The 134,801-nt window shown below is 38.3% G+C and overlaps 1 protein-coding gene across 2 annotated transcripts; it reads left to right on the top strand.

Annotated features, from left to right (window-relative positions):
• Window positions 1-15,596: 15,596 nt before the first annotated feature.
• PTN (pleiotrophin) lies at window positions 15,597-117,249 on the top strand. Of its 2 annotated transcripts, none has more exons than XM_023639766.2 (5): window positions 15,597-16,085; window positions 91,902-92,017; window positions 92,877-93,050; window positions 95,176-95,337; window positions 116,500-117,249. In XM_023639766.2, exons 2-5 carry the CDS (start codon window positions 91,903-91,905, stop codon window positions 116,553-116,555), a joined length of 507 nt encoding a protein of 168 aa, XP_023495534.1. In that variant the 5' UTR covers window positions 15,597-16,085; window position 91,902; the 3' UTR covers window positions 116,556-117,249. The 2 variants fall into 2 exon arrangements, with proteins under 2 accessions (XP_023495534.1, XP_023495535.1); XM_023639767.2 differs by having other exon boundaries at window positions 15,638-16,085; window positions 116,503-117,249.
• The last annotated feature ends 17,552 nt before the right edge of the window (window positions 117,250-134,801 follow it).

The following is a 134,801-nucleotide window of genomic DNA, read 5'->3' as shown; positions in this document are numbered from 1 at the left end:
CTTCAAGTCTTGATAGACATTTAAGAAACTGCAGTCTCATGCTTTCAGGGCACTTGGACTCTAGATTCTTCCTTTTCTTTCCTTCTCTCTCTCTCTCTCTCTCTTTCTTTTTCTTTCTCTCTTCCTCTCTTCCTCTCTTTCTTTCTCATCTTCCTTCCTTCCTCTCTCTCTCTTTCTTCCGTTCCTTTCTTTCTCTTCTTTCTTTCCTTCTTGTTTTGCTTCTCTCTCTCTCCCTCCCTCACTCCCGTCCTTCTCTCCTTTCTCTCCCCACGTCCTTCCTTTCTTTTTTTAAATACAAAACCAATCATTCGATGACTTAAAGGCCTTTTAGGCTTCTGATGAAGAGCTGCTTTAGCTCTTAGGAAAGATGGAGCACATCAATCATTTGCGAGTTTCTAAATCCCAGTTATGCCAGTCTGATAAGCCTCTAACTATGCGGTTGGGGAATCATAAAATTTGACTTTAGATAAGCTATTAAAAGTTATTTCATACTTCAGGGTCACTTTTATGATACATCTTTGAGGTTAAAAAAATAGTTTATGATGTATTTTATCAAGTTTAAAATAAACTGAAGGTCGCTGACCAGTAATATCCTAGTTACTCAAGTTACTATTATTCAAGTCCCTGTGGGTGTGAAGATGCAAACTATAAGTTGTAAATTAAAGATGTAAATTAAAAGTTGCCATGGCATAGAACCATTAACTTTTGTACACACCACTAACAAAATTAGTTTCTACTCAAAAAGCCTTCCATTCCTGATGCTAGCATCTATCCTCAACTGTTAATCAAGATCTTATTAGTCAGTCTCTTACTGATTTTTTTGGATGCTGTGATATCCTAATAACACAACGTAATACAACAAAAATAAATTGTAGAGATAAATCACAGACCTTTTAAAAGATAGAGGACAATGACAGGGTAGTCTCCGGAATTTAGAAGAATAGCAAAGAATAAGACGGAATTTTGGAAAATTGATGAAAGCTTTCTGTATTATTGTAAATATAATCATGCTGCAGAATTAACATGTCAAATGCATATTATATTGTTTTATATAATTTCGTTGGAAAAACAGAAACAAAATGTAAAAAATTAACATTTGATTTATTCTTTGGGTTAATAATCAGTGTTTATTTTTAATTATAATCTAATTTGTTAAATAATATAAAATATTTGTTTTAGTTTTCCATAGAAAAATCCCCATTAACTATGAAATATTCATCTCCTATATAAATAGATATTTTCCAGGTTCTAATTATCCTCAGATAATGAGATCCCTGTGTATTTATCAATTGGATTATATGCAAGATTCAGCTTCTGATACAAAAGACACGTTATTGAATGCCTTTTGTATTCTGTAATCTGCACTGAGTACACATTACACTTGTTTTCTCAATATTAATCCTCATAGCAACCCTCTGCAGTAAGTGCCTATCAGCAATCCCATTTGATTGATTATAAAAACTAAGGCTTAGAATTTAAGTAGCTTGTATAAAGTCAAGTAGTTATTGTGTGAAAGAGAAGGAATTATGTTCGTAAGTTGTTTATTGATGGTGTTCAAGAAAGACCCAGTAAGCAACACATCACCTTATTGTTTAAATTCTAAGACAATTGAGAAATTAAAAATAAGTAAATAAAAATAAAAGAGGATAAAGCAAGTAGGAGCCCTTTATTACTGGTAAATCTGATATTGGAAGTATCGCTCATATGAAAGGACAAGTGGGCTTCCTATTACTGGCTTCTGGAATGACACAGCCCATGGAATGGCAATACATGTGGTTTCCACAAATCTCCTTACCCTTAAAGTGGAAAAGAAATATGAATTGGAACAATTGGGGCTTAGAAAATTCATCAAGAGATATACGATTGGTTGGTCAGGAAAAATTAATCTTTTTTTATCATACATCCCTCCTTTAATAACATTTGGCCCTACGCACACCTTTTGTGCCACTGTTGGAGATAAAATATTTGGCTGAATGAGGCACTAGTATCACTTATTGGGAATATATTTTATGCTCTTAGTATTTTCTTATTCTAAACATTATGAGAGAAAAAGAGCTTGAAATTGTATTTCTTACCTGCTAATTTTACCTCCTCCTCCTTGAACCAGCGAAATTAAAATGTTAGTATCTAAAATACATAGTTAATTTCAGTGTACACGAATTAGTTATTAATAGAGTTTATAAGGTGAGATCAACCAAAAACTCTCAAGGGAGAGACTGAAAATAAAATATATAAGGGAAAGAATAGAACTGTTTAAAAACTGTTGGCATAGGCAGAGGTAAGTGATCTGATGGAAATGAAGAGTAAAATAATTATTTTCCCATTGTAGCAGCTTTTTATTAAGCCCATTGTTGTTAAAATAGAAAATTTAAAATGTTGGTAAAATTGAGTACAGATGAAGGACCTGAAATTCAACATTAAAAAAATACCACCAACAAAAACCCAGGTAGGTGCAAGTAACTATATTTGGTCTTTGGGGACTAGATCATGTAATTATAATTTGTTCATCACATTGGAGGGGGAAAAAAACTACCTGTGTCATGTCATGGTTGAGGCAGATGTGTCTGTTGTCTACCCCATAGCCTTCTGCAACCTCCATCTCCTTTCCCTGCCTCCCACTACAGACACTGAAAAAAATCACAACTTCCACTTAATCTTCCTTCCAGGTAAGGTCACATATGACCCTGTCACAGCTAATAATGTGTAGGAGGGCTTTTCTTGGGACCTTTGGCAAGATTTATCTTTTCCCTATCAGAAAGAGACACTCAAGAAGAAACCTTCTGCCCAGCACCACCCTCTGAGACGTAGCCATTTTGTAGACATAACATATAGGACAACAGGATGACAGAGACATCAAACAGGCTTGAAATCTTTGAGACACTGAATCAAGGCCAGCAACCACTTCTTTCCAGAAGTCTTGTTATGTGAGACATTGTTAGTTGAGTTTTCTATTACTTGAAGCTGAAAGCATTCCTAAAAATGGAGACCACAGTTTACGATAGAAATCTATCTTCTTATCTGCATTCCATCATGATTTTTCTCCAGAAATTTATAGCTTGAAAAGGTAAGTAATCACATTGATTCATTTCCCACAGATCAAAATGTTATATGATGTGACAAAAGTGTAATGAAAAGTTTGGGCAGATGATGACCAAAGACCAGAGTACATTGTGGGTCAGAACTGGCTTAAACTCCAATTTGACCACCTCTAGCTGTGTGATATCATGGAAAAAACAAGATAATGAGTAATTTACCTCGCAGGTTTGTTGTGAGAATTACAGCTGATATTTGTAAATTGCTTACCCCAGTGCCTGGAAGACGAAAATGATTATAGCCTGCATTATACTCCTGGTTAACTTGCAAAATAAATGTTCAATTTTATACTCATCTTCTTTATATCAACCTGCACTTTTCCAGTTTTTCGGGAAAACTTTATTCTGTATTTACTTCTCAAACATACTTATTTTTTCTATTTGACAAAATTCCCATTGGTGACAAAGTTTTTAGATATTATATACAAACCAACTACTGCATTCTTCTTACCAAACTTTCCCTCACTCATCTAACTAGGATGAGGCCAGAATTAGTGTAATGTAAGGTAATTTGGGGGAGAAGGGTACAGGATAGGGATGTAAAATTAACTGGACACAGGTACCTGGCCCTACGCAGGTAAAAACTATCCCAGAGAAATTTCAACTAGCTGGAGCAGAGGAATGGAGCAGAAGTCAAGGTAACACTGATGCTCTCACTCATGTACACAGAGAGCCAAAACAAAAGAAAAGAACAACAAAACAAGAAGGAGTACTCACAAACGCGTACAAAACAAAAAGCAAGCAGAATTTAAGACAGTGAAATTGCAGGCATCGGCCAACAGCAAAAATCTGCTTGTAAGTTTACTAAATGTTCATTAGAGAAATTGTTTACATGGATAAGGGAAGGGCATTTGGGGAGAGGATTGAGGTGGGGAAACGAGGCTTAGTTAAGCTACAACTTTATCATGTAAGTAGCAGTTAACTAGATTTTGATTTAAACAAAGGCATGACTTCTCTTTTCTCCAGTCACTTTGATATGAGGAACCACCAAATGATGGTTACCTCCAAGTGGGGAAGAAATCAAAGAATTAGTCATTAGCAAAGTTTCTCCTTTTCACTTTGGACATAGAAGCATCCAAAAAATAAATCTGGGGCCAGCCCCATGGCCAAGTGGTTAAGTTCGAGCGCTCTACTTCAGTGGTCCAGGGTTTCACTGAACCGGTTCGGATCCTGGACGTGAACCTAGCACCGCTCATCAAGCCATCCTGAGGCGGTGTCACACATAGCAGAACTAGAAGGACCTGTAACTAGAATATACAACTATGCACTGGGGGGCTTTGGGGAGGAGAAGAAGAAAAAAAACCCACCCCTTTTGAAAGCACAAACTCCAGTTTGGAAATATTTTTATTACAGGGTTAAGAGTTTCTTGCACAAATTGATTTAGGGAGGCATTATAAACTGACTAATTAAGGCAAGTGGCCATTAGTTTTGGACCATTCTATGAAGAAACATAAAAGGTGAATTTAAAATTGTCAATTTGTGCCATGGTCTATACTTCTTTTAAATTTTTCTTAAATAATTCGTTCTCCACTTGAATCTCGCATAAACCTCCGAACTCAACATTTCTAAAGGTGGACTTATTCCTAGTGGTCCAATCCTGTTCCCTGTCTCACAGGTTGGCATTGTCATCCACAAAGCTGGAATCCTAGAGGTTATATTTTGATCATTTTTCCTTCCACCACTCATAGCCAGTCATCTGCTGCTTTTTGTCAATTATTTTCTTTCTAATCTGTTGTCCCTCCATCACCATGGCTGCTTTACTTACTCAACCACATGATTTCCCACCTGAAATATCTTAACTGGTATCCATGCTTCATCTTCACTCTTTCTACTCTGTTTACTCAATGTGGCCAGAGTGAGATCTTTAAAATGGAAATCTCATATATGGTACTCCATGGCTTAAAATATATCAAGGAATGCCTATAATAATAAAATAAATTCTAACTTCCTTGAGAATGTTAGCAGTTATCTACAGATCTTACCATGCTCATCTCTTCAGATTTGTCCCCTACAATCTCTTTCTAAGTATACTATGTAATGAAGAAAATAGCAAATCTATAATAAGTGGTCAGTTGTATTGTTTTAGTTTTGATTACTCTTTCACACATCTACAGAGACAGAAAGGGATATATATGCTTCTTCCTTCAACCCAAACTTTTATTTTCTTGCCTAGATTTCCACTGCAATTCCTACCAGTGTTAATCAAAAATGTCAATCCATTAAATATAAACTGATTAGTCAGTAAGGTAACAAGTGCTAGGAACTTAACTTCCCACAGCAATTACCATTCACTTACAGTTTGAAAGAATGCAAAATCTGAAAATTATATGCCAGAATACATTATGACAAGATTTCTAAATGAGAACAGATTGTGATTAAATGAGGTACTCACAATTCTTTTAATTTTCAGGTTACTAGGCCCCACTTTGCATACAGATATGTATTATATTCAACCTAATTCTTGGAAAGCAAGTTTTTCCCCAAACCATTAGAAACGAAAGTGAACAAATTGCAAATTGTGCATCTCTAGTTTCAAGAGAAGAAGGCCTCAATACACACTGAATGTGAATGGGCGCCAAGAGGCAACCACTCAGAAAGCAGCTGATTGGGGCACTCAGTTCCCACTAAATAATTCAGAATCTCTAATGGAAATCAGATCCAATGTTTTCCCAGTGGAGGAGCAGCCTTTCTTGGTTACCCAATATTCATCTAGCTGCTCAAGAGCTTTAGAGAACAACAATAAAGTAAAAGGTAAAAAATATTTTAATGGCATTCAAATTCTCTTGGGTGCTTTCTTGGCATGAAGTTCCCAACTTCCTGACAGCTGCTGCCATTGTGAACAGACAAGGAGAGTGAGAGAAAGAAATCAATATTTAAATCTGAAACAGCCAGAAAGTCCAATAAGGGGTGCCGGTATTAACTGGTTTGTGTATGTGTTTGGCCTTCCAAGAGCCCCCAGTCTTCGGAGGAGAGAAGACTTTCTAAGTAAACAACTCATTAGGAATCACGCAGCAAGGTTTAGTTAGCTCATGACGAACACATTTAATTTAAGGAGGAATATTCTTGTGAGACTTTTGTCTAGAAATTTCAATAATAGAATGAACTGTTGCATGAAGTAATGTGCCCCTCTCTTTCTCCCTCTCTCTCTCCCTCTTTCTCTCTCTCTATCTTTCCCGCTCTCTCAAAACAGGAAGAGAATATTGATTTCCCAGTCTTGGCCACCAGCCCCACCCCTTCTCACTATAAGCATTGAGATGAATGAGTTTGTGTCTCTTAAAAGCACTAAGCAATCTTCAAGAGAGTACCGCTTTATAAATAAAAAAGCTTTATTATTATGGGGTAGAAATGTTAGAGAGAAAGTTGGACCTCTTATCAAAGGCTGTTGGTGCCCCGACATTTGCTGTCAGCTCTGAAAAGGTGGCTGTGAAACTCATTGTATCCAATCCTGGTTGGCTTTGGGCCCAGCATACAGTGGGATTTCTGGCCAATGGCCCCGTACAGTGGGACGGCTGGCACCTGGCCCAGGGATTAGGGAGCTTTCACTTCTTTGTCTCATTGATATTAGTCACAGAATCTCCCTTTTCATGCACAACCCAAACCCGTGCAGGGGGTGGGGGAGACAGCAGAAGCAGAGATTGCTGCAAACTCTGAGCTCTTGTACCCCAGGAGTAAGAAGAAAATTTCCATTTCCAACTCAGTTATCCAACATCTGTATTTATTTCGTTATGCACATTTAGCAGGAAATGGATAGTCTGGTATGTCCTTGAAAGGAAAATTGCTTTATAGATATAAGATACTGCAAGTTAACCTTGGACAAACAAGGTATTCAGTATCTTATGGCTTCTTTTGCTTTCTCCCTCTCCCATCCCCTCCTTCTCTTTCTTTTTAATGAACTAATGACTACTCTGAAATTTCATCTCAAGGAGCAATTTTGGTAAACATAATTTATGGGCATATTTCCTTCAATTTCTCTACATGTGTGTTTGTGTGTGTGTGTGTGTGCGTGTACGTATAAACCCTTTGCCAAGAGGCCATATGTAATATATCATTTGTTGACAGATTTCCTTTGATTCCTTCCTTTGCATGTGTGTGCATAATTGTGCATTTGTGTGCAGGTATGTGGTATATGCTTTCAGAATCCATCTGTAATAATATGTCCTATAGCCACATGCTACTTGAGTCTCAGAGAATGTTCTGCTAAGTTCCATAGGATAAACTTTGGTCTCAAATAATAATAATCTTGTCTTAAATATTCACGCCCAGTGGAAACTGAAAGTCATTTCCAAAATAAAACTAGGACCATGAATTGCTAAATAGCAAGTTATCTTAAAATAAACCACTCAAAGCCCCAACATATCATAACAGAATGAGTCAGGCTCACATCTCTTTGCCTGATTCCCTTAAAAAATCTTCTGATATGAGAAAAGAAATATTAATATCTTAAAGTGGGTCTACATTGAGTACATGTGCATAACCTTGCTCCTTTTTATTATATTGTGGATCTGCCATTAGTGAGAAATTAGTTAATCTCAAGTATAAAATATGTACATTTTCTGGAACCAGCTGAATAGCACAGGGAGTCAGTGAGAGAGAGAGAGAGAATGCTAAGATAACAAATGAATGCCTTTGAAAAATTATTACCCTTCTCATTAGAGGATTAAACTTCCGCAGCTCTGAATTCGTTACAATGATATCTATGCTTATAGGATTCCTGATGTATATCAAATGAGAGAATATATGTGAAAGACTTTATAAAACCTATATTACTCAAAGAAAGTAGTGTTGCTGCAGCACTTGAAGATGGCAATATTTAAGGGGTAAAATTAAAAGAAAGATGCGTTTTGTTTCTGGGAATACATGTTAACTAAAGGCTTCCAAATGACTAAAAGTATAATAAAATGTCTAATCTCCTACTCAGAATAGCAAGAATCGTAGACTGCTAGTTCTACTGTATTTCAGAGATAAGAAAATGAAGATCAAGAGCCATTAGTGATTTACCCAAAGTTAGAACACTAATCAGCAGTAGATCAGGGGAATTCAACTCTACTCATTTTTGACTCCATATTCTTGTGTCTGCATTCCTGACAAACGACAACTGGACAGCTCATTGGTTTTCCTAATAAACAAATACTGAGCTCTGAGAGAGGTGATAGAGGTTGTGGGGTAGCTCAGTGTCACCGTGTAATCCTCGAAAGGCTTCATGGTGTAGAAAGAACTTGAGTGAAGGATAAGATGTAGGTAAATGTTGTAGAGCTGGGAAGACCCTATGGGTACAGAAAACAAGAACCTATGAGGCATAAAGAAGCATGTTGTGTACCGAGGCCATTGGGAGAGCCACCTCGCTACAATAGAAATAGTTCACTGGAGATTGTAAGAAATTAAATGCATTAGTAAAGGACGAATTTTAGATGATATCTTTTAAGAAATTTTACCTGATGCTATAAAACTTTTGATTTTTGAATGAAAGACTGACAAGATGATAAGTTCTTAAAAGATTTTCTTCCTTTTAGGCTGTCTCCACCACATCAGTCTGTTTCAGAAGCCCGCATGTCTCTGTAGTGTCTACAATACAGGCAAATCCAAGATCTGCCACAACGTGAACCTCACTCCAACTTAGGTTTGCTTCCAGCTCTGGCCCTGAGCTTTAGTGGAAATTGTCTACAAACCATACCCAGAATTTGTCCTAGACTTTGCGGGCTTCCTTGGCTGGAATAATTGCCATCTCAGACTCCACTCATCATCTTTTATAAAACCCATTCTTCAAAACCCAGTACATATAAAACTTTCTATTTCTATTAAATGTTTTTAAATTTTTCCTAACCTTTGGTGTGAGTGCTTTTTCCTCTGAACTGAGGAAATGACCTTTCGTCATAAACTCATAGGCATTTGTCAGTAATGCCATAGGAATAATCTCTTTGAGGTCAGGGCACACGTCTTTACAAGTCCTTTTGCCCTTGTGTATCTCTAGCCATAAGTGCTGCCCTAGATGAGCTGGTCCTGAAGCAGAATCTTAGAGGGTTGACTAGTCAGGGACCTACATACTGCAGACATCCTTCTGGGTTGACAATCGACTGACTATCTATTAACAATAGGAGTTAGCAACCTACTTTGGGAAAAGAGCAAAGAAAAACTGATTTCTTAAAATAAAGGAGTTTACTTATGAAAGTCTTAGAATACAGCTTTTTCTTAAGGAAATGGTTATCTGTAAAAGACTTGTTACTTCACAACATACATGTCTTTTTCACATGGATCCAATCTCCATATTTTTTTAAAGGTATGCTTTTTTTGGTGAGGAAGATTGGCCCTAAGCTAACACCTATTGCCAATCGTCCTCTTTTTCATTTCTTTCCTCCCCAAAGCCCCAGTACATAGTAGCATATCTTAGTTGTAAGTCCTTCTAGTTCTTCTGTGTGGGATGCCACCACAGCATGGCTTGATGAGGGGTGTGTAAGTCCACTCCTAGGATCCGAACAGGTGAACCCTGGGCCACGGAAGCACACAGTTTAGTGACTTTTGACAAATGTGTATTTCTACATAACCACCACATCAATAGAATATTTGGTGGTTCCATCAAGCTCTCCCCAACCTCAATTTGCAGTCACAGGCAATCACTGATGATATTTTTAATATAGATTAGATTTGCTTTTTCTAAAATTGCATACAGTATGCGCTCTTTAAGTTTCTGGTTTATTTTGCTCAGTGTAATGTTTTTGAAGTTAATCCATATTGTTGCAAGTATCAGTAGTGTATTTTTTTATTGCTGAATAATATCTCATTGAATGGATCTACTAAATTTTATTAACACATTCATCAATTGATGGATTTCCAATTCAAGGCTATTATGAATAAAGATGCTATGGACTTCTATGCACAAACTTTTGTGTGGGATACATATTTTTTATTTAACTTAAGTCAATAATAAAAACTCCAGGTCATATGATAGATGTATGTTTAATTTATGAGAAGTCACCAAGCTGTTTTCCAAAGTGGCTGTAGTATTTTATATGCCCACCAACATTTGGGATTGTCATCTTTTAATTTTAGCTCTTTAGTAGCTATATAATGGTATCTCACCGGGGTTTTAATTTGCATTTCCTTGACAGGGCAAATGATGCTAAGCATTTTTTCATATGCTTATTGGTATTTACATATTTTCTTCTGTGAAGTGTATGTTGAGATCTTTTGACCACTTTTTATTGGGTTGTCACTTCTGATTACTGAGTTACATGAAATCTTTAATATCCTGGATCACTCTCTTAGTCAGACATGAGAATATTTATTTGCATTCGCCAGATTGCCTTATTATTATTTTTAATAAAGGCTTTCAAAGAGCAAAATTTTAATTTTGAAAAACTCCAGTATATCAATGTTTTAACGACAGTTTGTGCTTTTCATAGCTTAAGAAATCTTTGCCCGACTCCAAGGTAACAAAAATTTTCTCCTATTATTTTTCTAGAAATTTCATAGCATTTGTGTTTACATTTAAGTCAATAATCCATTTTGAGTTAATTTTTCTCTACAGTGTCAAAGTTTATTTCTTTCCATATGGATATCCAGTTCTTCCAAGACCATTTGTTGGAAAGACTATCTTTTCTCCATTGAAGTATATGTAAGTCTATTTATGAATTGGTAGTTTTGTTCTCCATTAATCTCTAAGTCTATCTTTACACCAGTACAGCACAATAGTCTTGATTATTTTTGCTTTATAGTAAAACTTGATACCAAGCACTATGAGTCCTCCACCTTTGTTCTTTATTTCAAAAATGTTCTGCCTATTCAAGATCCTTTGCATTGCCATAGAAATTTTGGTATCAGTTTGTAAATTTCTATAAAAAAGCATATTGGGATTTGGTTTGGATTGCATTGAATCTGTAAATAAATACGGAGAGAACTTACATCCTAACAATCTTAAATTTTCAAATCAATCAACATAATGAATCTCTCTTATTTTTTAGGTGTTCTATAGCTTCTATCAGAAACGTTTGGTGTTTCTTCAAGCCTTCAACACATTTCGTTAAATTTATCCCACAAGTATTTCATGCTTCAATATACATTTTTTAATATTTCATTTTCCAATTTTTTGATAGAATTTAGACATAAAATCGATTTTAAACTTGTACCCACCTAAAAACACTTATTAGTTCTAGAAGATTTTCTGTGCATTCCTGACAATTTTCTATGTACACACTCACGCCATATGAGAATAAAGACAACTGTACTTCTTCCCTTGCCTTATTTTTATTTCTTTTTCTGACTTTATTTTACTGGCTAATATCTCTAGTACAATATCAAATAAAAATGGTAAGAATGGTAATTGTTTCCTTATTTCTATTTTTAGATGGAAAGCATGCACTTACACTCTGAAGAATCACATTGGCTGGAGACTTTCTGTAGGTGTGTCTTATAGGATGAGGAGGAGATTCACTTATATTCTTAAATTGCTGAGAAGTTTTATCATGAAGGGGTATTGAATTTTTTCAAATGCTTTCCCCATATATATTAATATGTGCCTTTTGTTCCTCTCCTTCATCTGTTAACATGGTGCATTAGATTATTTGATTTTCATATGTAAAACCAAGCTTGCATTCCAGGGATAAAAGTCCAATATGATGTTCAGTATTATATTTTTTATACATTACTGGCATTGATTGAGTGATGTTTGTTAAAGAACTTCTGCATCCATGTTCATGAGGGCTATTGGCCTGTTAGATTTTGTTTTCTTATAATGTGAGATGAAACTTCTTTGAGTATTTCAGGTCTGATTTTCTGAGTGAGTCTGAGTGAGGCCACTGTGCAAGTCATGCTCCCCAGCTTTGCCAATTTAGAACCTTGGTTTTAGTAGTTCTTGACAAGATAGGATTGAGGGGCTTACATCAAACTACTTACATTCATAAGAGATTGATAAAGTGCAAGTTTATAAAATTTCACGAAGAAATTTTAGCAGGCATTGTTGGTTTCTTCCCCAATCCTTTCTACCTCTTTCTTTTGCTGGCATAGTTTGTGTGGCTATGTAACTAGGGAAGCTGTCGCATTCTGCACCGGGGCTTGGGTCTTTTCTTTAAGCCAAATATGCCTGAAGTTCCTTGAAACCATATTAAAGAGCCTTGATTCACAAATTGAAGATGCAGAGTCAAAAGATGGAAAGACCTAGGTCCTTGAAGACTTTGAAACACTGACCTTACCAACCTGTGTTGTTTGTGAGATAAATTCTTAAATTATTTAATCTATTTTTAATTGAGTTGTCTGTTTTTTAAATTAAAAAATAGCATAATCATTACAAAAATTACCTAAAATAAACATAAGTTTTGTAATCTAATCACAGTGATCAAAAAAATAAAATTTTTATTCCCTTAAATCTTTCAGAGGGAAGAAGAGAGATGTATTAATGGGCCTTCCCTCACACTGTGAGAGCTTGATGAATTGTCCTTTCGCATTCCAGGGATATTGAAGAACTTGGAGTGGTAATCAAGGATCTAAACATCCTGCCAAGAAGGCATTCCAAGAGACATGCTGACAAATTTTTCATCAGGTTCCTTCATATTTTTAAACTTCATGCTGATCACACTTCTCTTTGTATTTGTCGCTGCAAAATCAGCCGCCTCATTTTCGAAACACCCTTAGGACATGTTATAATTTCTATGATTTCAAATCACCTTGCATTAGCTATGTTTTAGCCTGGTAGCCCTCACGCAGGGGGCTCGTTAATTACACCTGGAGAGGCTGGAAACTGGCAGAGAAGGTGAGCATTAGCAAGCTGAAGTAACTGCTGGTGGAAGCTTGTGGGGCAGAGAGAGTGTGAAAGGGCAAGTTTGGAGTGAGTTATTCTTCACAAGAAACAGGGACAAGGGGAAGAAGTTTGGACAGTGCATGATCGCAGTAGCCTTCTAACTGGGCTCTTGACTTCCATCCTTTCCCTCTTGTGGTCCATTCAACACAGCAGAGAGACCCTATTAAACCAGAGTCAGGTTTTGTCACTCTTAATGGTTCCCCACCTCATTCAGAGTAAGAGTAGAATTCCTTATGTTAGACAAAGGCATGATCTGGCCAGTTGTGACCTGCCTGGGCTGGATGTCCACCTCCCTGTCACTGAGTTCCCACCACAGTGGCCTCCTTACTGGTCCTGTAACACCTCTGGCAAGGTCAGAGCTCAGATCTTCCCATTTCCTGATCTCTTTGCCTGGAGATTCTTCTCCCAAATGTTTACTTGGCCAGCTCCCTCAACTCTTCTAAATCTTCACTGAAATTTCACCCCAGGGAGCCTTTCCTCCCTCAAATTGGCACTTCTATCGTCCTGCATTGTCTTATTTTTTCCTGTGGCACTTATCACATCTTTAAAAAATTTAATTAATTAATTAATTAATTTTGTTTGCTTGTTTTTTTTACACAAAAAGGTATGCTATATGAGAGTAGGGATTTTCATCTGGTTTTGTTCACAGCTCTACTCACTCAAAAGCTTAAGTGCTCAAAGCATATTGGCTAAATGAATGAAGTGCCTTGAAATCTTGAATCAACAGACCCATGACTATGCCGTAGGACAAAGTTTGGATTTGAAGTTGAACATTTTGGAGTGCATTAGGAAATATTTTCTACTTAAACTTTGGTGTAAATGGGTGTTGAATTAAATTATGACTAACCCCAACCTCATAGAGTTCTATTTCTTTAAAAAACCTCTTTAATCTTCCTTTATATTTTTAAAATACAATGGTTAATAATGTTAGTCAGGGTTTCTCAATCTCAGCCCTATTAACATTTTGGGCCAAAAAATTCTTTGTTGTGGGGCGGTCCTGTGCATTGTAGGATGTTTAGCAGCATCCTTGTCTTCTACCCACTAGATGCCAGTAGCAACTTCTTCCCCCAAGCTGTGGCAACCAAAAATGTCTCCAGTCATTGTCAGAAGTCCCCTGGAAGGCACAATTGCTCCTGGTTGAGAACCACTGATGTAAATAATTTTCATATATTCCTATTTGAATGAAGGGTTATATTTTTGATATGATACACGTAATGGAGTGGAAATCAGAGGGATCTCATGCTTACTTTATCAACTTTATAGATAAGCACCACAATAATGGGTAGCAGCATGCTATATTTGTAGATGTTAAAATAAAGTTTAGGAAGAAATAGAATATGGATAAGCCCTTGTTTAACGACCTGGAAACTCTATCCCCATGGAGTGATCGTGAATGTTGAGAAGTCTCTTTCGGTAAAGGGCCTTGGAAAAATAATAATAATAAAATGGTAGTGTGGCTTCTTCCATAAATTATGCAGGTGAAACCAGATTAAATAATACAAACATTGCTTGCATCATTGGGACAATGGAATCACAGACAGAAAACAGGCAACTTGAAGTCTGTGTAGAAGGAAGACAGGTGGTTCCTTCCTCATTTATTCCATTCAAGGCTGATGTGTGGCATGTGGATGGAGAGTTTGGTTATGGATTCCCACTGGAGGTGTGTATTTGAATTTCTGATGCCTTCTTTTTGAAAAAATTGATTGATTGTTTAAAAGCTCTACTTGTGGAGACACCTCTTTGTCCCCAGCTGGCAATTCCCTGGGACATTTGTCCAGGTAGCAGTCAATATAAGAGCCCCAAGTCCCCGAGAACTACTTGTCACAAAGCAATGCTTTTAATTTTGAGGTTTAGGTATGGTTCGAAGCATATATAAATTTATATAAGGCACGTGATAGACATTTATCAAATTGAACTGAAGGGATGTAACCTCAGAACTATGGGAAACGGAAGTAAATTTTGCAACCATATTTGAGGTGGCCATCATCAAATGATACGCTGGAAGGAAGAAAAAGGGGCAAGATGAGGAGCAGGAAAGAATGATGAGTGGGGAAATCTCAAAATTTACTTTTTGAGAATACTTGGGGAAACTTGTTTCATACTTAACCATTTTACACAATACTTTTATCTCATATATATCATAAATATTCATCTATGTGTTACTGAAACAGTCCTGGATATATTACCTTAGTATCTTTCCTCAGTTGAACAAAATAGAAATTCCAGAAAGCCATGAAGCCCACCCTCCGAGTTTTACAAACCCCAGAGGTTGAGCTACATTGATTAATCCCTTAAATTCTTGGATGTCAAAAGCATGTCACTAACTAAGTCACTAAAGGCACCAAGAAAGCCAAAAAAGGAAAGAGCCTCCTAAAAGAAAGTGGCATTTAATTGGGAACTTGCAGACATCTGTCACTCTTTGTGACAAGCGCAAAAAAGTACTTTGCACATTTTGTGACTGCAAGTGGGATGGCACTGACAGCTGAAGGAACTGGAGCTGCGTGGAGGGAAGGAATTTGGGGGTGGGGAGGAATAAGAGGCTGGTTTTGAAGACTGTTCCTTTTCATACCTAATGTCATTTAAAAAAAATTGTCTGGGGTCAAAACTGTAACCTAAAATGCCCTCAATTGTCCATTTAAGATGTCCTACTTGATAAACTGAGGTATGCACCCATCTCAAAAACAGGTCTTGCGTAAAGTTTGGAAAAGAAATATCGTGTCGCCGTCTCTGCTAAAACCAAAACAATGTTCCATCTCCTGGCCTCTTGGTTCAAATCCGTGTGCTTGCTCCTAGGGGGAGAGACTGCCCCTGGAGAACTGTGCTTTTAATAAGCTTCCCAATCAGCTCGCGACGGAAAGGCGCGCTCCCTCCCTCGCTCTGCCTGCGTCCTCTCCCTGCCCGCTCTTCTCATCCCTCCCAGTCTCCATTTCCCTTCCGTTCCCTCCCTGTCAGGGCGTGATTGAGTCCAAGGCAGGATCAGGTTCCCCGCCTTCCAGTCCGAAAATCCCGCCAAGGAAGCCGCAGAGCAGAGGAAAATCCAAGGGGGAGAGAGGGAAAGAAAGAGACCAGTGAATCACCGTCTAGGAGGGAGGGAGCAGCCGCCGCGCCACGAGCAGCAGCGACTCGGGTACCTGGACTCGGAACAGACCACCTCGCCCCTTTCAACAAAGGCAGCCGAAGCGCCCAGAGCACATTTGCAACTCAAAGTAAGTGAAAAGGACTGCTCGATTCTCCGAGGTGTCTCCAATCGAGTTTCCCTTCACCTTCTGCCACTTTTCTGGGTGCCAGCAGATGATGGTGGCGGGAGTGAGAGAGAGGCTGCCTTGGTGTCTTTGCTGGTGGGGCTGTTTTCAAGGCAGATTTGCTCCAGAGGTAAACTGAGGCATATTTGGGGGGAGACAGGTGAGGATAGTCTGCGTGCCCTGAGATGAGCAGAACGAAAGTTGCTTTTGTGATGTTACGCATGCATTTGGATAGTGTTTCTGCTGCCAGCTGGAGAACATGCAGGGGCTTTGCTCACTGTGAAACCTCTTTAGTAGGTGTGTCTGTGGCTGGGTAGAGAAGAGAAAGTAAGGCAGCCTGAGCAAGCAGGGCTCATTTCCTACCCTTTCTCGGCTTCTCCCGTTGCCCCAGGGCTTGCCAGATGACGACTCTTAGCTGGCATTTCTAGGTATGATGTGGGGGCTTGTTTCTCCCAGTACCAGCTGACATTGAGCATCTCTCATGGAGCATCTAGCACTGCTTGTGCTGCCTATTCTAGAAATGATCAAATCCAAAGTTTAAAAGGCACACTAACACGCCATCTCTCATGTGAATGCTGACTTTAATAACTGCCCTGTACACAGACACTTGAACTTTTTATTTTGCCCCCGTAAAGCTAGTGTATATTTATTACTAATTTGCCAGATACTTAGTTTCTCAGTTGATGTTTCTAAGTTAACCAAATATTTTTAAATGGAGGAATGTATTCAACTCCCTTCCCTATTTGATACACAGAACATACAACTTCCTCTCTCTTTACCACACACACCCCCCTTTCTCCTTAACACAACACACACACACACTCACACACAAACGCAAGAACACACACCGAGTTTATGTGCACTCTGTTGTTAGCCCACTCTTCTCTCTGTTAACAGCTGCTTTGTAAGTTTGGGGATACGTTGAAAAAATAGGATTGGCGTGTGGGGGGAGGGGTGGTGATGAGAGGGGAGAATGGAAAAAGTGGGGGACAAAGTTCCAGTCTTTTAGCATCTTTCATCTTAGAAGGCGTTTTGCTTTAGCAGGTTGAGAAAGGTGGTGTGTGTGTGTGTATGTGTGTTGGTGTGTGTTGGAGGGAAGGGCCTGGGAGGAGATTCAGGAACTAGCAAGAAGAGCTTTTGAACTAATAACAGAATGAAGCAATTTCATGATCTTAGGCAAATGTGGAACTGATGAAACAGTGGAGCCCATTTTAGCCCCTTGATCATCTGGGGATGAATTAACATGTAGAAATATTACAAGGTAATGGGAGTGAAACAAAAGCGTAGGAAATAAATCTTGTATTTTCCATCTTTATTATGCTCCTTTTTAAGTAAATTATATACTTTAAAGACCAAATGTTAAAAAAAGCATTTATAGTCCAGTTACATTCAAAGAAAATCAGAGTGGATAGTATCGTTTTTCTCCCCTTTGGGACATGAATTATTTCAGAGTGGCGATATTTGTACTTTCTCATTTAAACCAGAGGATGAGATTTTTTATTATTTTATTTTTTGAAAAAAGCCCCAATGCCATTATTCTGTGCTTTAAGAAACTTTTATGCTTGGAGTTGTCTAATTGTCCTTTAAATCTTGAGAAGGTGATCTTTCTTCTCCTACTGTCCCCCATTAGGACATTTTTCTCCTCATCTAGTGAAAGGCCTCTGCAAGGAATGTCTACCTGACGCCTTGCAAAACCACAGGAGGTGCTGTATTCCAGCTGTTTCCTTGCGGATACAATTGCATTATCTTTTCAAAGCTAGAGCTGCAAGAGAAATGAAACTACTGTTAATATATAACCTTTTATTACCTGACTTTTAAGTGAGGTATTATACCGAATGAGAATAATATATATTTAAAGCAGGTATAGTATCATACAGGTTATATATGTTATGTAATCTTATATAATAATATGTAATTCTGAGGTTTCCATGATATTTGGAATAATTTGTTCAAAGTTTCCAACTACCTTTTTTTGGCCTTTACTTTTAGCAATATGTGGCAGAGCCCACATTTTTTTTTTTTTAGTGGGCATTTTTTTTTACTCCAATAAAGCCAATGGCCTGGTTTAAATTTTCACAAAACCTAATCATTAAAAATAACCTGAGAGGGGCCAGCCCGGTGGCACAGCAGTTAAATTGGCACGTTCTGCTTCTCGGCGGCCCAGGGTTCGCCAGTTCGGATCCCAGGTGTGGACAAGGCACCGGTTGGCAAGCCATGCTGGGGTAGGCATCCCATGTAGAAAGTAAAGGAAGATGGGCACGGATGTTAGCTCAGGGCCAGTCTTCCTCAGCAAACAGAGGAGGATTGGCAGTAGTTAGCTCAAGGCTAATCTTCCTCAAAAAAATTAAAAAAAAAATAACCTGAGAGAAATAAGGTCCCCAAATAGTTTAATCACTTTTATCAATAAAATCAATCTTAGAAATTAAATATTTTAAGTTTAAGTGTTTTGTTTTCCCTTTGAAGTTACTCTTGCTTTCTCATTTAAATACAGTCTCACGTGAATTCTGATCGTATTCCTATTTGCCATGTGGTGTTTTTATTGCTATTCAAAATTTTCTCAAGAGAGTGAGTTTAGTTGGCTTGTTCAAAATGGTGTAGTAAGTTAACGATAGATGGAGGGCCAGAAGTCAGAATTCAGAATACAAATTCCAGTTCTCCTAAGACTTAGGCTTTTTAATATGGTGGCACAGTGATGAGGCGAGTTGTCCTTGACTTCCTTCCTAAAGGTAATGTCCAAATTGAGACCACCCAGGATGATCAGGGAACAAACGTGTTCTACCTACACCTGGGTGCACCTCAGCCTCAGCCCAGATGCAGGTGTGGTTTCCTCTAGAGCATCTGGCTGAGGCTGAGGGAGTGCTCTCCCACTGCCCTTGTTCCGTTGCTTGGATGCTCAGTGGGGCTTCTCTACAAGGGAATGTTGTCTCCTCTGGCTGCTGTTCTAATGGATAATCAGAAGAATTTTTGTCTCCACGTGGCACAAGGCCGTGTCATTGCCCTGGGGTAAAATAACATTCAGATATGGACCTTGTTTTTATGAGCTGAGTCTGCTTTTTTTCATCCAGAGTCAATTGGCTTGAGTGAAATTTGGGTCATGGCCTCACTTTGGAAAGTTGTTCTCCGTTCTTGCTGTTTGTGGCCAATTCAAGTTTCCATTCACTGGGCCATTTTTCCATGCACTTCATGCCAGTCATTTATATGGCATAGTTTTCATGGTGTCATACATATAATTTTTCTAGATTGTCCAATATAAGAAGCCTTTTGTTCCTCCCTATTTTAGTGTTTGGTAAACAAGAAGTTAAAATTTCTGTGGTTTAAAAGGGTAGCTATAATGTAACATTATCAGAGGGTATTATCATTATGGTAATATTTGTATTCAATTATGTAGATCACATTCACCACAAATCCTTATTTCTTTAGGGTAGGCAAGGAACACAGTGGATATTTCATACCTGAGGTATTTTGAGAAATAAAATTTAATTTCTTCTACTGGGCTTTATTTTGGAGACATTTCTTCACAGTAGGTTTAGATAAAATTTTATTTTAAATTAAAAAAGATAATCATAGTGAGTCTCCTAAAAGCAGAATTCTACATTCTTAAACATAATACTCATAAAAAAAGAAATCTCTTGCTGTATATTAATCTTGAAAGAAGTGAGTCATAGTAACTGATACTTAGGCTCTTGATTCTAGGAATTGTGCTTAGTAAAACCCAAAGCATCATTTAAAAACACAAATAGCATGCTGTATTTCTAACCTTTTGTTTCTACTTCCAAATTTTACACTCACTTGTTCCCCCTTCTCTGGCTCTCATTTCTTCCTTTTATTGATCTGGTTGCCATCATTTCTCATCCAAGAAGTCCCAGGATGTCTTGCCCAATTTCATCCCCACATCTATGACATCATATATCCATTTATGTACATGTGTGTCAGGAATGGTTGCCCATTTCTTGGAATCCATGGAAGGTTTGACCTTGCTACCCAGAATTTTGACATTTTTCTGACCTGGTTAACCCAAATTTGTTTTCAGGGCCAATGTACTCTCTATCGACTCCACTAGATTTTTTTCCTTTTTGACTCAGTCTGTGGTGAGGATCAGCTTACCCTTTCATCACTACAATAAACGTTGGCTTCATTCTCCTCTCAGATTCTCAACTTCGATGAAAGGATGGAGCCAGGATTATTTATCTCCATCATGCCTTCCTAGGTACCACCTCAACAATACAATGTTTCTTGCTACTATGGCAAGTCAATTTAACAGTAATAAACAGTATTTGTTATATATGTGCAGGATGCATAATTCTTTGCTGGACAATGTAGTATATTTAAATACAACACAGAAGGTTCTTTTCTCTAGGGCTCACGATTTTAAAATTCCAAACACTTTGTGAATGGCAAATGGTGCTAACCTGTGAAATCTTTTATTAGAAATTCAATTAAAAGAGATCTCAAACAATGAAAAATCCATTATACCCTCACCCATCTCTGGAAGAAACACTTAAAAAGTCACAGTTCATTTCATCAAATCAATGGCTTTTTGCGTTTCTTCCTTTTTTTTTTTTAACCATGCAGCAGCTTTGCCTGCTAACATCACCTTCTTATCTTTTACTGTAACCTCCTTGACATATTATTATCTTAGTTTTTTTCCAACTTCTTTGGCCACTCCTCTCATCTGTTGTTTTTTTATTTTTCCTTTTTCACCGTCACCTTCAAAATGTGGACATTCCTTTCCAAATATTTCAATTCTCTCTCTTCTCCTCTCTCTTCATCATCCTCTCTCCAAATGCTTTCATATTGATCATGACTCCTCTTTGTGTTTCTACTCCAATTTTCATTGAGAAAACTCTCAAATTTCTCCATTCTCTACTGAGCTTTAGTCTCACATTTTAAAGTGGTTTTTGAATGAATAGGGATGGGAATGATTTGAGTGTAATCCTGTTGGGGAAGTGGATTGAAGTAAAGGATTTCTTATTATTTTATTCTTGTCCCTAACACACGTCTACAGATATTGACTGCCCTATTACATGTCAGGGAGTGTGATGGGGACATGAAAAAATAACTATGCCTTCAAGCAGCTTATGGTCTACTCAATGTATATGCTAATAATAAGATTAAAACACAAGTTACTACAACACAAGTTAGAGTAAGATATGTGCATACAAGGTTTTTTGTCCTAAGCAGTTCCAGCGACAAAGGGATAAAAAACATTTTTATGAGAAAAAGGAAAGTGTAACTCACAAAAGGCTAAATGGAGAAGGTAATAATATTTATTTCAAAAGCATCTTTGTCCTTTTGTTGGTTTAATGCTTTCTTTCTGGAAGAGAAATTGGACTCTCAATTCCTTTGTGTTTTCATTTCGCATTTGCCACATAATAGACCAGAAAAAAAAATATTGAAAGTGACGTCTTAAGAAATCAGTCTTAATTATTTAGAATAAATATAATTTTGAAGGCATGAGAGTTCACCCTAGGTGTTCTTTTCAGAAAAAATTTATACCAGATATGAGATGACTGTCCTTCAGTGGAAATACAGACATAAGGAAATAAAGCAAATCCTCCAACTTCAGCTGTGGCATTTGGATGAAACTGTCAATGAATAGGGGATTGAAGGCCCCCAGGGAGCGTTTCCCCAGGTGAATCCTCCCTCCAAATGGAGCTCTGATTGTCCCCTCCTCTTTTCTTCTCGGCCTCTCCATCACCCCTTCCAGTGACTTCAACTCCTGCTTTCCCAGCAGTGTTGACACTGGAAGAGCACATCTTTTACCTGTCATAATTATTCACCTTTACCACCAGCTCCACCCCACCCACATCATGCACCCTTGAAGGCAGAGACTTTTTCTCATTCACCTCAAGAACGCTAGAATATCTAGCATAGGCCCATTGAAAATGCCCAGTAAGTGTTTGGCAAATGAGTGAAAACTAAATAAATGACTCTGAATACCATTTTCTCTGCCCTTAATGTTCCAATGACCTTGACTGTCCTCTATACCTAATCTCCCTAAACATCACTTGGTACCAATTTCCTGTTTAAATCTGAGCACCCCCATTCTCAGCCTTGAACCTCTAGAAGAAGCCTCTCTGTCTCTCTTTTCTTCACTCCTTCATTCCAAAGGTCATATATGCCTGCCAGGTCTCTGGAGTGTCTTCCTACGCATACTCCACCTCATTCAGTTTAAGGCCCCAAACCTTCTATGATTCCTGACTCATGGCTACCTCCATAATGGAGAGAAAAATCCTACCTCTTCTTTAACAAGCCCTATAATTCAAAGCTACAAGACTGATCACTTGAAGCATTATTTTCATCATAACTCCAATGTAGCTGTAAAACATTTGCTTTTCAGAACTTTTCACACTTATTTTCTCATCATATTTTGTAGCAATTCTACTTAGGTAGGTTGAGCAGGGTTTTTTTTTTTCTTGATTGATGTGGACACTTAAGCTTAGAGAGGTTAAGGTGACCCCATTAAATGCCATACTAGTTTTAAAACAAAGGTCTTAAAATTGCCAGTTTGGGGATTTTTTTCTCTATAATATAATGCCATCTTTTTCTTTGGCTAATTAATTTTGTCTCCCAATTGCCTCTCATATCTAACCTAAACTCCAATGTATGTACAAAAGAGGCCAGATAACCTCTGGTAGTGGTTCCCTGTCTTCAATGATTATCAGAGTAACTAGAGTCATGTCTTAGCATCCAGATGCCTGGGGCCCATCCCCAGAGATTCTCATTTGACGGGTGGAATCAAGGAACCTGGACACGTGACAGGTCATCTGGATGCAGGTGATGCCTTAGAAACATTAGCCCCAACTCTCCAGTATTTGAGCTCCAAGGCCAAAGAAATCAAGGTGTAAGCTACAGCTACACTTCTTACTAGCTGTTTGACCATCAACAAATATTGTGGTCTCTCTTACTTCAAATTCCTTGTCCCTAAAATGAAGGCACTAATACTTACCTCCTAGGACTGACATGAGTATTAATGTAGAAAATGAATGTGAAGGACTGAACCAAGAGTCTGACTGCTAGGGAGTGTGTGATGAGGATGATGAAAATGCTGATTGCACCCCATGAAAGTCCCCCTTTGATCTGCCTGCTCTACGGCTTTTATTTCTCATGCCCAGTTGAGTTTTCTAACAAACATACAAACATAAACCTAAGGGAGACTCTCTGCTTCTTGAAATGCTTCTCCTCTCCACACTGTCAGATCATTCTCTCTAAATAAAGATCCAAAACTCCTTTCTTCTGAAAAGAAATATGTAGAACATGTGATCATGCTCAAGACCTGGGGTGTTTGACATGTAGGGTCCCCAAATCAGATTGTTGACCTTGGCCTTTCCCATAGTGTCTAGGAGAGCATTGTGCATACAGAACACTCCCAATCTAAGGTGCACCGACCTTATTGCTGACATTAGTGATGCCCATAACCATGTCCTCCCTGACTCCTGCTGCCATCATGGAGGCATCAGCTCAGAGGAAGGAGTCAAGGTTTGGATTCAAGAACCCACATTTATCTCATCACAGTTCTGTCTGTTGTTTGGTACGGGATGCTGAGGATGTCATTGAATCTCCTGGAATCTCAGACTTTTCAGTATAAGATGATGACAATGATGATGATACTATCTGCTTTACTTACACAGGTTGGTGGTAAAGGTAAACTGTGACAACGCAATGTTTATAAACTGCAGACTGTCTTACCGCACGTGAACTATTATTAATAAAATCAGTGGGGCCAGTTCTGTCTTTCTCTTTCCCCAATTCTGCTGCTTGTCATTGTCATTTTCTCAGGACACCTAGAGATTGCCTCAGATCCCAGAAGGTAAGTTTGACCTGATGAAGTGAGTAGGAGGAAAGATGTGTGACGGGTGTGAAGAAAAAGAAATCTGAGTCATAGTGAAAAAACAGTGAGTAGACAATTCTAAGAAAGGCTAAATTAAAATGGTTATGAATTCTTTTACTAAATTTTATGTTATAGTTCTTCCCAAGAGTTGTCAAGGATACATACCAAAGTTTTCAATGAGTTATTCTCACTAAATTTAGGTTTTTACGATTGACTAGCAACACTTTGTTTACGCTATAGCTGTGCATCTCATACTCTAATGTGCTTATGGGTCACCTGGAGGTCTTGCTGAAATGCAGATTCTGATTCAGTAGGTCTCCGAGGACTCTCAGAGTCTGCATTTCCAACAAGCTCCCGGTGATAGCTATGCTGCTGGCCTGGGGATCTCACTTTGAGTAGCCAGCCACTAGTGTTTAGTTCAACAAACTTGAGAGAATGGAAGAAGGATCAGAGCTCTCCAGTCATGACATCCATAGCTTAACAAAAACAATGAGAGTCATTGGCACTAACACTTCTTGCTACATGCAAAAGCTTCATGTCCAAATAATATTTACAATGTTTGATTATTTATAAAGGAAATTTACAGTCACCATACGAATTGCTATTGACTCGACCAAAGCCTCTTAAGAGTAAAAGGCCCCTTGCCAGGTGTGTATGCGGATCTCTTTACCAGTGCTTCTAGACCTTTCCCTGGAGAGAATGTAAGTGATCCAAATGCAGCCTTCTTAATTTGCCTTAAAATCTATTGAGAAGTGTTCAGGAAACTTCATTCTTAATATGGAAAGGATATAATGTAATATGTTTTCTTGGTGCTGGAGTATTCTCTTCTTTAGGCGTCGAACATCTATTACTCCCTTCAGTTGTCCCCTTCCAAACTAGAATGGAAGTAGAGCAGGTCTCACCCATCTGTGTGACTTCCTGGGAGACATTGGGTTGCCTAGAGAAAGAGCAGGGGTTTTTTGCCTCTGAGTCTAGAATTAATTGATACGGAACACATCTTGGTAACACTCTTAGGAAATGGAGAAAATTTTCATTCAGGCCAAAACAAATGGAGACCATACAAAACTTTAAAACAATGTTTTCATAATGGCCTTCCATATTTGCTGATAATATGACCTTTTCTAAAACCTAGCCATGGAATTATTGCTCCCGGTAGCAGAGAATCATTTCTGAGGTTTTAACGTATAGTGGCCTTCATTTCTGAGCATAAGAACATCAGAGGGGTTCCACTGGGCATCCGCCAGCTGGCCAGATGGAGTGTCCATATTAAGTCAGAAGTTGGATCTTTGGCTTTAAAAAAAACAAAACAAAAACCCTGCAGCTTTGGAGAATCTTTTGCAAGGGTCAGTTTATTTCTCCGAAAAATAATTTCTATAAAAAAAATGTTGCCTTGTGTGTGCAATATTTTTCTTTAAATATGGTATAAGGGGTGTGAATGAGGAAGCCTGAAGCTGCTATTGGAAAGAAAGCCGGTAGTTTATTGATTATTTTAACATGTGTAGGTACTTAAATCTTGAAACAATAAAATAGCCCCTTTCTTTCTATCCTGTTTTCTGGTATACAATATACATTTCACTATTAAATTTCCTGTCTCTGACGGTATGCTCTCAAATACAGCTCAATGCATGTCAAATTTGTGAGAAGGTTGATTAATTTTAACCATGTGAAAAATGATGAAAAGGATTTTTTTCCCTTATGTTTGTTATTAGGAAAACACAAATATATGCCTGAAGAAACACATCATTTTTTTCTCATTCTAGGAAAAATGTGTGTTCATGGTACAAGAAATTCAAACTTTAAAAAATTGCAAAGAGGGAAAAACCTCACTTATAAGCATCCTCAAAATAGATACCACTATTAGCACTCTGCTATACTTTTACAGTTTTTCTGATGTAACTTTTTAAAGTAGTTGTATGAATCACTTTCTGTCCTGCTTTTTAAATCAACATTACAACCGACACACACTACATTTTTAATAGCTGTACATACGTTAACATGTGCATTTGTTTCTACTAAATGGGCCAATTAAGATGGAAATTCAACTTATTTGGTTTGATATGGGTAAATTTAAATCATAAAAAAGCTTAATAAATTAGGGTTATGGACTCTCATAAAAAAGTTGGAAATAGAAAAATACAAACAAACGGACATAATCCCATGAAACAAACAAAAAGTTCTTTGTCCCAGCAAAAGATGTGCTGTTTAGATGGGAACAAATAATCCTGTGGAACTTAGTGTGTGCCAACTAAAGGTCAAGCTGAGTAAACATCATCTTCCATTCTTACCCTTGAGGACCCTTCCAGATACATATCCAGGGGTAAAGTCTCCCCAGGGAAGCCACAGCTGCCTGATCCTGCCCAGATCCAACCTGGCCCCTTTAGCAGGTCCCAGGGGCCCGGGGGACCTCTGTGTGTTCTGGGATGACAGGAGTGGGCCTAATGCACTGCAGGTGGGGAAAGTGCAAGAGGAGCAAACCTCTTTGATGCATGTCGCTCCAGGGCTTGGCACCCTTTGGGGAGTTATTTATTTGCTTTGTTATTATTTGGAATGACGAGTGTACAAATTGGCTCTAGTTTAAAGTGAGTCAGATCAAATTTGGGGTTGAGAACCACATTTCTGTTTGTAGAGGATGGGGGAAAGTTAATGCTTTTGTGGTCTACGCCAGGGTTGAGATTCCCACAACTTGAGCCTGAAATGAGGTTTAGCCTTTTTAAATAGCTGTTTTAGTCTGATGGTTAGGGATCACAGGGTTTGCTCTCTGATACGTGATACCTGGGCATTTGAAGCTGTGCTTCAAGGCTGTCATAGATGAATTTGGGTTGGAGAAATAGATCAAAAGCAATTCAGCAAGAATAAGTGGGTAGAGGTGGATTTTTACCAATTCCTAACCAGATCCACATTTCCTAAAAGCAAGAAAACTTTGTGGGTTTCTAATGTCTCATCCAGTGATGTTCTCTCACAAGAGATTAAAAGGAGAGCAGTTAACTTCAAAGGCAGCAGAACTGAGAAGACAAAAGCAATAGAAGTGGACGTGAACTGAAACCTTAGGGAAACCTTCCAAAAATCTGATGGAAGCCCTACGTTTGCGGAGAGAAACTTCAGACCTCACAGAAAGTTCTATTAGACAGCATTGACTGCAGATGAACTGCTGGGTGACTGTCTTTGCTACCTTGGGCCCATCTGGCTCTGGTGGGGCTGGTTAGGAGATTTCGCTGGGGTAGATTTGTCTTGTTTGCTTTCCAGATCTCCCAGGCTCTAGATGCCTCTTGGTGTAATTATGCCATGAAGTCGGTTTGGCTCTGTGGGGCAACCCTGTCCTCTTCTTGATCTTCTCAGAGGAAGCTTTTGAAGACAAAGCAATATCAGTTGTTCCAATGAATAGTTCCTGCCTCAGATAGGACCTGAGTAATCTTGGATGCAGGGCTACCAGTTATGTCACTGGTGCCAACTCTTCCGTAAAGCTGTCCACACTCTATTGTTTCCAATCATGTCTTCTCTACCATGGGGGTGGATTATGACAGGGAATTAAAGAGGAGACTGAGAGTCTCCCTTCCATGGGCTGGGACACAACAGGATCCCTCCAGGCCCGTGGCTTAGCTGCACACAGGCCAGTTAGCTTCCTGGGTTAGTTTTCTACCATAACTTCCATTTACCAGTTGTGTAACGTTAAGTATATTGTTTAAATGAGAAAAAGTTCAGGCTTGGGCATTTCTATTAAAAATTCTAGTTTTACTTTGAAGAACAAATATTCCCATGTCTTCTTCCCATCTCAGATTGACTCCTTCCTTATCTGATTTCCAAGTCCATACTAAGGTGTAAGCAGGTTTTTCATTACCCTTTAGAACTTCAGCAACAGTTGAAAACAGGCGTAGAACAGGGGCAGGTGTATACTCTTCTTAGGGTTACTTTAATGTTTCTTTGGTGAGGAAGATTAGCCTAAGTATTAGAGGCTGTTTTCCTCAAAAGGGAATGAACCTCATTGCTCATCCTATGTGTTATGGGATTCCTTATCTCTATTCTTGGTGGAATTTAAGAATGTCTTGGTCCCTTAAGAATGTTCAAATATTTGTACTTATTATGACTCATAGTGCTGCAGTGAGAGTGGAGTGTTCTTTAGATCTGCAGAGTGGCCGGAAACCTCTGAATTGGAAGAGGTGAGATTTGTGGAAGTGAAGTACAGACCAATTAGTAAGGCTTTAAGGAGCAAGTAACAAAATTCTTCCAGAGGGTGGAAATGGAGAAACTGTGGGACTGTGGCTTATCAGTTAAATTTGACTGAGTGAGGATGAGGAAACACCCAATGAGGAGCACCATGTGCAAGTGAGGGACATTTAAAGTACATACTAGAAAGGATAAGACATGGAAATATTGACTGGTGTTTCTTGAAGCAAATTTGCAGATCTTAGAATATATTCCTCAAGACAGCATCTAACTGATATTATTTCCATTTGTAGGTTCATTTCAATATGAAGATGCTTCAATTGTTAAATCATCTTAAATTATTTGTTCTTTGAAATAAAAGAAGTTGCTATATTAATTCTGAGTTTCAGTGGTCCTGTCACTGTTCCTACCATATTGCTAGATGATCATTTCTAGTTCTTCTTTGACTTTACCACTGCCCAAATAGCAACCAGCACATAATAGGTGCTCAGTTTGTATTAACTGGCTGCCCTAGCCAAAAATTGTGACATGAGCAATTGTTTACTTTGGTATCCCAGCTTTTCTTTTCTGCTCCATCCTTCGTACTCAGGGATATTTCCTTTATCAGTGTTCAGGCAGCTACAGTCCCGCCTCCTGCTATTGTATGAAGACATCTTGTATCTCGGCTTCCTGCTGGCCATTGGCATCCTTAACTTCCCTTGATGTGCTCTGGGGTCACACAGCAATAAGTCAAAGTTCAGGACCTGCCAGCACCACTGAGATGCTGTTTATAGGAACTTTCAGAGCCAGCCTTTGTTCTTTATGGTTGGCTACTTCTAGAAGCTGAAGACTTTGCTTTCTTTTCTTATTATTTTTCTCCTTTTTCCTTTCTGGCACAATTCACACACTTTAATAATAATATTTAATATTTGTTGAGAGCTCCTATATTTAGGGCTCAGTACTAGAACTTTACATTCAGTACTGGCTTATCCCAACAACCCCATGGGATAAACACTATTTTCCTTCTTAGTTGAAAAATGAGGAAACTGAGTCTCAGAATGGTTAAGTAACTTGTCCAGGATCACAAACTAGTGAGAGGTAGAATTGAGTTTGTAGTCCAAATATTTCTAACCACAGAGCTCTTAAGCATCATGCTTTTCTACCTCCATCTATGACAAGGGCCCAGGGAGTATATGAAGATATTTGGGTTCAATATTTCCTTCTTCCCCCTAGCCAGTGTCCAGGAATATAAACTCTCATACTATGCAATTTATTTCTACCTCACTATGATCAGGAGAATACCCTCTCTTGGACAAAGAATCCTGTCATAGACTAGACCTCTTTGATTACATGTTATTGTATATTGTTTCATTCTCCATTGTTTTCTCAAGCACCAATTTGCCTGGCCTGGTGATTCAACTGGCTTTTGCTGAAGAAGGGAATAGGGAGAGTTAGGCAGAAGGGTGTCTAGGAGATGCTCTATCTATTCCTCCAGGCTGCTATCACCTGACTAAATTGTTTGTTAGATTGCTGTGTTCCAGCCCTGGGGGAGGCCACAATGGCGTGTTTGTTTGTGTATGAGAGTCTCCAGCTTTGATTAGCAGCTAGCTCCAGTGCAGCTGAGCTTACAATAGGGACCGAAGGATGGGAAACAAATCCTGCTACAGTTTCCCATTGGAAAGCATTCACTGTCGAGCTTGGACACCCAACAGTGGGGCACAGATGGACGGAGGCTGGGAAAGGTTAGGTGATGGATTCTCCATGCCCCACAGCTTGGTGTGTGTGATGAAGTCAAGTGCTAAGCCTCTATCCCTCTACACGTCTTTTAGCGATTAAGATTTGAGACTGGTATTGATGTGGTTTGATGAGGACAAAGCCTGGAAGGCTGAAAAGCATGAAGGAGCCCCACAATTATGAGGGCAAAAACAGTGAAAAAGATGTAACTATCTTAAAGGGCTAGTCACACAGTAAAAAAAAAAAAAAAAAGTCATTACTTTGGCTACATGGAAGAGGTGAAAATAACCATGACTATAATTCTACCAATGAAAGAGGGAAGTAGAAAATTTTTATTTTGTAAGATAGGAAAAGTTAATGATTTCATAACATAGACAAACTGTAGTGGAATTTTATTTTTTCTCATTAAATTAAATCCTATATCTATTGTAAGCACCCTCATCCCTGGTAGCTGAATAATAAGGTATCTGCCTGAAGTAATGAGCCCTCATATATCCTTAGAGGAGTGTTTAATTTATTGAGAATTGTTAATCAATAGTATATTTGTCTGAAACACTGTGCACGTTACAAAAAGACATAATCTATTATCTTAGCCTGTAGGTACCTTAGTTGGGTCTTCACAGGGAGGACAAAGCTGACTTATGGTTAGAACACCATACAGTATAGCATATGAATAAATGGTAGGCAAGTGGTTCAATCAAGTTACCTAGAGGAAGAAGGCAGTCTAGTTTAAGTGGAAAAGGGAGGCTATATGAGGGGGGTAGGATTTTCAAAGACAGAGCAGTAATGTATATGGCAGAAAGGCAGGGGGAAAGCATTGCAGGTGCGGGATGGAGAAAGAGGAACACCAAAGAGATGAAAACGAGCAAGATATTGGGGGACACAGAACAGATGGACCTGATTTGTGCAGAGAGTGGGTGGCCGGAGAGTGAAAGTTAAGAAAAGTGTTGGGTAATAGTAGCAAGATCCTTGAAGTGCAAGCCAACCTACTTGAATTCTGTCATGTCAGTGAGCAAAGAATCATGGAGAGTTCCTCACAAGCAGGGAAAGAAAGAAAATTTTGTAGAGTATTATTATTTGTAGAAAGATTATTCTTAGAGAAGTAACAGATTGGAGATGGAGAGAATCAGTTAGATTTTAGAAAGTAATCCTCAGTGTACCACCCTTCCCCCACAAACACTTGATCTTTTCAAATTCTGGAAATCCTGTTCACGCTTCAGCGCTTTGCTTAAACACCATCTCCTCCATGAAAATCGTCTTTATTCCCCTAGTTAAAATGAATACTTACTCCCTTTTCTATTCCACAACTTCCTATGATTTTTCTTTTACAATTTTTTATTCATTCATTCATTCAAAAATATGCCACGCACGCAATGTGCTGGGCTCTGTGTTAAGTACTAGGGATACAGAGATGAATACAAGACTGTCTTCAAATCTCACAGTCTAGTTGGGGGGCGGGCACATAAACATCTAATCAGTGCAATGTCAGTGCAATGATTTAGATAAGCACTTTAGAAAGCCTGTAGGAGAGACACCTAATTCAACTGGGAATGGATTCGGGGCAGCTTCCAGGAGAAAGTGTCTCCTGACTATGTTTAGAGACTGACGAGACAAGGGAGAAAGTGGGAGTTCTAGGCAGAGGCGATAGTATGAATCCTTACTTCATTCTTGTCATATAACAGTTACTTTAAATGACTATCTTTTCCCTACTTAACCATGGAACTCTTAGCCCAATCCTTTGCACGATAATGAATGAAATAAAGAAAGAAAGAAAAAGAGAGCATGAATTTCTGGTGCCTTGGTGTAAGTTGGTAGTTAGGAAGAATCCTTTCTAGAGACACTACGAAAGCAAATAAAAAGCTATCTGAAATCTAGACCTTAGGATGGAAAGTGGGTACACGAAGGGTGAGTGAACAATGAGATGTTAAAGCTGATGAATTTGGGAGAATGCTGGTGCCATAGATAAAAAGAAGAAATTTAGAGAAAGAGCTGATTTGGGGGAAGTGTTCTGGGCCTGAAGGAATTGTGGAAAGACAGGATTCTCCTCACAACGGAGTGTGAGCGGAACGCAAGCTTCTCAGATCTCCTGAACTTTGTGGGCACCCTCAATGTCTGGGGAGGCTGTTTGATGAGAATTTGCCTCAGGCATGTGTCACTTGGTCAGTGGTAAGCAGGCTGCCATCTAAACTCAAATTCCCTGGCTCATTACTGTACCTTCCTCCCCAGGAGGTCTCGCAACATACTTTTTCTAGAATGAGGTAAGACCACATTAACACTTATTTTCTGGAGAATACATTTTATTACTTTGCTCCTTATTTTAAGGTTTCCTTGGATGCATCGGCTTTGAAGAAAACTCTATAACCAGGCCTAGATATTTCATATGTACACAGAACCATTTGAAGCCACTTCTTACAAAAGAGATCAGTCTGCCTACAAGAGCCTTCTGTAATTTGAGTAACTGCGTTTTCGATGCCCACTGATTCACTACGCTGAGGTGCCCACTCTTTCCTTGAAACTGCTCATTTTCCTTTGCTCAGATGAATGAGCTTCTGCCAGGCATGTATAGAGTCATTACTTCTGCAGCCAGTGGAAAAAGTCGTTACTCATGAAACTCAACACCAGAGTGACGGTGAAAGCCAGATTGTTATGGTTCCACTAATATTGATTAAAATATGTGGAGAAAAACAATGTGCTGGACCCACAAAGGGAGAAAGTTTCTTATGTTCTTTGTTCCTGTCCCCGAGGATGTTTTGTAATGCACTTAACTCCCCAGAGTCCTCCTTCACCACACACCCTGCTGGGGAAGGAAGACTCTCCCTTTCTTTTAGGTATTTTCTTTATCCAACTCCGCGGAATCCTTCATAGTGAGGGCAGAGTCGAGGCACATGGATCTTTTAAATTTTTCTTCCTTAAAAATCTTTTTTTCGATTTTGTTAAAAGAAAAGAGAGCTCAGAAAGTCAAAATTGTGGCATTTCCAATCCCCAGTTCAGTTGTGAGTAGAAGAGGCAGGAAATGTCCTGGTCACAGAGATTAGACAAGATATTTTCTAAGCAAGCCATTTAGCCCAGGATGTGTTATATTAATATTGTTCCAGATTAGAGTTTAGTCTCCAAGTCCTCATCCGGGTAATTTGGGGCCTTTGAGTATGAAATCTTGTGATTTCATGGAGTTTTTGCCTCTTCTGTTTCCTTTGATCAATCAGTAAGCTTCTGCTAGGATGAGCCTATTATCATACGATTGTCTCTCTTATCTGCAGATAACCCACCTGATATTTAAAAAACCATACTCTGTTTAGGCTTTTCGATAATGAAGCTAACAACTAACATCCATGTAATATTTTACTATTCACATGTGGCTTTCATATATCTTCTCTCATTTTATCCTCAGAACAATTGTATGAGATCAGTTTCAATATTTTTACCTCTTATACAGATGAGGAAAAGGAGGCTCCAAGATTGGAGGAGCCTTGTCCAGGCTTTCTCCAAGAAGGAAGGATGATAGTTGCCTCATCTACCTCCTAGAATATTTTTGGGAGTTTTCATAGTCTGTGGTTATGTTTTATGAAAAAATTCAAAGAAAAGTCAGTATTCTATTCTTTCAGATGTATAACAGCTTCTGTGGCTTAAGACGTTTAGCCTTCGCGAATCTAGAGCACTGTCGCTTTAAAGAACGGTCCACCTGTGTTAGAATCTCATGGGCTTGCGATCTAAAAGTGCCCCGTGCTCCACCTGAGAAATCAGAACCTTTAGAGGGGCGTTTAGGAATGTTAGTTTTTAACTAGGCCACATGACTACTTTCACAGAGAGTAAAGTTTGAGAACCTCTTTTCTAGTGTGTGTGTGTGTGTGTGTGTGTGTGTGTGTAAAATATATTCCACGTGTACCTATTGAGAATAGGGCCTATTATGATGCCAGCTGTCTTCCAGAAGTTACTGGCAATAGATTCTAGGTTCTAAACCAGCCTCTAAGACTGGCTAACTTTGTATTTGAATTAAACCACTCGAATTTTGCAGGTTTCCACTTCCTTAATTGTAAAGCAAGGAACCTAAACTAGAAGATCTCTAATATCCCCTTAAGCGCTTTGATTCAGTGTCGATGCTCTTGTCAGATTTTGGTCTCCTGATTCTTTCCTCTCTCCCCATGGAATACCCTTCTGATTGTGTTAAGTCAGCGGTTCTCAAAATGTGGTTCTTGTTCAGCAGTGTCACCTTCACCTGGAGACTCGTTAGACATGCAGATTCTCAGGTACGACCCCAAACCTACTAAATCAGAAACTCTGAGGGTGAGCCAGCAATCTTGTTTTAATAAGCCCTCCAGGCAATTCTAATACATGATAAAGTTTGAGAGCCGCCCGGTTTAAGCATTTCCAATCCTGGCTAGTGAATGTAAATATGCAACTTTCCAGTGACAACATTTTGTTTTCCTAGACCTCTGCGATGACTAAAAATCTACTCCTGTCTATTTCTCAGGGGAAGACATTAAGAAAAGTATAATCTCTCTGTTCTTAATATATGACTTCCAAGGGTAAAAATCCAATTTTCCATGTTACTAAAGTAGCTTCTCCCACACATAGAGGTGTTTAGAGGTCATAGGAAAGTTTGGCAGAGAAGTGAAATTTTCAATTAAAGGCAGTTTTTGCTTTGCATGGTTCCAATATCCATGAATTTCGGTTGCCACAGTTCAGTTAATTAACACCAGTCCTGCACCAACATGGTTCAAACTTTAGGATATCAACTGTAAGTAATTGCATAAAGTATAAATTTTACTGCTAGCTACTCAGCCCACAAATCCCTACATAAATAACAGATTTGGTTTATAATCAGTGACCAGTCACCTCACCTCTTTCATCATTGTCCGTAATTGGTCACTCTGCATCCGTTATTCACTTTACGCACAGACAGTGAAGGAGGTAGTATTGTTGCCTCCTTGTGTCCCAGTATAAACCCACATGACATTTTTCAAAAATGGATAATTAAAAGAGGAAATTGGCTGATAAAGATGAAAGTGCAGGCTAGAAATGAGAAGTGATTTAACACTAGAAGTGAAATTCAAATGAAATAAATGGAGTTAGAGAAGAAACAACTGAAGTTGGGAGCCTTGACACTGCTGCCACTGTAGGTCTGCAGACAAAGACACTGAGTGAAGACAGACTTGTCACGTAAATGAGGGAAGCAGATAAGACAAAGAGGATGAAGATGTCCCAAAGAAATTGATGCTGGCAAAAAAAACTCACTTTAATGGGATTCTTGAGTATATTTTGCAACATTGAAAGTGTGAAGAATAAAATGTCAGAGACTACTCCAAACCTGGAAAGATACATGACAATTTACCAAGGCATGGAAGAGATGCTCCCCCTGTATTGTAATTTACAAAATGAGAAAAAGAAAGTTGTTCAAAGTACTGTTGATAGATATTTTACCAAGAATTGAAATACTTTAAATCTCAATATTTCTAATGTTGTAAATTATGGTATCTAAATAAATATTAGTTTTGTTATATTTTTTATTTCCCTATATTAGTTACAACTGGTAGTAAGAGCATTTTTAATGATTTGACAAAAATTTTAAAAGGTCAAAAACAATAATTTTTCCCATTGATCATTAAAGTTGCTTACCATGGTTTCAGTTTACATGGTCATTTTATGGCACCACACTACTGTGCAAAGTGAGGATTGCCTGTATATATCTGTCATATATCACTCCTGAAAAATAGCTACATGAGATTATCCGTTTTGTATTTTTAAAATAGAGCATAGATGTCACCACTTGAAAACATCTCTCCATTTGTTCACTCATCAAATATTTCTAAGATGCCCACATACTATCCTTCTAAGTCCTGGAACACAGGGGTGAGAACATGAAAGACACCTGCTTTCACTGATCTTTCATTCTCCATAAATGAGGAACCAAGTAAGTAGACACAATTTCCGTCGGTGGTAAGGGTTCTGAGGAAAAGAAGAGAGGGTCATGAGACAGAGGAGGACTATGCTTGTACGAGCGAAGGAAGGATGGTTTAGGAAGGAGGGTGTCAGGAAAGGCCTGTGGAGTTCCCACCAGACACATTTCTGTCCCTGAGCAGGGATAAAACAATGGTGAAACATCTCATACAATTTCAGTGACTAAGTCCAAACTTATTGGGTAACTTGGAGGGCAATATATTTCTGAAAATCAAAACATACTCTTTTACTTATCCTAGTCATGTATGGCCTGTTCTAAGTAAAACAAATTTTAAAAACCTAATATTAAATTTATAAATAGAACCTTAACCTCAAGACTATGATAACTTTTTCTTCTATAACTTCAGCACTAACTGATATTTTATTTTTACTGCTTACATATATTTAAATCTGGGATCATAAGTTTACATTCCAAAGGCTGTGGCCTTCACTCAACTGAGAAATGAGTATGAAACAGTATTTTGACAAGAAGAGCAAACCATATTCTGATGTTGATTAAAAAAAAAGTTAGTCAAGCATTAGTCAATATCTAGCAAAAATAACATTGTTATAGAGAAATTATAAATCCATATATAAAATATCTTTTAGCACCTATCATCTCAGAACTTGGCATCAACGATAAACACTATTAATGACAAGAGAAATAGTGCCACTGTTGCCATATGAATTTTATAGTTAGCACGTGGGCACGAGCAAAGACAGTGGGTTACCTTTTTAGATGGTGAAATATGAAAGTGTAGATGTATATAGATGAATAGGAATGAAATATATGTATCTATATATATGCAGAGAGAGAAGTCTGTATAAGTGTTTGATTAAAACTGTTGTAAAGGTGAACAGAAATCCAAAGCGTATTTGTTTAAAGGATTTCCTTCTTACAAAACAAACCTCTCTTTGGTTTTTATCCAAGCTGTGAGCAGTTATAAAGCCTGCCCTGAATCCAGTGCAGTAAGTGGTATTAACCTTAGAGTTTGGAGGTGAGAGAGAGTGGTGAATATGGAGTTGCTTCGCTTGTTTAGCTGTGCATGTGTTATGTAATTCAGCACCGCCTGGAGCATGGAAACAAGATTGGCGATAGCAAGGGAGGCCTACCAGCTGCTGTGCTGTTTCCTTGACTGTCCCTTAGCTTGGATGCTCTGAATGGGACACCTGTGGACACAGTATGTTGTTGAATCCTCCTTTTGGAGCCACATCACATACAGTTCACCTCAAAGCTTACTCTGAGTCTGTGAAAAATAAAGCCAGAAATGATAACACAGAGGGTTCTCCCCGTCCCAGCTTGCTCTGCAGCATGGATAACCACCACCTCAAGCTGTCTGAAGAGGAATAACAAGGTCTCCTGTGGGGCAGGTTGACAATGAGCTACGGGACCAGAGCAGCCAGAGTGGTGGTTTGTGAAGGCTACTGCTGTTTGAATGAAACTCAATTGACAGGCGAGAGTCGGAAAATCGAGAGAAAGTGGACAATGCAAACTTGCAAAAAACCTCATGGTGTTATAAAAGTTTTCTCTAGTCAATGTCCGGCTTCATATTTCTTTCTCTAGGACTCCTGATCCCTGCCTTAGCTCTCTTTCTCCTATCTAAACACCTTCCAGAGATTTTTTTTCTTTCTTCACCTTTCCCAACCGTAGCTTCGAATTTGAGACAAAGTAAAAGTGCTCATAATGTTTATAATAAATAAATAGTTATTAGTGAAAGGACTGGTATTAAACTCTAAGAGCAAGACAGCACTGCAAAATATCCTAGAAGTATGAAATGATGCAGTTTATAATTGCAATACGTGGATAGGAAAGTTAGAATATCTAGTCTCCATTTTTAATTTGACATTACAGTGTTCTTCTTTAAAGATTTTATATCTCACGGGTGGCTGTTACTCTATCAGGTAAGCGAGGAGTGAGTGTGAGTATGGAGGAGGGGGGTGTGTGTGTGAGTGTGAGGGTAAATTGTGGTAAAAGATGAGTAAGAAAAGAAAAAATAAGAAGACTATTTTATTCCCCCATAGTGTGAAATAATAATTGATAATGATAATAAAATTGAGGATGCTCGATGGTTGTCATTTAAATATAAATGCATATATTTAGGTTTTCTAAACAAGCAAGCACATATTGAGGGTACATGTAGTGTGCAAGGGAATTTCAGAGCTAGAAAGAGGGAGGGATTTGTCTTCTGCGTTTTAGAATGTCGTGGGAACACAGACGTGAATTCTTAATTAGTGGAATATGTTTTCAGGGCGCGTATCAAAGAGGGCAGCTGTATCGAGTATGGACTGAAAAAATGGCCCAGACCATCTTAACATTCTCTTTGACCCTTTGATGTCACTTCAACCTCACTTTAAAGGTAGAAAAATATTACGTTACTGAGTCCTAGCAAAGATATGAGAGGCTGGAGACCAGGCAGCATGTCCTGCCTACTTCAGCAAGATCACACAGGCCTTGCGCCCAGCCTCTGGGTCCTGACGTCTTGGCAGCTTGTCCTTCTCCTCATCGGTGCTGAGAGACAGTCTGAGATCTCAGTCAGATTCCGATAAAATGAGAAACAAAACCGTACAGGGGAGAAATCCTGAGTTTTCCATTTCAATGACTACAGAGGAAGCTGAAAGACCAAAAAAGAACAGTGAGCAATGTGAGGAGGATGCTGTCTTGGTGAAATGACAAAGAGATGCTTGCTTTCAGTCCCTCGGAGTGCCTTGATTCAATGCCAAGTTTTAAGAAATACTCCAAAAAGAACTCTCAGGTTGTGAGGATTAAAGTCATGCCCTCTTTGGAGACTTAAGCTTCCTGAGAAGAAATGAAAGGGAGAAAAAGCTAAGCTTTGTAATATCTAACATTTTTTTGAGCCAGGAACTCTGATAAATGCTTTGTGTATATGACTTCAGTTCATCCTCACAATAATTCTCTAAGGTATAGAAAACTTATCAATGCCATTTTACAGATGAGAACATTGAGGCTGAGAGTGGTTGAGTAAACTGCACAAGGTCTTTGGATTAGGAGGTGAGATTTGAAAGCAATTGTGTGTGTAACTCCAGAATTGAAGCCATCGGCAGTTATGCAACATCAGAAGAAATACAGAGCTTCATATTAGTGGGGTGGACTGATGGATGGAGAAATAGGTAGGTCAGTAGGTAGATGGATGGATCAGAAAGATTCTCCTTTAGTAATGTAAAAAGGGAGAGACAAATGACACAAGTTGCTAAAATGCCAGAGAACAAACAAGGAAACGGGTGCTGGTGAGGGAAAAGTTAATTCTATGTATCGAGTCCAATGCTTATTGCTTTCACATGCCTTATTTCATTTGAAGTGTTATTATCCCATTTTACAAAAAAGGAAAATGAGGTCGCAGAAAGGTTAGGGAGATTTCTTAAAGTCATCAGCAAGTAATTAGCAAAGGCCAGATTTAAACTCTGGTTGTCTGACTCCAAAATCCATGCCTTGTTTATAGCATCATAATGTCATGGTGAATGAAAGCAAACCCCCGAAAGGTGAAAGACGAAGAGCACACGATTCAGAAAAAGCCTGTGGCTCTTCCTTCACGTATTCATTCATAGTACACACATTTATGCATCAGGTCTCTGAAATGGCACACAAAGTTACATGAAACTTAGAGCCTACCATTTGTTGTCCAAAAATTATAATGAGCCTGAAGTATAAATAGTTAATATTTGGGGCTGGCCCTGTGGCCAAGTGGTTAAGTTCACATGCTCTGCTTTGGCCGCCCAGGGTTTCGCCTGTTCGGATCCTGGGTGCGGACGTGGCACTGCTCATCAGGCCATGTTGAGGTGGTGTCCCACATGCCACAACTAAAAAAGATATATACAACTATGTATTGGGGGGATTTGGGGAGAAAAAGCAAAAAAAAAAAAAAAAGATTGGCAACAGTTGTTAGCTCAGGTACCAATCTTTGAAAAAAAAGTTAATATATAATGTGAAGCCATATATGATAAAATGCTGTATAAAAGAATCTGTAGAATTCTACCTGACTTTTGTCCTCTTTGAAGTCTCTGGAATTGCTGGAATTATCATCCGGGCCAGCATGGGAGTGATGAGGTGCTGAAATTCTTGGTCCCTTTCAAAGCTTCCTCTCCACTGGGCTCCCTGCCACTAGATAACTTCTTGTGAAGAAAGGTTCAAGTCCATCTTATCCAGGAAGTCTTCTTTAAACCCTCCATCTGACCTGTGCATCCACTCCTGAGCTCTCGGGGTACTTACGTCGATCCTGATTCACATGTCCTCCGTCACTCAGCTTCTCAGTTGATGCATCTTCTTTCTGCAAAGACTGTAAACTAGGAAGAGTCTATGTCTATTTTTTAAAAAATATGGCACAACACCCTGCAAGGCATCATCATTTACATCTTGAGTGCTCTACATATAATTATTTCACCATATTTAATTAAGATATTCTCTCAAGAAGACCCTATACAATTCAAAGACTGAAAGAAAAGGAGCATATGGTTATCTGTCACTGCATTTGTTGACTGGAACATTTTGAAGTTTCTAGAATGCACGAGAAGGAAGTTGGTAAAGTTCCAAAGTCGACTGGATTTCCCAAAGTTGGGACTTCCCTGTATGTGGTCAGTAGTTTTGGGGTGTAACGTTTGCCATGTTAGGGACCTCTGGGATTCCTCTCATATTCTTTACCCACATTCTCAAGCCCACTGTCCAGTTAGAAAGCTTGAAGAAGAAATTATGATTCTGGAGGTGCTTGGGCATTTATAAAATTCTTGATATTCAAATTTAACTCTCAATAACCACACAGGAAGAAACCTAAAAGTCACATTCTGGCTTTTGAACTGAGGATATTCAAGGATAGAATAACAAAATCACTTCAGATCCGGGGGCCAGGACGAAGAGGAGAGGACCAGGAGCCTGAATCTGCATTCCCAGCCTCTGCTCTCTCTACGCTCATCCAGGGCCTCTTTCATCAATCCTGACATCCTAAGTGATGGATTCGCTAACACAGTCTCAAGAAAGCTCTAGGTGACTGATGTGATTTCTGATTAAGATTGCTATGCGTGTGTGGAAATGAGAAAGAGAGGGAGGGAGAGAGAGACCACCAACCTGAGAGGAACCCCATGTCCGACAGAGAGGCAGGCTTGGTGACAGACAAAGCAGTTAATTGTGAGCAGTTCCACTAAGGGGCCTGGGAAACTCGAGCGCAGAGGGGCGGCTGTGACCCATTTGGCTCAGGCAGTGCTGGTCTTGCATATTTCAACCTCCTCTAGGGTCAAACACCTGGGTTACCTCGTGAGTGCAGCCGTGTTCTTAGAGATTTATGATGTTTACCAAATCTGGCAGCTGGCTAATTTGTTGGAAAGGTAATGCTTTGGGAGCCTACTCTGCAACCCAGTGCTCCCCAGGAGGGCTTTAGTCCCCTTGCTTATTGTTCTTGCTGAATTGCCCAGCCAGTTTCTACAGCAAAGAAAGCGCTTTCTGCTCTCCTTTGGGCTCTCTTGATCCTCTGGTATCTGACATCGGTCATTTTGAAATTAGCCCCCTCCTGTTGAAAGACATGAGCCCCCTCTTATTAATGTGAGATGACCTTGGCCTGTCTTTATGAAGTTTTCTTCCATTGCGTCACTTGACATATTTAGTCATGGAAAATGCCTCACTCTGATTTTCTCAGGAACACTACTTGCTTGTTCTCCCAAAGGATTTTCTTTACATGATTTGTGTTCCCTTACTATGGAGGAAGCCCTCAAGATGGAAATTCCAGGGCTAGGAATGAAAGCAGAGGGTAAGCACCTTGCTCCAAGTGTGCACAGCAAGTGAGCGGGGAGACTAGAGTTGAGTCGACACAGTTTGAGTTCAGAGCCCTGAGAATTTTCATTTCTACCAAGTCTCCAGGTGATGTGATGCTGTTGGTCTGAGGACTATGCTTTAAGATCAGGTGGTTTAGACACGAAGAGAGGATGTCAGAGTCAGTTACCTTTAGAGTAAGAAGGATCTTAAGAGATTATTCTATTGAGATGTTTACTGACTATATTCAAAAGAGCCTTAGGATTCTGAAGAGGTGCCTTGGGGTGGATGTATTATGCAAGGAGAGGTCCCCCATTTTGGTTCAAGATATAATCAGAGCAGCTTGTTTTTATCTGTTTTATGTATTGGAGTTTTATATGTGGTTTTATTTGATAAGAGGTTTTTGCTACTTAAAACAGAAGTGAAACTACCCATCTAGTCCAATATTTTATTTTAAATATGAAAATGCAGAAACAGAGGCAGAGACTTACTTAAGATCACAGAACTGTATAAGTAGGTCTTTCTGGTGAATAATGCTACCTCCCATACTCTGTACAATTTAGCTGTATGTACGTGGCGGAGATGACACTCTTTCCTCTCAGCTCTAAACTCATCCTTGTGCACTCTACCCTGTGATGCGGGAGTGGGGACAGTGCAGACCACATTTCTGTTTTGCCAGGTGGCTTGAGGTTAGGCTATCAATAATAGGTACTAGAGGGAAACTCAGAGGTTTAGGAGCCTGGGTTTTGTCTGAGTCCAACTAGATTTCCCCTTTCCAAATTTCAGGAACTCTACTTTCCAAACAATGTCCTTACTTGCACATGAGAGAGCTGCTGAAGTTGTAACTTCAACATAGTTTGTAATTCTGTAACACACACAATTAAATGTTGTGCTTGATTTTCAGCGATATCAGCCCAGAGTTTACAAGAGATAAGAGATCCTTTTAGGGCTGCTGCATGAGTTCTCTTCTGTGATTTGTGATAAGAATTTAGACTCGAGCTTTTCACTTCTTTCTAATAATTACTCCAGAGTACTCAGAAGAATGTAGCCCACACCACAGCCCTCATAGTCATCATCACTGTCATAATGGTCAAGGACAGCAGCCATCTGGGCTCTCAAGGCACTTTCTTCAGTAGGCACTTTATCACAATCAACCACAGGTGTTCATTTGATTAAGTGTGATGCCATTGCACTGCAGAATTATTGGCATCCTATTTTCCATTGGCTTGGAGCCCATCAGGGTGTTCAAACCCAAGGACACAACCAAGCCAATCCTAAAGGCCATCTATGAGGGTCTGGTTCCTAATCATACCTGCGATCACTTTCTGTGTCAATCAGAACCACCTAAGAGATAAACCACACTGGTTATTTTAGCAGAGAGAATGAATAAATATTAGTTTACTATGTGTGAAGTTATAAACTAGGTAACTGAATGTAAGACACTAATGAATATGGAGCATCACAAAGCAGCATAAAGAAGGATAGGTTTGGACCTAAGAAATTACTTAAAGTTAGGCGTAATGTATACTGTACATTTGTATATATAATTGTCCTTGATTTCTAAGCCTATCTAATTGCCTGAGACAGAATCTATATTCTGACAGAACTTTTTACGTACTTCTACAATGCCCACTTTGCATTGTGCTACAAATATCTTTATACGTGTCTATGTTGTGTCAACATAGATACCTCAGTGGTAACTCTCATCTCTGCCATATGCCCTAATACACAGAACAAAGTAGGCCAATAACTATAGAAAAGAATAATAAGCCTTGATACTGTTGAACTTGCTTTAGTTAATGGAGTAGTCAATACAGACCGTATTCTAGAGAGCAGGTCTTGGGATTCTGTCTTTTAGGGTATTATACAGCCTTCTGAAAATTTTCACTATGTTATGTACCTTAAAGTGATCCTGCAGTGACTGCAAAATAGATCCTTCCTTCTGCCTTCGTAATATGATTTCCCAACTCCTGCTCATCACCTAGCAGCTGATTAAAGAGACTGAATAATAAAGCTATACGTAGCCCAGTCCAGTAAGCCTGTGCATGATGAACATCCAGTGCTGAGAAAAGGTTATATTCCAAAGAGGGTATAGGTTCTTGTTGCATTCCTAATTGGATTAAAAGAAGCTTCTCAATTCAACAGATAGGACATCTGTACTACACTAGATTTCAAACCTTACTAGATATAGAGAGGACCTTGCCTTACAAATTTTTAGAATAGTTATTTGTGTGAATTGAAATAAAAAATCTTAGATGAATTTATTTCATCCTTTGACAGTTATGGAAGGGTTGGCTGAGCACAGAATTTGAAGAAGGACAGAGTGAAGTCAAGTTTTTTTTAGTCGAAAACAACAAAATCCTCTCTGGCTAGTTTAAGCAATGAGAGATTGATTAAGGGATGGGGATAGTTCCCACAATTATTGGGACAGCTGACAAAATAGATTCTAAATGAACTTCTGGGAATGACTCTTAAAAACACGCTGCAGAGCTGGGTCACTGTGGGAGCTGCTGCCTCTGCCACCATCAAAACACCTAGATTCAGGAAGCTGCCACCACAGCGGCTGGCTCTAGCGCCACACGATTTCTGTCAGGAACAGGAAGGAAGGGAATCGGGATGCTAGGCTGAATCACAAGGCAACTAACAGAGCTGCTGTCTCCAGAACCAGGTTGTCCTGCCACAATCCTCCTCCACAAACCAGTTACCGTATGCTTTGCCTTTGTCCCCTCATGACTTAGCTCATGAAGTCTCTTGTGAGTGCATCTGACTGGCACTTCCCTAAATCACTTGCAAAACAACAGTAAGATGTACTAAGAAATGTAATTTTCTTTTTAAAATCTGTTTTGTTTTGTTTCTCTTTCTGCTTTTACTTTTCATTTTCTGCTTGCTGGAATAGGGTTGGGGTGGGTGTCGAGCAAGCCGATACACGGTATAGACTTGATGATAGAGAAGTCAGATGAGTCTCAAAGAAGTATCTCTCTGGAGATGAATGTGGGGTGTGAGGGCAGTCAGGATGGCACTGGGCTTCAGCAAGATGGGTGGTGGATGGGGAACCAAAAGGGAAAGGAGCGATTGTTACTAAAATCCTGCAGTAAAAGCCCTGGAAGCACTTTGTAAGAATATCATAGTATAAATAACATGTATCACAGGATAAAATTAGTTTATGGTGTTCATTATGTTCAGTCTTTTTTTTATTTGATTTTCACAATAATCTTGTGAAGTAGGTAAAGAGTAGTTGAATTAGTGTTGTTATCAACTATTTCTTCACTCCATAATTGATGTGTTTTATACGTTTGTTTTATAGTAGGTTATTTGAAAGTAGAGTATGACTCAATTTAAAATTCAATATTTTAAAATTTTTGTGAAAAAATAAATAGAATTTTCTGGCCCTCTCTTCACCTTTCTTATTTTGTCTTCCCTTGGACCAGATGCTGAAAATCTCTCCAGCGTTAATAGCTTCTATTTTTCATTAAATATGGGGGAGGGATGGGGGTGTAGTTAAAAAAAATTAAGTAGCAGCTGTCTTTCAAAAGGTAGGTATTTAAACTGAATTTGAAAGCTGTGATAAAGAGGGTGGCTCAGAAACTGTGGAGATTGCAACTAAGCATCAGGTAAAGGAAGCAAATAAGCAGAACAAACCGCCCAGACAAAGTGTCAACCAGGCGAAGTTTATCTTCGAGCATATTCCATTTCTCATTTTAGTAGGCATCCCACTGCGTGGTTCCCTGGCTCGTTTACCCTGCTGTCCGTCATTGGTAGCAAACAAGTCAAGTACCTTCCAGTGAAACTGTCCTGAGAAATGTACACTGCAGAGACTCCTCAAAGAGAAATGGATGGATTCATTTGGCTGCCTCGTTGCTGCACATCCCAATTTATATTCGTTTTCACTGGAGAATGACTACAACTGTAAAATTTAAAAATTGGCTTTGGAACTGCTGGCACCAAAAATAGATGATAATTAATATCCTGTCTTTCAAATCAGAAAACATCACACTTCTCCCATGTTGGCAATGTCTGGTAGGTTTTACAGATTTCTTAGAGCTTCAGAATTACCACCTGTATCTTAAAACCAGGTCCATCTACCTTTGTATGACATGGCCAATTGATGATATAAACCAGTTTCTTTAGGCACTCCAACTATCCAGTTCACAGAGAAATTGTATCCAACTCTCACTCTTTACTCTGCCTTAAGATCCATTTCAGTGGCTATTTTGGATCCCATCCTTTTACCTTCTCTTTCAGTTCCAACTTCACATGGCCATTTGAATTGACATTATAATAAGTGAATCTTTTAGGTCTAGAGGTAACAATTTCCATTTGAACTTGTTAGATGGCAAAATATTAATCTCAGACAATTCAGAGAATCCAGTAAATTTAGGGTTAGCCAGTTGATTCAAACCTTCTTGCTCTTCCCTAATCTTTACAATCCCTAGAATAGTGTCTAAGTTCCAGGAAACTTACTGAAAGCCAATGTGCTGGAGAGAGATGGAGTTTAGGTCAGGACCATCTTATCCTTGGTCATTCTGTTTGCTGCAAAGATTTTAATCCTCACCTATCTTGGGATATAGATTGATCATGACCAGATTACCCCAATGGAATCCCTATTGTGATATCTTCAACAAAAATTTGCCTTACCAAGTTCTGAATCCTAAAACTCCCCAGCAGCTTGGCATAACCTACCATGAAAAAACCTACCATAAGGCATATGGCTAATTCCTCTAGTGGTTTCAATAGGTTTTGATCAGCTGATTTGAGAATCTAATCACCACTGGTATGAATGTACATAAGTATGTATGTATTTCTATGAAGTAATGATGTGAAATGGAAGAATAAATTCTGTATTGATGTTTTTTCCCTACTGGAAAGTCCAATTTCCTTAAATCCCTTCTTCCTTTGAGCCGCTAGACAAGACCACATGCAACCCTCAAGAGAGAGTGGCTATAGCAGATCACAGCAAAAGAGAGTGGAATTTACGACTTTTGAGTAGCAATCAATGTGGGGCCCTCCAAAGCCATGGGGGACTCAGGGCATAAACGTTATAACAATAACAATGAACTGGTTCAGTAAGTTCTTCTTCCTCCTGGACTGCATAAAGACTTTACAGGCTGTAAGAAAGCAAGTTAGAGGGAGCAGGATTGCTAAGACATAGGTGTATCCCTCAGTAGGGATCTTATAGCTCCTCCTTTTTGGGGAAGGAGGACAGAAAATATAATCCTAGATAGTTTAGAGATTCCATGAATAGATGAAGCTGTTTCTCACTTCCAAAGAACACAGCAAATCTTGTAATGTCCTCTCTTCCACTTGGCATGGAACAGGGGCAGGAGTAGAAGCAGCTGTGCAGGGGGTTATACAGCAGCATTCAAAGATAGGTCTGGCCCTGGCTCTGCCCTTCATCAGTGACTTTGGGCAAATTACTCAGCATCGCTTCTATTGGTCAGTGTTGTTGCTATCATCAGACAGGATGATATAAGTTGAAGCACACATGAACTCTAATCTCAGAATTTTAAGCCATATTACACACAGAAAACACTAAACTGGATGATCCACATCAAATATATATTAAAGATATATATATATATATATATATACACATTAAGTATATATACATTTATATACATATATAGATATACACACACACACACACACACACACACACACACACACACATCATTGGCTTAGGTTCCCTAAAAATGGGTCCTGATTTCAGCCCCACCACAGGCCATATGCATAATCATATGTATGATTTCGAGCAAGGCATTTCATCTCATCTCTCTTAGCCTCTTACCTCTGAAAATTAAAGTGGGGTAGACCAGATGGGCTCAGTAATCTGTTCCATCTCTGTACTACTATGGTTTTGACAACTTATGCTTATACGTTCAGTCTGAGTTCTTAATCAGACAAGAATGAATTTTAATTAGTTAGTCTGGTCAGAAATAAAAATTAGAAGAAATGAATTGTTGAGAAGAAAAGTCTATGAATATAGTCAGCCCTCCATCCAGCTAAAGGCATTCTTAAAAATATTTACGTGGCCTTTCCATTCATAAATGTATGTGATGATTTGTCCTAACAAGCATGTGTTGAGTGACTTCCAGGTACCAGATTTGGGAATCCAGGCACCTTTCTTCCCCTGCTCTAAAAAGGACCTTCTACTGTCAGGAATGAAATAGCTCTTAGATGCTGTACGTCAGTGGATCCAGCAGGATGCAGTACCTTGTTTTGGGACAGGAATAGGAGTGAACTTTCATGGAGACTGAGACTATCCATGGGGAAAATAAAATGGAAACATCCACCAAAACCCAAACTTTAAACCTGTTGTTCAAAGTAGGTGCAAGTGCACCATTGATATCTGGATTGAAGTTCAGTTTTTCCTCTGAGCATTGACTACTTGTGGCATGTACGGGAAGTCAGTTGCTAGTTGCCAGAGTAGGTCAAACCCATTGTTTTCATAGAGGAATCTGAGGCCTTGGAAAGTGAAGTGAGTGCCCAGGGTTGTGTGCTGGTGAGTGCAAAGCCAGAACTGAAGGTCTGTGCCCCTGTTTCTTAGTGCTATGATTTTCCTACCACATTTAGCCGTGGTTACCTCAACAATGGCTTATCATCATCACATCCTAACCCAAATGTGGTCTTCCTAAAACACATCAGATTTCATTTTGAGGATGTTTTTTAGATATCTAAATGTCTTAGGAATTGTCATATTTAGGGATGCAAAGTAAAGACTAGTAAATACTAGCAAGGAGGTAAATAAATTTAGAGTACGTTTCAAAATCTGCTGGGAGATGAAAACTCAGTTATTTTTGTTATCCTTGATCCAGATTTTTCTGTTTCTATAAAAAAGAATTTTGTGAGTTAAGCTGTATAACCATTGGCTTTGGCATTTTTTCAAAGGGTTTCTTTCATTTTGCAGAAGACCTCATTTATTCCTAGCTCTCGCTATTCCCGGGGGATTGGAAACTCAGCCAGGGCATCTGATTTATATAATTAGCCTTTCGTGAGTATGGATGGCCTCTCACTCCAGCATGAAGTGAGGTGAATTTGAGAAAAAACACTCTTCCTTTATCCTCCTCCTCACCCTCCCTCCCAACTCCAATTCTCATTTGTAACCCGATTTACCAGGGAAAGCAATGATTCTGCAATCCAATGTGATCTCACCCTGTCAGAGCTTTCAGCCAGCAAGACTTAGAGCCCATCAATTTCATAATAATGGGTGTATAATGACGGTCCCTTTGGTATTGCTCTCACCCAAATCCCCATTTAGAGACGGCGACTGGAAGGACAAAGGCTAGTGTTTCAGGAAGGGCAGATTTAGGGTAGATCGGCCATGGAAATCAGCATTGGCTCACATGTCCAGGACCTAATGAGAATCTGGCAGAGGCCCAAAAGGAATTGAATCCACTTTGCTTCTGCATTCTAGTCCCTATTTCAGTGCTTTTCATGGGAATCTGTAGAATTCTAAGGGGAGGAGGTGAGGGAATGGTGCAGGGAAGAGGTAAATAATCACAAGAGTATTTGCTCAGATTGATCTCTGTCCTTCTTAGTACAGGGACAAAAGATAGAGCCTCTGATTGTTTCCTCTATGGGGGATTCTCCCACAGTCATCTCTACGTCCTATTTTGTGACTGTTGGAGATGCTCAAGGCCCCTGCCCTTGACGGTGGTAAGTATGTATCCTTGAAGTCCACAAGGTTTCCACTTGATGATTTGAGCTCGTGTGAACTTGCCAATTTGACTCTCAGCCTCATCCTTATTTTTCCCAATCACAACAGATCACCTCCTTCGTGCATATTCTTACGGTTGAAATCTGACAGTGCTAGAAAACATAGATAGTCAGAGAAGTGTCACTAGAGATGGAAAAAAAAGGGAAAGTGCAAACAGATATGTAGGACCAATGCCAAATTTTCTGGCCAAATAGTTTTAGAATTCTATTTGAAAGTAGCTGGAATATGTCAGTGAAGAAGTAGGAGGACTTTTTTGTCCTGCAAATACAATTCCTCCGCAGCTGTAGAGGTGGAGGTGATGTCCTATTGGGGAAGAGGAATGGACTGAAAGGTCATCAGAACATCTTCTTGCTCCAGCCTTTTTTATCTGAAGCATGTGGTGCTTACTTTGATTCAGAGAGAATGAAAACTTTTTGTAGTACTAATCTCAGAGATAGCACTTATGTGAAAAAGCAAAACAGATTTTCAAATACATGATTAATATGTTAGGAAATGTTTACCTCTTGTCGGGGGAGGAGGAAATACGGAGAAGGCAGCTGAGTGACTGAACTCTACCTAGTTTTGAGGTTGATCTGAATTTAATTTAGATTTTTTCTCACATCTAACATTCTTAGATTGACAGGAAATACTCTGTTTGCCGGCCTCTGTTCTGTTATGAAGTTGGTTGACTATGAGACCCTCACCAGTCTGATTTGGGCCACTTTCTTATGTCGCAGTCTGGTCTTGGAGGCATCAAATTGCACAGCTAAGCCTGTTGAAATAAAGATTGACTGTATGTGTAACCCAAAGAATATATCTGCGATAGCTTGCTTTCTGCCATGTCAAAATGTTTCCTCTGGATCTGTGCGGGGTTTTCTGGGAGTTCTCAGTTCCTGAATCTCTCAGCAGGTGTCCTAGTTCCATATCACCCAGCTCCCAAACAGAGCCACCACGATGCTTCAGGAAGGTCAGTCCCAGAGGCTCTGGGCTTCTCAGTTTGGTTCTCCTGTTGGTGCACTCTTTAGTTTTAAGCTATAACACAAGTAATAGGCATTCATTTTTGAAACAGCTGGCCTGTTAGAGAGACCTCAGTTTGGGGAAGTGTGTAAGGCTGCATTTCATCTTCTGAATTTTTATTTTTGAGGACTCAGAACTTGCCCTCCATCCTAGCTCCCTTGCTCCTCTTCATTTCTTTCCCTGGCATTCCTCCTCTCCTGCCCTCTCTGCTTCTTGGCTTGCTTTTCAGCCAATGGGGCTTTCTTCTTCATCTCCTGCTTATTGATGAATGAGTTTCATTCATCTTTCGCTCTCTCTTTTTTTTTAAGGGGGGAGGGGAGAGCAGGGTCGTCTGTGAATAGCTATAGAGTTTGCCTGCTCCCATTTTTCCACTTGGCTATTCAGTTCCATGGAGACAGAAAATGGAGGGGAGCAGCAGGATGGGAGGCACCAGGGTCAGAGGTCAAGAGTGGCCACTTTTTAAATTAAAGCTTCTCATTTCCACTGGGGATAACATATTGTAACCCAAAGTAACTGTACGAGTACTTGGCTGTCAGAAGGCTCAGAGCAAAGGGAGGGAGGAGAAAAAAGTAGGGAAGGATCAGAGAGAAGGGGAGGAATGCAAACCCTGGGGTCAGTTAACATTATGTGCAGTGCTTTCTAAGAGAGTGTCTGGTGACGTGAGCTGTTGTGCCTTGAACCACTCTGCATATTGTCCCAAGAGTTGGACCTGGTATATACTGTGCAATCTATGTACAGAAGATTACAGCCTTCCTACCTTATAGACAACTTATTTTAAAACTATTTAATTAGGTGGCAAACTATTGTGCAACATCAAAGCTTTTTTTTGGGAGGGTGGGTTATGCTACATGTTACATTTATTGTCACGTCTTAGAGACTTTGCAAGACCACTCAAGAGGCCATTTGTGTCCTATTGGGTATAAGATGCACACTTAAGTCTATCCGTTTTAGTGTCTTAGTGATTGTCTCATGGCTAAACTGCAAGAAATTCTACTTTCAGTGAATGAGATCTTCTTGCTTTTTTATTTATATATGCTGTTCTAACACCTCAAATATAATTTTGATTAGGAATGGATTAACATCAAAATCAAACTGTAATTTTCCCACTACATTTTTAAGGGCTTGGTCTCCATTTTATTTGTCTTTATGCCCATAGCACAAACCTCAGCAGTGTTCAATAATTGTGTGTGGAAAGGATGAATGATGAACCAAGGAGATTTAAGAATTTTTCAAATATCTCAAGCACTTTTTTTATATTCTGGGATATTAATTTGTTTCTGTCAAATGAGCCTAATTCAAATTGAGAGCCATACTAAGAGAGGTTTTCATCTGATTAGGCTTCTAGTTTTGTCTGGGAACAGGTTTCCATTCTAATAATACAACAATAATCAGATGGAATCCTCAAAATAGAATGAGTCGACATAAGTCTACAATAAAATAAAAGGACTTTCCATACTACAGTTGTTTTAAAATCTTGAATCTCATCAGAATCACTCAGGAAACTTAAAAATTCTTCTTCCTGGGCTCCTAACTGGTAATTCTGATGTGCAACTTGTTTGGTAAACTACTGTCATAGCGCAGGGAAAGCGAAAAAGGAATAAGTTTTGCAAATAAACTCTGAAACATTTAGTAGAACTCAGAGCCATATACAACAAAATTCCATTATAACTAAAAAAAATACAGAGAGAGTGTTATAAAACAAAGCTATTTCCATGTCTCATGCAGCTGGCCCATAGAAACAGTGCCTTATTGATATGATTACAATAAATACTATACAATGAATAAACATGAACATCAAGTCCTTTCTCTTTGAGGCGATATAAGTAATAGCTATTGTTTTATGAAGGAACTAGATTGCAGACAGTTTGCATTGAGAGTGGGGAGAGCAGAGCTGAACTGATAAACTTTACAAGACATTTTGAGATATTTATGGAACGGGATCCTATGATTAAATGGCACGTGCTACATATTCCAGCTACCTACTTGGGCAATAAAATGAGATAATTCAAATGCAAATGTCTTAAAATTATAAAAGCACCAAATAAGTGTAAGCTGGCACCCACCATTGCATTCTTCATAACAAAATTTCATTATAATAACAGCAACAACGATATTGGTTACCTCTTGAAATTTCATGTCAAAAATGTTAATCTGGAGAACATATCCAGAAGTGATTTGAGATAGAGTGCTGATGATCCAGTAAACTCCTTGCATTATTTGGTATTGGTTGATGGTAAATTCAACTCCATTGCGTCCATTTCTGATTTCCATTCCTCTTTGCTTTATCAAATCTATCCATCTGAAGTTTTTTCACTGAATTTTACCTGATTGCTAGAATTGTTTGTTTTCGTTTTAAAAGCAACCAAATTCTTCCTTTGCCTATTGTTAAATATTGTGTTACAATACTGTTACAATACAATACAATAAGGATATATGCACAACATTCTTTGGAAACCATAAATTACTGCATAAATGTAGGGACTTATTAGGCTTCTTTCTGTCTTTATTATATAGACTTCTCTTAAATCCCTAGAGAATTTTTATTTTACACAGAAATAATTTTTACCATATTTATTTCTAAAAAGAATGCCTTTGAGATTTATTATTTGAAGAATTAAGCAATAACAAAAATAATAAATTACAAAACTCTTAAGGAACATGTATTAACTGTGATTATTATCCTGGCCTTTTGACAATCAAGAGTAAAGAGTTTCAGGGTTACCTCTATTTTGTTAGGTCTTGATCTTCAAATGCTAAGATATATTTTTTAATTATGACATTAATTAAAAAAAAGAAAACAGGGGCTGGCCTCATGGCCGAGTGGTTGAATTTGTGCGCTCCGCTTCAGCGGCCCAGGGTTTCGCCAGTTTGAATCCTGGGCACAGACATGGCACTGCTCATCAAGCCATGCTGAGGCGGCATCCCACATGACACAACTAGAAGGACTCGCAACTAAAAATACACAACTATGTACCTGGGGGCTTTGGGAGAAAAAGGAAAAATAAAATCTTTTTAAAAAACACACAAAAAACAAAAAAACAGGACAAAGCATACTTCTGTTGAACTCAAAGAACAAGAAAGTGGTTTGCGTTCTTGGTTTGTTTTAGTCTAAGTTCACAGTTTTGCTTATTCTGCATCTGTCAGGGAGCTCATTGGATTTTTCCATGAAAATCCAAAATTTACACTTCTCTTACACATAGTGTTCTGCATAGAGTGCAGAGAACACTTTCTATACATTTCTATTGACTTTATATACACAAATCTCAGCTGCTCTTGGCATCCTACAGAGAAACTGTGGACCCTTCTGTTTATTCCTTACCTATGTGAATTGACCAATATGCTCACTATTCCTTTCTGTAAACATCCAGTCCAATCTTTATGTGAGCTGGTTCACCTCCAGCACTATGGCAACTCTCACTGCTGTCTCTCTCCTGGCGGATTGGTGGGCATTTACAGTCTGACGAACAGCCTGCCCCATCCTGCATCTTCAGTGTTCTTGATACCACCCATGAGTTCCTCACATAACTTAGCGTGTGCCCCCTCCTGCTTTCTTTCTCACGTCAGTCGTTAACTGCAGTGGTGTTTACTCCATTCCCCACATTGCCTTGGTTCATTTCTCTCTGACACATATTGCAAATCTTCAGGATATTGTTTAGGAAACTCTAGTTATATGAGGATGTTGATTAAAGGAGCCACATTTCTTTTTTTTTTCTTTTGAGGAAGGTTAGCCCTGAGCTAACATCTGCTGCCAATCCTCCTCTTTTTGCTGAGGAAGACTGGCCCTGAGCTAACATCCGTGCCCATCTTCCTCTACTTTATATGTGGGCCTCCCGCCACAGCATGGCTTGATAAGTGGTGCATAGGTCTGCACCTGGGATCTGAACCGGTGAAGCCCGGGCTGCCAAAGTGGAGTGCACAAACTTAACTGCTATACCGCCAGGCCAGCCCCAAAAGCCACATTTTTAACAAATATTGTACAATACCCTTTTATTTTTTTATCTCTAGAACCTGGGCCTAACTCCTTTGTAATTATCCAAAACATCTTTGAAGAGTCTATTTGCACACCATTAAAAATGGGCAATGAGGGGCTGGCCCAGTGGCATAGTGGTTAAGTTCACACACTCCTCTTTGATGGCCCAAAGTTTGCAGGTTTGAATCCCGGGTGCAGACAAAGGCACCGCTCATCAAGCCATGCTATGGCAGCATCTCACATACAAAATAGAGGAAGATGGGCACAGATGTTAGCTCAGAGCCAGTCTTCCTCTGCAACAAGAGGAGGATTGGTGACAGATGTTTGCTCAGGGCCGGTCTTCCTCACACGAACACAAAAAAAATTGGGGAATGAGTGAGAATTCAGCTTAAGGTACAGGTGGAAGAATTAAAATATAAAAGTGCTAATCCCTAATACTACGGCAGGGATAGGTTAAACAAACTTTATACCATATTCAGAACAGAATTTTGAAAATGGGACTTTTAGCTGGTCGAGGTGGTGCTAGAGTTGTGATCCTTTGGGGTTGAAGTGAGATGAATTCAGGGAGAAATCAAAGCCCTGTGAAGATAATCCGAGACACAGAGAATATCTGCCTTCGTGCTCTTACTGCAGTGCTTTCTTGAAACCCCCATAGTCCCTGCTGTTGGTCAGGACACCCACTGCGCTGAGTAGGCCTGCCAGACCCTAGTGCCTCTTTGTGTCTGCCTTTAGATCAGCAAATGCCTGCTCATCCCTTCCAGGGTCCACCTGGCTTTACTGTCTCTGAAACGCCTTCCCTAACTCACTCCTGACTCCCCAGGAAGAGTTAGATCCTTGCTCTTCTCTGTTTCCAGGACGCCTCATTTTCCTCTGTTTTCATGATCCTCTCTATTGTGGTTGGCTTATGGTCAGTTTTCTCTGTCGGGTTGTGATCTCCTTGAAGGCAAGTATCATGCTGTTTTGGTCTGTGTTTCTTCTGATCTCTAGGACCATGGCTGACACCTGCGAAGCACTTGGTAAATGTTTATAAGAATGAATGTGCAAGCAAATAAGGAAAAATTCTTAAGTTTGTTGGAAATAGTTGATGCATATTATGCTTCTCAAATTATACTGCTGTGATCAACCACCTGTGCCTTAGGCCCTAGGGCCACTCCAATGATCACAAAATTCTGAGTCAAATGGGATAAAAGATATAAAAGTGTTTAGATGGTGAATTTCAATGCAATACCAATGTTCTTTCTATCTATCTATCTATCTATCTATCTATCTATCTATCTATCTATCTACCTACCCACCTAGCTATCTATCTATCTATCAAAAGGATTCAAGTTTTAAAGAGAGAAGTGACATTGCTACCTTGGACGGGGGTGGTCGTGTCACCTCAGGCCTTCGGTCCCCATGTTGTCTGGACTGCAAGACTTAGGGTAAAAGGGCGTGGACCTTCCAAGAAAAGATTTTAAGCTTAGACCCAATGAAGGGGACTTCTGCAGATTTGGATCCTATGGTAGAGTTTGGGGCTTCCCTGGTCTTTTAGATAAAGAATGCCTTTTATTTGGGGACCATTATGATCAGATCACTGTGATCAAAAGATTCGTTCTTTAGGGCTGATTCTTAAGCAGAGATGTTAAAAATAGAAGTGTAATGTTTCTTGACATTTGTCCCTTTCACATTGGTAGAAACAGGGATGAGGAGTCAGGGCAGAGTCTCTGTCTAAAGTCGAAGGTTGTACGTTTGATGGAGGTGTGTCTTTCATACCAAAGCATGATTTTCAGTAAGATTAACAATTTCTGCCTCCTATTTAGAGATAACTGCCCACCATATTTGGTGCTCTCACCAGGAATAGTTCTTTCAGTGCTGCATGATGCTGTCACATGTCCCTCAGAGGCCTCTGAGAGGTGCACGCCACGGTGCCCTTTGCACTGGATGGTACAGCACTTGTTAGTTGGGGCCCTTGCTCTGTTCCTTGTGAAACTTGCCAAATGGCTTGATCTTTTTAAAACTCAGCTTTCCCATTTGTAAAATGAGGTTAGCAGTCATCTCCCAACAGATTTATGGTAAGGATTAAAGGAGATAAGGGCATACAAAGCATTTAATGTTGTGCTCAGAACTAAAACAACAACAACAACAACAATAACTACAAATCACAGTTGATATTAACAATTATAGCTAGAGTAGTCCATTTGGGGCACTTGAATGCCTGAATAACGTGTCCTGAGGGTTTCCAAAGGTTGGACATAGGGCTGGACCTGTTGATAACTCATATTCCAGCTGTGAATGCCGACTGGTACATAGCATGACCCCATAGAGGAGGCATGTAGGAAGGCTCAGTGCAATATTTTATTAAATCCCATGGGTAGTGAACATTCTCTTTGCTCTTAGTACTTAATAAGACATTCTCTAGAGTTCCCCAATTGTTTCTGATTAGTCAGAGGTTCGCCTCTGGACTCACCTGAAACTGATTCCCACAATGAACCTAGAAAAGAGCCAGGGCTGCTGTCTTGCCACTGGCCTGGTGCTATTAAGCAGGCCTGAAGCCATGTCCTTTCTCTGAATCCCTGGATATACTACAGACCTTGCTTCATTTCTTTGCTCACAAGCTAAGTTCTGGATAAGAAACCAAAACAGAGTTAGCTTTTTTGAAATTCCTGGCAGTGAACCCTAACCCCTACAGAGAGGCGGTGCCATGAGCAAAGTGGGTTGAAAGAGTTGGATGCTTCCTGCTATTTTGGGCAGGAAGGCAGGAAATAGTCCTGCTTTACAATAGTTATGGGCAACAGGGCTAGGAATAAAGTAGGCTTCTATGAAAACAATCTGTTCTCAATATGGTGTGCTGAGCCACCAAGAGTGTGTGCAGAATTTTCACTGGGTGTCGCTGTGTCTCAGTAGCCAGCCACTCAGTGGCCATGCATTTATTAACATGAATTACCATAAGAGGTTTATAACACTTTAATTACCAACATTTTTATGTTAAAATCAATCCAAAGATCAGAAAATTTGAAAAAAAATTCACATTAAAAGAATCTACTATATTAAATGACTGGGACACGTTTTTCTGTTAAATGTCTACTCAGAGACTCAGTAAGCTTTTAGACTGTTCAGATCAAGGTCTGGCCGGGTTGGGAAAAAGAAAATCTAAAACATATTTACTCAGGTAATGAATACAGGATTTTGGATTAGTTTAATCAAAATTCAATCAAAATTTGGATTAACACAAATCTCAGGATTGTAGAAAACTCAAGATTAGGAACAATAATATTTTTATATCTAAGAATTCTCGTTATGCTCTTAATGTTTCCTGTGGACCTATTTCTTGTTTATTCTTGCTCCCTGATCCTTGATTTAGGCATTTCACCTTGGAAGTCTGTAGAATAGCTACTTGTAGCAGTTCTTTGCTCCTTGTAGTGTGACCCACCTCTGTCATGTGGACAATAGGAAATGGTTTCAGAGCAAGCTGTGACAGGATAAGTAGGTCAGACAGGAAAAGTCTCCATAAACATTTCCATTCTGCCCACCATAGGAAAGCTTCTAGTCCCATGATATCCCCTCGATCTAACTTATCAGCTGTTTGGGATGTGTTCTGTCTGCCCCTCCAGCTCCTCTTCCGATCTTCTCTATTCCGTTCTGAGTAACAGAAAGCTGGCCTTTTGGGTAAACATCAACAGGATCTTTTGCCATCTGGCTTCTGGTTGGCTTTGGCCATTGGAGACACTGTCAAGAGATCAAAAAGTGGAAAAGAATGAGTCTAGATTGCCTGTTCTTCTCACTCTCTCCTTCACCAATGAGCAATTCGTGAATTTCCAGAGGTTGATCCTCTTCAGACTGTCCTCTCCTACAGTTCTCGCTGTCTCGAGGTTCTGACAATTATGCCTTCCACTTTCCACCTCACACCTAAAGATGATAAAACCTTGTTGTTGCTCGCCTTGTATGTTTCAACGTTTCCCCTTGATTTCACTTAATTCTTCTTACAGCATTTTAAATAATGCATTCATTAAACTCTTTTCAATAAATCGCGAATATGCCATCTGCTTCCTGCTGAGACTCTCCTCTCTATGCCTCTACGTGAAACCTCCATTCCATTCAGACAGGTTTACTCACTGTGTCTTAAATGTCCTCTGTGGCTTTTCCACCTCCACATGTGTAATGTCCCATGCCCTTTCATACCACAAAACCACATGTGAACCAAACTTAACTATGCTCACCTGGCTGGCCACTCCACAGGAAAGTGATGGTACAGGTTCTTTGGAAAAAATAATCATGTGCTATTTTATAACATGCCTTATTTAAAAAAAATTATCCAACATTATTTATCTGTTCATGTCTTATGGAAGTTTCTTTAGGCAAAGTCCATTTCTTTCAGTTCTATTCGTTTCCCCATGATGTCAACCTCGTTGTCATGCACATTGGAAAATGTATTTACTGACCTAAATTAGCTCAATTTGAAATACTTTTTGAATCTTTTGTGCAGTCAAGTAAGCATAAAACAGCTTGATTTTCCACACCACAACAAGCTTCCCAGACTACAACAAGCACAGCCAAAGTAGGACTTCTGAGACCATGGGATCTGCCTTGATTTTCAGGGTCTGATGGAGACCAGGAATGTTGGGACCAGCTCGGATACCCAGAAAAATAATCGTGTCTCTGTGTCTCACTAGTTTGCAATTATGGGCTAAGTGGTGTGGTGCCTGGTATTGCTAAGCCAGAAATTGTACAAAGTGCCCTCTGTTTCAACAAGCTTCAACTTATGCAGTGTGAAATCAAGGCCCACCGCCCACCTTTTGCTACTGCAGAAATTCTCAAACAATAGACCACTGTATAAATAGGGTGAGTTTATTGTTGTTTTTTTAATCAGTCGCATATATAATATATAGAGTATTCATTGGAAGAGCAAATAATATCAGAGTCATCTCTTGGCATCAGGCAAGTGATAGAGATGTCAACTCCAAAACCAAATTGTCCCTACTCTTTTACATGCTTCCACTCTAAGTCCCCAGTTAACTCACCTCTTCCTTTGTCAACTTTACTATTTAAACATTAGTATTTTAATATTTTTATTGAATTTTTGTTGTTTTTGGAATTTTCCCCAAATTATGGTATTTTAATCTTCTACATCTCAAAAGTTTTCTTAACTGCTTATAGAGATATTTATTATGATCATTATTATAAATAACGATAACGGCAATATGGTTTGCAGTTTATCAGGTGTTTTCATATATACATTTATCTCACTTACTACAATTCTATCTGAAACAGAGAGAACAGATTATTTTTATGTTTTTACCTAGAGGGAGATTCTGCAAGATCTCATGATTTGCTCTTGATCTTTCAGTAAGTGAGAACTCTAAGATCAAAGGAACCAAGGTTTTCTGATTAATAGCCACTGCCTCTTCATTGCATCATGCTACCTAGACTTTTGAATCATGTTCACTAATTATTCAAGGTACTCAAACAGGAAAGATCCTCAAACAGGAAAGAAAAGAGGGGAAACTGTGCCCAAGTTAGGTTCAAGTTCCTCCATCAGTTATTCCACAGCGTCCTGGAGGGGAAAGCTCTGTCTGGTACGGTTATTTGCACTGGTGGAGTGGAAAAAATGAGGGTAGAGAAGTGCTGGCCAATACAAATATTATGTGAGCCACATATGTAATCTTACTTTTTCTTGTAACCACATTCAAAAAAGCAAAAAGAAACAGGTAAAATTAATCTAATAATATAATATATTTAATCCAATATATACAAAACATTTCCATTTCACCATGTAATCAATACCAAATATGCATGAGATACTTTATATTCATTTTTTCATACTGTCTTTAAAATCCAGTGTGTATTTTACACTTACAGCATGTCGCAATTCAAACTAGTCACATTTCAAGTGTTCACTTGGCACAAGTGGCTATTTTATTGAACAATGAGGCTCTAGAGCAATGAGAAATGGCACCTTTGCCAGGTGGCAGTTGGGAATGTACTTCTAGGACACATCCCTGTCCTTGACGTTGCAACAGGGCTATGGTGGTATGAGAGTATCAGAAGTGCAGACAGAGCATTCATGCGAAAGGCCAGACAATCAAGGAAGACAACTTTGAGTAATATCGACTAGACTTTAAACTCCACAAGGGTCAGGACTGAGCCTGTCTTATTCATTGCTCGATTTTTAATGACTGGCACAGTGCCCAGCTCTTGAATGAATGAGTGAACTATCAATGGAATGAATGAAAACTATATTTAAGATATTTTTACATTCTTTTTTTTTCCTCCTAAGTCTTTAAAATCTAGTGTGTATTTCACATTCACAGCACATCTCAATTCAGACCACCCACAATTCCTGTGCTCAATAGCCGCATGTGGCTAGCGGCTGTTGTGTTAGAAAGGATAGATATGGGTTTTGGGGATATAAGACTGACTGTATCACCAACATAAACTATTAGATGTATGACCCAGGGCAAGTTTAATTAATTAATTTTTTTGTTTGCCAAACTCTCTGGAAGCATGAGTTCCAATTTAAATTATGTCACCTTACAATAGAGCAAATAGATAGAGATATATTACATTCACACCTAATTCCATACTTACTTAACCAATACAATTACTATTACCTTCATTAACAATCTAAATAATTTGGCTAATGGAAATGGCAAATGTTTTTATTTGTCTCTTCACCCTCCCCAAAATGTACAAATGCGTAATACCACAAAGGCACATAACTAGAAGCACTGAGAGGAGAAGTTAAAGACACAATAGATAATGGGCTTTTCAGTAACTGCAACTTGGCCTGTTTTCTGGTGGCTGGAGCAAATGGCAGAGAAACTTGCTAACAGGCCAAACTTTCTTGGTGGGGCAGGAGATGTCCTGGTGGGGAGCAAGTGATTCTAATTTGGCTTCTGACTAGATACTTGATGCCAAGCAAAGCAGCCAGAGACTAAATAAAAAAAAAAGGAAACATAAATGTTCAGGACCAGGACTGTTGCACGTCATGCAACGTGATGCAAAATTGTGCCCTGCACAAGGGCGCCCAACCCAAGGCAAGGGTGGGTAGTCAAATCCATGCCCAGTGGGCCTGCCATGGCCTTGTGTTCACCTGGAGGAAGAGGTCCACTGTTAAATTTTGTACAAGGATACTTTTTGGGTCACCAGAAGCCCACTTTAGGACCTAAGCAGCCGTATTTAACACTCAAGCTCTGGCTAGAATAAATAAATAATAAAAAATCAGTTTGCAGCTAAAGCCAAAAATATGGAAGCCCTTTACATACCTGAAATTGGTCTAAATATGAATGAGTATTATTTCTTTCTAGGAAATAAAATAAAAGGAAACAAAAAGCAATGTAACTATGTAAGTACATGTATAAGGACAGACTCAAGATACACTTATAATGATCTGTCAGTATTTTCTGCTTGAGTGATATGCCGAAAATTTTTTTCCTTGAGTACTTTCAAGAAAATCCTAGACATTTTATTATTTCATTTGAAAATGCCAAGATGAAATCTTTTTAAAAATTATAACCACGATACCATAATCACTCCTAATAAAAATAGTACTTGAGATTCATTGTCCTGTCCTTTCTTAACCTGATCTCTATTTCTATAATAAATCATTCAGTTCAAAAAGTAAGGTCAGGACATCAGTTTGCCGTCTTTGCGGTGCTGTGCATGGTGGAATCATCTAAAGCTTCACTTCCCAAGATAAAATATTTCTGTCTTCCCTCCGCACCCTGCACAACTAAATGCTAGTAGTTACTAGCATTTCAAGTACGCTAGCCCAGCAACTTTATCAATTGTCTGATAAATGGCTTGTAAAGGTATTTAGGGGAGCTTGCATTTTGCTTTTTCCCCAGTAAATGGTTACATTGCTTGGGAGGTAGAAGAATGCCTGTCGTATCAGCATGAATCAGTTTCAATTACTGATTTCTAGCCCCATGAGTCAGGAAGTTGGGGCTGGTTCCAAACCATCTATTTCTGGATTCTTCTTTTTCTCTCTTATCTCCTGACTTGGCTGTTAAGCAGTTTTAGGCCTAAACAAACTGCTGTTTAGCTCCATCACAAGACGCAGTTTATGTTAACTCTTTTATAGGACCAGGACTAGCTCTAGAAAAGGAAGGCAGCCCTTGGGTGACGTGTGGAAGAGCTAGTCTAAGGTAAGTGGGCTGCATGATATGGCTTTGCTACCTGCGTACCTTTGCCTAATGTTGACGCAGGAATCTTCATTTTTGGAAACTGGGAAAACAGGAAAAAATAATTGGCATATCAAACTGTGGTACATCTACTTGGTAGGAGTTATGCGGCCATTAAAGAAAAAGTTAAGACATTACATGGAAGCATGGAAAAGTTCTTTTGGCTTGTTAAATTTTGAGAAGAACAATGCAAAATTGTGAGTATCATGAGATGGCAACTATGTAAAAATAAATATGAAGGTGGGTAAAGGATTGAAGGTAATTAAACATTAAAACTGTCTTGCTAATGTTTTAGGACGAAGGATTCAGGGTTTTTTTCTTTTGCAAATTTTTAAAATATTGTTTTAGTCCACATTTTGCTTAGTTCTTTTTTCCTTTTTTTGAAGATATCCCCATCAAAATGCCAAAACTCACTCACTTGACCCTAAATGGCCTATTTCCCTGTGGTGGCAATGGACATATAACTACAAAATTCATGTGCATTCCCATTGGTTCAGGGAAGGCCAAAGATCCAAGGGTCCTCATGCTTTATTAGAATGTGGGTTTTATTCCTCAGACACAAAGGGACACAAGGAGCGAAAGACATTGAGTCACTCCAGGGAGATGCCAAAGGCCATAATCTCAGTAAGAGTGGGCGGTTGAAACCCTGGCCAAGTTACACCTACTTTTTAAGTGTGTCAAAAGAACTCACAGTCCTTTTTATCCCACTGCCTTTGGCTAGAAACTTATAGGTTTCAGCAATTCTGATTGGAAGCTTGATTTAAAAGAGTCTGGCATTTTCACAGCCTAGGAAGGAGAAAGTGAAGGAAGAAAATTCCCTTTAAGTTACTTCAGTGGGAGCCTTCAAGAAATGGAGTCAGGGGAGATAAAGGTTCCCTCCGGCTCATTCCTCTGATCAGTGTACCTGGCTAGGTCTAGGATGCTGTTGAGAACATTAATTGGCACTTGCTGCTCAGTCAAAATCGGTCAAGAACAGTCAGGGATCTGTAGGTATTGGTCATACAGCTGTTGACGCTGAGCATGAGAGACACAGGTGTGCACGCAGCTGAATTAATGGGAACAAAGAGACATCTTCAAGATGAGAGCCTCGCTCCATATTTAATTCTCAGCTGTCATATTGACTCTTGGATATTTAATAATAACCATGTTGCTTTGATACCACTAGACTGAGAGTTTCAATCGAATTATTTTGTAAAATAAAAATGACCTTAGTGTTATTTTTGGATGGTAAAAATACACTATAAAATATAATACTTACAAGAAATGTAGAAAATTTAGAAAAGCATTAAAAGGAAATTAAAATGCTCCGCATTCCACAGATGACCTCTGTCCAAAGTTTAGTATATGTGTTAGTATGTGCATATGTACATATTTTTTTACAAAATGGGATTGAAGTGTACAAATGGAATCAACAACTTCTCAGGTGAATAAACAAATATCAGAATTTTTTATGTGGATAACTATAGATCACATTTTAATGGCTACATAGAATTCCATTTTATAGATGTATTTAATGGATCCCATTTTTGACAATTTTTCATTATCATACAGCTTCAATCATTTTGAAGCTTAGTTCAAACTTTTACAAAATGTTTGAACGTTTTTTTCTAAACATTAAAAAAAATTTTAAACAAAAATCTTTTTTAAAACATAAAAATAAATGTTAAAACATCTTTTTAAATGGCCCATGTTGTGTGAAGGGTAGGAAAGTTTGATGTGGGAAGAAAAGCAATTATTCCAAATATAAAATTATCTAGTTATTATTTTATTTCTTAAAATAGGAAGAGAGGAGGAAAGGAGAACATTACTCCTTTGTTTTGCTAAAATATTTTAAGTCAGCCTTGAGAATAAAATGTGGTTTTGAGAGAAATCAGAAGAACTTGATTGTCACCTACTGGTCACCCCATTGTGCCCCCAAATTCTTGTGGTTGATCTTGAGTAGGTCACTTGCCCTTTTCTACGTATTCATTTCTTGTGCTATAAGGAAGGATAAGAATAATTATTATTTGTCTACTGGGTTATAATAAGGCTTAAATGATATAATGAATGTGGAAGTATACTGAACACTCGAAAGCATTTACATATTATTATTACTATTATTATTTATAAGTTCACATGATTAGGTGACCAGAGGAATTTGATGGACCTGCAGTTTATTTGATGAAAACATTGATGTTTTCTTGCAAATGTGTTTGTAGAAAACTGATTATACAATTTACAGATAAAGCAACCCCATTTTCAAGCTAACTGAAGTACCCACTAAAGTCCTAATCTCAGGTTAACATTTTTGTTTTATAAAAGTGTTTAGCCTCTTGTTTTTACTTTTTATTGCCATGTGACAAATTACTATAAACTTCGTGGCTTAAAACGATACCCATTTGTAAGCTCACAGTTCTGTAGGTCAGAAGTTCGGACATGATGTGGTTGAGCTCTCTGTGCTCAGGGTCTTTAGACTGAAATCAAGGTGTTGGCTTGTTTTCTGGAGGTTTTGGGCAAGAATCTGCTCCCAGGCTCGTTCAGATCGTTAGTCATGTTCAGTTGCTTGTAGTTGTAGCACTGAGGTCTCCCTTTCCTTTCTGGCTCTCAGCTGGGGGCCATTGTCAACTCCAGAGGCCATCTACTTTCCTTGCCACATGATCCCCCCATCTCAAAGCCAGCAGGAGAACGTCCCTTGTGTCAAATCCCTCTCATAATTCCCCTGTCTCTGATTGTATGACCCTAATTTAGTGGCCTCATGTGATAAGGTCAGGCTCACCCAGATAACCTCCCTATTTTAACGTTGATTGATTTGGGACCCTAATTGCATCTGTAAAGTCCTTTTATGGTAACACTTAGATTATTGTTGGCTTGAATAATTAGGAGAAGGTATGCATACATCAGGGGCTGGGAATCTTAGGGACATCTCAGAATTCTGCTTGCCATACTCCCCAAAGCCAAGGCTCTTCTCTTCCAAAAATTCACAAGACTGCTCTTTCCCTCTGAAAAAAGATACCCTCCAGTGTGAAAGTCACTAATAGGTCCGAGTTCTAGGGAGCCGGGAGACCACATTTCATTACCCAGGTTCTCATTTCACAGTAACAGCCTTGCTGATCTCCTCTTAGCAGTCCTAAGAGAACGGGTGTAGAAATTGATGCACAAAGTTCAAATCTTGTTTCAACCAAGGCCTGTCTGGGTCAGACAACGTGCTTAACCTGTCTGATTTTTTTTTCTATCTGTAAAATGGTGACAATACTACCTGTTTTGCAAGGTCATCTTGGCTGTTGAATAGGATTATGCGTGTAGAAACCTTTAGTACAGCACCTGCATTTACACGCAAAATAAATACTAATCTCAATGTTGTTTCAGTGGGGAGGGAAACAAAGAAAATTCAGATTGATATTATTTTCTTCTCTTGGAATTTTAAAATTAAATCTACCATCCAGCAGAAGGCTTGATTCTGCCTTTGGAGAAAGAAGGGAAAGTGATATCCCATTATAATATCATTATTAATGAATATAATGCAGAGATTTTTAGTTTTCTCCAGGAACAATAGGTCCAATCTTTCCAAACTCCAAACGAGAATTTTGTTTTCTCCAAATAAATGTTTCTTTTCATCTCTACGCAAATATATATGCTTGATTTTTAGATCACAGTGCTAAATTAAAAAACTGAAAAGTACGTTTGGCTTTCAATAACAGTAAATAAATAATTTGATAAGAAATGTATGTGCTGTTTTTATTGGAGGCCCCTGGAATGTGATCAAATACCCTTCAAAGAATGAATAATGATCACAAATCATATTTAACATATAAGTGAACTGGGAAGTGAGAAACAAAACTGAAAAGGAAGCTAAGTGGAACTCCTGAGTTCCTCCCATTATTCTAGAAAGTATTTGGCCAGGAAGATAGGGCTGTAAAACCAAGTCATAAGTTTGTTGCTTCATAAAATTCCTGAAAGCCAGTATATCCAAGCACAGAGTTTATTCATCTGAGCAAAGCACACTCCAATTAGAACAATAGATTACTTACCCGGGTAAGCAATTAGCTTATTAAACAGCAGTTCACTTATCAAGACTCACTTTAAGAACTTCGCCTCGCCCAACTATTATATTATGAACTTTACTCAATTCCCTGCCTTGAAAGATTCAACTTCAAGCACTTGAGACCAGACTGCCGAAACCTGCAAGTGACTCCTGGACCTACTCCTTCCAAGACACTAAGATGCAGTCAAGGTTATATTCTTCCTCACTGTAGTAGGGTTAGTGAAATTAGCTTTGCTTAGTCAACAGATTTTTCTGGTTCGTCTTCTGGAGGGAGTCAGTAGTTGATAATAATTATCATATATACCTTTCATAATCTGGAAAAAACTTTACTAAAGAAAAGAAGATTTATTCATCTCTCTGGCTTCAGAGTAGACTGCACTGTAAACATTTTGAGAAGCACATACAGTATAAGGCTTTCAAATTTTCATGGAAACCTTCAAGTTTTAGTTTAAGTTCTTTATAGGTAAGGGTCATATACTATATTTATTTTTTATGTCCACAGGGTCTTGTACATAACAGCACCAAATAAATTCTAGTTGATGAATTAGGAGCTGAAGGATCAATTTAAGGTCACTTTTCTTTCTAAAATGCTCTGAAAAAATGTACATTTGTTTGTACTTAGATCACATCCTGACTACCCTAAGCAGAAAGGAACTCCGTGTCAACTGAAAAATAGCTGACAAGCTTAAATATATGTAGTTATCAGATTTGGTAATTCATAAGTTTCTTTTCATAAGCCCTGTGGAAACGGCAGTTATTTATAAGAAGCACTGTAAGTAGATCAGCAGTGAATTCTTCCACAAATTGTGCATGTGGAATGCCAAGAGAAGAGACAGAAAAACCTCACTAGCAAAATTGCAAATATTCCACCATTTGGGGAACAAGTCTCATTTATTCAATATGCTATTTTGTAAACATAACACCAGAATGAGATTTCAATCTATGAAATGGGATAGCTGATGATTTCCTATCATAAAACATGAATTAGACACGTTACATAAGTAGAATAATTAATTAGGTTTCAAATCAATTTAACTTTTTATCTGGCTTCACCATTAACTTGCCATGTGGTTTGGGGTAAATTATGCAATCTATTGAATCTTCAATTTCATAGTCTATTAACTGCAGATTAAAAATGCCTGCCATTGTTACCTCACAGTGATTTTGTGGAATTGAACAAGATAGTATCACACCATTTTGGGGTTGAGGAGTAATTAACAGTTATTTAGTCTAACTGGTGCTTTAAAAAGAAAAGCGCTTTAAAGAAAAAAATTTAGTACCATATATATGGTATTTTAAATATCAGACCTTTACGATTTTTAACTCATTCTGAAAATATTCCTCCAAATATTTGTTTATGTGCCTGTTTTCCCAAGAGAATTGCCTAACTGCTACAGTTGCATCACCCAGCCTCATGCCTGGCATGTCATGCACATCCACATTATAAATTTATTCAGTCTAAATGAATGATTAAGTGAAAAACAAAATCTTTACCTTTAAGGAATAGACTGGTCTAATTTCTCTTGATTTAGTTTCTTTTGTGTTCATTTGGTTCACATATCCATAAGTTGGATATGGTGTCCTCATTCTTCTATTCTGAGGTGTTAGGATAATTGAGGTGAAAAGAGGAATCGCTGGAAGCTAACATGAATTGCTAGGGAGGCTTCCTAGAAGTGTGATGAAACTGAGGCTGTCGGGATCCCAGAGGAAGCAAGTTAACCATGGATAGTAGAGTTTGGAGTGTTTCTAGAGAGCTGAGGGTTTATGCCTTTAGGTACTAATTTTTTCAGCTAATTAACTTTGTAGGTGTAGTCTTATAAAGGTATTGTGCATACTTTCCCATGTTGGTGATCACATAATGCCTTATAAATATAAGTGTACCTCGATGATCTTAGCTCTCTTCCAGGTCTCAATGCTGTGAAACCTTTGAGTTCTCTAAACAGGGAAAACTGAGTGGTTGGGAGTTATTTGACTCTACCCTACGTGACTCATATGTACATTTGAGTTTTTAAAAATAATTTTCCCATATTTTCCTTTATTATTATGCTGATACCAAGATACTTAATGATAGCATTTATTTTCTTCCTTCTAATTTACTTCAGACCTGAAAACAAAATGACCAAGCCTGCAGAATTATATGTAAGATTCAAAAGATGATTAATTTCCTAAGGGTGTCAACCACATGATATTGTTTCATTGGATTTGGTTGGTCAGTCTTTTAAATTTTATTCATTCATTCAATAAGTATTTGTCAAGTGCCTGGGTACTTTGCTAAGCATGGAGGTAGAAAGATATATAGGACACAGAAGTTGCTGGATTTACATGCTAATAAAACAGGATGTTATTGTATGATTTTGAGGAAATAATATGATCTAGGTTAGCAACTCTTTAAATCTAGTTGATATTTGCAACTGCAAGGTAACAACCTCTAATCTGTTGGGTGTTGTTCCTTGCTGTCATGTCATATTAGACATATCATGATCACAGTTAATGTTGTATCTTATTGTCTGTGTATGAGTTGCCAGGAATTCAACTTTATTTATTTCTAAGAAAAATTAAATGAAATTTATAGTGAATAGATTCCAGCTCAAGATACGGAAGAAATTTCTAACAATTTGAGCTTCTCAAAAATAGAATGTACTGATTTGCTCATTAGCTTCATTTTTCCACCCATATTTACCATTTGTGTATATTATGCTTGTGGTCCAATAAAACCTCCAGTTTATCCTGTGAACCACTGTGAAGCAAGTTATCTTCAATTACTTAAGTTATTGATTTAAATACATTCAAATGCAGGACTTGGCAGTTATGATTGTTAAATTTTAGCTAAAGTCAATATTGTAGTCCACTGAGATTATAATTAATGTTGAATTTATCATCAGTGTAATTTCATATTTGCCCCAATTTTAAATATCCTGCACTTTTAACTAGGATCCTTTTGATATTTCCATTCCAATTATTAGTTCAATTTTTTACAGAACAGAGTTAAAAAGAGAAGTTTCCATAAATTTCTTGTAGGCATCACTCCAGGTTGACTTCTCAGAATAGTAGTTTTCTAGCAGTGTATTCACCTCATAATATTATTGTCTCATTCAAACTTCACTGTCTTACTCAGAGGTATGTTTTCAGAATATGTGTGAAAATTTCCTGAAACCGAGATATTCTATGGCCATAAGATCACTATTATTAGCCACTTTGTCACACAACTAAATACTATTTATTTGGCATGACTGAACCATTTTGATCTCTTTGTTCCTCTTTTAAAAATTCCCATGGTAGTTTTAGCCCTCAGGCTAATTATTTCTGGAAAGGAGAAAGTTCACTGAGTGGGGCATTTGATGCTCCTACAGAAAGGAAGAAAAAAATTAAAGAACCTCTTTCTTTGACCTGGAAACTATGCAGAAGAACTTCAGAGAATCTCTGAAGGGGCAAGAAGCAATTGATTCTCATGCACCTTTATGAGACCTGGTGCTCACGTCCACATTCATTTACCAACATTGCATAGAATGAATCATTAGGTGAAAGAAGAATGAATGAAACTAGTATGTGTATGAGAGAGGAGGATGGTGGAAATGAGGTAAAAATAACCATTTAAGCAGAAAAAGAAAGTGGGCTTTTAGAGGCCAAGTGAGTAAACAGAATCACAATTTCTGATTTTAATGTTTCTAATTTCGAATGTCACATTTCTTTCACCATATTTTTTAATAGCAAACTTTTCATCATTGCTAAAAGTATGATGAAAATGCAAAAAATGAGGCAGACAGAATGGAGGAGGCTAGGGTACCCCTACCAAACTATAAGGCCACTTGATGTTTGAGACTAACCTGATGTAATGTTCTGGTTTTAGAAGATGTCACTAGGTCCCTAATGAAGTGAATGTGCCAGGCTTCTAACAAGATTTTCCCCTTTCCCAAAGCAACACTCTGAATAATCAATTAAGCCTTTCCTTGAATTCTTTTCTTGTTTATTTTTTTTTTCTGTTCTTCTTTATTTTTTTAGTCAATGAGCTCAGCCCTAAATGAAAGCTGGAGTTGTATGAACTGAATCGGCTGGAAATAGTAGCTGAAAGGCGTGCAAATCAAAGCTGGCAAGTTTCAGCTCTTCCGTTCTTGAAGGAGAGGCTAACTTCAATCCAAATGTCTTCCTGGGCAATTGTTTGATTATTCTAGGGCTTTGTTCCTGGTATGGAACCAGGCATTAATGACCTAGCCTTTGCAAGCCTAAAGCAAGAAAATACACATTACATCTTTACCTTGCAGTGGCTTAGTACCCATCTGGACAATTCCTGGTAGTCTGGGAACTGTGTAGGAAGGGATGTTACATCACTTGTTGGGTGTGTGGGTAGAGGGGGTAGCCTTCAGGCTCTTTGATATTTCCTGTTCCATCCTAACCTAGCATAGGGTGTCAACTATAGACAGGAGAAACTAGGAGCTCTGGAACTCAGGCAGCCCCATCCATTTTGGTACCTATACTAAGGGCAGGGATTTCTAATATCTTCACAGGAGCTATATATATACACCTACATCTATACATATAGATCTATCATCTATCTATCTCAATACACACACATTTTGGGGGATAAAAATTATTTGTAACTCTGTTTTTGAAAATTGAAATTATTCGCCTTCAAGTAATTCTTTTATAGACTATCACTAAGTATATTTCAAGAATTCCTGAAAAGCAGGAAAACCTAACCTAAAGATGGTTTTTCAAGTATGTATTGTAAATTTTCTCATTGCTAAATATTATACTTATGAAGTTGACATAATGGTTTGTTTTGCAGCCACTACGAAGCATGAATTCAATTTTTGCTATTTTCTTGTTTCAGAGACATCTTTTTTTTTTTCATAAAAAATTTTTGAAGGCCTCCAAAAGGCCTGTTGTGCTAGACACTGAATATAGCGACCAATGGGTCAAATGGCCATGAAGGAGTGGGATTAGTTCCTGGCCCCATATTCTGCTTCCATGCTACTGCTTGTCCCCCACTTGTTTTCTAGTTCAGGATAATAAATTATCAGTCATCTATTTAAAGTTTGTATAAGATATTGCTATAATATTAAAAAATTTTCTGGATACACTTTATATACCTGTTAACTAAGAAATAGGATCTTAAATCCATGGTACACATTTCAATTTATTGAAGTTTTATGTAATTCACACTTTTACAAGGATGTATAGCTCCTCTAAAAAAATAGTGATAGCTCTTTTCTACCACACAGATAACGTTATGATAGACAGAGAATTAAATATGGGCTCTATGGATGTTGTTCTTATAATCTCTCTTCACATCAGCTTCTAGAAAGTGTAGAGCCAAATGCAGGATAAATCTTTAGGAAGGATACAGGAGTACATAACAGGCATTTTGTGTTTTAACCTCACCACTCAACTCTGTGGTTAAGAGCATAGATCTAATTTGGTGTTAACCAGTCTAGGTCCAAACCCTACTCCTAACCCTTTGTGATCTTGGGTAAGTTGTATTTTCCTCACCTGTAAAATTAGAATCTTATTGACTCCTTTCTAAAGTTGTTGGGAGGATAAAAGTTAGAAAAAGCTCTTAGCCCAGAGCAAGGCTCTTTAATCCACGACAGCTATTATCTTTCCCTACTCTTATTTTCCCTTTGCCTTTTTCTTTACTTTCATTGTTTAATCTTTCTAAAATGTATATGTCTTTAAAAGCTACCTTAAAATTATTGGAGGAAATTGGACTATAAATTAAGTAATCACACAACTAAGAAATATTTATTTTTTTTATTCCTAAAGAAATTATGGTTTAGAAGAGGGGTTTCTCAAACTTTCATGTACATAGGCGCTCACCTGGGCATTTTGAGCTTGTTAAAATGTAAATTCTAGCTCAGAAGTTCTGGGGTGGGGCTTGACAGTCTACATTTCTAACAAGCCCCCAGCTGATGCTGATGCTTCTGGTCCTTTCGAGTAGCACTTTGTGCAGCAAGGTGTTTGGAAGATAGTGTGGGTGTCGTCTTTAGAGCTTTATGAAAACACATAGTACCCATGCCTAGGACTCCTTGAATCACAACCAGAAGCGGTGAGATGCTCTCTTATTTTTCTTATTATTTTAGGAGTAAAAGCTTCCTCTCTTTAAGCAAAATTACCTGAAAGGGTCCCATGGGATTCTATTTCTGACGAGAGTTATTATCTTTGCCACCCTTTTGAGTCATACAGCTTCCTCAGCAGGCGTTTGGTCCCTTGACTCTTGGACAGAGTGTTTTTCATTATACTGCACCAGTTCTCCAAGCCGTTCATTATGTCACATTGAATATCTATTAGGCTTTTCTAACATCATAACTTGGCAAAGTCACACAGAAATGCACTGGCCAAGACACAGTCTCTAAACTAATGTTATCTTAACTTAATGATCGTTTCTGAAACAACTCTTTGCTTTAAATGTACCTCATTAAGGTTACTAGTGACTTCCTATTGCTAATTCCTATGGGCACCTATTTGGCTCTAGAATTTGTAGAATTTGACCTTATGCATCATTTCTCACTTCTCGAAATTTCCTGTTTGCTTAGTTTCCATGATTCATCTCCCTTTGCTTGCCTCTTACTCCTCTGTTGCTCCCCCTAATTCACTTAAGTAAGAACTAGGATTCTCATCTCTTGCCTACCTCCCCAATTCTTACTCTACGTCTTTTTTACTCAATGGTCTCCTTGGGCAACCCCAAGTCATCCTACTTATTCAAATAGAGTATGTTGACTTCACTTTAATTTTGAACTCCAGATCAGAGCTCTCTTCCAAATGTATAACTACTATCTATTTCAACTCAACTGTCCTATTAGTACCTCAAACTCATCATGTCCAAACAGGTCCTTACTACCTTCCTTAAACGTAGTCATGGTAAGTCTTTAAGTCTTAGTTACTGATCTGAAAAATAAGGTTAGTAAAATAACCTAAGTAATCAGATTTTCTGAGAATTAAATCACATTTAATATATTGCAGATGCTTAGAATACTGTCCTTAGAATAGATAATAGTATGCATTACTTATGAAACTATTTGTGAACCCATATTATCTATATTGGAACCTCTCTCTGGATTGAAGATCAGAACCTGGGAGATATTCTAGATTTCTCCTTCCACAATATATTCAATTAATTTGACATGTCCAATAAATTTTATCTCTAAAATAACTTTTCATTTTCTCTTCTCTCCACCCGCTTTCCAATGTCACAGCCTAAGTCTTTGTAATGTCTCATCTGGACTATGTCAAATGGCCCTCTCTATGCCTCCTTGACTCCAGCCTCATCGTCCTCCATTCACTCTGCTTACTGCTTGCTGAGTGTTTTCTCAAAAATTCACAGTTGATCATAGTCCTCCTTTCTCAAAATTCTTCATATCTCCTAAAATACAGCATCACTACATTTCCCATGTGACCCTTATATATGACAAGCAAGAAACACCAAGATTTGTCTCTTCTATCACTCAGTTCCTTTTCTGTTTCTCAACTTTCTTTACTGATGTTCCAGCAATATTTAACTAATTGTTGACTCCTGGAATATATCACACTTATTCAAATCTGTAGGCTTTTGCCTGAATGTTCTTCTTCTCCTCACCTAATCTGTTATTTGAGGCCAAATTCAAAATTAGTCTCCTCTGGAAGCTTTCCTTAAAGTCTCTAAACATACTTAGGTAACTTTTTTATACCTATAAACAAAAAAACCTATTACAGCAGTTTTCTAATTTTAGTGCATCATAATTTTATCAGGAAGTAGTGTTGGTTTTGATTCAATTCTTTTACTGCATCTGTTGAAATGACCTTATGATTTTTCTTCATTATTCTGGTAGTCTGTTAATGCGGTAAAATAGATTGGCACTCAATTGTTAAAACCACCTTGCATCCCAGAATAAACACCGGGATGTTTATAAACCATAAAAATAGTTATGGTTTATTAGCTTTTGTTTTATATTTGTTGGATTTAGTTTACTAACTATTTTAAAAGATTTTTATGTTGATGCTCATTAGGAATATTGGCCTATTATTTCTTGTAATGTTCTTGTCAGGTTTTTGTATCAAGTCAAGTTCATTCATACTGAATTTGTTTTCTACTTTTATCAATTAATCAGAGAGATTTTTTTTAAACCTCAGATTATGATTCTGGATTGGTTTCTTTCTTTCTTTGGTTTTGTCAATGGGTGATTCACGTCTTTTGAAGTTTTGTTGTGTGCAAACACATTTGGTATGACTATGTCTTCCGGATTAATAGATACTTTTCTAATTATAAAATTTCCCTCTTTATTTTGTTAATTCTCCCTGTCTTGAAGTCTATATTTACAAATAATACTATAGCCACACCAGCTTTATTATGATTACTGATTTTGTGGAATAACTTTGCCCATCCTTTTGCTTTCAACTTTTCATATTATACATATTTTAACATGTATAATACATATACAGACACATATATAGTATAACACAACCATATAATATTTTCCTTCACTCTGAACAACTGCATTTAGAATTTATTGTAAAGAAAATTGACTGGCACCAAATTCTTTCATATTTTTTTCCCTGAGAATGTGTTTATTTGCCCTCAGTTTTGAAATATATGAATTATAGTTTGTGAGTTTTTTTCCTTCTGTCAGATGTTACTCCACTGTCTTTTTGCTCCCATTGTTTAAATCAGAAGTGAGCAGTCATTCTTGTTTTTCCACTCTATGCAATGTACTTCCCTTCCAGTTTTAGATTGTTTCATTTTTTAAGATTTTTAAGATTGTTTCATTTGTTTGTTTGTTATATTTTATTTTCAATGATTTGAATATGAAGTGCCTATGTGAGGCTTTCTTTATCTTTATCATACTTGGGGTTTGCTGAGCTCCTCATTTCTGTGGGTTGATGTATTAATCAAATTTTAGAATTTTCAATTATTATTTCTTCAAATACTTTAGGTGCCACATTCTCTTCTCTCCTTCTGGAACTCCTACTTGGAGCATGACAGACTGTTTAATACTGCCTCACAGGACACTGACACACTATTCATTTAAAGAAAAACAATTTATTTCTCAATCTTTTAGTTTAGATTATTTCTATTGATCTATTTCCAAGTTTAAAGACTCTTTCTTCTGCTGTTTATTAACCCATCCAGCAAACATTTTGTATGTTTTTTTCAGTTCTGGAATGTCCATTTTATCCTTTTTTAATGTTTACATTTTTCTGCTAAGATTCCCCATTATTATTGTTATATTATCATAGGAATCTTGACAATATTTATCATATCTACAGTATTCTTGTCAGCTAACTCCAACATTTGTGTCATCTTGGAATCTATTTATGCTGACTACAGTTTCTCTTGATTATGTGCTGCTTCATAATTTTTTGATATCTACTATTTTAAAGCTTTACTGGATTTGACTGACAAACCACAAACTGCACATATTTAATCTGTCCATTTGATGAGTTTTGATTTATGTATATACTTGTAAGACTATCATCACAATCAAGATAATGAATATGTCCATCACTTCCAAAAATTTTCTCATGCCTCTTCGTAATCTTTCTCTCATGCTTCTCCCAATGCCCCTAAATTTCATATTCAGTTAATCTTGATCTTTTTTTGTCACTATATGAATTTTACATTTTTCTAGAGTTTCATATAAATAGAATTGTAAAGTATGTATTATTTTTTGAATAACTTCTTTCATTCAGCACAATTATTTTGAAACTCATACATGTTGTTGCATGTATCAGTAATTCTTCTTTTTCTTAGTAGGATAACATTATATGGATATGCCACAATTTACTTATCAATTTATCTATCAATGGGCATTTGGGTTATTTCTAGTTTTGGCTATTATAAATGAAGAAAGCTGCTATGAACATTTGCGTACAAGTCTTTGTGTGGCCCTCAGTATTCATTTCTCTTTGGAAAATACCCAATTAGTAGAGTGGTTGGGTTGTATGATTGGTGTATATTTAAATTCTTAAAAAACTGCCAAAATGACTTCTAAAGTGGTTGTAGCCAGCAGATTATGAGAGTTAAAATTATTCCACATCTTTGCTAACACGGGTTGGTCAGTCTTTAACTTTTGGTCAGTTGAGTGGCTACATAGTAGGATCACATTGAGGTTTTCCTAATAATCCTGGACGTCTTTTCATGTGCTTGTTTGCCATTTGTGTATCTTCTTTGAAAAATGTTCAATTCTTTTGCCCATAATTTTATTGTGTTTTCTTATTATTGAGTTGTAAGTGTTTTTTACATATTCTCGATAAAAATCCTTCGACTGATACATATTTTGCAAATATATACATATAATTGATATTTGTACATTGATCTGGTATCCTGCAACATTACTTACTCACTTAGTTGTGGTAGTTTGGGGTGATTCCATTGAATTGTAAATAGAATCCTATTCCTTGCAGTTTCGTTGGTCATTCTAGGTACCAAATTAAGAAACCTGGTACAGCCTCTCACATATAATCAAGATTTACTGGGTAAAGATTTTCTGTGATTTCTTTGCAGTCAAAAGTAGTACTCCGTTCCTTTTCTGGTTCAAATTTAGTAGTCTGCAACAGACCAATAAACAAATTTAGGTTTCTCTTCAAAATTCTCACTTCCCAGGTGTGGCACTTTCATCAGAGGTTTGACTTTTATGGCAAATGTAGAAGAGCTTCTCTGAGTTGGTGCTCGAAGCTGCCCTGAGAAGTTTCTATCTTATACAACCATGCACCATTTATTCTCTGCCTCCACCCAAATACATGATAATGTGGGACACTCTTTATATGCTTAGCAGTATCTTAGTGAACATGAAAACCTGTTTTGTTAATTATGTTTTTAACTGAGTCACTTCATCTGAAGAAGTAAAGTCACCAGTTCTTAGTGAGAGGCCCTCTGAACTCAGTAGTTAATAAAGCTGTCCTGAATTGTTTAGAAGAGTATGAAAATGTGGTAGTAGTCTTGACAGAAATACATTTTTATTTGAAGCTGAGATCCACAGATTTTGTTAAATGTGGTTTCTTACTGAGCTAGGCTGAATGAGTACGGATTTGTGTTTTCAGTCAACATGGGGTATGTATCCGTGACTTGATACTACAGACTCTTGCTTTGACAAACTAATTCAGTTTGCCAGAATGGACAATTTTCTTTTGATTTTTACTTCCAAAAGTTGAGAAGCATCCTTTTAGCTTCACAGAAGAGATTTTGGCAGAATATTAGATACTCCTCTTTTATCATAAATATTTTTGCTTTTAGTTACAGCATTTTTACATCCCACACAAAAATATGGTGTATACTCTCATTGTCTTGGTCTCCATAACAAGTTTATAATCTTGTCGGACTCATGAGATCAAATGTAATTCATATCTGTGTCTCCCTTATAAACTAGACTGCTATCATGCACATAGTAGGTGGTCACTAAACTCTGGTTTATCTATACCACACTTCCTTCTTTGATTACCAAACTGAACTACTTACTTCAAATTGGTCTCTTGATTTCTCACCTGAAACTTTGGCTTATTCCATTTCTTCCATTGGAAATGCTTTCCATTCTAGACTCACTTATCAAAATCCAAACTCCCTTAAAAGGAGGTATTGCCACCCTCTTTATGAAGCTGCCTCTGGAATCCTTTCAAGAAGATATACACTCTTCCGCCTTCACTGTCTTCCTCTAAGGAACCACAAGAGCCCCCACTAGGGAGCACCTAATGTGTGCCTGACAAAATGCCAGGCATTTTATATCTGTTATCTCTTGTAATCTTCAAACAAACTATGAGCCCACATAATAAACTCTAAATTTCCATAGAGGAGGATACTGAGAGTAAAACAGAGTGACTCCTTTGTCCAGATCACAGCTGTAATAAGTGATGAAGCCAATGTGGAAGAATTCTGGCTGACTCGAAAGCCTCTTCTCTTTCCGCAGTATTAAAATTCGTTTCTAATGCTTTATGATTTTATGTCATATTTTCCTCATAATTGTAATTATACTCGTTAGGCTGTGTGTTTGACTGTTGACAGAAGAACAAAATCTTGTCAAACTTTGTTGTATAGAATAGTTAAAATCTGCATTTGTAAAATTCCTATTTGCCCTACCACAGGAAAGGCATTTTGCACACTCAAAATATAGTCCATATTTAGGGCACCATACTTGAGACATTTGCCCAATTCTACCTTTTTAAAAAAATATTGTTTTGTATCATTGTCATATCCTCAACAGGATAGACCTTGAGATTGGCTAGACCAGTGACTTTTCAATATATTTTTCGTTTTTGACAAATGAAATCTTACAAGGGAGCCAATAAGGAAAGTGAAGAGGAGCGCTCTAGCAGAAGCTCTAGCACCTGCTCAGGACCCTCTTACCTTGTGACCACCCTTGATGCCTCTCTGTGGAAACACCAGTGCTCTAGAAGTCACTCCTTTAGCCCAACTTTGTTTTTCTAATGAAAATCAGAGGGACTTTTGCGTGTACGCGTGTGTGAAATTTTTGAATCTTAGAGCTTGACTCCCAATTACAGTACTTTTATCATAATCAAATACCCAAAAATAAACTGAAGTACCTAAAACATTCACAAAACTGATGAACAAAAACAAAGCCAAAGAGTAACCAAATTACTTTGCAAAGGATCTCTGTATGAACTATTGAACTCCCAGGACTAACTCATTTCCTTTTCTCCTTTTGAGGTCTGTCCATTGCTACTTGCCACTGTATACTCTATATTCTAATCACATTTTGTCACTTAATATATTATAAACATCATTTCCACACATTTGCTAATGTGGTCCCTTCTGCCTGAAATTCCCTTCCTTCCCTCCTTTCTTTACTTAGAAGACTATTTTTTCCCCCAAAACAGATAAAATATGCCTCAACCCTCTGCCTCACTCAACCTTGCTAAGCAAAATTATCACTTGGGCCTGTGCAGTCAGCGCTGTCTGTATAAAGTTTTTTAGTAATATTTACCATAGTAAATCATCATACTCATTTCTCTCTCTTTTCTCCCAGTTAGAGAGAGCTTTTCTAGGGCAAGGGATGTATCAAATTCATTTCTCATATTCCCATGCCCAGCATAGACCCAGCCCTTAGTAGGTGCTCTAAAAATTGGTGAGTAGATATCTAAGGAAAATATCCTGAAATATCACACTTTTCCAGCAGGTGCCACCATGCCATGAAAATATTTTGCCCTGAAAGTTCCCTGTTTTTGAGACATTGAGTTATACAACATTAAATGAATGCCCTACTTTATCAATCTAATTGATATGCACTTGGTTAAAATCAAAGATGGCACGTTGTTGAATTCACTTCTGTGCTGTGAGTAGAGTGCACCTGAGGTCATGTGCTTGGGACACGTTCTCTTCACTGCTTAGTGTTTAAATAAGGCAGCTTAACAAGGCCAAAGTGAAGGGCTGATTTAGCAACAGATTCCATTGTAAACATAAGGCCTAGTTCTGTGAGACTTCAGGAATCTAAGGCAATGATCAAGCCATTAGAGAACAAATCAATATGAGGATTTCAAGACTTGAAGATGAGCTAGTGAAAATAAAGAAAGAAAAGTAAACTATACATAAGAAAAAATATAATTAAAGTTACTAAATGCCCCATAGGAACAAATATCTCCCAAATGTAATGTAGGAAAAAGATGAAATCACCATTCCTAAGTAAATGTATGAAGTGGAAAGATAAAATAAAAATGGCATATTTGCCTAATTGACGTTTCTGTATTTGTAAACTTAGAAGAAAACTACCTCCAGCAATACTTTGCATTTCATAAGCAAGGTAGAGGAAATTCACTTAAATAAAAAAATATGATACTCCAAAATCAAGGTTCTTTAGCTGTTAAAAAATATATGAATTAAAATGCATTTTAGATACTATGTCAGATAACACCCAGTGCTCAGCATATCCCCTGGGATGTCTTTTTACATTTCTTATGCTCTCCCACCTTCGGTCTGCAATAAGATTTCAATAGCCAGCACTGCTGTTCTTCAGAGGCCTGCCATCTTGGGAGAGACGATAATTAACAAATAAAATAAACATATTATACATCCAACATTAATTTGTGCTGAGATAAAAATAAAGCCAGGTGAGGGAACATAGATGTATGAAGTTGGTATTATTTTAGATAGCGTTGTCAGTTATCATATTGGCTACTAGGCTATTTTTTCCCTTATTTGTTATTTTACTCATTCATATAACAAATATACAAGTGACATCTGTGTGTCAAACACTGTTCTAAACCTTATAAATGAACATAAGAAAAAGATAGTGTTCTATCTCTTAAAGAGCTTGTAGATTACTGAAATTGGACGTATACAAGTGTTTGTGTACACACACACACTATTATAGGCACATATACACAAACACAATCACAATCACCTGTGCACACACTGAAGATTATACTATTATGTCAAAGGTTTTTGGTAGAACTTCAGCATTAGAGGACATTCTAAATGCCAGTCATTCTAATAGGACCTCAGAAGATCCATGGCTTGTATTGCTGATAGTTTTCCTAAGAAGAGAAATTTACTTCTTGGCTGGTGAATGGGAGCCAGTGAATTAGCTAGAGAGGAACCTTAGAAACCTCCATTGACTTCTCAGTGCCTGCCTTTCAGGACGGCTTTTTTATTCTCTCCTAGTTCTGGTAATGAAAGAAGAGAAATTAAAGGGACCTAAAAAAATAATGGTTACTAAATGGTCTAGAAGGCTCATGTCATTTTTTCTGGTTTACAGAGTCAATTATATGCCACTTGTATATTCAGAGGTGGTGAATGATGGGAGCCTATGGAATGAGTATAGCAAAATGACCTCCAAAGATAAAGAGGAGAATATTGCCTCAGCAAAGGCTTCATTGAAGATGAAATCCTTGAACTAAACCTTGGAAGGTGATAAGGGTTTTCCAGGTAGAGGGGTTTGGGAAAGAACTTCCAATTGCATGGGACAGCATGAGCAAAAGATCAGTGGACTAAAACAATGTTTCTGGGCTTAGAGAATTATAAATACTTCTTTATGGCTAAAGATATATAGATTGGGTACAGGAGGTGAGAGGACAGAGTGAAAGGGATTCCTGTGAGAAAAAAAGGTTTTGAGATATTCTAGACATCTTGACTTTAGAGGAATAAGATTAGAAGGAAACAAGAGAGGTGGCAGGAAAGTGAGCTAAAAGCTAGTACAGTAAGCTGTGAGGGAAGTGGATTGCCATTTTTGCCCAGTGAAAATTCAGTATTTTGCACTCTGTTATAGGAAAATTCCATCCAAAATGTCAATTTGTTATCTTAGCACAGTTAAAAGTGAAGGGGTTGGGGAGCTGCAATGTGAGTTAGGAAAGCATCCTTAGAGACGGTCCGGTGGGTTGGCCATGTGCCAGGTACTGTGTTGCTTACTTTTCATGCCTAATCTTTTATCCCAAAACATTGTGCAACAGATTTTATACCCATGTCTATGACTGAGGAAAATAAGTCTCAGAGAAATTAAATGTACTGCTTCATTACCTAGCCAGGGTTGGGATTCCAACTCAGGTCCAACCTACTCTAAAATTGTTACTTGTTCCTCTATATCAGGTTGCAGTAGATAGATATAAAAAGGATTAAGAGGAAATTAGAAAATTCTAAAATTCTAAAAGTGGATCTCCAGTTACTTTTGATTATAATGTATGAAAGCAGAAAGGAATAATATAAACAACCCCAGTCCCTTTTGAACTCACTTGGCTCCAAAAAATAATTGAATAAACATACCGTCACACTACAGTCATATTATAAAGGGAAAATCAAATCCATTTATTCCGTTGTTTTATTTTTTCCTTTCTCATTCCTGAATGCTTTTGTGTATTTAGAGTTGAATTTGAAGTAGAAAGCAATTTTCAAGAAACCTACACATCCTTAGAAAGATTAATAGTGGGCAGAGGTGAAAAGGCTGCATGCTTTTAGACAAAATGGATTTCCTACTATATTACCAGGCTAGAAAAGAGAAAAAAACACTCTGTGATGTCATGTTTAAATTAAATAAATGGTGGCCGTTATTTTTCTTGGGAAAGTAAACATAAAAACTATAATTTCTTTGATTGTATTTTTTTGGTTAAATATGATGTCACATATTAATATAGATTATAAACTGGCAAGATTTCAGGTTTGACCGTGCTGCCTACCAGTGAGCCGATAAGAGTGAGATATTGTTGGCTGTTGGTCAAACCTTAGGGAGATCCAGAGATTGTGGTGGAGTGGAGAGAACAAGGTCAATCAGGAGGAGTGGATGGCTAATTCTTGAATTCCAGAAGTATTATAAAAGCTTGGAGGCAAAAATAAGACCATCTCATCTCAAAAGAGAATGACGAGGAATGAAAAGTGGTAATTGGGGGCCCCTGATGCACAATATTTATCACTAAGACATATTATACTTTACTGGCTCTTTCTCAGCCTTATAAAAGAAGCCATGCGTAAGCACCCTACCTAAATTGTCTTCTTCAGGTCACTCTTTCACTCTTTCACTCTATCACATCATCATCTTTTTTTCCCCACAAAATTTGCCACAATCAGAAATTATCTTGTTTGTGAATTTGTTTACATCCTATTTTCTAACTTGCTTACTATTAGGTAAGCATCATGGGGCCAGCAATCTTGCCTATCTTGTTCAACTCCTTGTCTCCATTGCCTAGAACAACTTATGCTACAAAGGATGCAACTCTTACATACACATAGTTTTTGAATAATTGAGTAAATGGATATACTGTCTGTGATGGTTCAGATATCAGTTAATATTACTATAAGTCAATATTTATAAAGTACTTAAAAGAGTTCCTTGTATATAGTAACTACTATAAATGTTTGTTAACTAAATAAGTACCTTCTTGACTGATGCAAGCTGATAAATCTCCCTTGAACTAAATTAAAATCCTTTATGATAAGTGAGAGAAGATAGACATTTAATTCTATGACTAAAATCATCAGGAACATGACTAATAGTTAATGCCCCATAACAGAATTTCTACTATTAAATTAAATCTTTGGCCTTAACTGAATCCCTGTCTTGAGTTAGTTAACAATCAAGAAAGGGAAATGCAAAATGGTTGCCCTTCTCTTATACTTCCTGACAGTTTGTAATTCTTATCAGAAAATAGTGAATTATAATTGGCTATTTATTTGTCAGTGTAAACTTTATTGGAGTGCAAACTTCATGAGAACAAGCAAAAACATCATCTATCTTATCACTTCTTACTGTTACACCCTAAGAATGTGGCCCAATGGCTGGCATAGATAGGTGCCATCAAAATGTTTAATGAAGTAATGTGCTGATTTTGAGAGGAAGGAGGTGTCAGGATGTTTTTAGAATCTTCCTGAATCCTCATATAAAAGCAGATGGCCAGCTTGATAGATAGCAAAACCAAACCCAGGGACAATGTTTAAAACAAAACTCAGGACAGAGTTTTCCCCACAAACCTCAAAATAAAAGTGGGTGGGAGTAAACCATTATAACTACAAGATCCACAGGCTATTGGTGTCTGAACAAAAGAAGGCAGAGGGAAGCAACAGAACATCTGACAAACCTGACAATGGGAGAACCCCAAAACAGCCCATACATGTCCATTGTAAATCATGGTGAGCGAATTCGAGAACACAAGCTGACCCTCCAGGACTTCCTTCTAGGACAGGAACCCACAGTGAAGATGAACTCCCGGGAATAAAATCAAAATTGATCAAAAGAGCAACAATGGAAACAAAGGAAACAGAAAGTCCAGATAAAAGTAAGGACAGGAAAACAGAACCAAGAAATCTCAGAAAGATAGCTTTTTTATTTCACCATAATACAGAAAGAACAGAAGAAGGAATTTTGTGAAGGTAAAACAGCTATAAATATGAGCTAGAGAAATGTATTGAGGTGAAATCTCATATAAAGTAACTATTAAAAAGGGAAGTAGAAGATAAGGAGGGGAATAATGTCCCTAAAGGCAGGGAAAGTATGCCTGAACATGCTCAAGAACTAGAAAACAGGACAAAAACCCCTGTAACATACTATTTTAAAATGAGTTAGAAAACAAGGAAATCATACGAGATGTAAGAGAAAATCATAAATCATAACTAGAAAAACTCAGGAATGAGGTGACAGAACTCATGTGAGAATTAGAAATAAAAATAATAGTTTAGAAATGAAGACTAAACTAGAAGAAACACAAGATCGAATAAACACAATACCTTAAGATAAATCGAAGATAAAAACAGACTATTTTAATTTTTTAAAAAAATGTTGATAAAAAAGATTTGAGATAAAAGCACAAATAATGAAAATAGTCAAGGAAGAATCAACTCACAGATAATGAGATCCTGAAGAAGAAAACCAAGGAAAGGTAATAGAACTTATATTGAAAACTCTCATTCAAATAAAAAACGATGAAATGATCTAAAGCTGACTATTAGAAGAGCCCATGATTATGCGAGGTTATCAACCCCAAATGAACAATGCCAAAGTATAAGTTAGGAAAATTATCGCATTTTAAAGAAAAAAGATCCTTTGGTCATCTCAGCAAAAATAATACTTTACTTACATAGAAAAAAATTAGATTGTTATTAGGTTTTCCAACTGCAACACTTTATGATGAAAGAAAATGGAAGATAATATTTTGGATACTTAGGGAAAAAAGCTGTAAGCCAAGAATGTTACATTCCAGCAAAACTGACCCTCAAGGACAAAAGGGCTGGATAATCTGTTATCAGCACTCAAGAACTCAAGTAATAATGTTTCCACAGCTTTTCTAAGAATTCTGCTAGTCGTTTCAGACCAACAAAATGCTTAGAGAGATGTCAACATAAGGACTGTAGCGACCCTTAAATATATAGCTGCTTCTATAACAAAGATTAATGAGAATTAAAGGCGAGATGGTGTAGTATACAATGGCTAAAATTTCTGATGACATAGGTATTGAGCAACCACGAAAATGAGGGCAAAGGAGATAGTGTGATAAAACAATTTTAACTGCTTTTAGGATTCATAATTGGTGGTTTTAGTATTAATATTGTTATTCTGAGACTATTGTTTCTGTAATATGGGATAAATCAAATGATCAATGCCAAATGATCAAAGGAGATAGTGTGATAAAACAATAGTTTTATTGTTTAATATTTAATTCTGTCATGCCCTATGTTCTTTCTTGGCTCTGCTCACAGAAAAAGGCCTGGAAATAAGGATCAACTCAGTAATGTCAAGCATCCCTAGCATCCAGATTTCAGTTTGGAAATATTATTTACCCTAAAAACAAACAAGGCTTCTTGAAGGAATGGTTGATTTCAGGTCTGGGGTAGAAAATGTGCAAGATAGACCTTGCACACCAGATCTTGGCACACCAGATAGCAAGGATGTTGTCAAAGATTACAAGGATCATGTCAAAAGAATTCAGGGGCCAACTGAATGAAGCTTACATTGGCCAAAGATGGGACAATTAGAGCTTCAATAAAGGTTAAAAATGTGGTGGCTTAAAACCCATCCAATATGAATAAATCCATGCGCTTATAATAATACACAAAAGAAAAATTTGTTGGCCATATTCTAATTATGATGGGCAACAAATTCATAATCTTGAAAATTAGGTAAATAAAGGAAAATAATCAAGCATTTATCCCACTTGTTCTTATGAACTGTATACTGCATAACAAAATAATAGATGAGGGGAACATCTCATCTCTTATTAAAATTATCTCAAATAATAAGTGAAAAGGAAAGGATAGACTTAGAATATCACCATTTTGCAGCCCCTAGGTCTTGGTAAACTCAGGCTGCTATAACAAAAACACCACAGACTGGGTGGCTTGTCAATAGCAGAAACTTATTTCTCACAGTTCTTTCTGGAGGCTAGAAGTTCAAGATCAGGGTGCCAGGATTGTCGTGTTCTGGTGAGAACCATCCTCTGGGTTGCAGACTGTTGACTTCTCATTGTATCCTCACATGATGAAGAGCAGAGAGAAAAAGCAGGCTCTCTGGGGGGCCTCATAAGGCTACTGATCCCATTCACGAAGGCTCCACCCACATGACCTCATCTGATCCTAATTACCTCCCAAAGGCCCTACCTCCTACTACTATTACATAGACAAGTGTAGAGTTTCAACATATAAATTTGAGGGGGACCACAAACATTCAGTCCATAATATCCCATCACTAATGGTGGAGTGCCAATGGCTGTTAACATCACAAAAGAGCAAAGACCAAATATTATGTAACTCCTGGTGAAAGAACACAATACCACTTCCAGTTTTTCCAAAGGAATAGCACTTGAGTCTGGTTAAGCCTCTGCACCCAGCTGCCAATTTGCAGCTGAACAGAGGAACGCTGAATTGCGTCATGCATTTACAATCATCAAAATCCAGAAAATGGGATACTATTGATTAAATGGCCTGGTTTTCGTAAAAAGTAAAAAGCAAGAAAAAGAAAGGAGTGGAGGACAAACTTGTATAATAAAAGCAATGTAAAAGACATCTCTGTCTTTTAAATTAGACATTTCTAGGGAAGCACACTTGAATAAAACCCTCAAGAAATGCACAGAAGTGATTGCTAAATAAGTTACTTTTGGAGGGATGGGGCTATAATTAGGATGAGGAATATGTAAAGCCTTCAGATGTGACTGGAAAAATAATTTATCTTATAATAATTCACTGAGCTATGTAATTGCTTTGTGTGTTTTTTTTTTGTCTCTCATGTTTTATTTTACAATTAAAAGGTCAAAAAATTACTATTTCACAGGAGTTTAGGCAAGTAGATCCCAAAATATCCAGAAAGGTCTAGTGATGTGTAATGTATGATGCAGAAGCACTGCAAATCATTCACTGATTATTCTCATATGTATGACACTGCTTTAGATTCTAGTTGTTGTTTGCAGTCCAATTTCTTCAGTGAATTTCATATCCCATGGCATAAACAAAAAGCTGAGACATCATTTTAGGATGAATATTAATTCCTCTGACTTGGTGCCATGTTTTGGAGCCATTTTTCATTAGCAAAAATTTTACTGAGTGGCATCCAGGTGATGGGGCCCTGTGCTTTTTATTTGAAATAAAAAGAAAAAGGTGGAATGGTTTCGCCACACAATCAGCATAAAACACAGCTGAAAAGTGAGATTATTTTTTTATCTGGTACAAGTTAAATTGCATCCAGATTTTCCTAATTTTCAAGATGGAACCTCTTGACTTTAGCAAACTCCAAGGAAACACTGAGGATGAAGATCCTTGAGTTTATTTTAACCTTCCAAGGAGTCAAAAGGCAGAATGAGTTTGTGCCGATAAGGCTGAACGAATCTTTAGTTGATATTAATTCAATCATATCTCTCTCTGTTTCTTTGTTTTTTATTTTGTCTTTTGCTTGTGGATAATATTAGATAGTTCAGAGTGTAATGATTGTTATTTCTCAATAAAAAGAAGTACTTTAGTGTAGGAGTGAATTAACTTTATTCGTCAACTAATAATGTATTTCTTAATATTCTGGGTTAGCTCTTTGTCTGCATCTTGCATTTTCACAACAAGCCTCTCAAGTAGTTGTTATAAAATAATCCTACTCTGCAGATGTCAAAACAGAGGTGCAAATGATTGTGATTTGTACAAGGACATCCCGAAAATTATATGGTGGAGCTGAAGTTTAAGCCAAAGCTTCTGCCTCCAACTCCCATGTTAGTCTTTCCAGCAAGATCACTAAGGGACATATTTCAACGTCCTTGTCTTGTGTTTACACTAGATGTTATCTTAAAAAATTCTAGAGCCTATTGGGGCCGGCCCAGTGGTGCAGTGGTTAAGTTCGAATGTTTCACTTCTCCGCGGCCTGGGGTTCGCCGGTTCAGATCCCGGGTGCGGACATGGCACCACTTGGCAAGCCATGCTGTGGTAAGCGTCCCACATATAAAGCAAAGGAAGGTGGGCACGGATGTTGGCTCAGGGCCATGCTTCCTCAGCAAAAAAAGAGGAGGACTGGCAGTAGTTAGCTCAGGGCTAATCTTCCTCAAAAAAAAAAAAAAAGCCCTAGATCCTATTAAAATACTAAAGGTAAGGAGAGCTCTTTTTTCCTTCTAATCAACTATTTCTCTACAGAAGAGATCAAGATTCAGTAAATTAACACTTTTCCCCTGAGTTGGTCTGTTTAACTTTAATTTCCTTTAAACTTTGAGCTTCAGACTTATTAGTGATTGAAATAACTGAACAATAATTTCCAGACACCAGTGTCCACGTATCGTAGTCTTCAACTTGACCATTAAGCCCTATAAAATTAAATCTCTCAAGGTAGGTACAAGGAAAGATAGCAGTATAAGGGGGTGAAAATAAGTAAATTATTCAAATGAACTGAGCCAATTTAGCAAGGCTTCTTCTTCCACTGTTTTATTTTCCTCAGTGTGAAAAATGAGTCATGATCCTGACTACTTCCTTAAGGTCAATGTTCTTGTCTCTGTGCTCATCTAGCACCCTGCTGGAGAGCAGCCAGGGGGAAACTATATCCAGAGCTTTTGCCTTTACTTGAGGCTAAGGACAAATAAATAATCAATTATGCAGATACCACAGGCCAGGGAACTGTTATCTATACATGTACTAATTACTTAAGGATTTATTACAATAGTAAGGCACCAACATGCTAATTGGGTATTGTTTGGGCAGACTTGAAGTTTTGGATAATTGTAATCATCCCTGTTCTAAACCTCCTTACTCTCTTCTTTTAAATATGCTTTATTCATTTTCTCTACCCAGAAAAATGTAACCTATCAATATATAGGCTTAAGCAGAATGGCAGGCAAAATAGGAGGAAAGAGAGAAGAGATCGAGAAGAAAAATATGCTCCACTTCTAACCTGTTGCTGATCACATATTTTACACAGGTGACTCCCTGTACACATGGACTTGTGAGCATTTTTCCGTAGAACATCTAAAAGCTGAAATTCACAATTTACCCACTTTTTAAGGTTCTGAATTGTTCTAAGTAATATCAGGAGTAGATAGAGTATATTTTCATTCTACTAACTCTCCAAATTTCACCCCGATTCCTTTCTCCTTTTCATTCTGCTTGGCTCAGACTTCAGTTAAGATAACTTGTTTAATAGACCATTCTATGCCTCAAAAGAAGATTTATATGGTTAAGAAACTCTTGCCTGTGTGGGATTTTTTTCCTTGAAACTAAGTGCATTTAACTTGATTAAGAGAAAGCTTTTCAAAAATAATTATAAAAGTAAGAGTTTAGCAATGTAAAACTAGAAATGCCAAGGTTAAAATTAGCCAGTGAAAGCATCTTTCCATTAATAACTCTGTGTTTGTGCTGTGTTATTTATGGAAGGGAGAGTTCTTTCTATTTCTGCCAGGTGGCTGTGTTGCTTCAGTGGTTCTGAGGTGCTCCTGACCTCTCTTCCTGCTGTGTATGTTACAAGGCTCTACAAGGATCACCCCATTGCTTGGTCAGCAGGTTCTCTCAAGAGCTGTGCTTTCTCAGCTGGAATTTCTGAATTCACACAATAATCTAATTCACAATCTAAATACTTCAGGTTTTAGTAGGTAATTGTTAAAGATGAAGGCAAATTCTCACTTGGAAAGAATGCATGAAAATGTAAAGGTTCTGAATTGAAAAGTTAACTTCTCCTGTAGGAAAACTCAACTGAGGGAGCTGCCCCATCCTGTGGTCTAGAGGTTAAATTTGGCACTCTGCTTCGCAGCAGCCCATCAGGTTCCTGGGCTGGTGAGGACCTATACCACTGTCGGTGGCCATGCTGTGGCAGGGACCCACATACAAAATAGAGGAAGATTGGCACAGATGTTAGCTTGGGGCCAATCTTCATCAGCAAAAAAGAAAGAAAGAGAGTGAGGGAGGGAGGGAGGGTGGGAGGAAGGAAGGGAGGGAGGGAGAGAGGGAGGGAGGAAGGAAGGAAGGAAGGAAGAAAGAAAGAAAGGAAAGAAAACTCAAATGAAAAATTTCTGTCTCCAAAGTGGCTAGTTACTGAGTTACTAGGTTCTAAGACGGGCTTTGGAGAAAGCAACAGAAGACTTCCACTTTGGTTTACTTTATACCTAATAATTTTAAACGATATTTGAATATATGATGAAGAAGTGTAGTCGTATGATGCACCAGGGTACTCAACTGTGAGAAGACTTGCCAATCAGTAGGTCTAGACTGCCTTCTCATATCATTCATGCTCAGTGAAAAGGCATAGGAAAAGTCTAAGAACCAATAGGAACTTTCCTGTGTGACCATCAGTGAGGTATAATTATAAAAATTTAGCATTAGGAGGAAGAACAAAGCACCCAATATAAGATTTTTGTAAGTGATAGAGATGGTGAGTAGCTAATCAGGATTCAATGAAAGGACCAAATGACCAAAATATTAATTTTAATTGGTAAATAAAATATACTTCGTCTGTGCAATGAAATTCAAAGTCATCAATTAAAAAAAGAAAACACCAATAAAGGATACCATTTCCAATGTCACAGAAAGGGAAACAAATTAACTAATAAGAAAATCATTTTTTAGATATTTTTGACTGAGAAAAAGAAGTTGCAGAAGAGAATTATCTCAATCCTTTATAGATATGAGAGGTTTTATTGTTTACAATCAAGAGAATGTAAAAATATCTAAACTAATCTATTACCACTTCTGGAAAAAAATCCTCAGAGCTAATAACCTTACTGTCCTTTTTATATGAAGTCATCATGAACCCAGCAGATGAAGATAAATAACTGCCAGGTGAGTTACTGAAGCTAGTGACATAGTGAAGCCATTGGGAAATGGGTTGTCCTGGGGCTTCGACTGAGACTTCCTCAAGTGTGTTTGGCAAGGTGACCATATTGACACTCAGCTCTTGAAAGTGACTTAAAGTTCTATGGGAGTCTTTATAATGTTATTTTGAGATTTTGAGTCATATCAAATGTGGAGAATTTCAGATTATGAGTGGGTTTAAAGACTTTTCATTATATCCTAGAATTTAGAGCATTTTCAGGACATGTGAGTTTATGTGTGTTTGATATATATCAAAGGTGTGCTAGCTCTACTTCTGTTTTGTGCTTCGCTCTTCAGTGGACCAATGATTAATGAAACAACAATGATGAGATGGTCACGATCATGGGAAAGAATACAAAAAAACAGAGATGTTGGTCATTATTGGTGCATCTAAAGCTAACAGTAAATATAATACTTGCACAGATAATCCATTCACTGTGTCCACTCAAATTACATGGACTACAACACCACGGTTGTTTCTAGGAATTGTCAGGAGTTATGAAGATGACTACAGCTATTGACATTACCAAGTGTCACTATCAGCAAGATTTACTTTGGGAGTCTGCTCAAAGCCATGTCATCAGAAATCTTCTGCTTCCATAATTCTTGAGTCGTACTTAGCAAATGGTTGTGTGAAGTGTTATATGGAGAACTGTTGTATTTTGTCAGTGAGTATGTGACTGCTTGCAGAAGAGCACTTATTTCAGCGGCTGTTGGAGGGAAAAGATAGACTTCTGTCCAAGATAACTGATATAAATTTCCCAAAATCTAGTATTCCAAAAGTGGAAAATTGAGCCCTTCATCAAGGAGTTCACTGAGCCTTCCTCTGACTTAGGTTGAAACCACTTTCTTCTGCTTCTCTGTTTATTCCTAGAATGCAGTCCCAACAGCACCTGCAGCAGCGTCGAAAATTCGCAGCTGCCTTCTTGGCATTCATTTTCATTTTGGCAGCTGTGGACACTGCTGAAGCAGGGAAGAAAGAGAAACCAGGTAAGCAGTGGGGTTATGAAGGCAAGACTCTTCATTGATTACCGTCCATCTAATCCAACTACTTGATTTCTATCCTTCCTCCTTCCCTTCCTCCCTTTCTTCCTTCCTTCAAGTATTTACAGGAAGCTAAATGACATCTCCTCTGATTTTCCCCCCACTGTAAGTCCTGAAATATAGATGGTGGTCATTAACATAATGGTCGTATTAGCAGCTACTATGTACAGAACATCAACCAGCAATCAGTAGTTTTACTTATGTTGCCTCTCTTCCTCAAAAATAGTTCTGCAGGAATTTTTGCTTTATCTTATATTTACAAAGGAGGAAACTGAAACTCAGAGAGGACAAAGCACATTTTCTATGTCACTCCCAATGTCACAAGGAGGCTGTGGAGTCTGTTTACATCTGTGATCCACTACACTTACATTATGCCATTCCATCTATAAGACAGAAAAAGGAAGAGGGACTTGCATTGAAATGGCTAATCTGACAACTGCTACTTCTAATAGAATGTTTTCTCATTTTTTAGGTTTACCTGTTTTTGACCATTGTCTCTTTTACAGAAATGTTCACTTCTGAAAGGAGATGTCAGCAAATTATTTAGCACAGCCCCAGGCACTTAGTCAGAGTTAAATTAATATTAGTTCTAGCTCCTTCCTCAGTTTTCTTTCTCCCTTCTCTTGGTCAATCATTGATTCAAGCCTTCAGCTAACACCTATCAAGTTCCTACTATTTATTGGACACTGAAGATGGAGGTAAAAGGCATAGAACCTGCTATGAAGGTGCTCAGGAATGAACTTAGTTGCATCTAGGACTTAAAGAGTTTTCTGAATGTTAATTATTTTTTCTTCCTTCCTTCCAGAAAAAAAAGTGAAGAAGTCTGACTGTGGAGAATGGCAGTGGAGCGTGTGTGTGCCCACCAGCGGAGATTGTGGGCTGGGCACCCGGGAGGGCACCCGGACTGGAGCTGAGTGTAAACAAACCATGAAGACCCAGAGATGTAAGATCCCCTGCAACTGGAAAAAGCAATTCGGAGGTGAGTCCCACCCCTACTGTCCTGTTGATTTAATCTTCCACTCTGAGATAATTCTTGCATTCTTTCACCAAATGTCTTTTGAAGTTACTACTATTTAATTTAAATAGTAAGTTACTTTTGAAGTTACTACTGTTTAATTTATCAGATAACCAGACGTCTTACCTAACTCCAGGGTTTCTCAGCTTCAGTATGTGCATTTAGGATATTTAACAACATCTCTGGCTTCTACCCAGTAGTTTCAGGTAACATTCCCCACCTCCACCAACTGTGAGGACTAAAAATGTCTCCAGATGTTACCAAATGTCCTGTAGGGGTCAAAAATAGTCCCTCATTGAGAAACACTGCCTTACCAATAGGGACATAAAGTAGACCCTTGATCCCTCCTAACAGTGTTCATTGATCTATCTTCTCTTTCCTTTCTTTCCTTCTTCTGTTTCTAAGTTCCTTTTATCTTCCTTTCCATTTTTCTTATTTATTCTCCCCCTCCCTGAGATCTCTTTCTGTTACTTTCAGGCCCTCTCTGTCTTTAGGTCCTTCCCCACCCTCTATACTGGTTCACAGATTTACTTCTCAAACCCAGTGAGGATGGTCATAGCCACTTTTCATAGTCTTGTCTCTCACTGAACATTGCCAGTCTCATGCTGGCCTCATCTACCTAGTTAAAAAGGAATCTTTCAACGCTTATAACCTTAAACCCACTACTGAATACCCAAATTACCTGTTTTTTCCAAATTCTAGACTTTTTGTTCTTCTTAGCCATGATAGGACATCATGCCCAAAATGTTCTCACTGTTCTACAGAAATTACAGGACAGTGAAGAAGCACAATGAATATATACACTATATCTTTTTCATTTTCTATAATCTTTGGGGTACTTTTTATGAGTGGAGATAAATTCTATAAAGGCATGGTGAAATTCAGATATGTTTGGTCTTAAATTGTATATGGGCACCCTAAAAATCCACTTATGAAAACTTTTAAAAAGCATGTCTTGAAGGACTTATATTTAGAATATATAAAGAACTCTCAAAACTAACAATTTAATTAAGAAGTGGACAGACATGAGCAAACATTTTACCAAAGAATATATATAGGTGGCAAATAAACACCTGAAAAGATATTTAACATCTTTTCTCCACAAGGGGAATGGAAATGAAAACCAAAGAGATATCACTATACACTATACACATATCAGAATGGCTAAAATAAAAAAATGACACCAAATGTGAGAAAGGATGCGGAGAAACTCTATCAGTCAAACATTGCTGATGGGAATGTAAAATGGTACAACCACACTGGGAAAGAGTATGGCAGTATTTTACAAAACTAAACTTGTGTTTACCATACAATGCAATGGTTTGACTCCTGGGCATTTATCCTAGAGAAATGAAAACTTATATTCCTATAAAAATCTGTACACAAATGTATATAGCTGCTTTATTTGTAATAGCCAAAAGCTGGAAACAATCCAGATATCCTTTAACTAGTAAATGGTTAAACAAACTGTGGTACATCCATACCATGGGATACTAGTCAGCAATAAAAAGGAACAGACTGTTGATACACACAACTTAGGCTGAGTGAAAAAAAAAACAATCTCAAAGGTTACATACTGTATGATTCCATTTATATAATATTCTTAAACTGACAAAATTATAGAGATGGAGAACAGATTAGTGATTGCCAGGGGCTAAGGAGATGGAAGGGAGGAAGGTAGCCAGGCTATGACTATAAAAGGATAATCCCAGGGACTCTTGTGTTGGAACTCTTTTGTATATTAATGGTGGTGGTGTTCACTCTATCCACATGGGATAAAGTCACACAGAACTAAATACACACATACCCACATACACAAATGAGTCCATGTGAAACCTGTATAAGTTCCATGGAGTGTGTCCATGTCACTTTCCTGGTTGTGCCATTGGACTATAGTTATGCAAGATATCACAATTGAGGGAAACTGGATGAAGGATATATTGGGATCTCTGTCTATTATTTCTTACAACTGCATGCGAATCTACAATTATCTCAATACAAAGAGTTGAAAACAAAAATACGTCTTTATTTTCATGGCACTACAAGTGGGTCTTTCTAAGACTTCTGTCTGGTCCTATCCTACCTTTAGCGGAATGCAAATACCAGTTCCAGGCCTGGGGAGAATGTGACCTGAATACGGCCTTGAAGACCAGAACCGGAAGTCTGAAGCGAGCCCTCCACAACGCGGACTGCCAGAAGACAGTCACCGTCTCCAAGCCCTGTGGCAAACTGACTAAGCCCAAACCTCAAGGTGAGTTCCTGCCATTACACCACAGTTTTAATATGAAGGGACTGATGGACGTGGGCAGGATCTTCAGAGGTGGAAACTCAAATTTTCCAGAAGGAAATCTTGGTGAATTACCTGAAGAAAGGGATTGAAAAAGCCCAGTATATTGAGCATCACACAAGTACTTTTCAGCAGGCGATTGATGAGTTCAAATTGAAGTCCCCTGCACAGATAGGGGCGTGGGAACAGTCGCCTAGCACAAATAAACAACTTAGCAAAACAGGCCAATTAAGACAGTTGTTGAATGGTGGCTATATATTCTCAGCCCTAAATTGGGACTACATCTTAACAAGTAGGAACAGATTCACAAAGATCATGAGGCAGAAAATTTAAAATCAAATCTCTCCTAGATTATCCAACATGCATAATTTTCACATGTATAGTTATTTTACATTTTTTTCTTTTTCCACCACATAACTTGATAGGTTCTGTATTTCTTATACTTCTTTCAGAGCCTTTATATTTTATTAGGTAGGTTAGCTTACCAACTATATTTATCATGGAATTATTAATTATGCATAGCTCTCTTTCTATTCATTCCCAGAAAGTCAAACTCTGCTCCTCATGCTGGAGAAAGTAAACCAAAAACAAACATCATGGTCACGGTTTTATACAAATAGGATCCCACCTGAGGGAAGACAAGGGGTATTAAACTCTTTTATTCATAGGTGTTGTAGGCTGGATTATGTCCCCCCAAAATTCACAGGTTGACGTTCTAGCTCCCAGTACCTCAAAACGTGACAGTATTTGGAGATAGGGCCTTCAAAGAGGTGACTGAAGTTAAATGAGGTCATATGGGTGGGCCCTAATCCAATAGGACTGGTGTCCTTATGAGAAGAGAAGATTAGAACACTGATTGGCACAGAGGGAAGACCGTGTGAGGACACAGGGAGAAGGCGGCCATCTGCAAGCCAAGGAGGGAGGCCTCAGAAGAAGCCAACCCTGCAGCTCCTTGACCTCAGACTTCCAGCCTCCAGATCTATGAGAAAACAAATTTCTTTTGTTTAAGTCACCTACTCTGTGTTACAGCAGCCCTAGCAAACTAATGCAATGGGCCTCAGTGATCTCTAAATCAAATACCTTCTTGGCCTCTGCTCATATCTGAACTCTAAAATGGACCTGAAAATTTATACTAGCCAGATTAACCATAAGGAGAAACTCAGAAAAATGACCATGAAGCGTGTAATAAATGAAAATAGGGAAATTGCTGCTGATGGTCAGAAAGGACTCATTTCACAGACCTAACTCTTCAGCCTCTGATGGAGTTGTCCTTAGAAATGGTTACCTCCAACTTCAGGATGGCCAAGAGCAGGCTGGACCACAGATGACAAATCTAGGATGCAGGCTGCCCTTCCAGATTATGGAAATCTCTGCTGGTTATAGTGTTTTGGGAAGGAATGACATGTGCCTGGGGTCGGTGCAGTGAGTGAGTGTGCCACCTTTGCAAATGTCACTTGTCTGGAGACAACTACATAGATCTGATGAAAATTAGTGAAACATTTCCAAAGCTGGAAGAACTCAAAGATATAGTTTTCGAATTAATTTATTTTTAAGCCAGCCAGAGAACCAAAATATTCAGCATAAATATAGAGTGGAAAAGAAAAGGAATTAAAGAAGTCTCCATGTTTTAGCACAGTGGTTCTCAGCATGGACTGCACGTTAGAATGTTTCATGGGAACTTACAAAAATCCCAGGGCCCAGGCATAACCCAGAACGACTAAATCAGCATCAGTAGTTTTGAAAATTAGAAGGCTCCTTTAAAAGATTTCAATATCAGCCAAAATTGAGAATTACTGCTCTAGTGTGAAATTCACAGACACCATACACACGCACACACGCATACACTCTGTCTTTATTCTTTCTTATGGGTGAGAGAAACTTCACCTTAATGGGTGGGGGAAAAAAAAGGGAGAGTGGTTAGGTGGTGGATGGTGGTGTGACTAAGTGAATATGAAAAATGTTGAAAAGTTTGGAATAAATAAGACAAAGCGGGGACATGATTAAGAAAGACCCCTCAGGATATTCAGTAAACACATTAAGCGAGGACACCTTTTCAACTGGACTGGTGGATAGTTCACATTTTTAAATTTTCCCATCTAGCAATGTGTAATGAAGGTTAAAAGTTTGGTTCAGGGGGCCAGCCCGGTGGCATAGTGGTTAAGTTTGATGCTCTGCTTAGGCAGCCCGGGGTTCGCAGGTTCAGATCCTGGGTGCGGACCTACACACTGCTCATCAAGCCACGCTCTGGCGGCTTCCATATACAAAATAGAGGAAGACTGGCACAAATGTTAGCTCAGGGACCATCTTCCCCAGCAAAATGAGGAAGATTACTAACAGATGTTAACTCAGGACCAATCTTATACACACACACACACACACACACACACACACATAAAATTTGGTTCAGCCTTTCACTTTGAAAAATGGTAAAAATATTTCAAGTGGGTAGACATTCTGCAATTTTTTTTCTAGATCAAAAATTGAGGTATATAGTTAATTGAAATGGGATTACCCTGAATGAGTTCTTTATTTCACAACACTACCAGTTATGCATTTTGTAGGTCATTAAAATGCAACCTTCCCTGTGTGCGTAACATACTTTGTAGAAATTAAACAATCTTTTCTCTCTCGACAATGGAGGGTTTCATGAATGCCGTTTTGGCACCAGGTGCCCCGCACAAAGAAAAATGTTATCACAGGAATTGAGCTTGGAAGATCTGTCAGATAGCAGATTTTCTTAATGGGACTCACACATACTTTCCATGACTGACTTTTGTTGGTTTAAGTAAAATGTAACAAGTGGCATGTGTGGGTTGTGTATATTTCTGTACCATTTTTCTCAAGTAACCATAAATGGATGTTACAGCTTTCCCTTTAGGTGTCTCTAACCTTAAGGTGGCTCATATTTTTCTGATCAAGGAGCAATCAAATAACAAACAGAATCTGTATTCTTCTTAATATTGTTCCATTTCCACTCTCATACCGTGTTCTAGGTATTTTACATTTTCTATCTCCTAAAGTCCCATATATCCTTGCGAGTAGACACTATTATGAAGGAGACTGAGGCACACTGGTTAATTTGTTTGCCCAGGGTTACATTTCTAATAAATGACAGAGTGAACTCATGTTCTCTTTTGTACCCTGCTGATTTCTCACCTAAATCATATATGGGTATAAGCCAGCCTCCACAGTTTTTATTTTCCTCTGAAACAGGAGAAGGTGAGCTTTGTAAAGCCCCATACTGACATGCAAGATGCCTCTCAAATGGAAGAAGACATTTTCTAGAACGTTATTTCTAAATCTGTTCTGGAAGACATCCAACAGGATCAAAGTTTCCGGAAGATAGGGATCTGGCCTCTTTTGTTCTTTACTGTACCCCTTCTGCTTAGAACAAGGAGTAGCACATAGTAGGTGCCGAATAAACATTTGTGTAATAAGTAAATGCTCAAGGGAGAAAAGGTTTCACACACTAAATCCACCGCAGGCTGGTGGAAGCTGCAGGAAAGTCATTTAAGTAAACTTTTCTCAAAGTTATACAATTATAAATTATTTTCTTACTTTATTCAGGAAAGAATAAGGAAGGCATCAATGCTTTCCCCTATTTTAACTCAGTATATGAAAAGCACGGAGAGAGCTTGGCAACTTACTAATTTTGAATCGGACACAGTGATAGGCACTCCACATGGTTTAATTTAAGCTTCAAAGGAACTCTATACAGTGAATTCTATTTATCGTACTTTATATATGAGAAAGCATAGGCTCAGAGAGGTTAATCAACTTGCCTGAGGTTTCACAGCTTGTAAGTGGTGAAACCAGGATTCAAATTCAAAGCCAGGCTGATATGGAAGACCTGCTTCCTTTTCAATTGCACCAGGGTGCTTCTGGGTATTATAAACTCATGAAACTGGCCATATTAGATAAATCTCGATGTCTAGAATCATTAAGGGTTAGAACTTCTGAGGACCTTGCCTGTCATCTGATATAACCCTCAGGTAACAAATGAGGACGGAGGAAATCAGTGATTCAGCCAAGTCCATCCTATAGTTTGGCAGCAGAATCAGTTGCAGGTTTTGTTCTTTTCTGATGTCGTTTTTCTGCCTTTTCAGTCCAGTCACTGAGCTCATAGCCAGAAAGTACCGTTTTTCCCATCATTATCCTCATCAAACTCATCATCAGTTCTGTTTCGCTTGTCCGTTTATTTGTTTTATAAAACTTTTTTGCTTGGCTTCTGGCCTCTTTTGTTTTGGGAAATGGGAATGGATTGTGTGAAACCCACTGTGGTGTAGGAAACATGCTGTTTAAACTTTAGAATGGAACCTAGAGCTGTTGGTAAGGCTGTGACCACCCAGCATTAAATTGAGAAAAGACTGGGGAATGGCATTGTGACTTCATTACTAATAAGGCTAAAATATTTAAAAAACTCGCTTGGGGAGCAAGGATGCTTAATATGTAGAGTTGCCATCTAAACTCTGGGAAATTACTAAATATCCCATTCACTTTAGTTAAAAATTAAACTTCATCACACTCCAGTCTAACAGCGTTACCTCTTGAGGTACAGAAGTGGTCCTTCCTGTTGCTATTGTACAATTTTGCACAAACCCTATGCTCTAGTCTTCATCCACAATTTTGATGATACTACATAGTAAGTCGGAAACCCTTATCTAAAGATTCTCTTGTGTTGGAACCCCACTTAACCTCAGGAGAGCTTTTAGTCATCTACTTGAATATTATACACCCAGAAGAAGAGAGAATATTGATATTCTTATGTAGACATGAGACTTGAAAGACGCGTAATTGGAATGTAGCTTTCCTGGGGATGGGGACAGGATTGCCCTGGGGAAGTCCATTGACTGACTGGAAGACTGGAACTGGAATTTGCTTCATTGCTGCCAGAATCCAGCAGGGATAAATTGGTGAGCAATTGTGTTGAACACTTGAGATTTTAAGTTCTTAGGAAAGAGATTGAGAGTATTAATTAATATTATTAATTAAGAAAATCCTGTCTCTGTCAGGGTTTTTGGCTGCAGCAAGATCTACTTTAGCTAGTTAAGGACAAAGGGGTGTATTTGAGGGTATTATTTAGCTCACAGAATCTCCAGAAGGGCCAGATGATTTGTCTTGGATCTAGCAATATTGTGGCAGAAGGCAACAGATCCAAGAGAAATGTCTAATCACACCACACGGGACAGATGTAACAGAAACCTTCCTGCTGAAATTCCCCACTGCTTAGCACATATAATTTGAAGAATTGAACACGGGAAACTCCACCATAGCGGTCCCCTAAAATCAGACACTTCCACCTCCCTTCTGCCAAAATAGCGAATCTCCCCAAATTTGGCCCTTTTTTCTGGTTGCTCACTTCTACCTCTAAGACTTATATAAGGGTGCCTGCTTGATGGAAACAAGGTCATATATAAAGTCATGCTGCAAGGGAGTCTGGGAAATGCGTCTTTACCTTTCAAACTCTACCTGTAAATATGAGACGAGAAGCTGAAAGGGTCTTGAATTGGTATTTAGTGAGCAATCTGCCAAGGAGTATGCAGGAATGTCAGAATGTGTTGGAGGATGTCATTAGACCTAACTCTCTCTCCTCTTGGGCTAGATTAGGCCTTGATGAGATTTCTTGGAGAAGTTGCCAACAATAATCTTATATTGGGACAGCTGAGTACCCCACTGTAGAGAGAGTTAGGTCTCTTCTTGTTGGAGCCACTAGTAATTTTTTGTCGAGTCACTACAGTCTTTTCAGTTTGAAAAGAATCTTTAGGGATAATTGAGCTGTGAACAAGTTGAGAAAGTTGGAAATGTGCAGTCTGTGCTGACAGCACTGTATAAAAGGTCAGAGCAGAGAACCCTTTGGAGGGCAAATAACTCTTCTCTAAGCCACAAGTGTTTCTCAGTGGTCCCCTGGAGGCTGGGTTCACCGTAGAATTAGAAGATGGCCAAGCTAAGCAGGGCTGGCAGGATGGGCTCATCTGTGGACAGTCCTATCTGTGTGAGCAGGTGCAGTCCACTGGCAGATTTCTGTTAGTTATCACTGGAGTGTGGAATCTAAGCTGAGACTGAGGTGGGGGCTTGTGTGGAAGGCCCCTAAATGAGCTGCGATTTTCTCAGGCGCCACAGGTGATATGGCCTAATGATCGCCTTGAATCTAGAATTACATTCTAGAATCTTGAGTTACTGTTGATCTGGAAATTATTAGCTGTTACTTTTCAAACAAGATATATAAGGGGTATTGTGAAGGCTCCTTTTGATATCGACAGGCCAGCATGGCATTCATGTCAGCCTCTGAATTTGTCTGGCTAAAGGACATTCTCAAATGGTTTCCGGGACTGGCAGAGGCAGGAGCACATGGATGGATGTCTATGTTACAGGTGGTCCAGGGAAATGTTAATCCCTCCTGCTGTCCTGTCCACCAATTCACGCTTTACTGGTACCAGGTCCTTGTTACATTTCCCTGCTCACGATCACTCCAATTCCTTTTATTTCTTCCCAGCTATTTCTGGAAGTTTTGCCATCTCATTGCTCTTTTTTTTGGACAGTTACCTAGCTCTCTCTTAGGTCTGACAATTCATCTTTAAAGATCAAAGAACAGCATCTGTTTAAGCGCAAGACTCAGTTGTGTGTGGGACACAGCATTTGGCAGCTGATTATTAAATGGGAAAGGGGGTCAGTCAAGTGATATTCCCAGCATTCTCAATTCTCTACTGCTAAAGAGATTCTTTTGTTAGTTCTTTTAAAGATAAAAGAAGTTCCCCCACATTTCTTTCTATTTTCTGGGCTCTGACATCCCTTAGAAATGAGCATGGCAGCACTCTGTGGATGAGCTGTGCTAAGCTGAGAGACTTTGAACTGTGTTGAGAGAGGTGAAGGGGCTGAATCCCACTGCAGGTTAGTCTGGGATGAGCTCCCTGCCCCGTGGGACCCCCAAAGGGGTTGTTGGTTTCCGCTCTTGCATTTAACCAGAAAGAGGCAGCCTGGGGTGCCTTGAGGGAATTTTGTCCTTTTGATCAGAGCGAAACTCTCTTATTCAATTTGTTCTCAAGATTTTGATTTCTTTTTTATTTTGCCTGTGGAAATGACTTTCAATATCTGTATTTTATTTCCCATCCATGATACTTGGATACATGTATACATCCATGTACTTGGATACCATGTATACATCCGTGATACTTGGATACCATGATACATCCATGTACTTGAAGTGAGAAGATCTAATTCTGCCCATTTCTTACTAGAATGATAATTTTTTTTGTCTCCTTTAAATTAGTCTACAATGAATACTTCCGGCATTGTTGTAAAGATAAAATGAAGTCATATAGGTAAAAAGGCTTGATAAATGTGCAGTATTTTTAAGACTATTTCCTTCCTTCCAAATGAATTTCTTGAGCTGGGTGTTTCTCTCAGCACCTTTTCAGGCAAAAGAATTATGGTGATTACAATGATAGTAATTATAGTTAATATTTATTGAGAGCCTAGATGTTTCGAGTATATTTTAGTACATTGCTCATACATTGTGTCATTGAATATTCACAAAGACTCTGTGAAATAGTTGCGATTATCAGCCCCAGTTTTACAGATGAGGAAACTAAGTCTTCGAGAGGTTAGATGCAAGGAGTAAGGGTATACAGCTAATAAGCAGAGGGGCCAGGACTCAATTACAAGGTGGTCTGACTTGAGATCTCCTGCACTATCTGCAGCTCCTTCCCCTGTATCTATTCAATGCAGGTTTCTCAGTTTCTTATTTAAGAAATGTGATGAATTTCAGACCAACTTATTCTTCCTAAAATCCCTCTTTTATCATGGCTTTACATCAGCAACAGAATCATATCCCGATTCCTTAGCGGGACATCCTGCTCGTACATCATCCAATTTGGCCCTTGCCTGATCCTTACTCCAGACATTACCCATATGCTCTGCCTCAGTCATACCAAACTCCTGGAGATGGCTGAATGGGCCACGATTTTGTATACGTCCGCATCTCTGCACCTGTGGTTCTAGAAACCTGGAACCTGTTCCTCTTCTTCTATACTTCATACATTTCATTCTGTAAAACCTAGCTTGCTCACTCAGCAAATATTTACTGAGTGGGTGTTACATGCTAGAGTTAGCACCAGGGATAAGCTAATGATCTATATGGACCTACACTGCAGTAGGAGAAGCAGAGGTCAAATGCCAATGTACTGTGCAGAATGACAAATGCTATGAAAGAGAGAAGCATATGGTCCTTGGGCACCGTTTCCCATTTATTCATTTATTTATATAATCTATTAAGAGCCTGCAATGGAGCAGGCAGTATGGCTAGGTGCCAGTTTCCTTCCCTCTTACTGCTATAGTCCATAGGCACCATAAATAAATAATAGTGACAAAAATAAATAAATAAATAAATAAATAAATAGGGGCTGGCCCCATGGCCGAGCGGTTAAGTTCGCACGCTCCGCTGCAGGCGGCCCAGTGTTTTGTTGGTTCGAGTCCTGGGCGCGGACATGGCACTGCTCATCAGGCCACGCTGAGGCAGCGTCCCACATGCCACAACTAGAAGAACCCACAACGAAGAATACACAACTATGTACTGGGGGGCTTTGGGGAGAAAAAGGAAAAAAAAAGTAAAATCTTTAATAAATAAATAACATGATAACTACATATTGGAGTAAGTCATCTCAAAAATGAAAGAGCCAAGTGTTAGAGTGACTGAGTTGGTGGGGGTGCTGTGGGGGGAGCTAAGTTAGCTAGAGTAACCAGGGAAAGCTTCTTTGAGAGGTAACTTTTGAAGTTGGCCTTGAAGATGGAGACAGAGCTAGCCATACTAGTGTTGTAAGTGAAATGAGGGGAAGTGCAAAGTCCCTGAGACTACAAAAAATTTGTTTTGTTCAAAGACTAGAAAAGAGATCAGTGTTAAAACTTGCCAGACTTCCCTTCCCAGGCATTAAGTCGCTGCCTTCTCTCCGACGGCTGGCTCCTCTGATGAGACATTCGTTCACTCCGCTGTAGCGAGTGCAAATTCGCCTCTCCCAACACTGAACCTCTCCAGGGCAGGGGCCACAGATCATTCACCTTTGTAAGTTACCACATCTCATAGTCCCCAGTCCACGAGAGGAACTCAATGAATAGTATTAACTTGAATGAATGAATGATGTGTCCAACTAAATTGTCCTGGTCTGGCTCACTAGGACCCATCATTTATTCACTGGCTTAAAAATGTACAGAGAAATCACTGTTAAAGCACACTGTATTCACCTGGAAGAAGAGTCCTCTGGGTGTTTTACTCCCATCCTTATTAAAGAATTTTTAGTCCTATTTGCCAGGACAGATCGAGAACTATGAACTATAAATATTTGTAGGGTTTACTTCACACGGTGTGCCTGCTTTCATCTCCCTTGGTAAATTCCACACTCAGAGGCTCATTAGCTGTTCACACACAAAACAGCTCTATATAATCAGTCTTAAGGAAGCCTGCATGATAGAACAATGTGCACACTAATTAGTTATTGAGTCAAGGGACCTTCTTTTTTCCCAAGTGAAACTTTTGCATTTCTTCTTTCTACCTTCTCTGGATTAAGCATTTCTGCCATGTGTTTTAAGTTGCAGCCATTGGCATCAGCATTTCTTGGGAATCATAGAAGTAGTTCCTATTTACTGACTATTTATGATATGACAGGCATTATACTAAGCCCTTAGCATGCAATTGTCTCACTTAATCCCCATGGCAGCCCCGAGGAGATTTGCTCACATCTTATAAACAAGGACATCAAGGTTGCAACTTGCACAGGGTCACTCAGCCAGTGAGGGGTCATGCTTGAACTTGAAGTCAGGACTTGAACTCCAAGTCTGTGTCCAGAGTTCTCTTCTATTATGTCAATCCTTCTCAAACTGAGACCACTCTACAGGATATCTTTGGGTATTCTAAAAGAAATTCATAATTTTGGTTTTTGTTTCAAGATAATCCTAAAACATTAATATAAGCATGTTTGGGGTCATTTATATTGTTCTGTCAGTTTTTGGCTCAAGCTTGTTTTTATGTAATAGTCGCACTGAAGCAAATGATAATTTCTAGTGCTGCATTCATCAAGCTGAGGTCCTTTAAAAGGGCTATGGTCCTCGAGACTAAGACATAGCAGTGCGATGCACCTGTTACACCCAGACGCCTCCCAGGCTGGATTCAGGATTGCCTCCTCTCTGCTGTAAGATTCATTGAGACACTGGTGCTTCACGAGGATCAGAGGCGCTGGTGTCCTGGTAACAAGCGCTGCCAGTGGAGACGCTTCGCACCCTCCCCGGGACTCCAGCCAGCTCTGCACTGATGCAAAGCCTCCGGGAACCTACAGGGAAATCAGAGCAGGCTGGCTGCTGCTCAGTGCACAGAGCTGGGGAAAAGAAAAAAATAAAGGCTTTTTCTAGAGGAGTAAACAATGTGTTTAGAAGAGCGTATCAGAGATCCAAAGAGTAAGAAGCAGGTAAAAATTTTCCTGGTGTCCTACTGCTCAGCACACAGGAGGCAAGACCCAGAGTTGTTCATGCATTACGTGGTCTAATGCATTCACAGCGCTTGTTCTTGCAAGGCTTTTGAAAATTATTTTCATTCTACAGAAAATAGAAAAAATTTATTTTCAGATCTTTTCCCAGACACACAAGAGTAATAAATTAAGCTGCTATAAAGGCTACTGTCTAAAATTGTAGAGAAGATCAGGGGAATCTCCTTAGATGTAACCTTTGCTGCTGCATAGACAAGAGTGCTGGGTGTGGTGGGGATGGGAGAAACGACATGGGGAAACAGAGCTCACTGTTCGAAATCTGGAGGACAAGGACAAGGAGATGGGGGAAAGGACTGATGCAGTAAGCATTTGTGAAACAATTAATGAACATAAAATCCTACGTTACATAGTACCAAAGTCACATATTTAAATAATGTATATTTAAAAGTCTAGGGGACAAATTAAAAATGACAATAAACTCATATGTATATTTCTAAATTATTTTATTGAGGTCATATTGGTTTATAACATTGTGTAATTTCAGGTGTACATTATTATATATAAGTTTCTGTATAGATTGCATTGTGCTCACTACCAATAGTCTAGTTTTTATTTGTTATCATATATATGTGCCCCTTTACCCGCTTGCTCTCCCTCCCGCCCCTGTCCCCTCTGGTAACCACTAATCTATTGTCTTTGTCCATGTATTTATCTTACACATATGAGTGAAATCATATGGTTTTGTCTTTCTCTGTCTGGGTTTTTTACCTTAATATAAAACCCTCAAGGTCCATCCATGTTGTTGCAAATGGGACGATTTTGTCTTTTATATGACTGAGTAGTATTCTGTTGTGTATATATATATATGTACTACGTCTTCTTTATCCATTCCTCAGTTGATGGGCACTTGGGTTGCTTCCATGTCTTGGCTATTGTAAACTCACATGTATTTTACACCTCTACAACTAATGAAGGCGCTCTGAAAGATACACAAATATGAAAGATGTTGTGAAATCTAATTCAGTGATGTATCAGTTTACTGGGTGACAAACAACAGAAATTTATTTTCTCACTGTCTAGAGGCGAGAAGTCTGAGAGCAAGCTTTCAGCAGGGTTGATTCCTTCTGAAGGCCACGAGGGAAGGATCTGTTCTAGGTTCTCTTCTTGGCTCGTAGATGGCCATCTTCTCCTGTGTCTGCAAGTCATCTTCCCTCTGTAAATGTCCATGTTCAAATTTCCTCTTCTTATGAGGACAGCAGAACTACTGAATTAGGGCCCACCCATATGACCTCATTTTAACATAGTTATCTCTGTAAAGCCCTATCTCTAAACATGTTCATGTTCTGAGGTACAGGGGTTAGGACTTCAACGTGAATTTTTGATGGGGAGATAATTCAGCACAAAGCAAATGATTATGTATATATTTGTATATATATATATATATATATATACACACACACACACATATATATATATGTATATATATATATATATAAACCAAAAAGAAGAATCCATTTGGGAGCAAATAAAAAATGATTTATGGAGGTGTACTTACTAAAATTTTAAATATTCTGGAGTTCAAGCTTTCCCCTTTTTTCATAAATCACATTTTGATTTTCTAGTAGCACTAGTTGTATAATATTAAACATCAGCTATGACAATAGAAAATAATGATGTGCAAAGTGGGAACTACTTATTGTTGTTTATAATAATACATCTCATTTCTGACTTAGGCTACCAATATAATTTATATGAGACAAATTTTATACCTGTGTCCTTATCATTGCAGAAACAAGCTTTTAAATATTTAAATATTATATCAGAAATAAATATTCTTCTTTTTTGCTTTGATGTGGAAGAAGTCAGTGAATCCGTGAGTAGGGAGGTCACTGTCAAGAACTGTAAGGTCTTGAGAGTGGCCTACAAATTGAGAAGGGGCAGATGCTTTTGCTGAACAGAAGAAACCTAAACATTGATTCCCCCACTCACAGTTTTCTCTGTGTGTGTGTGTGTGTGTGCGCGCGCACACATGCATTTAGTATATTACTCTATTCTAGCTGACTTCTAGAGTTCTTCAAAGTAACTTGAGAAAGATGAGAATGGAGTTAGGGCCAGCAGTAGCACCAAGTGTGACAGCACACAGTGACTGTCAAACCAAACACACACACACACAGACATGCGCTGAGTCTCTAACAGAGGCATTATTGTACCCACAAATGCGTAGGCATAATTCTCAAAGCTACCTACATAAAATTATACGTTCTTTCAGAGTTTCACTTGCTTTAGCCATGTTTGCCTTTCTTCAATTTTATTTAGTACTTAAAAACATTTTTTGCCAAAGGCGAAGAAGACAAAATTTAGTATTTAGCAGCTGAATATTGAATACACACACACACACACAACCTCTGGTTTTCCTTCCATAACTACACAAAAGTGAGAAAGCCCTGGATTAAAAGACTTGCAGATGAAGCACCTCTGATTCTGTTCTTCTCTCCTGATACTGCTCTTCTCTCTCATGACTCTCAGGAGAAATCCACAAAAACGTTCAGCTGTTTTTACATTTCCAAACAAATGAATAGGTGTAGCTAAAACATAAGGATGACGTAGATGTGTTGAGCTAAAAATAGGGGTTTAACTTGGTGATTTTCTACCTGGTATACACAAGTATGTAGGTCAGATCAGCGAGTGACCCCAACACACCATGACTCTGTGGTATAAAGAAAATGCATCCTAAAGAGGGTCCCTTTCTTGATGGGTTGGAGAAGCTAAGAGATATCTCAATTGCTTCCCCTAAAGAAAGGGAAATGGAGACACAGGAAGGAAAAGAGGCTGAAAAGGCTGTAGAGAGGAATCTTTGGATGAGGGGAGAAAGGCTTCACCTACTGATACTGGGTGAGTCACTTTGGAAAATAACTGACATGTTTAGGGACATCTATCAAACTGTGTGGTTGGTGAAATAATTTCCTCATTTCCTCCACTAAACCTTCAGTTAAATCTACATTACTCACTAGCTTTCATAGCTGAGCTTTCATTTTTGAAGCAATGCAGTTAAGGGCTGAGTCACCTCTCAAAGTAAATGGGGGTAAAATAGAGGTTCCTCAAAGGGCCGGGCACAGGACATGTTTAGTCTGTGTCTAGACACAGATGCATACTCTTTCATTCACATCTACTTGATGTTGGAAAGCAAACGTGTAGAAGGGCAGATAGTTGAGAGAGAGTACTAAGTATTCTGTTATGAAACAGAAAACTGATGAGCAAAAATTAAGGTGGACAGTAAGGAAAGACCAGGTATCAGCATGTGGGCAGCACTGAGGGGCAGTCATACGTATGTGTGTATGTATGTATGTATGTGTTCCACACATAATCCTAGCAGTAAATGCATTGAGTCCATAAAAGAAGCAAAATGTCCAAAATGAAGTAAGTGCTTATTACAAAATAATAAGTCACAGAAGAAACAACAAAATTATTACATAGACATTGAACTGAACCATATCTGAGAATGATATATTAAGAAAACTTTTAAAAGATTATACTTTTGATTTTTAAATAGAAATTTCATCCTCTCTTGTGCCACTTAATACCTGCTACCCCAATTTAAACTGAAATGTAGAAAAATTTAATGAATGGTGCCATGTCAGGAAGCCTAGCCAACTAGTACCTGGATTCTGGGTGGATCATGAGTTGTACATTGATGTTAAAGAAGCCTTGTTATCAGTTCTGAGGCATAGCTGGCATAGTAAGAAGGATCAGATATTTACAGGTGACTGGGCAGCTAATTCTTCAGCACAGGTGAATTCCTTTAAATAGGTTCATGGAGCATCAAAGGCAGCTGGGTGGTACTCAGGCTTTTGGACATATTTACATTGTGACAGTACTCTTTGACAGTGATATCATCCTTTTCCTTCACCGGATCTCATGATTTATCGAAGGAGTCTCCAGAGGTTAACTTTAGTGGTCTCTATGGCATGCCTCCAGCTATCGCTAGCTGGCTGGCACTCTTGACCTCTGAATCTGCTGTGTCCATTTCTGAGTGTCCATAGCTTCGCTTCCTCATATATGAATTCTACCTCTTAAGGTGCAAATCTCTTATTCCTACTCTAATCAATAGTTCTTCCCATTGGTTTAATGGCCCAAAGCCACTTTGTTTAAGTCGGTAGCAAACAAAAGTTGACTCACTTTGGTTAAAATCTGGGCTCCTCTCAATCATTTCATCTCTAAATCCTTTTTCTGTTTTCTGTGTACACAGCAGGCCATCTGTAAAAAAAAAAAGGAATCAAATCAAGAAATTTTGTTAAGAAAATGAGATAAACTTATTCCAAAATTCTCAACTCTTCTACTTCTTGGACTAGCATCTCCCCTACAGGTCTTTGAAAAACTCTTAAATTGATGTATTTCTTTCAAGGCCCACTACTAATCCCATTTCCCCCAGATTTCCCTAATATTGAAATGGATGTTTACTTGTACTAACTACATGGCAATCCTATTCCTGAAGGGCTTCTGAATAGATGAGGAAGAGTTGATTCATGCTGTTTGATCATTTGCCTTTCGAGAGCAAGTTTGCTGTGATAGGGTCTCATCTAAGTTGCTGATAAAAATTTAAATTAGTACTTCCTTTCAAGGAAGAAACTTGCCAGTACATATCTAGAGCTTTAAAAATGTCCTGCCCTTTGATCCAGCAGATCCCCCTCTAATAATCTACACTGAGGCAAGACAAATATACAACGATTTGTCTGCAAAAACACACACTGCATCATTATTTATAATAACAAAAAGTGAGAGCATGCCAACCGACCAACAAAGGAAGAAAGATTATAAAAAATAAGGACTGGAATGACAGGAAGGAATACTACCGGGTCATGTTTCAAAGTGTATGTGACGGCATGGAAAATAATACAACAGAATTTTTAGTAGAATATACTTGATCGACTGTGAATATGTTCCTAGTTAAAGTATATATTATATCTATTCATAGAAAGGAAACATAAATAAAACCTGCTGTTAAAAGTGTTATTTCTAGATTGTGAAACTATGAGTAATTTCTGTTAAAACATGTATGTATTTTTTTAATTTTCTATATGAGCCTATGTTGCTTTTAAAACCAGAAAAGTAACTAATATTTTTTAAAGAAGAACGAAATAACTCAGAGAGGAAAAGCTCTCTGTTTCCTTCATGCTAAATTGGCTATAGGCATACTTTTTGTCCCTAGTAACATGCATCAGTGATGTCATAGTAACTCTCAGAAAGAGAAATAGGCATTGAAACTATAAAAACAGCTGCCACATACCCGTCATCTTTAATATAAACATATACTTTTAGAGTGTTTTACAATTTTGAAAGCCCCTCACATAGAGCAATCTTGAAAACATTACTTGTAATGTAAACTCTGTGAGAGCAGAATTGTGTCTTGTTAGCCATCACATCCCAGAATGTAGAGCAGACCCTGATAAATAGTGGGTATAGGGTGTATATTTGCTAAACGAATGTTTTCTGAACAGTAGTAGTAAAATGCAATCTTAGAGGTCGTAGTCTCACGTGATATTCACAATGGCCCTCTGAGGAGGAGATATTCGATTTTATTATTCTCAGTTTACAGGAAACAGATGTGGAATAATTGATTTTCTCAAGATCACAGAGCCACTAAATGGCAGACATTGATTAGAACCAATTCTCTAGGTGAAGACTTGGTTCCCAGTACCATTCTAAAAGAACTTCATTGTTTCCCCATAACCTTACTAAACAAAAGGCCACGGTGTCACTTATGACTTCAGTGTCCATCAGGGTTTTGTTTTCTATTCAGAATAAAACAGTATATGGGCTCAGAATTTATTGTAGCATGGCTCCTCTTAATTCTTATGGATTCTTCTCACTACCTCTCCTCTTTACTATCAGTAGTTGCTATGCATTGAAAGAATTTTCTTGGCTAAATTTTGAATTTTCTGCAAAGAATACAATAAAGATGGCGCTCCAAGAGCTATGATTCATAGCTATGTGAGGAGCCCGAATCCTTTCTAGAGTATTTCTTTTTAGGAAAGTCTTAGGACTTTCTGAAACTTTTAAGTATTTCTGAATACTTTCAAACATATCTTAAACAAAACAACCTGTTTCTTTTCAAATAATACAAAGTTTTACATTCCTACCCTGAGAGAGATGAGTACTATCCTCCATCAACTCAAAAACTGGCCAAAGAGAAGGGAGAAGGTTTGTAAACCCAGGAAGCTGAAACACCCCAAGGGCACTACTGTGAGTTTCCAGTGCAGTGATGTCCTGGCAGGGATCATGCAAAGGAAAAGAATAAGTCACTTTTCAGGCAGGTGCCCTTTACTCTCACATTTTGGCAATGGCCCATTTCCTGTTTGCATTCCTTTCTGCTTCACAGCCTCAATCCAGGTGGGGAAGAGTGACGCGGAACCTGGGGTGTTATTTGATGTGTGGCATGTGTATACTTCCTTCCCTTGACTGGGCTCTTTTCAGTGTGAACTAAGGTGTCCTACTGTTTCACATAAGGACAGTGATCATATTGGCCCTTAAAATCTTTGGGAGTAGCTGCTGTATGCCTCTATTACAAAGCACTTTGCTTTACCAAGTTAGAGCTCTGCTCCAGGCCAATTCGTGACCCTCATGCTCATAGTAAAGATTTCTCTCACTGTAACCTTGAAAGGCTACTAAAATGGGACATTACTTTTACCTGCAGAGTTAATTCAGGCTTCTACTTTAAAGACAAGAATAAGTATTGAGAAATTTGGATAAATTTCATGTATATATGTTTGTCATTTGATTCTTCATAAAATATTTTTGTTTAAAGAAGAACTGAAATATTGCAAGCTTCTGATTGAATTTACACTCTTTACTTTCCTTGGCAAATACTATTTTTCTATATATTAATCTGCTGACTCTTTCCATTTCCCATTCAAGTGTTCATTTCTTCACTCTGCATGCAACAAGTATTTCAGGAGCACTTGTCATGTACAAAGCACTGAAGACACAGATGCAAAAGATAGATGCAGTCTCTACCCTCATATGAAAGGGGAAATGCATATTAAATAACTAGGTACAAAATTAACAGTTCAATTGTAACTTTGGTAAGAGCAATGAGAGACACAATGGAAGTATCTAACTGTGGGTGAATTTGCTTAGTCTGGGAGTTCTGGGAAGGCTTCCTTGAGGAAGTGAAATTGAAGCTAAGCTCTTAAGGGTGAGTAGATATTGACTAAGCAAAGTTGAAATAGTAGGAGTAAAAGTATTCAGGTAGAAAGGCCATTACGTGTAAAGGCTGAGGTGGAAATAACCAAGGAAAACTCAAGGAACCACCATAAGGAAGATGGGTTCATGGTGGGCCAGTGAAGCACGTGTTCTTGCTGTGCCACAGATTTATTTATTTCACTAAAGATTTACTATCACTGTATATATATATATACACACACACACACACATATATATATAATGCACTAGGCACTGTGCCATGGGCTAGGGATATGACAGTGAGTAGACATTCTACCCTCTCACAGCTTATACTTTGGTGGCAATGATGATATTAAGAGATAAGTGCTCTGATAGGGGAATAAAGAGAAAAGGCTTCTAACTCAGACTGAAAGGTCAACAAACTAGAGGTGGTATCAAAACTGGTACCTGAAAGACAGTAGGCATTAAGAAGATTGAGGTGGTAGTGGAAGTGTGGGATTGATCGTATGAAGAGTGGGTTTGAAGGCCAAAGACTAGGAGAGAAAAAGAAGGATGTGCTTGGGGACTTGAAATAAGCGTAAGTGTAGAGACTCAAATAAAAGGAGGTGATTTGAACAATGGACAAGATATAAGCACAAAATAAGATGAATAGGCATTTACTATGGATGTGATGATTAACGGAGGCAGTGCTATGTTGGGTGAAGAGGTCAGACAGAGTCAGGGAATGGCCTGCCATCTGATTCTACTGCTGGATCATTGTAGATCTTGAGGAATCACTGACACTCTTTTGGCCTTTATTTCTTCATTGATTACATAGTTGGACTACATTCTTTCCTGATCATAGATTCCATAATACTATTTAAAAGCCCTCATGTAGGCTGGGCAAAGTTTGAGAGGTCATTCATAAATTTTTGAGGCCACAGAGACAAGTAGTGACAAAGCCCATTTAGTCTCAGTACTATATACATAAAAGTCAGTAAAAAATTATTTTTGATTGGAAGCAATATCGCCGACCCAATTTTCTTCTTTATTCTCAAAAATCTGAACCCTTAGTTATGTGAGAAATAAAATTTATTTCATGCAAATTCAAATTCTTCCTTCTTACCACTGCTTTTTACTGAAAACGTCTCATTTTTCTATTTATATTGAACCCAAAGTAGACTTAAGGTCTGAAGTGCGTCAAAGGAATGCCATAAAGACTTGCCAGTTGTGTCAAAAACTAAATTGATTGACGGTGTTGAGATTAAATGAACAATTGGTTGACTTCTTGACATTTTTATCAAGTTGTTAATTAATGAATATCAAATAAGTGTCAGGCTCAGGTAGAGAGAGGATGTTCTCTTGCCTTTACCACGGAGAATTGGGGAGAGATTCCCATTCGCAAAGTGTTCCCTGAAATGGACAACCTACATTCGCTAGATCAAATAGTGCCCAATATTCAGAATAACTTCAAGTTTTATGAAATAAATGTATACAAACCCCTAATTAGTATAACAGCCATTCAGATTTATGTATGAAATAAGGACATGCTAGCCAAAATATGTAAATCACTGTCATAAATATCCACTCTACTGGAAAGGTAGAGGATTACAAATTACTGAGGCTTCCACAGTAAAGATTTGGAGAAACTGAGACAAGAGAAACCAGAATTACATCCCAGTTGACACTCTAGATTGTTCCTTGATGACACCATCCTAATATACAGCTTCTGTTTAAAATGTCAACCCAAGACCAGGAATTACTAAATGTTCACACACTGACTATTTGTTTAGAAATTAAACAGAAAACCTTCTTTGACCTTCTTGGTATCTTTGAACTTGGAAGTTCTGGTCATCTCAATTTCAAAGCTCGTGAGAAGGAGACATTTATAATGACAAGCCAAAATAAAGAGGGTGAAAGATTGTCTTTTCAGTATAGAAAGGGGGAAATCTAAGGATAGGCATGAACAAAATGAATACCCGTGAGCAGCAATTTAGCAGGATTTTAGCAACCCCTGATCTAATTGTGTGTGAAGCTTGAAGCTTTAGTAAAAGAAGCTTAGAACAATTACTTTGTACAGAAAAACTACTTTGTCTAGTATATAATGGACTTTAGACTTTTCTGAAGAGGTGGTAAGGATAAGAATGGACAAGGGTCAAGCTCTGCTTAAGTATAAGCTAGGATTTGTACAACATTTGTGGTTGGCATCATGTGGCCTCTCATCATAAGCTTTAGGGCCCTCTTGGACGCAGCCCCTATGATCCAATGAACAATGACCTAATCCCTGCTGGCCACTGTTTTTGTCCTGGTAGTCCTCTGTTTCTTACACATTCAATGACCTCCTCAGACAATATATGATGATGAAGAATATTAATTATACAGAGATATGACCTCTTGTTCTTAGTCTATTATCACACTAATGATAACTGCTAACCTTTATTGAGCACCTGCCATTGTGCCATATTCTGTTCTCAGTGGATTTTATACAACTCATTTAATTTGGATATTAACCCTGTGAAGTGGTACTAGTCATATTCCCATTCACAAGTGAGGAATCTGAGACAAAAATACATGAATTAACTTTCCCAGAGTTTCACTGTATCTTAGTGATGGAGCCAGGATTTAAGCTCCAGTAGTCAGGCTCCATTGCCTGTACCTAACCCACACATTTCTGCCACTACTGTGGACCAGATGAGGAAAGGATGTTAGAAACATTTAGCAGCATCTTTTTCAGTGCTAGCCCAGTGATTACCACCATTCTCATCTTTGGAGCCAAAGTTGACATATCCTATCCTATACTGCATTCTCCTATGCTTAGGAAAAGGGAGATGGCAAGATGATTGAATGGAAAAGGATGGAGTCTTTTGATTTAAATTTTCATGGCTTTACTTACATGGTTCAGCCCAGGTTGGTGCATTCCATTTGCTTCATCCAAGACTAGGAGTCCCACAGGGTCAAAGCTCCATATGGTTGATAGCTGGTCCTTCGTATATGAATAGCTGGCCAATACATAAGCAGAGGGAAAATCGGGAGTGGACGCACTGTGAAATTGTCAGAAAAAATGCTTCCCAACAGTCCCATGGAAAGGGAATGTGGGGAGTGAGGGGCTAAGCAAAGCTTCTGTAGCTCTCCACTGAGCAATGACCTGGCTTATTCTCTCAGAGATGCCAGCTGTGTTTCTATTTTCTAAGTAGGACCCCCAGACAGTATTTTGTATATCAAATGGGGGCAACCAATAAGATGAGAGACATTTACAGGTATTCACATGGAGGTAGACTGTATTACTCTTGCTTATTCTCACAGGCACTCTCCTGGCAAAAGCAGGCACAAGCGCGTGTGTGCCTGTGCATGTGTGCGCACACACACACACAAATACACCCCTTGTCTTTCCATCTCATCGTTTCATTCCTGGCCAGTTAAGAGAAAAGTGGATCCCTCTCCCACCATAGCTTACTAATGTGATGCTTTTTTTCTCTCTTTCTTCTATTTTCAATCACAGCAGAATCTAAGAAGAAGAAAAAGGAAGGCAAGAAACAGGAGAAGATGCTGGACTAAAAGACGCCACCTTCTGTGGAACATGAAAAGGACGTCAGCAAGCAAGATCAGTTAACTATTGCATTTATACCTACCGTAGGCTTTTTATTCAAAATTATCTATAGCTTAAGTACACAATAGGCAGAAACGAAAAGAAAAGAAAATTTTTGTAGTAGCATTTTTTAAATGTATACCATAGTACCACTAGGGGCTTATAATAAGGACTGTAATCCTATTTAGACGGTTGACTTATAGTACATGATAAATGGTAGAAAATTGAGGTAAGTTTTTTGAAGTTATGTGATATTTTACATTTAAAATCTTTTTTTTTTTACACTTTTTTCTTTTGGCAGCAATTTAAATGTTGTGACCATGTAAACAACTTCTCTTCTTAGGTAATTTTTTTCTCTAGACTTTTTTTCCCAATTGAGAAAAGTATATACTAAACAAAGCAGCAATAAAATTATAATCATCCTATTTGAGGAAAACATCTTGTTTTCTGCCAATGGATTTTTAAAAAAATTGTAGTCAGCAAAATAGAGGGAGGGAAGCAGAGCATGCCCTAGTTCCATGTTGACTTTTTTTTTTAAAAAAAAATCATTAAAACATGAAATTCTTTCACTTTGGCAGAAACATTTGTTTTCTTGATGAAATTATTTTTCCATCTGAGGAAAAAAAATGATTAGGAAAATAAATCAAGGTGATGCTGAAAAAAGGGTGCTTTTGTGTGTAATAATTTATATTATAACCCACCTGCGTTTGTCACCTACACTCCCCCCATCAACCTGTTAGCAGTGAGAATTTATCATACCAACTAATTTAGTCACTCTTGGCTACAAATGTTACAGAGGATTTTATTTAGATATAGATAAATGTAGAGGTAGATATAGATATCTATATGTCTCTACCTATATATTTTTAACTTTCTATCAATATTTAGTAGGTTAGACTATGCTACTGAATTGAACGAAAGTCTCAAAGTAGTCTATGGATTAGTCCCAAAGCAGTCTAGTAGGCTAGTAATTAAGAAAATGCTCCTCTTATATTGTGTAAGTCTGGGCTTGCACAGTGCAAATCAAGATCAGAGTGACAGAATGCAAAATGGTAGTTTGTGCTTGGTTTCTGTAAACCAAGAATTCCTACTCTTATCTATCGCATGAGTGCCAAAGGCTATCTGTACAACTCCCTTATCTGCTGGGCTCTAAGCACAGTGTTTAAGTAAACAAGACTAAGCTTCCATTATTCAGAGAAATAACGTCTCAGAAATCAGCTGAGATTAGCTTCAAAGTATTTCTCTTGAAACAGCCATCTCTAATTTTACAGTGATAAGACTCAAAAACAAACACCCATCTATCAACACAAATCTGAGTACATATTCAGAAATGGTGGTTTTAACATATGCTGGGCTAGCCATAAAATTGCAAACTGGTCTAATGATGTAATCAAAGCGTCTTCAAAGCTAAACTGTTTTTACCACCTAGTCAAAGACTCCACTTGAGCTAGGAATGTGGAGGGAGTCCATATCTCCCCACTAAATCAAAGCCAGCTGCCGGGGGGAGTCGAAAAAGGAATGGACTTCTGGGCACATACACTGAACATTTTATGGACTGGTGCTTAATAAAGCAGAGTACCTTGTACAGTGCAAATGGCAGAAGCATGAATAGTGAATGCAGTCCTTTTATAAGCAGACCCTAATAGGAAAAAAGTACTCACGGGGATGGATGGAGGAAATGAAAGAAAGGCATTGTCTCGAGCGGGTTTTTTGACAGCAGAGTCCCGTAAGAATAGGGATGGTGAAAGTCTGCAGCAAATTTTGTTAGCCTCTCACCTAATATTGCTCCTCCATCATTATTGAGTCAAAATAGCAGCCCATGAATCAATAATGAGCTAAGGTGAAGTATAACAAAATCTCCCAAAGGAAAAACAGTCCTGTAAATAATCGTGGCATGCCCCTTTATTCACAGGGCATGGCAGGAAGCCAGGGGCTCTCTGCCTTGTTGACAATGATTCCTAACAAACTATATAACTCCCTGATTCTCTGTGAAAGCAAGGGTTGGAATGCTAATCTCTGTTGCATAGGTTATGAAATTAAACTTCCTCTGAGTCTCGAGAATTATTCTAACCCCTGGCCCAGCTTTAAATATCTTGCTAAATCTCACTAAAGTATGGAAAACATAAATACAAAAGGCCAAGCTTCAAAAATCACTGATTCTCACAAACAGGAGAAAACAGACCATCATCAGTGGTCATTATAGTGTGGCCTAGCAAACTCTCTCTTTCCAAATGTTCTGAGTTTTATGAACTTTACTCTAAAGTTCATTAACCCTTGAGGACAGAGAGGGAAATGTAAAGAAGTCAGCTGTGTTTCCTTAAATGGCCTTAGTGTGAAAGACAAGCCTTCCTTCCAACAATTAGGAGGGCACAGAGGAGGCTCGCCAAAACCCAAGCAAAAACAATCCTTCAGTGACAAGTCAGTGTCCTTGTTCAGCTCAGTGATTGCATCCTCCACACCTGTACCCCGGTAGACTTTCTGATTTATCCTGAATATATGAATGCTGTCAACTCATTATACATACATGCTATCAAGAAGATCTTGGACAAAGATATTTTAACTTCATATATTCCTGGAATGACATCCTAACGTCTTATTAACTCTGTAGGAGTAGAACTCCAAACAGAATTTGATGCTCTGAATATTTATCAAATTAAGTTCAATTAAATTGTGTGGGTGAGAAGGCATGGGTATAACAAAATTAAGTAACTTTATTTGTGGGTCCTTTACTGTACGGAGTCATATTAAAGGAAAGAAAGATTACAGTCCTTTTCTCATTGAGAAGATAAATATTTAAGAATAAGACACACATCTTTTTCCATAATATATAACTCTTGGCTCCATAATTCTGAAAGTTCTTAAATTAATTGTTTTGTAACTTCTTTAAATGAAAAACAGAGGTAAATATGCTGTAAGAGGCACTGAATGAGGCAATAGAAAATGCTATCTTTCACAAAATGATGATTTTAAAATAGTTCCCAAACATAAAAATTAGAACTTTATCAACCTTTAGTCATGAGATTTTCTAATGGAGTGGAGCAAAGGGCTTTCTTCCCATTAATCTTCTCCAAAAATAACATCAACATCCTTGGAAGAAGAATATCAAAGCATTCAATCTCCTTTTTTATTTTTCTGGCTTGCTTTTAATTTAATTAGTTTTAACTCTTAAGCTTTTAAAAGTGGAATTAATCAGAAGGCGAGGGAGTAGGGAAACAATTTTCCAACACTTCTCATGTCAACTCAAATTTTAGATTCTTCTTTGGTGTAAAACAGCCTCTTCACTGTCTACAAGGTTATTTCTGAGTTGCAAAACTTCTCTCCATGTTTTCCCCTGTATTACCATGTTTTCCTCCTGTAGCCCCATTCAGTCTTGGCTGCCACAATCAGACAGACACAAAGTGAAAGGACGCTTTCTTCTTGTGTCTGGAAACCTTAACAGCAGACAATACCTGCTTCAGGTCTATCAAGCATTTCAACCTATTTTTCCAAGAAGATACAGAGTCTTGGAATATATTTACACAAGGAGAAAGCGGCATAATGTCATTCTGAGCATCCAGCAAGTAATGCCGACCTCAAACTTGCATGGACTCTAATTCCCCTAGAAATAAAAGAGATGGAACATTTTAGTCAGAGAGAAACATATCATAATTTTAGAAATTCATTGCCTCCCCTGCTGTTTCTATTCTACCCAATCTTTGACTTTTCCAAGCAAGGCACCGAAAGTAAAGTAAAATGCTCAATCCTGTTGGGGTCACAAGGACAATAATGTAGTTAAAGAATATTTCAACACAAAGGAATGCAGACCTACATATGTTTGGTTTTTTTAATTTAAAAAGAAAAATAAAGAACACTTAGCTCTCAATATCTAATTTCTGTAAAGTGACTTTTCTTTTAAAGGGCAAAACCTCAACAGGCTGAACATTGTTTGATGTATTTCTTATGTACATATCCATTAACTACTCTGTTGTTACTCAGGGGTTGGCTAAGGAGGTTATAGCTCTAGATTATCACCACATCTTCTTTTGTTCTTTGAAAATGTGCATGGAAGCCACAAACTTCACATCAGCGAATGAAAGCATGGAAACTCCTGACGTCATATCCCTGGAGTCCTGGGACCGGACGGATGCCTTGGAGACCTACAGATAGAGCGATCCGGATGCAGACGCTCAACTTGCTCTTCGTGGAGATACGGATGTTACATAAACTAAAATAATCAGAGAATGACTTTTTCCCTTGGTCTTTCGACTGTCAGATCCATCAAACACAGGACAAACAAATCTTCAAGTATCTTAGTTTATGAGATTCTTGAAGAATTACACAAATACTCCAGTCACTACAAATGACCAACAGATCGAGATGCTTGCAATAAGTAATATGAATTTTAGACTAAATCCAAAATTTGTACACTTGTAAGGTGGCAATAGCTAATAATTAAAATTCTTACCAATTGATTTTGAGATTTGCCAATCTACTATCTTGTAGCAAGGATGAAGAGAGAGCTATCAGGGATCTGTTCTGGGATGTGGTCAGGAGAGTGGGCAAGCGTGTATAATTGCTCTAACTCAGCATTTCTGAAGCCTCCAACTTCTTTCCCTCTATGTCAAGCTGAAACATGTCTTGCCATCTGAGGTAATTTTCTTTGGGCAGCGTTTGGGTTAGGTTTGTATTAATTAAACTAGGAAACTTAACCAGTGCTGGAAAATTGGATTTGGACTTTCTGGCGATTGCATCCTGATCAAGAAATTCGACCATATTCAAAAGAAGAATCCATTCTCCTAGGAAGTGCACCTCTAAAGTCTATTTGAACAAATACCATTTGACGTTAATTGTATAGATTAATATAGATTAATTAATTCCTGAAAATCTCTTTGAATATATTTCCCCTTTCAAATTCTGATTATACATTTCACCCCATAGGCTATGACTCCTTTCAATTCATTACCTACCTTGTGCATTCCTTCACACAGCATGGTTATTAAGTGCTCAGCACTGTTATGGATGCTAGGGATGCAGCAAAGAAAAAAGAAAACAAAATCCCTGTTTTGATGGAATTTACCCTTCTGCTGGGGACACAGACAATGAACACAATGACTATATATCACTGTATGACAAAACACCTAAAGGCTTCAAATGGCTATTTTATTATCTCTTCACTCTCCATGTTGGTTGACTGAGCTTATCAGTCTGGTCCTTTTGCTTCATGTGATGTTAGCTTGAGGGCCTGGGATGTCCAACGTGGCTCACTCACGTGTCTGACTTCTTAGGGGAAATAGCTGGAAAATTGGACTCAAGTGGGACAATGGATGGCAAGGTCTCTTTCTCTCTCCATGTAGTCTCAAGGCGTCACTCTTTCTACACGGCATTGTCTCTCTCTCCAGTGTCTACAGCAGAGTAACCAGCCCTTTCACATGGCAGCAGAGAACTCTCCAAAGCACAAAGCTGGAAGCCACCAAGTCTTCTTAAGGCTTAGGTTTGGAATGGGCCCAGCATCATTTCTACCACATTCTAGTGGTTAAAATGAGTCATAGGGCCGGCCCAGATGCTGGAGGAGGGGACTACACAGGGAGTGAATCCCAGGAGGCTCACTGGGGGCTATGTTTGGGGACAAAGTACACAAAAAAGTAAAATATATATTAAATGATGATAATTGCAATAAAGAAAAATAAAACAGTGAAGGGCAATGCATGATATCATGCAAGTGTTGCAATTTTAAATACAATGGTCGGAGAAGGTCTCCCAAGAAGGTAACAACATTCAAGCCAGTGAAAGCCTGAAGGAGGCGAGGGAGCAAGCCATGTGGTGACCCAGAGGGAGAACATTACAGGCAGAGAGAGCAGCAAGGGCAGTGAGTGCAAAAGCTCTAAGGTAGGAGTTTCCAGCAGAGGAAAAGGAGTACGAGATCATCAGAGTAATTGGAAATGAGGTCAGTGCCACAGAGGTTTGGGCACCAGAGGAATCATTTTATGTCTCCTGTGAGAGACACTGCTTCCTCAATCAAGAGAGGCAAAGTAGGAATGTTGGCAAGAACTTTGGTGGTTCAGGTTTCTTCAAATCCTTACTAACCTTAATGTTGAACAGCTCATATCCCATTATTTTCTTAAAGATTCATGTAAGATATGTGGCAAAGTTCTCACCTGACCTGATCTAATTTAGCAATCTAAATGATCCATCTCTGAGTTTGGTTTTCATCGATCTCAGTTCTATGACAACTAGTAAAAGAGATGCTTGGGGCATGGTGAAAAGAAGACTCTGGAGTTTAGTCCATGCCTTAAAGTGAAAATTTTAACATTTGAGGTTGTAATTCCCTCAGTTCAGTTTATCCACGTCTATTGCAAAAGCCACCAGTTCCTCCAAGTGTCACCCTTAGTGTCCCATGTAGCCCAGTCCATAACCTTACTTACCAGCCATCCACTATATACCATGGACTCTTAATTTCCCATCTTAGAATATTAATGCCAGTCCCATTGTTTTTTATGACATTTTAGCTAGATAATTAATTCCACATACTCCATCATCTCTGAGGGTCTGTGCCCTACTCTCTCCCAGCAGCCTCCTCTGTGCTTTTTTACTAATTTCTGCATCATTTAGTGTTCTTTGGGTAAAAGCAATAGAAATTACTATTCCTAAACTGAAGTGTGTGTGTGTGTGTCAGCACAAAGGAATGTCTTGAAAAGATAATAAGTAGCTCAAATAATTGAGTAGAAGAGCCTAGGGAAGGAGAGAAGATCAGAGGGACGTTAAGAAAGATAAAATGCATAAATGCTCTGAGCATCTGTGCACCCCAGGAGTTCCCAACAGTTCCAGTCACTTTTGGTCCCTCTGTGTCCTCGCATTCTAGGGACATTCCTCCTGGTAAAGGGACTCTCGTTGGCCTAACTTGGGCCACATGGCACCCCCATTGTCAAAAGTCCATAGTCTTCAAATTGACATCCCACCAAAATCACACGGAAATAAAGTAGAGCAATTCTTTAAAGAAGGGCACACTTGTCAGAAATAAAAAGGAAATATTAAAAATGAAGTAGGAAAGTATTAGATTTTAATTATGTTTAATATTAAACTATTAAAAAGTAGCAATACTAGGATGTAAGCATTGACACGGTTCAACCGTATTGTACAGAAATTTGAATGCAAAGGAAAGGAGTGATGAAGAGTTATTTTTTAGTATAAGACCAAAGTGAGTAACAATGTTTACACTTGAAGAATTTCGGTCTGTTATCTGGAAGTGGTTTATAAGATACATTTGAACAGTGAAGCACTTAAGATGGGGAGACAACTTAGGAAGTTACTGGAATTTTCCAACTGAGAAATAACGAAGGCCATTCAGATCTGTCACACATTTTGCCTCTGGCCACCCAGTCATATTCTGTCTTGATTATTTCTTTTTCTCTTCTTCTATCACTGTTGCCTTATTATTTTCTTTGTGGTCCAAGGATGTCTGACTTAATAACACATTTGCTTCACAGTTTGGGAGCCTAATGTCATCTAGAGTAGATATTCCCAGAGAGTGAAGCAGATTTACAGAGCAGACCAGGTGTCATAGACTTCCTGGTTCTCTGCCTATGCCCTCCATTCCTATTAGCATGAATCATGTCATCTTGACAAGCAGACTTAGTCCCAACATGGGCTTTGTGAACCGTCCTCTCATAGTGATTTAAGATGATTTGATTCAATAATAAGAAATGCAGCATCAAACCAATCTTGCTTCTCTCAAGCGCACCTTGTGTCCATGTGCAAGAATTAGGATCATTCCTTATACCTGAGATAAAGTCGCCATCTTCTTACCCTTTTCTACCTCATCCTTAATTAACTTCCTTGTAGTCAACCTGGTATTCTAGCCCTTATAAGCCTGTGCTGTTTCCCTTGCTTGATCCCCTGCCCCCATCACACCGTCACCATCCTAGGTGCAGTCTTGCCCTGAATCTCTTACCACATCTCAACAGACTTGTCTGACACAAATCAAATCTCCAGGCCAGGGTACATGTCCGTATTTGACATGATCTTAGGGTACCTGCTGCCATGTACATTTCAGCAAACATTTTCACTTTCATCTGGACTTCCCGATGCTAGCCTCTGACCAACCTGTGGCCTATGCCTGTATCTTCCAGATGCTGAGTGCTGGGTTCTGTCTGCTGGGCTGGACTTTCCTCCTACCATCTGCAATTTTGTCTTCTCTCTCATTACCTTCTTTTCCTTTCAGCAGCTCCCATCGGTGTACAGAGATCTCTGCCTCCAGATTTAAGCCCTTCTGAATCATCCCCACCTGCTTGAAGTTATCCCTTCATCTCCAGGTGTGTGCTGAGATAGGGGAATTCATTTCAATGGGAGAGAAACAGACAAAAGGGAAAGTAAAGAAAACAATAGGAAAAGAAGACATAAACATTCTTGATTTTTCCCACACATACAACCTTAGGAACTGTCCTAGTATCAGTTACCTAAGAATCCTCGCGAGAGCTAATAGAGGGAGCTAATTAGCTCTAATTGGAGAACTAATTTGATAGAGAAATGGGTGGGGAATGCTAAAACCAAAATGCTAATTCTAATGTAGGTTTTTTTTTTTTTTAAGAGTGGCCCTGGGCTAATATCTGTTGCCAATCCTTTTTTTCTTTTTCCTTCTAGTCCCCAAAGCACCCCAGTACATAGTTGTCTATTCTAGTTGTGGGTCCTTCTAGTGCAATGCAGGACACAGCCTCAGCATGGCCTGATGAGCAGTTCTAGGTCCGTGCCCAGGATCCAAACTGGCAAAACCCTGGACCGCCTAAGTGGAGCGTGAGAACTTAACCGCTTGACCACGGGGCCGGCCCCCAATTTAGGTGTTCTTAACATTTTTGTTCCATTAATTCTTTTGGCAGTCTGGAGAAGCCTATGGATCTCTTCACAGAATAGTGTTTTTAAATGCTTAAAATAAATTGTATTTGATTATAAACGATTCCAATTATATTGAAAAACAATTGTTACTATACTAAGAAAACAAATTTTTGATATGGAAATATTCTGCTTCACTATTTACCCATTAAATAACATGATCTAGGTGGCGCAGTGGTTAAGTTTGCACTTTCTGATTCAGCGGCCGGGGATTTGCTAGTTTCTATCACGGGTGTGGACTTCCACACCACTTGTCAAGCCATCATGTGGCAGGCGTCCCACATATAAAGTGGAGGAAGATGGGCACGGATGTTAGCACAGGGCCAATCTTCCTCAGCAAAAAGAGGAAGATTGGTGGTAGATGTTAGCTCAGGGATAATCTTCCTCAAAAAAAACCCCCAAAAACTCAAAAAAACCCCGTGATCTAGAGTTAAGTCTGATAACTACTGAAATAATGATACATATAAATGATATTTGTAGATATCTGCAACGACTGTAATATGATGAGACTATCTGTGATTTCTATTCATGATAAAGTAACAGATTCTGCTAATACTGTCGTGGTTTGTTGCCACATTCGCAATGGAAGAAAATGTTAAATTTCAGTTCAGTTAGAGATGAGTGAAGATAGACGATTTTTTTTTCTATTTAAGTCATAAACCCCACAAATTACTTCACGTCCCCATTAGTTGAGAGGCCTATTCCAACAGAAATCACAATCACAGGCAAGATTAGAGTGCTGCAACCAATCTATGTCAATTGCACTCCTTGGTGGACCCATTCACTGTTTTATCAGGCTGGGGTCTGCTTTTCTTCCCAAACACCAGGCTGCCCTTCCTGTCAAGCCCCAAATCCTCCTTTCCTTTCTCCCTAGCACTTTTGTTCCTGCTGTTTCTTTGTTTGGATGCTAGTCCTCCTTGCATTAGTGTAACCATGGTCTCCTCTCCCAATTCTTTAGCTAGTTTCCTTTTTATTCATTATTCTCTCACTTGTACATTGATTCATTCATTAATTCAACCAACAGTTTTTCGGTGCTACAAAAAAGGCCTGTTACGTCTCTGTCCAGACTAGATTCCCAAATCCATTCTCTACCTAACAATTCTTACACTTTACCATCTCATTGCCTAACACTCACGTCTAATAACAACATTTCTCATGCTCAACCTTTTTTAATAGATAGAAAGTTAGTAGTTACAATTATATATTATGCACTTTTGCAGATATGCCAATTTATCCTGGGTTGATAATATTAATAATAATTTTCCTTTCCTATAGATCAAATCCTATAATGGATTTGAAAATGTAGAATCTTTTGAAAGCCATATTAGTAATAATAACTTAGTTTTATTGTGTGCCTAGTATGTAAAACACACTGTTGTAAGTGCTTGTTGTAGATTATCTCTTTAATTCTCATAATTCTGAGAGATGAGGCTACTGATAGTTTCATTTTATAGTTAAACTAAGATGCATAGAGGTTAAAAGCACAGTATGAAGAACAAAGGAAGTGTGTCAATAGCTAAGTCTTAGCTGCTTTTCCACCCACCATTACAGGAAATGAAATTTTGTAAATTCAAAGTCATATGAAAACGTATTATAATATTTAGCCATATTTAAATAGGGACCACTGGACTCCATTCTGCTATTTGTATATAAATTACTGCTGAAAGTTATTAGGTCAAGTAACAGCCACAAAACACAAGATAAGAAGACGAATCCCCCAACGGCTTTCTTCAGATGAAAGGTACACATACCAACCTTCAGTTGTACCTGGGGAGTAACTTATAAATTAATGTATATTATACACTAATAGCAACTACAAGTTTGGGCACATTGTATTTTCTTTGTAATTCCTGTCCTTGTGTCGAGTTTATACTTTGTTATAAACATATTTTTGTTCTCTTTTTCTAAATATAAAAGAATTGTCATCACTTCGATGATGAGGCAAAATCCTAAAATTCCCATTGTCATTAAAGAAGAATGACACAACTAGAAGGACCCACAACTAAGAATATACAACTATGTACCGGGGGCCTTTGGGGAGAAAAAGGAAAAAAAAATAAAATCTTAAAAAAATTAAAAAAAAATAATAATGATAATTTTATCAGGTTAATTCAGGATTTGTAGACTGGGGAAACAAGATAAAGAAAGACTACCTTAGAATTATAGACATAAACATTTACTAGATTCTTTGTGGTAACTGCTATCATTTTTTTAAATGACTCTAACAAAATGAAAACATATTAGGAAAAATTAACAACCCTCCAATATTTTCTTGAGGTAATCAATGTTAACATTTTTAAATGTGTTCTTCTAAAATATTCTCTGCGTACACGTATATACAGCAGCTCTGAAGTATGCAGCCAGAGCAGATGGGAATAGTACATTTTAGAGGGTATAGCCAGGTTACCCTTACTAGGATTGATTCATATTCTAGATATGAGTTCACCTTCTCTGCCACCCTCATTAGGCAAGGGCTCACAGAGGGCCAGACTTACTGACAGCTCTCAGAATATTGCCTCATACAAGGGACCAACTTTACAGCAAAAAAGGCATTGCAATTGGCAAGTGACCACAGGATCCATTGGTCCTAACCTATACAGCATCATCTGAAGCTGCTGGCCCAACAGAACTTTGGATGGCTGTTCAAAAGCTCAGCTAACGTGTGAGCTTAGGGACAATACCTGTAGAGTTTGGCACTGAATTCTATGACAAGTGAGCTGCCAGATTTTGCAGTGGTCCTGGACTGGGTTGGTTAATATTCAAGGGGATGATGAGGCTCCCAAGTAATAGAGGTCAGGTGTAGATACTTAAAAGCCAGCAGCTAGGAGGCTGTAATTACCTTAATGACCAGCAAGGCCTGGGATTAGACTTTACCTTCAACCAATTGGACTTTCCCTTCGGGGAGTTTTGGAGATGATTAATGGAGTCTGGTGTTCCTAGAGACAAGATGGTGAGGCAAGGTGTCAACAAGGGTGATGCTGAACATCTACAACCAGGAAAAGGTAAGAATAGAGGAGCAAGAGGCCTAGGGTGTTTGCCCCCAAAGTAGTTATGATTCCCTGTTCAGTTGCTACATCTGAGCTAATTTTTATATTCAGAACCCAATGACCGAAAAGATGTCCAGGTCTCTAAAAGAAAAGACTGCAACACTGTGACAAGAAAATAGCATAAAGATTCCTTTAGTTCTTCCCCAAAGGGATCTATGGACACTTAAAAGGGTGACATTACACTGGGGAAAGGAGAATACCTAGACAGATTGAGAAATATTGACAAGGTGTCTGACTTGACATTGATAGCCAGAGACCCAAATCACAATTATTACCCACTCCCCCACCCCCGGTTTTAGTGGGGACTTAAGGGAACAAGTGAAAATAGTGCCCTGGATAAAGTTCAGGTCACGCTGGAGCCATTCCATTTAAAGACCCACCCAGTGGTCATTTTTCCAGTTCCAGAATAGACAATTGGAATTCACATGCTTAGCAATGGGAGTAACCCCCACGTTGGGTCATTGACCTCAAGTAAAAGATATCATGGGAAACCTCTGAAACTGCCCTCCTACTGCAGCCAATGTGGTTAATCAAACACAGTATCACATCTTCAGAGTGGATAGTAGAGATTAGTGTCACTGTTATAAACCTAAAGGAAACAGAGGGAAGTGGTCCTGAACCTCTCTCTCTTTGACAGTAGAGCTGAAAAAACTGACAGGATTTTGAAAAATTACCGTAGACTACTGCAAGCTTAACCAAGTAGAAGCCCCAGTTGAAGCTGCTGTGCCAGACCTAGCATTATTGTTAGAGCAAATTAATGACGCCTCTGGTATATTGTAGGCAGCCATTGATTTCGCAAATATGTTTTTATTCCAACTAGAAAAGAGAATCAGAAACAGTTTGCATTTGTGGAACAGACACTATTTATTTATGGTTTTGCCTCAGACTGTGTTAACTCTCCCATTCTCTGTCATAATGTAGTCTGAAGAGATCTGGGCCAGCTAGACATCCCACAAAACATCAAACCAATCTACGATGTCAATAACATCATGCAAATCAGTGAGGAGGAACAAGAGGTGGCTTGTATGGGGGAGATGTTGGTAAGATACTTGTGCTCGAGAGAGTGGAAGATAAGGCCTATGAAACTTCAGGGAACTGACACTTCAGTGAGGTTTTTAGGGGTCCAGTGGTGGGGGGGGTTACCAGGATATCTACCACTCTAAAGTAGGAGACACATTGCTGCAGCTTGCATCTGCTACCACATAGAAAGCACAGGGCCTGGTAGGGCTCTTTGATTTATGGAGATAATCCATTCCACACCTAACAATTATTACTCTGGCCCAGATACCAGGTGACAAACAACTGTCAACATTGTGTGGACCTTAATTAGGAAAGGGCTCAGCAACAGGTCCAGACTCTGGTGCACACAGCCCTGAAGCTTGGGCATTATGACCTAGCAGACCCTATGGCATTGCATATCTATGTCAGTAGAGAGAAAAGACGCAGTAGGCAGCTATGGCACACCCCAGTGGAAGAATTACAAGACAGGCCCTTGGGAGTCTGAAGAAAGCCAATTCTAACACATTCGTTGTACAGAATTTGCATCTCCGCTGGCAGAGTATGGGAATTTCCATAACACCCTGTTTTTGTTAATGCTTGGTGTTGTCAAACTTCTAAATTTTTTAAAGAAATGAATATAAACTTGACTAATTTTTATACTGTTTAATACTATTTATATGAAAAGAGTAGGAAATAAACTTATTTTCTAAGCATCTTTGCCTGTGGTAGATGGCAGTTTTTTAAAAGGTAGCAAAGTAGCTGAGATCTACAGTTCCTTCCACTAAATAATTTAAAAAATCAGAGAAAATAAACCTTCATAATATGGAAAGAAGGAAGCTTCAGAAGTTTTCATAACCTTTCCATCAATTGATACTTTAGAACGGTTTCTTTTTCTGCATTATTGATAACTCTTGCTTCAGATTCCTCAAAATACATGATATTATCCCAATTCTTGAGAGTGGTAGTAAAATTAGAAAAAAGAAAGAAAGAAAGAAAAAGATATATAAGTAAGTAGGTAAGTAAATAATGATAATATTACATTTGGGTAGCTTCAGGACTATTGAAGATTACTTTCCCCACTGCTGCTGTATTTGGCTATATCTAGAGGATGCTAGAACATCTGATGAAAAAATGAAAATTCCATTCAAATATTAAATGGAATCATAGGTGAATAATCATATTCTTTACTTTTCCTCCCAATGCCTGTTTTTATATTTAACATCCACATTCTGTGGCTGAGATTCTTCCACTTGTCGTGAATCTTTCTTCTCTGAAATAGTGATCCTAGACATTCCCCCAGGCTCTGCTGGCCTGTGTTATCTATGAGATTTTAAGGAGCCCACAGCTACTGTCTATGTGATGGATAAGGTTAGTTAAGTCTGAAGAAATAGATATTAATCTCTATATAAGAGAGAAAATTAATTTCATGTCAAAGTGATTACTCCAGCTTGAGATGTCATTATTTTTCTTATTATGAATTAATACTAGGGTGGGAAAATTATTATAATATGGGTTTTTCACTTTTTATACTCTACTGTCTTTTTTAGTGTTAGTAATAAATGTGTGGTTCTCTAAAAGAAGTGATATTATTCCCAAGAATCATAAAGATGTTTTTTCTGACAACTACTTTGAACTCAGCTTCTTTAATGACCAACTGTCATCAACTCTGCTTCATAATATTTAATTATGCTTCTCTTTTCAGATTCGTTTTAAGTTACCACATCTCCATTTCTAATCAATTGTGTAAAATTATTTTTACCTATTATGAATAGTTGGAGTCTAAAGAGAGAAAGTCTCCAAAAATTTGAAAATGAAATGGATTACCATCTGAAAGTGAATCTATAAAAATCAATGTTTAATAGGACACATGCAAAGGCAACTAAAGAAAATGGCTATTAGATCAAGGAATTGAGTGGGACAAGACTGATGTCAAATAAAGTTATCAAACAAGGATGTGTCAAGCAGAACCAAGAGTCTAGGGGTGGTGCAGGGAGGTGAGAAGGACGATCAGCATGGGGAAAGGGGAGGGGCAATAGCCCACCTTGCAGTACCATTATGAGCATCCTCAGGGGAGGGACACACACCAGCAAAAACGCCTCCCACATCCTAAACCACTGACTTGACAGAACTGATCCCATTGAGAAAATATCCATACCGCATTCAGGTTTACATATAGAAAGAAAATCAATGCCAAGTCAACGTGACTACTGCAGACTGAGATATAGTTATTTTTATCACTATAAATTAATACATGGAGATTATGATTTTATATTTCAGCTGTACAACATAGTTAATGTGAGTCCACTCTGCTATGTGTGTCCAATGTTAGCATACTAATAATTCAATCTTTGGGTCAGCAGGGCTCAGTCCTTGAACCATGGAATACTAGTCAACGTAATGCTGCCCCATGGGATAATTTCTAGTGTACAGCTTGCCTATTTCAAGTGATACTTCTGTTTCATGTAACTGTTTTTGAAATTTCTATGGTTGATATGGGTCATTAAAACTACTAGAGTAGAAAGTTCTCTGTATTAAATTATTTAAAATAGCATCAACTTCATAGTAATACACTACATATGCATAGTGATATGTACTACTTTATTCTGATATCTATCGGGATGAATAGAATTAAACCCAAGTTAGGAAACACATCAAAATTAAATTACTAGGAAATCTCATTCTTAACCAGTGAACTGCAAAACAAACTTTAATAACCTTCTGAAAGAAGCCTCTTCTCACATTTTCTGAGAGTAGAGAAAAGAGAGACTTCAAGATGATAAGTGAGGAGAGGAGAGTTCTTATATATCAAGAAAAATCTTCAAGACTGGAATGACACTTCTTACAGTATTTATATGAGCTGCATAAAGACTCATAGAAAATGCGTGTGTAGACTGTGTCATTATCAAAGGGTCTGGCTGTGTTTTGGATACCTAAAAGGTCAATTTGAGAAGAAAAATTTAATAGAGGAGAGGTGAATAAAAGGCACAAAGAGAGATCTATTTTCTTTCTGTCATCCTGTTGCATAATGGGCTCGTTTTTAGTGATACTCCAATATACACTAAGTATGGTAAGTATTATTAAGGAATAAAATATCTTGGAGATGTGGAAAATATATGAGATGTGGTCTTTCTATGAATATCTTGATTAATTGGATAGAATCCTCAACAAAGTGAATTTGCCCACTGGGTTTTCCAGCAAAATCTCTCACATATTTTTTCTATCCAGGAACTCAAACTGAACTGTCCTGTCTTAAATTTATTTATTTGTTATTATTTATTTAAATAAATAGTCCAACATATTGCCAAATGAGTGTGCATGTATACATACCTCCCCTCCACACCCCACTTTTGGCTGCCTCAAAGAACGAAGCATGACCTATGCTACTGTATTCGTTTGCTTGGGTTGCTATGACACATTGCATAGACCGAGTGACTTAAACAACAAACATTTATTTCTTACAGTTCTGGAGACTAGGAAGTCCAAGATCAAGGTGCCATTGGATTTAGTGTCTGGTGAGGGCCCGCTTCCTGATTTGCTGCTGGCCTATCTTCTTGCTATATCCTCCCATAGCAGAGAGAGACAGAGACAGAGACAGAGAGAGACAGAGAGAGAATGTGTGCTCCCTAGCCTCTTCTTATGAGGACACTAATCTCATCATGGGAGCTTCACCCTCATGGCTTTATCTGAACCTAATGACCTCCCAAAGGCCCTACCTCCTAATACCATTCCATTGGAGGTTAGGGTTTCAGTATATAGATTTTGGTGGGGGGGGGGGGGGCACAAACATGCCGTCCATAACACCTGCTGTAGATTAATTTCTACCTAAAGATAGCTACATATTTGATACATTTTGTATAACATCAAAGCATCACACAGCAGTGCTGAACAGAAATCAGATCCTTAATGCATATTCAACACTGAGAAAAATCCGAAAGACCTCTCAGAGGAGTTTTAAATCAATACTCATGGAGTTATATTAAAGGAGTTGTTATAGGAGAATGAAATTATTTTAGTAACAACTTTTATTAGACATGAAAAAGACAAAGATTTATCAGGATACTGGGACATCTCAGTAGAGCTGGACCTCACCAAAACTAGGAATGGAAAATGCTCATTTATTGGTAGTTTTGAAAACCTCAAAAGCAGCTGGTCCTGAAACTCTAGTGCTCCACAATGAATATGAAGTCAGATATACTCTGTCTCTTCTACCTATCCTTAAATCTTCCAGTTTGCTCAGTATTCTATGTATATTGTCCACAATCACAACAGCAAGACCTCCAAGAGGTCTGCAGTATCCAAGAAATTACTAAGTTCACAGGCTCAGCATGATACATAATAGTCTGCAACCCCAAATCATAACCTTTAAACATGATTTGTCCACCGGTTAAACAGCTCATCCACCAGGGTGGGGTTTTGCTATATCACTAGTATCTCTCTTCTACAACTGCTTTTTAATTTCAGTTGCAGGTTGTTTTGAAATCCATCATATCGTTACTATGAGAGGTACACTCTCACCCGAGGTGGCTGGGAATGGTGCCAGCATGGTCCTGGTTCAGTTAAATTCTCTCTTCCATTTGGTAGTTGTATTGATTTCAGTCAGTCGTCTGTTTACCAAATGTAGAGCTTTCCTACTTATACAAGTTAAGTAAAACTTTAGTAGACTGTCCATTTATATCAGTTCTAGGGAGACCAGGGTCAATTAACAAATACGAAAGATTTCTGCCAGTGAGATTATTATGGATTTTGGCTCTGCTTCTCATTCCAATATTCATACATTTCTTGTCTTTGGTCATTTGGTGCCACCACATGGCCCATGACACCTAGGAATCCCATCATCGTTGTTCAAATCAGGCAACCCAGTTTGATTGCAGCAATTCCCAGCATCAAACCTGGCCTATAGAGAATAGTCATCATAAGACGTCAGGGCTCCTGTCACTAAGGTATTTTGCATACTCCTAGTGAAGGAAGTGTCCTCTGGACTCTTTGGGGGATACACTTAGGGAGTAGGTGAGCAGGTCTTACTCCACTCCAGCATTCCAGTCTTCCTAAACCTTTGGATACCTTTCTTTATAACATGCCAAGGGAGGTCTAGCAAGCATGTTATCTTCATTCTGTGTAGATCACTTTTGGGTCCAGGTTTTAGTCAACCAAGCAAGCAAACTGTTAGGGCATCTGCCAGCTACCTACACCAATATTTTCAATACAAAATTGTGTCTTAATTTAACAATAGCAATATATTAGACCCAGTTCAACAGTATATTCCTCCCACCTTCATTGAACTCCTTAGGATCCATTCCCATATATGTT

Source organism: Equus caballus, chromosome 4 (genome assembly GCF_041296265.1).
Source record: "Equus caballus isolate H_3958 breed thoroughbred chromosome 4, TB-T2T, whole genome shotgun sequence".
In the NCBI taxonomy this organism is placed as follows: domain Eukaryota; kingdom Metazoa; phylum Chordata; class Mammalia; order Perissodactyla; family Equidae; genus Equus; species Equus caballus.
The sequence above is the reverse complement of the archived record's forward strand: the minus strand, read 5'-3'. Positions and strand labels throughout refer to the sequence as shown.

Excerpts from the sequence above, each read along its gene's own strand:
- PTN (XM_023639766.2), top strand. The coding sequence starts at position 91,903 with ATGCAGTCCCAACAGCACCTGCAGCAGCGTCGAAAATTCGCAGCTGCC. Across the intron at positions 93,051-95,175 it reads CTGGAAAAAGCAATTCGGAG|CGGAATGCAAATACCAGTTC; the intron begins GTGAGTCCCACC and ends TCCTACCTTTAG. Across the intron at positions 95,338-116,499 it reads GACTAAGCCCAAACCTCAAG|CAGAATCTAAGAAGAAGAAA; the intron begins GTGAGTTCCTGC and ends TTTCAATCACAG.